The 144179-nt window shown below is 39.3% G+C and overlaps 4 protein-coding genes and 1 pseudogene across 13 annotated transcripts; 2 read left to right on the top strand and 3 right to left on the bottom strand.

The window, feature by feature from the left end:
• Positions 1-5038: 5038 nt before the first annotated feature.
• On the bottom strand, positions 5039-18972 carry GPR83 (G protein-coupled receptor 83). Of its 5 annotated transcripts, XM_041729616.1 has the most exons (5): positions 18766-18972; positions 17118-17345; positions 13492-13617; positions 10813-10946; positions 5039-7823 (listed from the first exon to the last, which is right to left on the bottom strand). In XM_041729616.1, exons 1-5 carry the CDS (start codon positions 18967-18969, stop codon positions 7199-7201), a joined length of 1317 nt encoding a protein of 438 aa, XP_041585550.1. In that variant the 5' UTR covers positions 18970-18972; the 3' UTR covers positions 5039-7198. The 5 variants fall into 5 exon arrangements, with proteins under 5 accessions (XP_041585550.1, XP_041585555.1, XP_041585553.1 ...); XM_041729621.1 differs by lacking the exon at positions 13492-13617; XM_041729619.1 differs by lacking the exon at positions 13492-13617 and having other exon boundaries at positions 10813-11041; positions 17118-17370.
• A 7314-nt stretch (positions 18973-26286) lies between these two features.
• LOC121476207 lies at positions 26287-29196 on the bottom strand (annotated as a pseudogene).
• Positions 27223-99328, bottom strand: MRE11 (MRE11 homolog, double strand break repair nuclease). 3 transcript variants are annotated; one of them, XM_041730406.1, is made up of 20 exons: positions 99142-99328; positions 98379-98497; positions 96424-96556; positions 91534-91694; positions 86739-86826; positions 85668-85809; positions 83013-83127; positions 78593-78778; positions 76946-77117; positions 75687-75767; positions 71986-72112; positions 69290-69390; positions 67913-68086; positions 60061-60123; positions 51202-51421; positions 50154-50237; positions 42749-42807; positions 40331-40398; positions 33376-33451; positions 27223-30357 (listed from the first exon to the last, which is right to left on the bottom strand). In XM_041730406.1, the coding sequence occupies exons 2-20, from the start codon at positions 98396-98398 to the stop codon at positions 30301-30303; spliced, it is 2127 nt and encodes a 708-aa protein (XP_041586340.1). In that variant the 5' UTR covers positions 98399-98497; positions 99142-99328; the 3' UTR covers positions 27223-30300. The 3 variants fall into 3 exon arrangements, with proteins under 3 accessions (XP_041586340.1, XP_041586341.1, XP_041586342.1); XM_041730407.1 differs by having other exon boundaries at positions 99046-99328; XM_041730408.1 differs by lacking the exons at positions 98379-98497; positions 99142-99328 and having other exon boundaries at positions 91534-91675; positions 96424-96544.
• A 124-nt stretch (positions 99329-99452) lies between these two features.
• ANKRD49 (ankyrin repeat domain 49) lies at positions 99453-105767 on the top strand. 4 transcript variants are annotated; one of them, XM_041730670.1, is made up of 3 exons: positions 99453-99511; positions 102492-102846; positions 104254-105767. In XM_041730670.1, exons 2-3 carry the CDS (start codon positions 102589-102591, stop codon positions 104713-104715), a joined length of 720 nt encoding a protein of 239 aa, XP_041586604.1. In that variant the 5' UTR covers positions 99453-99511; positions 102492-102588; the 3' UTR covers positions 104716-105767. The 4 variants fall into 4 exon arrangements, 3 of the variants coding, with proteins under 3 accessions (XP_041586604.1, XP_041586603.1, XP_041586605.1); XM_041730669.1 differs by lacking the exon at positions 99453-99511 and adding an exon at positions 99519-100232; XM_041730671.1 differs by lacking the exon at positions 99453-99511 and adding an exon at positions 99519-99942.
• A 17958-nt stretch (positions 105768-123725) lies between these two features.
• C15H11orf97 (chromosome 15 C11orf97 homolog) lies at positions 123726-143004 on the top strand. The gene is made up of 5 exons (XM_041729924.1): positions 123726-123912; positions 124081-124287; positions 128454-128558; positions 138568-138693; positions 142758-143004. Exons 1-5 carry the CDS (start codon positions 123726-123728, stop codon positions 142760-142762), a joined length of 630 nt encoding a protein of 209 aa, XP_041585858.1. The 3' UTR covers positions 142763-143004.
• The last annotated feature ends 1175 nt before the right edge of the window (positions 143005-144179 follow it).

The following is a 144179-nucleotide window of genomic DNA, read 5'->3' on the forward strand; positions in this document are numbered from 1 at the left end:
CTTCCTTTGATGCACAAAATTTTTAAATTTTGATGTAGTCTGATTTATCTATTTTTACTTTTCTTGCCTGTGCTTTTGGTGTCCTATCCAAAAAAAACCATTCCAAATCCAATGTCATGGATATTTTTTTCCCCTATGTTGTTTTTCCTAAGAGTTTTATAGTTTTAGCTCTCTTCTATTTAGGTCTGATCCATTTTGCATTGATTTTTGTGTGCAATATGGGGTAAGGCTCTAACTTCATCTTTTGCATATGGATATCCAATTTACCTAACATCATTTGTTAAAAAGACTCCTTTCCCCATTGGTCTTGGCACCCTGGTTGAAAATTATTTGACCATATATGTGAAGGTTTATTTTTGGGCTTTCTGTTCTATTCCATTTGTCTATATGTCTGTCTTTTGCCAGTATAATACTATTTTGATTACTATAGCTTTCTAGTAAGTTTTAAAATCAGGAAGTATGAAACTTCCAACTTTGTTCTTTTTTTCAAGATTATTTTAGCTATTTAGGGTCTTGATAATGGTTTTAATTAATTTAATATGCAATAATAATTTTATAATAAATTTAATGATCTGCTAGGTTTCTATTGTCTCTGGGCTCAGTACTAGCCTATGCCAAAGGAGCTTGAGATGTCATAAATTCCCTTATAAGTTAGGAGAACTAATGCAAAGATTTTGAGAAATAGGTGTAGTACAGTGGATTTATTAGATGTGACCCATGAGATAACCCTTAAAAATGTCCTCTGAGAGGGCCCAGACCTTTTCAGGGCATAGAGAAACATACTAGTGAGAGAAACATAGGCATATGTAAAAATGCTAGAGTAGGTCTTTTCCATGCATCAAAAATGAGTGTGTGGATGCTGTCTTTGAAATGGACTTCTTAATGTGAGTGAAATTGATGGCATTGGATCTGGAGTGGCAGAGCCATGTATAGTACTCACCTCTAGTGGCACAGAGGGTATGGGTGCTATAACAATCAGCAGGGTCAGCTCATTAATCAATGGTTTGGCCCACTGGATCTTCATGGTGACTGAATTATCACAGGGGCCTTGAATAAATAGAAGGACATTCTACTAAGGTAATACTTGATTTATATAACAAAACAAAATGGAAAAAAAAAAACCAACCAGCTGTAGGTCGGGCAAATGGAGACCTAACTTTAGCCACCACATTTGAAAGTCAGAACCCCTCATTTAATTTCCATACCTGAGTTAGTGTACAGATTATGGATCCCTTGAGTAAAGAAATGACTATGACAGTATCACTGTAAGTACTATAGGTCTCCCAAACAGCTTCTCTAAAGGGGCTAATGGAATGATCAATTTGGGATATCTGGACTGGCTTTTGGTTCATACCAATTCTTAGAGATGAAAAAAGCCTCTGTGGTCCATTGGTGAGAGTGAGGACTTACAGAGGTCAAGTGAAAAATGAAATTGTGGCTTATGTCCCACTCCTGTGGGGTTCCCAAGTTTATTCTGTGGCTAATTCCTGAGTTCTTAAGTATAGAACTGGAATACTTAGCAACTGACAGATTCTACACATGAGGTCAGTTACAGTAGAATGAAATGGAAGCCCCTGAAGCTCCTCCTCCCAGTGAAAACATAAACCAAAAGCAATGTCACATCTCTGAAGGAACCACAGAGGTTGGTGCCAATATTCAGTACTTCATAGGTGCAGAGGTAAGGATTCCTATTATAGTCATTCAACTCACTTGCTTGGCCTCTACCTAAAATAGATCCTCTTAGGTAATGTATATAGGACTAGGAATCAGAAAAACAACCAATGTCTCAGCAGAAGTGCTGGAAAGTAGATGAGCAATGCTGGTAGGCAGAATAATGGCCTCCCACATCCTAATTCCCAGAACCTATGAAAATGCTAAGCAAAGGAAAATAAAGGTTGCAGATGGGATTATGGTTGCTAATCACTGATTTTATTTTATTTTTATTTTTTTTTTATTTTTTATTTTATTTTTATTTATTTTTATTTTATTTTTAAAAGATTTTTATTTATTTATTCAGGAGAGACATAGGGAGAGAGGCAGAGACACAGGCAAAGGGAGAGGCAGGCTTCTTGCGTGGAGCCCCATGTAGAACTCTTGGGGCCGCAAGATCACACCCCAAGCCGAAGGCAGATGCACAACTGCTGAGCCACCCCGGCATCCCAGCTAATCAATGATTTTAAAATAAGAATATTATCCTGGATTATTCAGGTGGATATAATGTAATCACAAAGGATCACAAATTACATCCTTGTAAACACCTTTGAAAAGTGGAGGGCATGGGAGGAGAGAGAGGGAAATGTGACTATTGAAGTTCAGAGAAATACCATGTTGCTGGCTTTTAACATGGAAGAAGGGGTCAATGATCCAAGAAATGTGGGTGTCCTCTAGAAGCTGGAAAAGACATGTCTTCTTGTCTTGTCCCAGAGCCTACAAAAAAGAATGTGACCCTGCAGACACCTTAATTTTAGCCCCATAAGACCTGTGTCAGATTCTGACCTACCTACAGAAGTATAAGATTATAAATTTGTGTTGTTTAAGCCACTAAGACTGTGGTAATTTGTTATGGCACCAATAGAAAACTAATAGAAATATCTTCAAAATTCAGTTAGTTTCTTTGTACCTTTCCTTGGGCAACTGCTAGAGAATGTGGTCTTCCAAAATAAAGGAGTAAATAAAAAGTGAGGAAGACAGGGATCTAGAAAACAGCAAGACCTAGCCACTGGGTAGAGGAGAAGGGAGATCCTGGTAAAGCATGTATTCTACAGACAGAAAGATCTGCAACCCCAGGTAGGAACATCTGACAGCCCAGCTGCTGTGGGAGATGGGAATTGGCAAATACTTGATATCTGTGGTCAGGTGACAAAGAAATTTTTAACTCTGCTGAAAAATTGGGAAGGAATTAGTGATGGTGACATAGAAAACTGAGCCAGAAACAAAGAAGTTTTAACTCCAGAAAAGCAAGGTTATTTGTAAAAAGGAAATGTAATTGTCATATCCTACTTGTCTTTGAAGTGAACTCTATTTGGTGTTTTAACACATTCATAGAAGTAACTTTATAGGAAGGATACAGGGAAGAAAAATAAAGGCTTGGACCACTAGGTCCCTATTTTTATTGGTTTACTGTTTGTTTGTTTCTGTACTGCAGAGGCACAGAATTGAATTAATCATAATCCTTGGTTTATGGCTCACTCTTAATGTTGCCCAAAACAAAAGGTAGAACCTTGACAATTATTTATAGCCTCATCATCCTACATGCCAACCCATATCCCTTCTCCTCCATCTGAAGTAACCAATATACTAAATCTTGTGTTCATGATTTCTTTGCCTTCCTTGCATTTAATCTGAGCACCTTAAATTCATGACTGGTCTGAGGATAAAGTTCCTGCTAGACTAGAAGCAGAGGAAAGAAGGAGTGATTAACATCAACCACTCTGTCTCCATAAGGCAGCAAATAGCTTATTCTCAGCAAGAGATACTACAAAGTCTCAGAAAGGAGAGTGAACTCCAGGGCTTTCTCACATTAAATACCATTAGAATATTCTTTAAATGTCATCCAGCATTGCCTGTATCTTATTTGTTCCCTCTTTAACTACTCCTTGAAATGAGGGAGAATGGTGGGGGCAGGTACACAGAAATGCCAAAGCAAGGTGCTAATGACCTGATCTCAGCATTATGAGCATCTTCTACCACCTACAGGCAACACTTTAAGACAAGCTTGTTTCCCCAGGTGATGTTCCCCTGCTATCTTCCAGATTTGCTCCCCTGCCCCAGGTACTCTGGCAGCCTCCTGGTATCCTAGAACCTGTACCTTGGACAGCAGCACAGAGGCCCTGGGGGCATGCCACACCTTTAGTTTGGAGCAGTGAGGGTTTAGCTGAGTTCTGCCCATTTCTGAGGACCCTGAGGCCCCAGCTGGCTAAAAGACAACTGTCTGCCTTGGCAACCTACCATGGCCAGTCAAGCAGGGCACCAGCAATCTGGAAGTCACTTATAGTCTGTTTGGAAGATGTTTCTAACTAGAATTTGAGTTCTCAAGGCAGCCTGAGATCCTGACTATACCAGAAACATGGACTCATTGGCCGTGGAGCTGTGAGGGCCCTGGGGTCCACCTAGTTAAGCATTTCCCAAAACACATACTTCAAGCACTTGTTTTTAGGATGGTTAACAGGTTTTACCTCAAAGTGTCTCACCATCAAGGAAATATGTAGAACATATTTAAATTAAAATTAAATTTAATTAAATAAAAAACAAATGAAGATTCTTTTCTACAAGCCTTCTCAATATCTAATTTCCAAGAAGGTAACATTTGCCCAATTTTCCTGTATGATATACCTGAGCCTGTCTCCTCAACTGCAATGTAAAAATGATAATGCCCTCCTAGGAGGATTGCTATGAAGGTGAATAAGATCATGAGCTGAGAAGCATTTAGCATAGTATCTCTCATATTGGGTGTCAGCAAATCCTACTTCCTTTCTCCTTTTCCTATGCCTTTCATTTTTCTTTCAAATCTTCCCCTAGGCTCAGTAAATTACCCCTGTATACAGCCTTCTATGAAATTATGTGAAACTAATTTCCTGAGCTCTGGATGGCATCAAAGTAATTATGTATACCATGAAGTCTCCTACCCTGCTTACCTGGTAGGACAGGGGGTCCCCAGCCCCAGTGGGGCAGAAATCCTGGTCAACACAGGAATGTGGCACCCATTACACACTGTGAGTAGGAGAACCAATCCTGAGGCTCCAGTGGCAGCTTTGCCTCATTCCACATCACCAAAGACTCACGTGTGAAGTCTTGGGTCCTCAGCACAGATTCATAGTCACAAGAGAAAGGATGTGGCAGCCAGCTCAGTGGAAGAAGCTCTAGACCAAGATCAGAGATTTCCAGCTGGCTATTTACCCTAGCCGGAGCATGTTTGCACTTCCTCAGTTGTAAAATGCAGGGGTGTAGGCAGATGATCTTCATGCTCTCTTTGTAATCCACATAGATCCCCATGTTAAAGGTTACTAACTGTGGTTTAATCAGAAGCCCAAGAAGCATAGTCCATGCACCCAAAATATATTTTATTGAGACTAGTGCATTTATAATGAAATACTCATTATGACACATTGGAAAGATTCAAGTTTTACAAATTTCACATTTACAAATACAAATCACATTTTGCTCTGAGGCACACAGGGACCAAGGTGAATGGGGAAGACAAGGTACTGACAGGAGACCCAGACCTAATGGGCCATCTGTAGGTCTTCTCCCTGGAGAAGAGCATTCTTCAACTTGGCAGTATTTCTAGAGGCCTTCAGCAAGGAGGAAAGTGAAGCTTTCCCCATGATTCCAGAGCAGGACAAACTATTTGTAGTCCTGCTGCCTGTTCTTTCTGGTTTGAAGAATTTCCATGGCAACATTAAGATGAAACCATTAGCTACTTCTTGACACCACAGAGACAAGAGGTCCAGGCATGGAAGTTATTTGGCCATCTGGGCTTGGAAGGCTCTCTGTCCCATGAAAGTCAAACATTCCAAACATTCTCATAAGTGGAGAGAACAGTATAATGAACTCTCATGGTTCATTATAGATAGAAGAGCAGATAATATGACCAAGTTCAATTTCAATGAAACATCAAGAGATCTAAGTGAACCCTGGATAATCCCCTTCTCCCCAAATGTCAGTTCCCCTCTCAGCTCCATATTCATGTTTGCTTTCAAGATCTATCTGGTGCTAGAAAGTAACCTAAACCCAGTGTGAGAGTGGCAACTATTTAGGGCGGGTGAATTAAGTTCTATTCTGCCTGTGTCTTCTGGGTGATGCAGTGAGTCACTCAAGACCAGATGGAAGGTGATGAAAACACTCAGTCTCTGGGCTGAGATTTCTCTGACATGTTGAGTCCTTAAGGACTATCACAATGTCATAGGTTTCTGTAAGTGACACATGAGCCGCCAGGGTGATGTTGACAAGTGAGTGGTCTTCGGGGAACTGGCATGAAGAAGCTTTATTATTCAGACAACACAGAGGAGTGGCCTGTCTAGACAGCTTGGGAGGATGTGAAGTGTCTAAGTGCAATTATTTCTGGCATGTTGGAGAGCCTGTTCCATCGTCTCCTGTAAAAGCAGGGCAATGTTTTACCACGTCTTGTTCCATGTGAATGCAGGAGAGAAGGAATTTTGCCTGTTAGATGAGTTTTATTTCCTGGCTCATCAGGATGGCTGCTATCTGAGAAGAGGTGCTTCATCCAGGCCTTTCCTACCACTGACTATAAATGAAGGCAGCCTGTTGGCTCCATGACGGCCTTCTCCTTGAGTTCCTCTCCCACCTCTTCTTCCAACTCTTCTCACGGACACTACTCCTGGGAGAGGGGCTCAGAAATTCTCTGCTATGCCTTGTTCTTGATTCTCTCTACATGAGAAAGTATAATTCAGAATGGAAGGAAGAGTGTGTGCACACAGGCACGCATGTGTGCATGTATACAAGCAAAGGGAAAAGTTGCAAATAAATCCACAGCATACTAACAAAACTCATCACAGTTGATGGCAGAAGGGGGTGATTTTTGTTTTTTTCTTTGTGCTTTTCTAAATTTTCCAAAGTTTCAATTTTTCTTTAAGAGAACTCAGTGATTCCTCTTTGTTTTAAGGGACCGAACTGGTCCTTTCTTGTCATCTATCCAGCCAGCCACCACACTATCGTGATTCATTCTGGCCCAGGACTTCAGAAAGCAAGGCTAAAAAAGCTCTGTGTTAGCTCTGGCTCACTTACCTTTCACTGGCCAATGAACCTTGTTCAAGTAGAGTTCTGTGTATCTGTGAGTTCTGTGGGTCAGCCACACCTGACTGAGTATGACTCAGGTGTCCTTTACGAATGGTTGGTGGCAGGAAGGGTTGTTAGGCAGCTGGCTGACTCAGCCCTCATGTGGGCTGAAGCTGTCCTGGGTTCTCGGGCTCAGGGAGCCAGGGTGATATGCCTCATAGCATTTCTTAGACAGGAATTCATAAACACGTGTCTAATTGGTAGCTGTCTTGTAGTTTTCACATCAAATGGGGTAGAAAGCTAGATAGCGTTTCCTAGGAAATCAAGGGTCCTGTGGCTTCTGCAGGACCTTGTTTTCAGCACTGTAAAGGTCATGTGTCAGAGAACAGGCTTTCTTGCAGGCTCTGTCCTCAGGTCCTGGAGACAGAGCTCTCCTTCTGCCTCTTCCCACCCCCACTCCCACCTAACTCATGGCTACAACAGTCTCCACAGAAGACAGGTCTGTCTTCCCAGACTGGAAATGGGAGGAAAGCAGGAGGTTGTTGGCTGGGGGAACCCTCCGCCCATTGCTCTTCTCTGTCCAAGCCACCCTGAAGGAAGGCACTGGAGAGGGGGGCCTTTCTTCCTGGGGCTTTGGCAGTCTTTGGCACATGCTCAGTAATGCCTTCAGCTCAATCCTGAAATTCTCATTGAGCCAGCAGTAGATGAAAGGGTTGTAGCAAGTGCTGCTCATGGCAAACCAGTGGAAGGCAAAGTAGAGGGCATTGTTGGTGTGGATGACCTTGCTGGATAGGAGGAGGACATAACAGTTGAGGGGAAACCAGCAGAGGGCAAAGAGGACCACTACCAGCATCAGCATCTTGATGGTCTTCTTCTTCTTACGTCGTAGAGCCAGGTACTGCTCAGTGGTCACGTCGCCAATCGTGTTGCACAACCACAGCTTCTTGGCCACTCGGGCATAGGCCACAGAGATGATGAGGAGGGGTAAGATGTAAAGCAGGATAAAGGTGGCCAAGTCCAGGTACTTCCAGAAGAGGTCAGCTGGCTCAGGGAAGTCTGGCAGGCACAGTGAGCGGACAATGTCCTCACTGGTGGCAAGGGGAGAGGGAGAGAGACAAAGAGAGAGAAAGAGAGAGAAAGAAAGAGGAAAGTGTGCCATTAGTGTGGAAAGGTCTTATCCTAAGAAGCCCTGGCCTTTCTCCACACTGGGCTCCTGGTAAATCCCTTATAGCACTTTTGTTGTAGTGTAATTATGTGATACATCCCTGGCTCTACCACTAGGCTGGGAGTTCTATAAAGATAAGGAAAATCCCTGATTTCTCTGTGTCCTCTTAACCTTATATTATTCCTGGCCTATAACAGAAACCTAGTAAATACTTACTCAATGAATGAATGGAACACTGGTATTCCTCATCTTAGAACTAACTCATCCTGAGAGTACAATGTACTCAGAAAACCCTGGAATTCCTCATTTTCCTACCTATTCTCATTCCAGAGAGGAACTAATAAATGATGGGCCTTGAGAACGTGAGTGGCAAAGCCTGGACTAACCTACCTTCAAACATTCATATAACAAGTGTTTATTTTCTATGGAATGCACTTAGGGCTCTTTGAGGACCTAGTCCTCTTTGAGGAACCCCCAGGGCTAGTGTGTTAAGACTACACAGATTATGACCACACAGGATTGGCAAGTACCTCCTTTGGTATCCAAGCTCCCACTTTGGGGAAGTGAAAACCCTAGGGCCATTTTGATGGAAGGCATAGTTTCATTACACTCCTACAAAGAGGTCAAGTCATGAGACTTATTACTTACAAATCCCAGAATGGAGGCACAAGGATCTGGGGGAAGGGCAGTCCTCTGTCCCAGGCCCCAAGGAAGCAGGAAATAGAGCACAGGGCTGCAAGCACCAACTATGGAGAAGTGGTTGCGGCGGTGGTCACTCACTTTTCACAGCCTCAACTCTGAGGGGTCATTTTAAAAGGTGACCCAGGAAAAGCAAGGCTAGAACTTATGGTGGGAATCCTAACCTCATGTCCTAATCTAAATGTCCAGACTGTGGGTGTGAACAAGGTAGTCAAACCCTAAAATGTCTAAGCCACAACTCAAAATGGCTGGTTTCTCCCCACGCCACGTGGCTTGTTGCTCTGGCTATATGTGCTGGTTGTCATTGCTACTGAAAGGGAGAGAATTCTCCTTGCTCTCGTTAGCAGGGAAAAAAAAAAAAAAGTTCCCCATGAGTGAAGGCAGATGGAAGTCTGATTGCTAGCGGATTTGGGCATGTGATTCATTTCAATATCATAGAACTTGGGGAGGGAGCCTTTATAAATTACAGTTGACCCTTGAGCAACATAGAGGTTAGGGGTACCCACCCCCACACAGTTGAAAACCCCTGTATGACTTTGACTCTCCTACAATTTAACTACTAATTGCTTACTACGGACGGGAAGCTATCTCGAGAATGTAAACAGTTGATTGACATATATTTTGTGTATTACATATTGTATTCCCACAATAAAGTAAACTAAGGAAAAGAAAATGTTATTAAAATCAACAGAGAAAATACATTAACAGTACAGGACTATACTAATTGAAAAAAAATCCACATAGAAGTGGATCCACACAGCTTAAACTAGTGTTGGCCAAGGGTCAACTGTAGTTGCAATCAGCCTTCCAAGCTTATTCTCTTGATCTTGTGTATGTCACAGACATGTGTGTTTTCAAGTATACGTTTCAGGAGGAGCAGCAGAGAAGCTAGCATAGCACACACCAGCACTGTACCTCCTAGGTCCCCTCAAGTCCCCTTCACTGGTCTGGAGTGCCAGGCCACCAGATCCTGGAAGTGGCTCCTGTGATCTTGTAGATGCTAAGCACTCCTCGAGGGGCCACTGAAATCATCTCTTCCAGATCCACAAGAGCCAGAATAAGAGCCAGAAGGTGGCTGCGAGTCTCTGTTTTCCCCAGGGGAAGCCTGGAATATGAAAACCCACCTCCCTTGCCTCAAGGCTGAACTAATCTGTGTTCTCCTTGCTCTAGAGTCCTCTGTGCAGCTGGCTGTAGCTACTCCTGACATCCCTCCAACCCGAGAATTGCACCTTCCCCTGCTCTCCCTCCATTTACTACCCTGTGTCCCCACTCCCTTTCCCATTACTCCTGGGAGCACTTCCTTAAAATCACTAGCATGGGGACACCTGGGTGGCTGAGTGGTTGAAAATCTGCATTCAGCTCAAGAGGTGATCCCAGGGTCCCAAGATTGAGTCCCCACACAGAGCCTGCTTCTCCTTCTGCCTATGTCTCTGCCTCTCTGTCTCTCATGAATAAATAAAATCTTCAAAAAAAAAAAATCACAAGCATGGTCTGTGTCTCAGGGTCCATTTCTAAAGAACCTCATCTAAAACAACTATGAACTAATGAAAATCACTCTAAGCTCATTCATTCATCCGTCCAGTCATTTACTCAGTAAGGAAGTAATTACACTTCGAGGGCTTGTTATGTGGAGACTGTAGGTTAGGTGCTAGGAATAGCAGGGTAGCCAAATCAGACACGGTCTCAGCTTCCCCCAACCTTACCAGTCCAGCTGGGGAGATCGCCTTCAGTGAACAAGTAGCACACACAAGTGTTTAAATTAAAACAAACAAACAAACAAACAACTAAGTCCTTTGAAAGAAATTCTCATTCTGCGAGAGCACACAACAAAGAAGCCTGAATAGGAGCTAGGGGGAAGTGGAGCATCCCGCCTCAAACACACTGACTCAGGCATGGTCTGTTTGTAAGCCGGGCGAGAGAATGCAAATGTCCCCGGGGATTCTGAATCTCACATCTGTGTCACTGTGTGAGTACCGGTCCCCAGTGAAGGAAGTTGTTCACTACTGCCTTGACCTTGCAGACAAACTGGGTGGACAACAAGGAGGGAGCTAAAGTTGTTGAGCAATAAAGGGAAGAAAAAGCAGAAGGAATGCCGCCCATAGAGACAGAAGAGTTGGGTGTAGCAGGGACTTGTAAGTCATTTGCAGAGAGGACTCAGATTTCCCTCAGGCAAGGACCTCTGAGTCCCCAGGCTGCGCCATGAGTTCACTCACCTGTACTTGAAGGTAAACAATTTCTGGCAGATGGCGTGGGGAAGTGAAAAGAACGTAGCCATGGTCCAGATGACCGTGATGTAGATGACACCTTTTGTGATCGAGATCCGGGGTTTTAATGGGTGCATGATGACCTGGATAATAAACTGTACATCACTGGCTGAAGAAGTTCTGAAGCCTCCAGAATCCCAACAACACAGTTCACATGTCACAATAAGGCAGGTAGGTCCTATTTATAAAGAGGCACCCCTTAATTCAGTATGAAGCCCTTGGGCTGCGCCACCCCCAAAGCCCACCTGCAGAGGTAAAAAGAGGCTATCTAATGGACTCCGAGACTCTGGGAAGCTCAGACGCCTGTTGTACACCATGTGGCAGAACCAGGGTGCAGTGGGGGGTGGGGAAGGGGCAAAGTGGGAGGTCTGCTTGCATGGCACACAGGAGGCCAGCAGAGGAACAAGCCATGGTACCCCCATGATTCTGGACCCCTTGGGTTATGGAGGGCTCTGAGAGGGTCTGACATGACAAACGTGAAGAGAAGACTCTCCCCATCTATCTTAGGACATTGTACCGACATTTATTTGGGTAAATGTTATTTAGATATTTATATTTATGTATTTAAGTTATTGTATTTATTTTTTAAATTGCAGCAGGGTCCGGTTTTCCCAGGCCTATAGCAAAGCCTGTGTTGTAGGCTTTGGGCTGCAAAGCATCCTGCGATTGCTACACTATGACAATCCGTTCTCCCAAAAGGTTTAAATAAAGGCGTGGGAATTTCATGGCATCTTTAAGATGAGAAGGACTATTTCTTGAAAAAGGCATCCCGAGACAGGTGAAGCCAGGGTCAGGGGGAGAGGTCATAAAGAGCTGCCACCCCACCTAAAGATGTCACCCCAGGACACAGTGGACACCCTGGCTGTGTCCCCCACCCCAATTTTTCTCCAGTTTTTTTTCAAGGTTTTATGGAAGGAAGTGACTAGGCTTTATAAGCTGCTCAATACATTCCCTTTCTGGATTTTGCCATCTCTGTCCCTCACGCCCCCTCGGTATTTGGGTTGCTGAAGGAAGTGAAAGCCTGGGTCAGGGGCCCTGGACATCACTCAAATATTTCATTGGCTTTGGGACAGAGCCCCGTTTTTCGGGTTTGTCACAGCAACATGATCAGTGTGGGCAAGACTAGCCCCTCGTGCCTCAGGCCAACCACCTTTGGCCCAAGGGTCAACTGCCCCTTAGCTATGTTAAATAGGGGTAACCAGAGGCCAGGTAACGGGCGGCCCAGAGTCCCTCTCATTGGATTAGGGAGGAAGGCTAAGAAAAGGCAGAAAATATTTGTATGCAGCCTTTTCAGACTTTGCCCAAAGCATCAGTAATATAAATGTCAAAATGATGGAATTTCAGGGCTAAAGGAATCTCACAATTTGCCAAGTCCAATTCCCTACCAGATGATGAATGTCCTCTAAAACATTCCTATCAAGTGTCATCCAGCCCTTGCTTAAAAACGGCCAGTGAAATGAAACTCATTACCTTCCCAGGCAGTGTTGTTCTGTTAGAAAATTCTTTCTCATACTGAGCTGTGTCTTTGAAGCCTCTTCTCCCTTGGTCTTTGTTTGCACCTTTGGGAGCTACTCTGAATAAATTCTACCTTCCCTTTGTCCTGGTAGCCCTTATGACAGTGGCCTCGTGGCTGGCGCCTTTGAACCTTCTCAGAGCAGGGCGAGCGGCCTTAGTGATCTGAGTAGAGGCTTGAAGCCAGACAGATCTCAGTACTAATCCAGTTTAGCGGACGGTTTAGCTTCATCTTTCACCAGGCATGTGATCTTGGGAAAGCTACCCATGCATTTTTCTGAGCTTTGATGCCTTGATTCAGCACAGATATAAGGATACAACATGGATTTACTGAGTCAGCATGTGAGAGGTGCTTGCCATGCAGCCATCCACCTCTAAGACAAGCACCCCCAGGTCCTCTCGGGTTTTCTTTACCATATCCACCCGTGTACATCTGATGGGGCAAGACAGTGAGAAGGGCCTTCCTGCCCTACCCTGAGGCCTGCCCTGCCACCTGGACACCCTAGTTTGTTTTCCTCCTCAACAACTTGGGTCAGGCGATATCCATCCCCCTCGTCTCTGACCTGCCATGATTTGCCAATCTCTTTCCATCTGTGATTTTCAGGTTCGCTTTTCTACCCCCAAAACAAGCTCATTAACTTCTGAGACACCAAATGTTATCAATGAGCCTTTATTGGAAAAACAAACTGGGCATGACTTTTTGTAGCACTTAGCATGCATATTTTAAAATGTCTCATCTAGGGATCCCTGGGTGGCACGGCGGTTTAGTGCCTGCCTTTGGCCCAGGGCCCGATCCTGGAGACCCAGGATCGAATCCCACATCGGGCTCCCGGTGCTTGGAGCCTGCTTCTCTCTCTGCCTATGTCTCTGCCTCTCTCTCTCTTTCTCTGTGTGTGACTATCATAAATTTAAAAAAAATTAAAAGAAAAGAAAAACTTAAAAAAAATAAAAAAATAAAAAATAAAATGTCTCATCTAAGTGCTCATACCCGTCAATAAGACAAATATACACTTATTATTACAAAATGTGCTAAACACTGTCTTGAGGGACCGTGCAGTTCCGTGGAAAGCAAAGCCCAAGGGGGAAGGACAGGGTGCTATGGGTCGGTGCCCTCACCTGGTGGCGGTCAACAGCAATGGCCGTCAACGTCAGTGCTGAGACGTGCAGGGAGCAGTACTGGGCAAAGCGGCTGACGTGGCACATGCCTTTCCCAAATACCCACGTGCTGTTCACAAAGCGGACCTGGAAACCAGCTCACAGAGGTCAGAAGACAAACAGGCCTTGACCTTGGCCCCCAGGCCCTGTGGCCTCTGAGGACCATCCCTCAGGAGGCTTCTTCTGGCTCCTCCCTTCTTCCATTCTACACTACTAAACTGTGGGTCACACATGATTTTCTCCAGCATGCCTCATTTTCAATCATGTGATTTGACAGAGCCTGGTCGCCTTGCTGGAGCCACACCCGGTTAGGTGCCGGAGAGCGTGGGAATACATGGGCTTTGGACTTGGACTTGCCTCCTCTGATAGTCTCTAGCTGTGTGACCTTTAGGCAAGGCATATAATCTCTCAGAACCTCAGTTTCCTTATTTGCAAAACAAGGCTTAAAGATCTCTACCTTGTAGGCTTATTGTCAGGATTAAGGTTCCAAAAAGTCTATAAAGGGTAGAATACCATGTCTGGTAGATTGGTAGAAAGATATTATTAGGTATCTTTATGGTGATAATAACATCCATTCTTAGCCGACAGGTGTTCCAGCTAATGGGGGAGACACATCTGAAAAATCACAACACAGCGTGTGGGCTGTGCTCTCTAACGTTGAGTAAGTGATGCCCCGTGCCCAAGAAGGATCTAGCACTGATTCTGAACGAGTCTGGGGAGACGACTTGGGTATCTTAGGATGTGAGAGGGAAAGATTCAGGGCCGTACAGAGAGCCCGGATGGAGGGTGTCAGGGCTCCAAGGAGGGTGGGAGGGGGCTGGGGTAGAAAGGAAAAACCGATAGAGAAAAACACAGAGTCAGCCGGATGGAAACAACACCATGTGGAGTTGTGCCTCTTCCGGTTGTCACCAGGGCAGGGCTCTTGGCTCCATCTCTGTGGGGTTGGCAGGGAGCAGCCATAGGAGGCTTCTGAGCAGTCCAGTGATCTTACTGAGCTAGAACTCTTCAGCTACTCCTACTTCTCACCTCCCACATTCAATACATGACAAAGCCAACCAGCGCTGCCTTGCCGCTGCGCCACCCAGGGATCCCTGCCTTGAGATGGCTTTCAGATCCACTTCCTCTTCTCCGGTCCCAAGGCCATGGCCCTCACCGAGTGCCCCGTTGCTTCTCACCCGGATGGTTTACAGCCTCTCAGCAGCTTCCCCTGTCCTCCGATCTGGTCCACTTGTAATTCAGCCTTCACACTGCTGATGGGATTTTTCTTAACTAAAAATCAGATTACTGTCACCTTCCCCCACTTAGCATCATCATCATCATGGCCCTCAGGACAGAGCCAGATGCCTTCCCAATATCCAGGCCCATTCATAGGCTGGCCCCAGCCTCCCTTTCTGACCCACCTCCGCTTGCCTCCGGCCCCCCACAGACCCCGCACTGTGCCTCCTGCCTCTGCTTCAGCTGCATCAAGTCACTCAACATTCCAACATACCATGAGCTTTGGTCCCTTTGCCTTTGCTCTACCACAGTCCCTCTGTCTGCACCGAGCGTTCACCTCCACCTGGGAGACCCTTCAGGTCCCTTTGAAGTGCCCCGTTTTTTTGTTTTTTTGGATTTTTTTAGTCTCCTTTGACCCTCTCATGGGACTCTGGGCAGGACAGAATACTTGAGTGTCTCCTCCAGGCTCCACCAAATCCTGTGCATGTCACTGCTGTGGGGGTTGGAAGTAACTGTTTGCTCTTCTCTCAATGACCAGAGCTGAACTTCTGCTCACTGTCGTGTGCAAAGTGGACAGGAAAGGAGACAAGGGAGGAAGAATATCGTCACCGGCCAGCTGGATGCCTTACCTAGTCTGAAAGGTTGGCTAAGGGCTTAGAAGATCCTCCCTCACCCCCAACACTTCCATCCTCTCACCAACTCTTTCATCCTCCCTGCTTTCCAGCACCTTGTAAGTTTAGATTGGGGCAATTACATGGGTCAGGTTCAAGATCAAGCTGCTCTGGACCATCTCGGAGGAGTTCTGGGTTCTCAGGACGCTGCCACTTCCTCTCCTGCAGGAGATCATGCAAGGCAGGACCTGCCAGGTCTCAGGTACAGCCTAGCCTGGGGTGGCTTCTCTCCCTCAACCCCTACATCTGCGTCTGTGGAAGATTTAATTTTGCATCCTGCTCTGGGCGGCAGGACAAGGGCCATACACTCGGGCCAGTTCTTATCCTGGGTGGCCCAACCCCAGCACTGCAGATTGTCAGGATAGAAACCCAGAGCAGAGGTGGGAGCCAAGCGGAGCCAGAGATACACTGTCTCATGCTTCAAGGTAACCCTGGCTAGTGAGTAGAGGTTTCTGGGTAGCCAGGAATCAGTTAGATATAAGCTGGCAGGAGAGCAGGACAAGTTCATGGTTTGGAGTAGTAGAAGCATTAACATGGGCCAAGAAGCCCTCCTCACCTGCCACCTCCGGATCAGGTGGCTTAGTGGGCAGACCCCCAGACTTGAGTCAGGAAAGTAAGTCTTATCCTGGCTCTGCCAGTTACAGGCTAAGTGACCTTGGACAAGGGATAACAATAAGGTTATTACATAAAGTGAAAAGATATCACTCAGGCTACAGAAACATAAGGGATGACTATCATTAGACTGCTCCGTCCTAGCCCTCACAGTCACCACCCACCCAGGGAGCACCACACTCCCAAGTCACAGAGGGACGGAAATGACTCCACTGATGCTGAGCAGCCAGGGCTTGGGGGAGGCTCATGTGCCACCCCCGTGCAAGGGCCGCCAGCCTGGTCTGGGGACCGAAGCGTACCTCATCCTCCTCTTTTCCCCAGCACACACATCCTACACAGGCTCATTCTCAAACCACAAAAGAGAAACGTAGTTTAAATAAGTGGCCTAAGAGAATGCACTTAAGTTTCCATGCGCAATTAGCAATTGTTTGCTATAGCAGCTGTGGCCCAGAGCCACATCCCAGGGTGGAGGTGGAGGAGGGGGTGTGCGTTTAGGGAGCTGGACTTCAGGGCCATCTCTGCCAACATTTCCAGGAGCTTCGATTTACTGTTTGATCATCAGAGAGGCCGGTGCCCAGTGATAGGAAGTGGTCATTGGCCCTGGGTGGCTCCGGGCATTGACCGCATTGCCCTCCAGCCGCAGAAGCTCAGGCTCGGAAGGTGACGAGGCAGAGACAGAGAAAGAGGAGAAAGAGAGGAGAGAACCGCCAAACCACGGAGGAGGGCGGAAGAGAGGGGCGGGGGAGGATCGGGAAGGAGACAGAAGCACAGACGTTAGGGCGGTCCCAGAGAGGCCAGATGGTGAAGGCACAGGGAGGGACTCGGGCAGACAGACGCGTCCAGGCGGCGGGACGGACGGGAGAGGAGAGCGGGAGCGCGGGGCCGCGGCGGGGGGGGCGGGGGCGAGCCGGGGGCGGGGGGGGGGGGGCGGGGCGAGGCCGGGGGCGGGCGGGGCGAGCCGGGGGCGGGGGGCGCGGGGGGGGCGGGGGCGAGCCGGGGGCGGGGGGCGCGGGGGGGGCGGGGGCGAGCCGGGGCGGGGGGGGCGGGGGCGAGCCGGGGGCGGGGGGGCGGGGGCGAGCCGGGCCTCACCAAGGTGAAGGGCGTGTTGAGCAGCGTGATGAGGATGTCGGCCACCGCCAGGTTGACGATGAAGAGGCTGGTGGCCGAGCGCATCCGCTGGTTCTTGAAGATGACATGACAGACCAGGACGTTGCCGAAGAGCGAGAAGACGATGATGAAGGAGTAAGCCACGACGAGCAGGGCTTTCACCGTGGGGTCCTGGGACTCGGCGCCGTAGCGCCTCCGGCCCACGAAGTTCTGCCAGTCGGAGAAGCTGTAGTTGCTCCAGAAGAAGTGCGAGGCGTTGGGCCCCGCCAGGGCCGCCTCCAGGCCCGGCTCCTCCGCCCGGCCCTCGGGGCGCTCGGCGGCGCGCAGCAGCGGGAGGAGGCAGAGCAGCGCCCCGCGCCGGCCCATCCCGCCGGGAGGGGAGGGGAGGGGGGAGGGGAGGGGGGCGGAGGAGGGAGAGGGGACGGGGGCGGAGGAGGGAGAGGGGACGGGGGCGGAGGAGGGAGAGGGGACGGGGGCGGAGGAGGGAGAGGGGACGGGGGCGCGCCGCACTTCCCGCCTCTGCGCCGCCGGCCGCCGGGGAGCGCGCGCCTCCACCCGCGGGGCAGCGCCGAGACTCGGGCTCCCGCTCCCCGCTGCGCTCCCGCCCCGCTCCCGCCGGGCTCCGGCTCGGGCTCCCGCTCGCCGCTCCCGCTCCGCTCCCCGCTCTCCGCCCCGCTCCCGCTCTCTCCCCGCTCCCGCTCCCGCTCCGCTCCCCGCTCTCCGCCCCGCTCCCGCTCCCGCTCTCTCCCCGCTCCCGCTCTCTCCCCGCTCCCGCTCTCTCCCCGCTCCCGCTCTCTCCCCGCTCCCCGCTCCCGCTCGCTCCCCGCTCTCCGCCCCGCTCCCGCTCCCGCTCCGCTCCCCCGCTCTCCGCCCGCCGCTCCCGCTCCCGCTCTCTCCCCGCTCCCCGCTCCCCGCTCTCCGCCCCGCTCCCGCTCCCGCTCCCCGCTCCCGCTCTCCGCCCCGCTCCCGCTCTCTCCCCGCTCCCGCTCTCCGCTCCCGCTCCCCGCTCTCCGCCCCGCTCCCGCTCTCCGCCCCGCTCCCGCTCTCTCCCGCTCCCGCTCTCGCCCCGCTCCCCGCTCCCTCTCCGCTCCCCGCTCCCGCTCTCTCCCCGCTCCCGCTCTCTCCCCGCTCCCGCTCTCTCCCCGCTCCCGCTCCCGCTCCGCTCCCCGCTCTCCGCCCCGCTCCCGCTCTCTCCCCGCCCCGCCCCGGCCCGGCCCCGTGCGGGAGGCGACCCCGCGGGCTGGCGAGGCTCCTTCCCGGCGCGCCGCCCCCCGCCCGCTCCACGCCGCGAGCGAGACTCCGCCCGGCTCCGAGGCTCTTCCCCGGAGTCAGCCCCGCGCGCCCGCCCCGCCGCGGCCCCGCACTGTCGAGGAGCGGGGGGGGGGGCACGGGGTGCCCGGGCAAGCTCGGCGCGCGGGGTCGGCGGCTCCCGGGGCGGGCCGGGGCGGCTCCCCCTGTGTCGGCCTCGGCTCCTGCCCGCGCGGGAGGAGGCGCCCAGCGGCGCAGCCCGGGCCCGCGGCTTTGGGAACCAGGCGAGCCACCCAACCCGGTAGACGTCAGGGCTGCCCCGAGCCCCCCACTGACCAGACCTCAGACTTGCTGGACGACTTGCCGGGTCTCGTCCCCTTACCGGGTTAAAACGCCGTGGGGGCTTGGTTTCCCAAGGAAACCCTTCAGCAGGACGCGCCGCTGACCCGATCAAAGAACCAAAGGACCAGGCGCTCGGTGCCGCTCCCTGCCAGAGAAGCTTTGAAGCTGCAGTAAGGGGTGTGACCCGTGGTGTTTGCTCTCTGCCTGCTTTACAGATCTTGATATCTTGCTCACCCGTTTTCATTCCCACTGTGAAGTCTCTCCCAGTCACCCCAGCCCAGCCACCCACTGCACTGTCCGTGGATCTGTGCCATCAGGCTCACATCACAGCTTTGTCACTAGCTGGCTCTGAAAGCCTGGGCAAGTTATTTAACTTTTCTGGCCTTAGTGGCAAGCTTCCCTTTTCCCGCAGGCAGAGTTTTCAGAGACCCCTCGGTCGATGTCCTCACCACCTTCTCCCTGGTTCTACACATGCAGTCATGGGTTGACTATTTCTAACGCAGGCCTCACCCTCGTTCAAATGCTAAAGGTCAGGTATACCGTCTATTGTGTCATCTCATCCTGCTGGGACTCCATCAAATGATTCAAGCCCAGGTAGGGAGGGGAGTGGAAAAGTGAGAGACAGGCCCTGGCTCGGGCTCCTGCTCCCACCTGGGCTCCGCTCCAGGTAGGGGAGTGGAAAAGTGAGACAAGGATGAGAAGGTGGCCAATAAAGAGTATATTGTCAGGCCAGCTACCACTGTGAGTGACTGCAGCTTAAACCTGTTGGAAAAGCCATTGTGAAGCATACACCTCAGCTATCCAAACCAGTGGACAAGAGAGGGATTTACTCACCACTCCTGCCAATCAGTGGTTGAGGTCTGTCTGCTCCCTGGGGCGTAGTTAATTCTCCTGCACTTCCCGCTGGCAAGTGGCAATATTTTGCTCCACCAAAATATTGGTGCTGGTGCTGGTAGTTGGAAGTCTGACTAGTGTGCTCTGAAGCAATGGAGACTACACACAATATCCAAGGTTAGAAACAAAGTCTAGAATCACTTCTTCCCCAGGTATTTGGCTCTCTGCTCAGCCTCCCGAGTTCCCAGCTCAGCTCTTCTGGCCTCAATTTACCGCCAAATTTACCACCAACTGTAACAATAGCCCAGTGCTTAATGTAACAAAAAATCCCCCCACCCACCCCACATCAAGACTAAGCTTTAACCAACTGAGCCACCCAGGTGCCCCAAGACTAGATCTTAAAAAGAGGTTCCTTCCTGAGAGACTTTAACGGTTCTGTAACATTATAGCTTCTATTATGAAGATTTGGGAAGACACAAAGCTGCTCTTACAGAATGAAGCAGCTCCTTCCTTTGTGCGTTCTAATAAAACCAAGGACACTGTGAATAGTCAGGATCCGCCAAATAGTAATTATATTTCTGTCTCTAATAATAGTCACATGTATTAAACATACCAAAGAGCAGAGCGTTTAACTTTTTTTAAAAAAAGATTTTATTTATTTATTCATGAGAGACACAGAGAGAGAGAGGCAGAGACACAAGCAGAGGGAGAAGCAAGCTCCATGCAGGAGCCCTATGAGGGACTCGATCCCAGGACTCTGGGATCATGCCCTGAGCCAAAGGCAGCACAACGGCTGAGCCACCCAGGCATCCCAGTTTAACTCTTTCAAATGGACTTGAGGTAGAAGAAAAATAGTAAATCACCTCAAAGGCATTCACAAGACAAAGAATTACAAAATAATAATATCACACAGAGGCCTCAGAAAGAAGTTTGGGAGCCTCACCAGATCAGTAGTCCTGGCACGGCAAGCAGTAGGTCCTTTAACACCAATATTATTTCCTGAAAAGGTCCTACTTTAGTTAAAAACTCACCACACCCACAATTCTCTGGTGCCAATCATAGTGGCAGAGGGGAAGAAAGAACAATTAGCATCATGCAGACATGACAGTCACTCAACGTTGATCTGTTTTAATGGCAAAAGTGGGATGTCATCATACTTTAGTTACAAATGAATCAAGTAGACTTGAAGTATAAAGTATGGCTTAAGATATTCTCAACGAGTAAAAACACAGTGTGCAGGCATGTTACTTTTGGAATCCATTTCCAAGTTCCAGTACACTGGAGCCAGAGGCTAAAATGATATAAATTATATATTTAGGATAAGTAAAAAGAAATACACCCCAATTCCAATGTACACTTTGTGGCTCCAAGTACTTTGTGAGTTATTTGAACTCCCTCTGCACATTTACATAGTTTTATAAATGGTGGAGTGTATATTGGGCCAACTGGTAATAGCCCATTTAATCCATAAAGTAGACAAATGGTAGCATTAGTTGCACCACCACAGAACTCCTAGCTACTGTTGGTGCTCCAGAGTGCCATCCTCCATTATCTAGTCCTCTTGAATTAAATCTCAACCATCTCCACTGGTTGGACCATCACTCACAAGTGACTCCAAGATCTGCATCTCTACTTACCAATCCTCTTGAAAGCTCTGGATTGATATTACACATTCAACTGTTGCCTGGAAATTCCCACTCAATACCCACATACACTTAAAACCCAACAAGCTCCAAACTAAACTCACTATATCCTTACTTTCGTAGCACTTGCTCCTTTTCTTGTTCATTTGTTCACCATGATTAGAATCTTGGGGTCATCTCACAGCCCATCCCAGTTCATGATGCTATTGCATTCAAGATACTATTTCTGTCTAGAATCATCCTCTCTCTGATCGCAGACCCAGAAAAACTCTTCATTCTTGAAGACCTAGCTAAGGTGTTCTATCTCTTGTGAAGACTCACTGATCCCTTGACTGCCACAACCCTAGAATAGGGGAGTAGAGAAATGAGACAAGGATGGGAAGGTAGCCAAGAAAGAGTTGCCATATCTACTTTAAAAATCCTGGGGCAGGGCAGCCCAGATGGCTCAGCGGTTTAGTGCCACCTTTGGCCCAGTGTGTGATCCTGGAGTCCAGTCCCATGTCGGCCCGCCTGCATGGAGCCTGCTTCTCCCTCTGCCTGTGTCTCTGCCTCTCTCTCTGTCTTTCATGAATAAATGAATAAAATCTTAAAAAAGAATCCTGGGGCATATTTAAGTTTTAATCATATGAAATTATATAAACTCCCATCTTCTAAATTCAATGTAAAATCTACCTTCTGTGGAAATATATCCTGGTTCTCTTGCTAGTTAACAACTGAAAATGAGGATTTCTTCATTACATCTCTGAGAGGGCAAAGGGAAGATAGGATTCCTCTAACAGGTGAAGCCATGGAGCTTATGTTTCAAGGAGATTTTCTGCAATCCTACAGGTTGAGTCATATTTCCTAGCACCAGTTCTAATTCTATACTCTTAATTACCATTGAACTATTTTTTTTCTCTTTTATTTCTGCTATGTGCTTTGTTTCAAATCAGATCCTCAGAAAGTAAAAGAAGATAACTGAGCATGGTGTTTAAACCATTTGGTTAACACTGCATCCTATAGAGGGAGGAATGATGTCTCCTAGGTTTTGTTTTTTTAAATACTACCAAGTAAAAATTATATTTCTAGAAGGCATCACTGGATCTGCCACTCATTTTCATAGGATGTAAACCACAGCTATCATTGATCTTACACTCTTGAAAAGTGCTTTAATAGGTTTTTTTTTTAATTGCCACTTGAGGTCATTAGTTTTGAGCACCAGAAAAAGTAGTCTTTTTTCATATTAATTTGTGATTTCTATTTTAGTACAACAATAAAGGCAATTTCTAGCAATTACAGTTGAAAATTCACCTTGCAGGCAGTGGAATTAAGGAAATCTGTGGTGTATGAAATATGATATTTCTCTGAGGAAGAGTTATATACAGTGAAGTAAACAAGGTGGATTTAAATGTAGAGGTCAGATCTCAACCATACCTCTACCACAGCCTTTTTTATATGATGGAACAACTATGTTGGCTTCTCCCATTAAACTGAGTTTCCTTACGTGTAGGCACTCTGGTCTTTTCACCTTTTAAACTAAGCCTCGTATGTACCTCCACAGAGCAGGTCTTACTAAATACTTAGTGCATGCCCATGTAAAAACAAAAATAGACTGTTTTTACAGACAAAAAATTCCAAAGCCCTCCAAGAATTAAAGCAGAGCTGTTAATCTCACCATCACCCCTTGACAATGGAGGTATCGCTTACAGACACACTGGCTATGCTCTGCAGAAGGAGAGGGTATAAATCACAAAGCCCACACTGTGATTTCCTCCCTGCCAACCATCCCCTAACATGCGACTCCAAATTGTCACGGTCTCATGGTGGCTCAGCTGGCTGATCAGGCCAGTGAGCCCCCTCAGTGACAATGATAAAGGACCAGTTATAGGTACACGGACTCTTATTCTCTGTAAATTAACTTTTTTTCCAAGTATAAATGGTATCTGCAAAAAAAGTTACAAAGAACATGAGAAAATAAAACCCACCACAATTCTATTAACATTTTGGCGTGTCCCCTTTAAATCTCTGTACATAACTGAAGTTTTATCAGTTTTGTGTACTGCTGCATTATTCTGAGAGCAGTTTCCATGTTCTAAATTTTTCTCAAAAACATCCTTTTAATGGCTGCATACTTTATCTCATAGAATACAATATTTTTCACTATAACAAATCACGCTTGATGGAATCATCTTTTTATATACATATTTTTACCTTTTACATGGAAATATAGTAATAAACTTAAACATGTACCCATCATCAAGCTTCAAACCATTTTTCCTCCCCTAGTTGTTTATTTTGAAGCAAATTCCAGAGATGGCATGATTTTATCATTTTATCTACAATACACACACTTTTTTTTTTTTTTAATCAAATACTCTATCAGTTGCACATGAATCTTTAAACCCACATTTCTGATTCTCTCCTTAGGGTAGGGTTCAAAATATAGATTTTTAGGTAAAGGAGATGAAAATATTTTAAGGCTTCTAATAATTTTGCCAGATTGCTTTGCAGAAAGGATACATATATTTATACTCACAATAGCAACAGGAGAGCCCCTCTTTTACTACCCAACCAATACCTAATCATTTAACTTCTTGAAATTCACTGAAAAGGATTTCCTCCATTGATTTTAGGCTTTACAATTTCCCTTCACCCAGAAGCTAGCAGTGAGATCTTTGAGGTTAGTAAAGAGTTGGACACAGCCTATATACAGCCATGTGACTCATACAAGTCAGTCTCTGAACACCTGCTTCCTCATAGTACATAAAAATACCCACCTCATAGAGTTTTGTGGTTGAGATGCAATAGTGTTTACATGTGCTTAGTGTAGTCCTGGCACATAAAAAGGGTTCAGTAAATGGTATTTCTTCCAGACTAAAAATTCCATGAGGTCGTATCTGTTATTTTTTTTTTTTTTTTTTTGGGAGGAGGTGGGTATTTGCTTAGTGTCTGAAACAGCTGGCACTCAATGTTGAATGAATGAAAAAAATTCTATTTTGAGAGTTAAAAATGACATACCGTTCAAAGTTTAATTACTAATAAAGTCCTAAGTTTATTACCTATTTGCAATTCCAGTTTCTCATTTTTAAATTCATGTTCTTTGGCCATTCAAAGATGTGATTTGTCAGTTTTTACCAAATCTTTAAATATGACCATACTTTATGTCCAAAAAGTTAACATCTAAGAATTTAAAGAAACAGCTATATGCACAAATACATACATATGTTTTTTCTTTATGCTATTTAATACTTTTTGGGTTTCCTAGAATATTTTCATAACCAGAAAAAAACTAATAAATGTGATCTAGGGGAAAAAGACAAAATACAGAAACACTTCCTGTGGGAAATCACTATTAAAGAGGTTTTTAGTTGATAGACACATGAAATTTCCTAAAACAATCCTGAGAATCCCAGTGGAAGTTCATTCTGAGTCTACCATCTATTACAGATTAAACCAATTGGAAGCCACTGACATTTTTAATATTCACAAGAACTTGGTCAATGGTTCACCTATATTTACTACTCATTGTTTAATATGAATCCCTGTAGCCATCCGAAATGTTTCTGTCCAAGGGAAAGCTCTCTTCCTGGTGTCACCCTGCCTAGGTCAATGACCAACTTTAGATCCAACTGAGCTTCTCCTTTGGACTTTGCCCTTTTTTGTATAATCCATGTACAAAGATGCATCAGGATTTGAAGCTAATGATTCTAATTGAGTCGGGACATGCCTCAATTATGGGAGGCAGTGTGGTCACCTGGAAAGAATGAGATTTGGATTCACGAATTAACTTAAATCTCAGCTCTACCATTTATTAGAAATGTAATCTTATGCTTAAACCTTTACTCTTATCCATAGCAAAAGGGTAATAATGCCTGTTTATAGCATTGTTGTAAGAATTAAATCATAATATGCATGTAACTTGGTCCTGGCATGGACAGAAACTCAATACACAGGTCTCTCCTTCATTTCCCTCCTTTCCTTCAATATGAGCATCTGCTGCTATGTGATGAGAAGGGATCCCTGCAGAATACAAGGCGATGGCCGTGATAGGGAGCTGAAAGTGCAGACGGAAGGGAACTAGTGGGTAGAGACACAGAGGTTGGACAGTGGACTAGAGCTGGAAGAAACCCTAAATTGGCTGTTTTGTTTACACAGGAAGAGTCTCAAACAGGAAGGAAAGATAGTACATGCTTTACACAGGTTGGAGGAAGGAAAGGTGGGTATGAGATAGGGACATAACAAACACTATCATCCTCTTTTGATTCAGTTATGTCCCACAAAGGCAAAGGAACATTAAGCGAGGTAAATAAGGTTGATATTCAGGTGATATAACACAAAGATCCTAGCAAGGAAAGGAAAGGAATCTTCCTAATCTCAAACAGCAAGTTTTAGCCCTGGCAACCAAAATCATTATCTTTGACTATCAAAGGAAATACCTAGTGAAGACTGAGACTAAAATCAAGATGTAAATTAAATCAACTGCAATGGGCAACAGTTGAGAATTATAGCCAGCCTGAAACTAGGCAGTTATTTTTGTTAAAACCTCGTGTTAGGTCACAAGCAAAATATATAAAAGGCTCATCTAAAAACTATAGTAATTAATTCCAAATAGATCAATGGAACAGAATAGAGTTCAGAAACATCTGTCTATATGAATATGGTCTTTAATGAATGACTAAACAGTTCTGCAGAGCAAGACAAAGGGCAGTCATTTCAACAAATGGTGCTGGGGGCAAGTGCATCTCCATATGGAACAGAACCAAACATGATCCCTACACCACATATCACACATAAACATTAATTCCCCACTGGACTGTAGTGTTAAATGTGAAAGGCAAATCAGAGAAGCTAGGAGGGATGATTAGCCTTATCAGACATTGAAACATCTACACAGCCTCTATACTTAAATGTTGTACAAATGGTACATGAAGAGACAGATGTTGAAAAATGAGGATGTCAAGTCCAAGCTGAAAATACATTTTGATACAGGAACTATTATTTAATTATATGATTTGGGGTTCTAATTCAATAATTTCTGTCAGTGATCATGCTCAAGTTAATTGGAGAAGTATGTACCTAATTGTTGGGATTTTTTTTTTTTTTTAATGGTCTAAAATAAACTCTTTTAATTGCACATTTGCGGCTCCGGTCATCTGTGGGGTGAGAAACCCCCCTCCTCACTCCCAATCCCAGCTACATGGGTACAATCTGAGGTCATGGTCTGGCTGTCGGTGAAGGGGTGAAGGTGGGTGCAGGGCTGGCTCAGGGATCTGCACCAGTCCGTACCTGTCTCTTCAGGGCAGGGAGCTCAGACCGTGGTTGTGCTTGCACTGCCTCAGGGCCTCGCTGAAGCCCTCACACAGGGACAGGTCACGGAGTGGTGGAGCAGTCCAGGAACTGCCAGATCTCGTAGGCGCAGGGCCCCATCTGCAGGGGCTGGGGTGCGGGTGCGGGTGCGGGTGGGGGCCTGCTGAGCGGCGGGCTGGGCGGGCTCCGAGCTGCCCCCGCTGAAGGCTCCGGTCAGGGCGCTGGCGCTGCCCACCACGTACCCCACAGCCGAGCCCACCGCCACCCCGGTGGATGGACGCCATCTGCGCCATCAGGCCGGGCTGGCCCAACGGGGCTGCGGGGGCGCAGAGGGCGCGGCGGCGCGGCTGCGGGCCCCGGGACGCGCGACCACCGACCCAGGCGCCTAATTGTTGGGATCTAAGTCTGAGGAGAGGATTATAGGGAAACAGACACACACACATATATATGTATATGTTGATATATATATCAATGTTTAAATTTTGAAGAATAAATATACATTGCCTTTATAATTTAAAAACAGCTAAAATCAGATCTGGTGATCAATCATGGTAAAGATATACAAATGTGCATGGCAATAGCAAGCTGTGTGAACTGGCTTTATAGAGATCAAACTAAAATTCCAGTATAATCAGATCTAGCTAATAAACATTAAGTTAAAATAAGTCTTAAAAGGGATAAGCAAATGGCAAAATGAAGACATTTTTTATTCAAGCATATGGAAGCTCTTTGGACTTAAGACACAAACCTTTATTCTATAAAACTTTTACAAGTTTTAAAAAGCCACAGAATACCATGAATTAAATGTATGATAAAAAAAGAAAAACCAGATTACATTGGGGCAAAGTTATTTTAAATATGGTACATTTCAAAAGACAAATTTTACAACGGGAGACTTTTAAGTTTGATTTTTCTACTAAAGGGCTTTTCTCTTTATTAAAACAAAAGTTTCTTCTTGAACCATTAGTTGTAAAATTTATCAAAATGGCAATCTCCTTGGTAACAGGCGAAGCCTGGTGAAATATGTAAAGCAATTTACATCTAAGATTAGAAGGCTAATTTTGGTATTACTGCATAGGCTTAGTATTATTGCATAGGTTCCAAATTTATTGTAAAACTCTAACTTCTTCATTTCAGATTTGCTGTTGCATCTTCCTATTCACCATCTAATGGTGGAAGCACCACCTTGTGGCAAAAATAGGAGCTTCTCAATGACAGAAGTCAAAGACTGATTAGCTAGATGAGAGGGACGAACAACTCAGTGGGCTTCTGGGGAACAAGTGATATAATTCTTTCTATTCCTTAACCTGCATAGAGATGCCATGAGCATTCACTTTACAATCATTTATTAAACCACATGAGTTTTCTGGTTTTGTACTTTATAATTTTAAAAGTTTGGGGGGGGGGGGACGACTGTTTCTTTATACTTGAATTAAGTCATTTGCCTAAATAGTTGAAATTTCTAAGCACCAGTCATACTTCTAGAATTTCCTAAAACTATAATGCATTCTTAGCCTTGTAAATGCACTGCTATATTTTTATGATAGGAACAAGACATCAGAAAGAGTTATTTTCTTTGGTAAATGATGGAAGGATTTTTCCTCCAAAGGTTTGCATCACTGCTCTCTCAGCCTCTAAGAGCAACTTAACTGCAGGTGCTCTGCAATCATCTGGAATCACCTATACACACCTGTATTAACACGTCTGAAAACCCAGAAAACTCTAGGTTTTATGGCATCAATACAGAACATCAAGGCTAGATGGCACATTTAACTATGTAACAACACTGTATCAGAAAGGATTTTTTCATGTTTTATTTACCTTATTGAAGGGACATGGCAGTATTAACAAAATGACTTGGATTAGCTAAGAATTTCACTTCTCTAACTGCCATAGAATCATTTTTCCTAGGAGCTAATGGCATGACATTTATTACCTTTCTCGTACCGTGGGCAATTTTTAGAGAAAAAGTCTTATTCTTTTTCCTTAAGAACTTGTCAGCATGCTTTTGTGACTGCCTCCTTCACTACGACCTTCAACCAAGCACATCTCTGTGGCAGGTGAGAAAGAGCCATTAGCAGACACTGACTGCCCTGTGCAGGGGTAGTGCTACACTGCCCAGATACCACCACCAAACCAGCTTTCATTCTACATGGAAAGCAACTCTCATACCTGGCTTCTTTTCTTCTGGGAAGATTACAGAGGTGGGGACATGTACCTGAGACTATTTCATAGGACAACGCCTTCACTGATTTAATGCTGATAACCAGTATTTATATTCCAGTTAGGTACAAAAAAATATTTTTTAAAAAAATATAACATGTTTTATCCCAATTTATCTCACAGAATATCTCAGATCTTGATCAAGACAATTTCAAAGGGCTACAATATGGAGAGAGCCACTAGGCAAATGTTCTATCTTTTATAATCTGACATAGTCCAGATGTGGCCATGTCAGTAATCATGAATATTGCTCAGTCAAGTGTTTAATTATACAAATGAAGAAACGTTAGGCTGTTATACCGCCAAGATCTGTGACTTTCCTAAGGAGTCTTTAGATACAGCTACCTCAGAGATGAAAAGAAGGAATACTCCAGGAGGTGTTGTATCAGTCTTCAGATGGAGATGGAATTACTGAACTTAAATGTGAAGAGGTCAAATTGCTATGTCCCCCCTGAACATGAGTAAGGAAACATAAGCTTGCCCATGGCCATAACCCCTTGAATGTGCCTGATTGTGGAAGCTCAGCAGGGTCAGGCCTGGTTAGTACAGCAAAATACAAACTTAACAAGGCTACCTCACTAAGATTTCTGGAACTGCCCATAACCGATGTTAGGATAAAATATTATTATTATGAAGTTTTGGCATTCATAATCCACAGAAGTTATATTTCGATAATTTAATCTAATATTATCATGGTGCTCAACTGACCACTCTACCTAAAAAAGCTCTTCAATATTTTCTAAGAAAAATACAGTTAAGAGTAAGTTGTTGTTGCTGTTTTAACACTTTTTCTTGTAGAAATAGATGAGAGCTCTGGAAAAAGACAAAGAACCATGACGAATGAAGAAAATAACTAATGGGAACCCAATGGGAATGCAATCTTTTGAAATAAAAAACTTAATAATTCTGAGATTGTTCTATTTTTTAATACAAATACATCTCATTAGTCAAAGCATAAGGTACCCCTAACATTCAAAATCGCAGGTGGCTGACACTATCACAAGCTTTAGAAAAAGAATAATACATAATAACAAACAGCGAGCTTAGGCACAGTTTCACATAGATGTGTTTTACCTTCTGGAAACCCAGAATCTAGAAATTACTAAAATTATAAAGGGGTTACATTTTATAAGCTCTTTCTCTCAATTTCACTAAATGTAACTACAATAAAATATTCACATAGTCTTTGTTCATGAAGCAGAAACACAGAGTGATAGATTTCTTTCAAACCTTATTCTGATGAATGGTATTGAAGCAAAGCCCTCATTCAGTAAGATGTATACTAATATCTGTGAAGAAAATAACACTCTGATTTTATAGAGCACCCCAGGTAATGTTAACAACTAAAATAAAAAATAAAGAGAACCAATGTTGTTCTGTTATGTCCTTGAGCTGGGAAGGTTCTGAATTAAAAGAGTCATGTACAGGAAATGCTACTCAAAAACATAAATTCTTACACATTTCTCTGTTAAATAAGTCTCTTTCAAATTCTTTAGGTAACAGCAAAAACAATCTTCAACTGTAAACTCTTAGCTTGCATGTTTTAATTTTTCCTGAATCTTGAAAACTTCAAAGTGCCATTAAATATATTATCTTCTGTTTCTTCTTAAAGAATTAATGTTCATAAAAGGATCATCATCGTCATCCTGAAATCACATACAAATTTATGTGAGTGATTGTTCCACGCTTCACTCAGACAAGACAGACATGGGTAAACAATAATACCAGTAAAAGCCATTTCCTCCTTTCACATGAGGCGGACATTCATTTTTCTATTTCCGTTATAAATATGAATAGTTTGTTCATTTATCTTTTCCTCTCTTATCTGGTAGCTATTCCATTGTTAAAATAAATAAGTCAATAAAATTCTTAGCAAGCGCTGAAAATAACTGTGAGATATATATATCTGTGTGTGTGTGTGTAGCCCTACAATATATTCCATATACATTTCTCTCAATTATTAACTTTAATAAAGGCAAATAAGGTGTGGGTAAACCAGGAAAATTAATATTCTTTAAGTCATTTCTGTTTGCTTTTTGTTTTTGTATGTGTGTGTGTGTGTGTTTAAAGATTTCATTTATTTATTCATGAGAGACACAGAAAGAGGCAGAGATACAGACAGAGGGAGAAGCAGGCTCCCTGTGTGGAGGCTGATGCAGGACTCCACCCTAGGACCCTGGGATCACTGAGCCAAAGGCAGATGCTCAACCACTTAGCCAACCAGATGTCCCTCTGCTTTTTAAGTAGGTTTTTTTCCAGTTACATTTTATTACTGGTGTTACCTAATGTTCTGGAAACTCACCCCCTTAAATAATGAAACCACATGACCTAACTCAGAAATAGCTGTAATTTTTATTTCCCGTTACCCATTTCATGCTAGCAGTAGACAGCTACTCTTGGACTGCTGTAAAAAACCACCTAACAAATCAATCTTTCAAATATCTTTGTGGAAAAAGAAGTAGTATGAAAGTTCCCGTGCTGGAATGAGGCTGAAGATTATATGCATAGTAAGAGCAGACAGGAATTATCAAATACCAGTACTAACAATTTAGTTAAAGAGAAGGAAAACCAACAAACTTCAGATAAGCCCAAATTATAACATTTAATAAGGATAAAATGATTCTTATGTATTCTCTAGCTAAACATTCAGAAGAAAGCAAATTTGCTTGTAAATTTTTGATTTATGTTTAAGATACTAATAAAAAGGGATAATTATTTGGTGTTAGGCTTTGTTGATGGAATCAACACATTCAAACGTTAGCTAAGTTAGCTATCTCTAGTGAGAAATGGAGTCCTTAAAAAATACAAATCACATTTAGTAATTCATTTTCTGCTATTAACAAAGGCAGAACTTATTAATAAACCAGAGATAAATCCAAACTTTGGCATAATAATTTGCTAATAGTTTTTCCTTGTAGTTAACATGAACTATATACAAATCTCTAACTGTAACATATTAACATGTCTATCTAGATGCTTTAGAATGAACAATGAGTACACAACCACTTGCTTTCCTCCCAGAGGCAACATGGTAGTATTTCACAGGTAGATGGAGCTCATGCTGCCATTTTTCTCTGTAGCCTGAACTGCTGGTGGGTCTTCTCCTAAAGCTGGCTCAAAACACAGCTGGGATACAGGACCATGACAGCAACAGGTGAAGCTCCAAATGAAAGGTCTGAGTTATATGCTACAGTAGGGATGAACATTGAAGACATTATGCTAAGTAACATAAGCCAGTCACAAAAAGATAAATACTGGGACTCCACTTATGGCAGGTATCTAAAGCAGTCCAATTCATAGAAACAAAAAGTAGAATGGTGGCTACCAGGGGCTGGGAGGAAAGGGAAAAATGAAGAGTTGTTCAATGGTGAAGATTTTTAATTCTGGAAGATGAAAAAATTCTGGAGATCTATTGCACAAAAGTGAATATATTTAACTCTAGTGCACTGCACAATGAAAAATGTTTAAGATAGCAAGGTTTGTACCACAATTTTAAAAACCTTAAAAATAAAAATAAAGAAATGGGGCTCCTGAGCGGCTCAGTGGGTTAAGTGTCTGCCTTCAGCTCAGGTCACAAGCTCATGATCCTCAGATAGAGCCCTGCAGGGGCTCCCTGCTCAGTGGGGAATCTGCTTCTTTTTCTCCCTCTGCCACTCCTCACTGCTTATATACACACACACTCTCTCTTTCTCAAATAAATAGATAAAATCTTTTTTAAAAAATATAGAAATAGGGCAGCCCAGGTGGCTCAGCGAGTTTAGCGCTGCCTTCCGCCCAGGGCATGATCCTAGAGACCCAGGATAGAGTCCCATGTCTGGCTCCCCGCATGGAGCCTGCTTCTCCCTCTGCCTGTGTCTCTGCCTCTCTCAACCTCTCCCTCTCTCTCTCTCTGTCTCTCATGAATAAAATCTTTTTAAAAAGTTTTAAAAAAATAAAAATAAAGAAATAAAAATAAAGAAATGAAAGGGGTTATAGAGTTAAGAGAAACACCTTAAAGTAATTCATCAAAAACTAGCAAAGGCCCCTCAACTCGCTGCCATGGAGAAATGGGAAAGGCCAGGCTTTAACGTAGCTGAACCAATTAATGAGTAAAAAGAAGAGGCTAGTCTTGAGTCTGCCTCTTCCTACTCCTGCTCATTCAGTTTAGAAGAGATTTGATAGTTTTCTGGCCCAGACAACCACCTGAAGTTGGAGTTTCTTTCACACGTCCCGCCATGTGTTCAACACCTGAACACCTCTGTAAATGAGAAGCACCACCATGTACCATTTTATTAATGAAATGTGTAAAGCATATATGGAGGACTTAATAAATACTTTATTAAAGTAACATTAAAAATTTCCAGAGTATCACCATCAGTCCTCCAAACATAAATGACAGAAGCTGAGAAAAACTATTCTGGATCCATGATTCATAGGGCAAATTAAACAAGAATTCAGTGAATATCATATATTTTAAAAATTGGCAGGCCTTTTATATCTGAGCATTTACATTTACAGGTACTCAACAAATGCTACTTGTTGACTCTTAACATTAAGTATAGTTCAAAGGAAGTTATCAACTAAAGTATTTTAAAAATTATTTACACCAACTAGCTTAGTAGTCCTTATTCAAATTTTATAAACACCTAAAAATTAATAAAGATTTAACAATATTACTTTATTACCTCATCCGATTCAAAATCGACTCCTTTAGCTATTTGGCTCTGGGACATGCGCTTGCTTGATGATGTGCTCGACCACCTGAGGCAGAAACATGGAAAAAACCAGGAAAATGAACCAGAGAAATCATCAGAAACGCCTTTTTAATAAAGTTCATTTTTTCATTCTAGTAGCAGCCAGGATTAAAAATAGCTAATGCCTTCCCTTCAATCTGTATTAGAGACATAAAAACTCAATGGTGAGGAGAAGGACTCTGAGGCTAGGGCCTGAATTCCAGTTTTGTCATTTACTGGCTATGTGGCTTCAGGCAACTTACTTAGCCTCTCTGCCTCAATTCCCTCATCCATAAAATGAGGATAGTAATACATTTTTTAGAGATTTAGTACGTACATATACCGAAAGACTTAAATCAGTGCCTGACATAGATGAAACACCACACCAATACCTGTTTATTATTACAGTGTTTAGCATAAATTAACGTGCATCTACTACCATCCCCATTCCTGAAAATTTTAACACTGAAATACTTTTTTATTCAAATATCAATTATGTTTCTTTAACAGGATAAAGGGATTTCAGAAGAGGCTCACCACTTTCTAGGGTTGCCTCATTGTTTGTATTATTCATGTTCAATCCAAATCAAATAGCATATATATCTGAGTGCTTGCTCTTTTCCAGGTACTGTGAAAGGCCCGGGGAAATATCAGCGAACAAAAAGAGCATGATTCCCATCCTTCTGAAGCTTAACTTGTTGTAATGGAACTCACATTCACGTTTTTTTTTTTTTTTTATCAGTGAGAATTCTAAATCCTCTTAGATCAGGCCGCTTCAGCCTATCCAGACTGCCTGGTTTTTACTGCCTATGAAACAAAGAACAGTTTTCCCATTTTGAAATGGGGTACACTTCAGTAGTTATATAAATACCTACAAAATATCCTTAATGTTGCCTCTAGGTTTGCTAAGCCTAAAATATTTACCATCTGGCCCTTTAAGAAAGTTTGTTGACTTCTGTCTTAGAGGAAAGCAGCATTTGTGAATTCTTAGCTAATAATTTATTATCACACTTTGGAATGTTATAGCAAAAGAAATATGTTTGAAGGTCTTGTCTGGACAAGCAGGTTAGAATCAAGGGCAGGTGTCAGAAGGAAAAAGAACAAAACCCACAGGTTCCTGAGCATAAAAGTAAAGGACAGGAGGGAACAACATGACTTTAGGAGTAGAGATCCAGGAGATTTCTCAAGGGAAATCTGTGGAGTGCCCATCCAACATACTTGACCTAAGCAGGAACTGGTCAGTGGTGGACCTTTTTTCTATGTGTGACAGGAAGCAGATCATCAAGAACAGAAGGCCACAATGCCAAGGTGGCAGAGTGAGGCTAATGTGTTGTTGGGGGGCTGGACAAACGGGGGGTTTATGGGAGGAAATACCCACTGAGACCTGATTCTGCTTCTGATGTGTCCCCAAATAACCAATGGGACCCAGAAACAAGCCAGTCATCCATGATGGACAAGAAACAAGCCAGTCATCCATGATGGACAGCGGCTTACCTGATCATAGCAAGGGTCCTAAGTTCTGCCTCGGGGGAGCCCAAAGAGCTACTGATCTCCTCTGTGAAGGATTCCCTATCCTTAGAAATCAGTGGGGGAGAGAGAAAGAAATGGTTATACTGTTTTAATTGCTGGGTCGAATAAATGGGCCTTTTCTAGATATGAGAAAGAGTTTATTTAACTTGATTAGCTTCATGTGGATGGGTAAAAAAAATAGAGAGGGTGTATCAAATTGAGTGCCAGAAGCTCTAAGTTTTCTCCCTTTTTGTTTGGGTATCATTTGGAGCCATAAATTAAAGTTCCTATCTAAAGATGTTCAGCCAAGAAGTCAGTTGTAGCAGTGTCATAAACACTAGGTAACATGTTAAGTTGCCCTTATATTGGGCAGTCCTGGTGGCTAGGCGGTTTAGCGCCACCTTTGGCCCAGGACAGGATCCTGGAGACCCGGGATCAGTCATGCTCCCGGCATGGAGCCTGCTTCTCCCTCTGCCTGTGTCTCTGTCTCTCATGAATAAATAAATAAAATCTTTAAAAATAAAAAAAATAAATTGGCCTTATATTGTGCCTGGCACATAAAAGGTGCCGCAAAAATGTGAGTTCTCCACCACTCCACGGTTTAACAGAATCTTCTCAATCTCTGTTCCTCTCCCCCGCCCCATGGGGTTGAGTATTCTGTTCACTCTTTTGAGGGAAGTTGTTTTATCTGCCACATCTATCAAACCTGAAAGGTCCTCTTATTCCCAGTATAAGAACAGAGCTTGGGAACAACTTTTCTAGGGAAAAGTAGGCTTTTTGTTACCCATCTGGCAGAAGGCAGTTTCACAACTAGAAGTGACTTCCTTTTTCAAGTCACCTGCTGGGCACATTAGTGCTTTTATTGCTTACCATTCTTCCTGCTACTCTTGCTCTATTTTCCCTTGCTTGTTATTTAATTTATTTAACAAACACTTATGGAGCTGTTACTGTGTGCCAGGCACTGTACTTAGCAATTTATAAATACTCACTTAGGTCTCATAACCCTATGAGGTAAATACTATTATATTCATTTTATAAATGAGAACATGGAGGCACAGAGAGGTTTTAAAAAAAAAAAACACCCAAAAAACTTGTACAAGGTCCATACCTACTAAGTCAAAGAGCCTAAGTACTGTAAATTATAATCAAAATAACCAAGGCACCAGTACACAATTCTTTAAAACCAACCTAAAATTTGTCATTCAGTTGCTGTCATCAGAAACACAAATCTGCTGTGGCTGATTTCAGATCTGCTGCCAAAATGCTAATTTCTAAATTGCCTCTCATCATTTAAATGGTTCTTACTGCCTGTACAATGGTTTGAGAGGTGAATCTATTATGCTACGAAGCAACAGCAGAGACAGTTCTGGAGAATGCCTGGCTGTGTGACTACCTGGGCCACTGTAGGTTAAGTCATTTAACCTCCTTTGCCTCACTTTCTTCCAAGGGACTTTAGGGATAATGTGGTATATGTGAGCACTACACAAGCTAATACACATGTAAAGGTTCAGAAGAGTAAATGATTCAGTTATTTTTACTATCTCAAGAGTAAATAAGAATGAAACAGACATTTATTCTACCGAAAAGTAGACAACCCAAAATGGTCACAAAATCAAGACATTTTTCTTTAATACCCTTAAAATGTATATCAAACGTACTAAAATATTTTCATTAGTTCCAATAATGAAAAATAAGGCCCTCATGTAAGCTAAAATTCTATATTCCTCTCAACTACTGATGCACTACTGGAAAAAAAGAAAAAAAAAAAAAAACACACCTCAGAAAGTTACACTTCTTTGTGTGTGTGTTCTAATTCACAAAGACAAGAGTGGCCAAACAAGTACTGGAAGGGACAACTCTTTTCTTTCGATGGACTGACATATCTTCATATTCTTTCAATAAATCTTCTTTTCCCTAAGCAAATTTGAGTTAGGTTTCTATTGGCTGGAACCAAAGTAATTCTTAAACTCAAGTTTAAGACAGTAACTCAAGACTGAGAAATTCAAGTAAATCTTCATATGAGCTAACTACTGCAATTTATCCTCAACTCTGGACCACAAATATACAATCTGACCTGTATCTGAGCCCAAGTCTTGGGATTTTGCATTCCTTCTACCAAGGGCAGCAATGGCTTTGGCAACTCTGTACTCTTCTGGGTCTTTCTCATGTGCTGCTACTTTTTCTAAATTCTAAAAGTTGAAACCCAGGTACTGGAACACAAGCCTTCTTTTCTTTCTACCTTCTCTTTTAAGGTGATCGATCCATTCTAATGGCCTTTAAGTTAAGTATTAGGGTATCAGTTATGTGCTGCTGAGAGGTAAATTTATGTATCATTCAAACCTCTTATCTGAGCTCTAGACTCAATATATCCAATTGCCTACAACCACCAACTGCCCATATAAATTTCACAGGCAGCACAAACTTTCCGCATCTAAAGCAGAACTTTTGATTATCTGCCTATTATCCCTTTACAAAAATCAGTTTCTCTTCTTTTATGCCTAAGTATTAAGCGTTCCAGCAGGAAGCCTGGAAGTCAATCATGATACCTCATTCTCTCTCACTCCAAATATTCCATTCATCCCCAACTTCTGTGATGTCCACCTCACAGTACACCCTGAAACCATCTATTCTCCCCCTTTCCCCTGCTACCACTCTGGTGGCAAGCCTCCATCACCTCTCTTCTGGGGGACTACACTCCTTTCACGTCAGTCTACTTGTGCCCTGCCTCCTGTACCACAGGGCTCCTTTGTAAACTTAATCCAGATGGTGTCACTACTCTCTCAAAAGCCTTCCATGGATTTGCCTACATTTATAATATAGTCAAAATGCCTTACCCTGCTCCACTGTTCCTGTTTCATGATGTATTCCTGACTTCCCTATTCTTACCTCAAATTCTTTCTTTTCCGTGTTTTAGTCATTGGCTCCTACACTACAGGGAGTTTGTTTCTTTTCCAGGAGACTCTGCATGTGCTTTTCCCTCTGCTTTTTGCAAGGCCAAGTCTCTCAATAAGATTTTCACTTAAACGTAACCTCCTCAGAGGCCTTCCTCCCTTTCCAAGCAGATGTCTGTGGCCTGTCACATTACTATTTAATGATGCACCCTAATAATTTTGTAGGGGCCAATGGTGGGCCACCCCAACATGGGTTACTTTGGCATGAAGATTATTTTGAATTAAAAAGCAATCAAAACTCAGCAGATTCAGGAAAAGCTCTTTACCTTCTTCTCAAATACTTAAAAAGGATTTCGATATTGGGCCTGTTCTATCACCATAGATAGGTAACTACATTATGGTATGAACCACATATAGTAGACAGAGAGGAACCCAGCAAGATCAACGTCCTGTCTGTCCTACTGATTGAGTGGCCCGTCAAACATTTGTTTATACCAAGCATGTGCTCTCTTTCACCTTCCTGTGAATTGCTTTCTCTCCCATTGACATCTAAGACACCTATCCCCTTTCTCCTCAGTCCAGAATGACCTATAATACCTCATTTTGTCAGTTTGGAATTTCCTATTTGTGTGGATTCCCCCTACATTTGAAATTAAATTTGATTTCCTCCTATTTATCTGTCTCATGTCAATTTGATTCTTAGCCCAGTGAGAAAGACCTTGAAGGGTAGGAGAAATTCTTCCTCCCTGACAATTTCTTCTAAGCATTCTTACACACCTGTTCATCATCACCCCCCATGTTGCCTACCTTCTTTGTCAAGCCTTTGATAACCTATTCTAGAAGAGTGTCACTTCCATTAGATTTCATTACACTTGAACATTTACATTGTTGGATATTAGTGCCTTATAATTAACATACTGCTAAAGTGGAAATCCTCAAAGGAGGGAGACATTTCTTCCATATTTCTACCCCCAGCTCCTAGCATAACGTTTAACTGAACAAATATGTGGATGTGGAACTATACCTACCAATTTTCCCAATACAGACACTTAGTTCACATAAAGTATATATATATATATTTTAATTTTTATTTATTTATGTATGATAGTCACAGAGAGAGAGAGAGAGAGAGAGAGAGAGAGGCAGAGACACAGGCAGAGGGAGAAGCAGGCTCCATGCACCGGGAGCCCGATGTGGGATTCGATCCTGGGTCTCCAGGATCGCGCCCTGGGCCAAAGGCAGGCGCTAAACTGCTGCGCCACCCAGGGATCCCTAAAGTATATATTCTCAAGGTCATTATCACACCACAGGAATGAAAACTGGCTCAAAGGTATAGGGTAGGTGAAATATTTGAGATACTACAATGGTTTTGGCCTGTCCCAAGCTCAATCCTACGCAGCAAAATTTCATTCTTTAGTATTTATCTTGTTATTTCAATTCATTTAAATCATATTGAATTTTTATCCTTAGGTAACAAAACACAACGCTGAGATCATGGAAACAAGGGTGAAAAACACTGAGGTAGAGTGTTTTCTCATTCTCTCCCTTACAGCTAACAGCTCCTGCTCAGGCATTACTCTCAAATGTCCTTCCCCATCCTTCTGCTCCAGATGATTCCTATCTTCAAAACCTCAGCTAAATGTAAATTTAGTGAATTTTACTTCCTCTAGAAAGCTTTTTCTTCTTTCATAGCCCATAATTCTTGTTCCATTTTCTAAGGGCCTATGAACACTCGCACCTAGTCTGTATCATAAAATTTCACACATAATTATGTACTGACTCATCATCTTTTAATGGATTGAAATGTGTTCATCTCTCTTTTCCACTACAACGTATGCTGCCTAAAGGCAGTAAGCATTTTAAAACATTTATTCTATCTCCCATCAGACCTAATATAATGCTCACAGAAAAAAAGAATTAAAACAAGCTCCTGATTATTTTCTTAAGTAGAAATATTCATTAACTGAGCTTCAGTTAAGCAGTGTCCACCTACAATACTAACACAGAGAAATGCTACCAGTGCAACAAGTCAAGCTTTACAGTAATAGCAAAAATGGCAAAACCAAAAGGACAGGAAAAAGCATACAAGTGCTCTGAAGGCAGGAATATTCAATGTGCTCCTCTTTTTAGTGTTTAGCACAGCACCCTGTGTAACTCAGTATGCAAAAATGTGAAAATGAAGAAGAGGGGCTGAAATCAATTATTAAAAAAACAAAACAAAACAAAACTATTTTTTGTTAATTAGAGAGAACATAGAACTCCACTAGGAAAATCCTTGAGTAATAAGGGCAAAACAAATTACAGTTTAAGTTTTATTGAAAAATACTTGCAATAATGCTACATCACCTCTATGAACTAGCCTTTGCTCATTCATTTCCCTATTTACTTGACCAGCTGAAAATAAATCTGTTAAACTTCTATGGCACAGAAAAACATAAAGGTAGAATTCTGGATAATTGAAAGTTTTTTCAGACGTTTTCTTTTTGCTGAAAAATCACTGCACCTACCTTTGTTCTGTTTTTGAAGTGGTAGGAAAAATGTCTTCTTCCACATCTGACTCATCCACCTCAATCACCTAAGGGAAAAACAAAACAATCAATAGTTTTTATGAGAATGGAACATCTGAATAAAAACAAATAGCTGAATTAAAAAAAAAAAGTTTTAATATACAAAAAAAAAAAGTCAGAAAAAAGGGGGCAGAAACCACATTAGTAAAGAGTAATTGTTAAAACTGAAGCTTAGGGGCGCCTGGGTGGGTCAGTCAGTTAAGTGTCTGCCTTCGATTCAGGTCATGATTCGAGGATCCTGGGGTCAAGTCCTCACATCAGGTTCCCTGCTCAGCAGGGAGTCTGCTTCTCCCTCTCCCTCTGCCCTTTCCCCCTGCTTGTGCTCTCTCTCTCTCTCAAATAAAATCTTTTTTCTTTTTAAAAAGATTTTATTTATATATTCTTGACAGACACAGAGAGGTAGAAGGAGAAGCAGGCTCCCTTTGGGGAGCCTAATGCAAGACTGGATCCCAGGACCCTGGGATCACAATCTGAGCCAAAGACAGATGTTCAACCACTAAACCACCCAAGTGTCCCATAAATAAAATCTTAAAAACGAAACAAAACAAAACAAAAAAAACCCTGAAACTTAGCCTGAGCTCCCTCCAATGTCACTCTTTAATCACAAATGGTATCCTATGCATGCATGTCTGAGCTCACTTTTCTCCTGGACACCAACAGCAGCCAGGTATCTAGAAGAACATGCAGTTAGACTGGTGAATGACTCACACAGGGTCATGTGCAGATGGTACCTGTGGTTTTCTCGGGTTCTAGTGAGGAGTCAGACAATTAGTGTTCCATTCCCAGTTTAAAATTAGGTATAAGACCATGTGGGAAGTACTACCTTTTTATTACATTCATCCCAGTTAAACACCATTTGTTAGTTTTACGTGTCTCAGGAAAGATACTTGTTATTCTTGATTCTATCATCCAAAATACTACTTACTCATCCCTCCACATTCTGTGTTAGCTTGACATTCAATATACACATTTGCTATGTTTTCAACTAATGAATGAAGCCAAGGACAAAACAGTGAAAAAAACACCTGAGTTCTCCCCCTCCAGGCTAATACTGAACTATTAATAAAAAATTGTTAAATGCAATTGCTTAAGAAGCTATGAATCCACCCAACATTTCTGCATTTTGTCATAAAACTATTAGAAGATTGTCTTATGTGCCTTGAAGGAATCAAATGTATTCAATTCTCCTCCAATCTACCACTGTGTAACCAAAATCAAAAAATGAAGGAAAAAATTAGCACTTGATCCCTTTGAATTCATGCCTTATAAGAGAAAGTTCTAGAAAAGCTACCTTGTGGATGTGCTCATTTTGTTTTTAGATGATCTGGAAGTGATAGCAGGCAACAGTTGAATGCAAATAAAATGGAGCTCAGGATAAAAGTTAGTGCCTGTACACCCACATAACAACAAAAGGAAGAAGGGGGGAAAGAAGATGAAATTAAGGGAGTTGAAAGGACAAAATAAGAATCAGGGCAGAGAAGTCTCCTGGAAAAGGAGGGTGGCCAATCATGTCACATACTGAAGGGATGAAGAATGAAATCTGAAAAAATGTTGCTGGGACATGTATGAAATAGAGCACTGACTCTCAATGGGAAGGTGGTAATAACTATTATTCTGGAAACTTATGGGCATGTCTGGAGACACTGCTGATTGTCATAATTAAGGGAGTTGCTACTGGCATCTAGAGGGTAGAGGACAAGATGCTGCTAAAAACTCTACAATGCAGAGGACAGTCCCTTCCAGTGACTTACCTGGTCCAAGACTTATCTGGTCAATAGTGTTGCTACTGAGAAACCCTGATGCAGAGGGAAGAGTACTGCCTTAGGAATAAAGAGATGTGGGTTTTGAAAGTAAGGTAAGATGAGAGTCAAGCCCACATAAAATCTTGGAATCCAAAGGAAATTCAGAGGCTTATGTTAAATCTAGAGCTTAAGAATGAGGTCCTTACATTCTGACAGCTTGGTTTGTCTTAGTCTAGCTCCAGTCATCAGCACATAAGCCACAGTGTTGTGAGAGGATAAGAAACAAAAGGAAGCCAGATTTAAATAAGACCTCTATATGCACTGAACTCCAATTTTCAGTATTAATATTTCATGCATGGACTTTTTTGGCTCAATATTATTTATCCTCAGAAATCCATAAATGTGTGTATGCAGTAATATTTTTAATCATGAGATACATTATTTAAAAAAAAAAAAATCCTAGAAGCCCCTAGTGTGGAGAATCTATAAAGTTCTCTCCAGCTTTAATGTTCTCCACTTTTTCTTCTTTTATTTACTTTGTAGATCAAAGAATTGACAATTCATAATGCAGGGAGCATAAATTATTAACACACAACTACAAAACTTTTTATCTTACCTCTGAATAATTCTTAGTAGCAACATTTCGGGACGGCTGCTGTCTTGTAGATTTAAAGGCTATAATGCAAAAGAATAAACATCCTATGTTATTCCTAAAGTAACTTAGAAAAATTTGTACATATCTTTAGCTGAAGATTTTGTAAGCTCTATTTACAAAAATCCATGATGGCCAATTATAAAACCATTTATGTTTTTTAAGATCTAAAGGTCTAAAGGGAGGTGGGATTACATGTTCAAATAAATCAGTGCTTAGCTGCCAGTCTCCTAACTTCCTGACTTACTCAAATAACAGGTGATGTTCATAAATACACCTGTACTAGAAATATTTTACAGAGAACTACATGAAGGATAAAACCTGATCATCTAATGGACTAAACTCCAAATATGTTGAAGGTAACTCTCGTAATGTCTTCTTTTTTTTACAGTTGGCAGTATCTTTCCTTGTGGCTATATTAGGAGCTATGCGGTTCTGGTAAGAGCTTTCTTTTCCTCTACTTTGTTAGCCATATTCAGTACCTAAGAAATAGTCCAGAGGAAATCCTAGAAAACAGTGTATTTTTTATGCTATGAGAAAACTTTCCTTTAAATCCTTACATTTTAGCTTTAGGAACTTAGAAACATGAAATTTGGCTAACCCTTTGTTTTTCCCAAGGTCAAAGCCATGATACTATGATTTTATAGTAAGAAATACGTGTTTGAAAAAAAAAAAAAAAAAAGAAAGAAATACGTGTTTGGGTTTTGTGCCCATTTCTGGCAGCGCGCCTAAAAGCCTAGGAATTTCCTAAGTACCCCGGAAAGAGTCTTTTGCTATGTTAAATGACTTTGGGACCAAGCCTGAAGCTGGGGGTTGGTTGCCAGGGAAACCAAGCAGGAAATCAGGAAGGGAGGGTTGGAACTCAGTTCCACCCTGTGATTTCCAGGCAGACAGGGGAATAAGAGGTTGAATGAATCACCAATAGTCCATGATTTAATGAACTAATGGTCACGAAGCTGCCATAAAAACCCAAAGGAAGGGTTTGGCGAGCTTAGAGGTGGTGAACATGCTTCCATGTGCTAGGGTGCCGGCCCCCAAACTCTCTGAGGATACAAGTCCTCTGCTTGTGACCTTACCTTTTATATCTCTTTATCCGGCTGCTGATTTGTATCCTTTGTAATAAACCAATAATTTAGTGAATAAGCTAGTTTCCTGAGTTCTGTGAGCTGCTCCAGCAAAGTAATTAAACCCAAAGAGGGAATTAGGGGAAACTGATTGATAGCCAGTCAGTAAGAAGCACAGCTGGATTTGTGATTAGCCTCTAAGGTAGAGGGAAGCCATCTTGTGGAAGTCAGCCCCTTACCCTGTGGAATCTGACATTACTGTGGGTAGATAGTGTGAGAATTGAGTCACACTGTAGGAAACTCAGCTGATGTCCAAGAATTGCTTAGTGGTGTGAGGCAACCCGCCCTACTCACCCCACCAACGAATTGGGTGTAGAATATTTAAAAACTAGAATAAATTTCAAACTGCCAATCAGAGCTTTATTTTTTCGTAAGCCTTACCAGTTTCCTAATATAAAACAGTATTTTCCCCCAAGACAACCCCCAAACTAAACATGACAAGAGGAGAAAAAAAGAGGCCTTGAAAAAGACAAAAGCTCAATGAAACCCACAAAGTCCAAGATTCCTATAATCTGAACTCAGGAACTGTTCTACCTAGCATACATTTATGATTTGTCCCTGGTTTCTATTCCAGGTTCTATCCCCTAAGTCTTGTGATGTCCATCTGAGAGGAAAGATTAAGGGCAGAAGCAAAGTACTTATCCGTTCTACTCAATTACTGGGGCCTCACATCCTAACTCTGCTCAAAAGGCTAAACAGGGCACCTGAAAAAAAAAATAAGCCAGCCATCGTGACTCTTACAGAATACTTCTGCTCAACAATTATTCCCTAATTGATTCCTCAAACTCTCACATCCTGAAAAGAGCCTACCAATAAATAAATGAATAAATGAATAAATAAATAAATCCTTCATTTCTTTTCATCCCCAACAAATGTCAGTGAGATAAATTAACATTACCAGAAAAATAAGCACTGAGTTCCATTAGGAAGGCAATACAAGTATGGTGGTTGTAGAGTTAAACTCATTTTGACTGACTAGCTGGGTGACTAGAGCCAAGCTCCCTTGGCTCATTGGGTGACTAGAGCCAAGCTCCCTTGGCTCATTAAGTCTCAGTTTCCCCACCTAGAATATAGTGTTAATAATAATTCATGCAGAAAATCGTTGAAGGGCAGCCTGGGTAGCTCATTGGTTTAGCGCCGCCTTCGGCCCAGGGTGTGATTCTGGGGACCTGGGATTGAGTCCTGCACTGGGCTCCCTGCATGGAGCCTGCTTCTCCCTCTGCCTCTCTCTCTTTGTCTCTCATGAATAAATAAATAAAACCTTAAAAAAAAATAAAATTGCTGAAAAGATAAAAAGAAGTAGTTAGTGGAAATAGTTGTGCCAAGTGCCTAGAAGTAGCAGGTATTCAAATAATGTAGCTAGCAGCAGTAGCAGCAGATGTAGTAGTGGCGGCTGTGACGGTAAACTCCATGGCACTCACAGAGCCCTTCCGAGGTACTATATTCATTTTGTCACCATCCTCTGCAGACATACTTCAGTGGAAAAGTCTGGGCTACCAACTCATAACAGCTGCTGGCTGTACGTGTAATATCTACCATTCCCGATAAACTCCAATTGTAAATCTCTACACTCCATGGGGCTTATTATAATAGAATTTTACCTTTATAGCTCTCTTCATACCTCCAATTACAACAGGGATCTGGAAATTATCATTTTAAAGATCCTTTTATCACCAACATCACAGCAGCTATAGTTAGTATCCCATGGTTATTTTGTCAGAGACTCAGCACCAAATGTAACCTAATAAAAATGTTTTACACATGTGTGTTAAAAAGTCTATTTCACTTTTTAGAAAAAGTCCCAATGTTAGAGACAGTTCAACTGTAAAACCATTAGACCAAATAAATTTACATAAAAGACAAATTTAGACTATAAAACATTCATTTTCTTAAGTTTACTTTAAACATTGCCACTAATACTAATAGCAGCAATCATTTTTTGAATTCTTACTAAATCCTATGCTAAGTAATATACTCCCTAAGTTCATCTGATCCTTGTAACTACTCTGTGGAATCAGTACAACACTGCCAATTTTATAGTTAAGGATCTGAAGCTCATAGAATAGAAACAATTTATACTCACTGGGAACTTAAAATGTATACATACTGTGTCAAATAGTTCACATGTATTTTCTCATTAATCCTCAAAATAAATCACTGAAACAAATTCAATCATCACTGCATCTTACAGATAGGACACTGAAGATGGAAAGCCTAAGGACACATAGCTAGTAAATCAACTAGTCAGAATTCAAACCAATGGCTGACTTTGGAACCATGCTTTGCTTTTTAAAGATTTTATTTATTTACTCATTAGAGACATACAGAGAGAGGCAGAGACACAGGTAGACGGAGAAGCAGGGTCCCCGAGGTGAGCCTGATGTGGAATTTGATCCCAGGACCCCAGGATCACGACCTGAGCTGAAGGCAGACACCCAACCACTGAGCCATCCAGGTGCCCCAGGAACAATGTTTTTAACCTGTATGCTATATATCTCTAAGTAATTTTTATTCAGCCATTCTCAAGTATTTAATGAGCATCAACTACAGCCAGGCACTATGGACACCATGACGAAAAAGACCGAGTCGAGTCTCTGTTCTGCAATGCTTGCCAAGCAAGAGCATGGAGCCAGTCAGTAAAGAGGTGGGTGACCATACCAGGTCTGCCTCCAAAGCCTGGGTTCTTAACTACACCAACTGCTATGAAGTACACCACAATTAGATTTTTTCCTAAGCATAATTCAGGACATCTGAAGTTTCATATTTATTTGGCTTACTTTTTACAAATGAACGTTATTACTTAAAAAAGGGGATTATTTGTGAACATTTTAAAGCACTCTGACTGGTCTCCATCTTCTCTATACAAACAGAAGCTTTATCCCACATTATCAATGGGTCACAGAGCAGGACTCAGGAAAGAATGTCTGCAAAGTCTCACAGGCATAGTAGTTCTGAAAGGAGCTGACGGTAGGAAGTGAGAAAAAAAATGTTCACAAAAACACCCTATGAGATATAAAGTTTTAGATGCAAAGGAGGCAGCCACATGTGAGTTTTAAGGAAGAAAATAAAGATAAAAATCTGTTTGTTTACTGTGGGCTAGGTTTTTCAGACAAACACTGGTACTCAAAGCAAACCAAACTGCTTCATCAAATGTTTAAAAAAAAATTCTAATGGCATTGAATTACTGATCACATAAAGAATTAACAGGTCAAAACAGAAGAAAAGCTCAAACTCTGAGAGGCAAGCAGAATCATTTTCTGATCAGAATCATTTTCCACTGATCTGGACCAATGTTCACACTGGTTTTGACAGTTTTCTCTAGAGAGAGGGAAAGGGCTACCACAGCTCAAGACCTGCTCAAGAGGAGAGGCCTAATGCATATTCCCTCCCTTAAGCTGGGACCCCAAGAAGAGAGGCAGACATAAATAGGATTTTGCAAGTACATATCAGTGGGTTGAACCTCAAAGTCACAAATTTAAATGTAGTTTCATGTGGCCCAGAAGCCTGGAGAAACAAATATGAGTTGTCTCTGGGGGAACTTATGTTCATCCTTGATCTCAAATTATTCTTGCTGATTATTTCTTAGGGACAACAGGTAACAAAACATGCAAGGAAATAAGTTACCACAAATGAGAATCCACAGAAACAGAAATCAGAAACAGACATTTTAAAAAGTGGCCGAAGACATTCAGATACTGGGTTAGTAGCCACAGAATACAGAGCAAATATCCTTACTATGCACACACAAAATTACAGACAGACTTAAAAATATCTGCAGGGAATTTTAAAAATCACACAGCATATTTCAAAAAAACTAAGTAGAATCTCTATCCCCACCAAAAACAATGAAAATAAAAAACTCAAAGGAGAGTTTTAAGAACAGATGGGCGTGGGGGCCTGCTTCAGTCAGTAAAACATGGGACTTTTGATCTTGAGGTCATGAGTTCAAATCCCACATTGGGGTTAGAATTTACTTAAAAAAAAGAAAACAGATGGGTGAATTGGAAGATCAATATAGCACAGGAAGACAAAACAAGGGAAAATACAAAAGAGATCAATACTCCCAGGAAGACAGTGATTCTTACAGTTATTTAATTGAAGACCCAGAAGGCAAGAAAAAGAGCAGAGGTATTATCTAAAGGGAAAGATTTTCTAGGAGTGATGAAAGACACTCATTCACAATTTCATGAAGCCTAATAAATCCTAAGCAGGAGAAAAAAGAATCTCATATCTAGATTCATCAGTGAAATTGCAGAACACCAACAGCCAGCTGGAAGAAAAATAGACTACTTAAAAAAAAAAAAAGCAAGCTCTACAATTCTAACAGCTCATTTCTCAACAACAAAATGGAAGCCCAAAGACTCACTTTAAGTGATTAATTATGCCCACTGGTGCCAAGGAAAGCTTCATATAAAATAATTTAGCCGGGACGAAAAAAGGCAGTTTGAGTTACGGTATAGGTGAGTATGACTTTGTGTCACATGCAACCAGCTTCTGGTGACTTAACATGGAAATGTACATGTTTTACTCACTTTGCTTTTCTGTATCCCTCTGTTTTTTCTTTCTGTCTTTTATAACTAACATTTTGTAGAGGCCTACTATGTGCCAGGCTCTATCTTTCGGCTTCAGAACAACCCATGATGTAGGGTTATTATGTAAACAAACGTAGGAGTATGAGTGATTTGTTCAAAGTCACAGGCCTTTCCATATTGAACTTTGCCTAGGTCTTTTCTATGTTGCCTATTTTTCTCCTTCTCTGCTTTACCTTACTCCTGCCGAGAATGGAAGAGCACCTTTTTGGATGCCATTTCCTAAAAGGCAACATATTTCTGAAGTCAAGATAAGGATCTCACCTGGCTCTCAAGTACTGAATAATCACTGAGTAAGAGTACAACAATAGAACTTTTTAAAAATTACTGTTTTTTTTTTTTTTTCAAGTAGGCTCCACACTGGGCATGAACAACATGGAGCTTGAACTCACAACCCCAAGATCAAGACCTGAGCTGAGATCAAGAGCTGGATGCTTAACCAGCTGAGCCACTCAGACACCCCTAGAACTTTTGATAAGTATTTTTAAGAGTCATTTACTCAATTTGATGTTTGTATCCTTCCTCCAATGTCAGTTGCCAGCCAATAAATGTTGAAGACTTCCTCTGATGGTGTCACAATTTACTTCCTTCTGGGGTGGTTTACTTTATCTTCACATTAATTAGATAGGTTATTCTGTATAATACAAAGACTCCTCTACTGAGAACCAGTAATTAGGTCTCTAATCTTCTCTTGCTTTGGAAACTAGCAGTACAGTTGCCCCTTGAACTCAGGGGTTGGGGCACTGACCCCTGTACACTCCAAAAATCCCCATTTAACTTCTGACTCTTCCAAAACTTAACTACTAATAGCCTACTATTTACTGGAAGCCTTACTGACAATATAAAGAGTTGATTAACACTTACTTTGTACGTTGTATATATACTGTATTCTTACAACAAAGTAAGCTCAAGAAAAGAAAATGTAATTAAGAAAAATAACAGTAATGTACTTATCAAAGCCTCCCTTCCCCCAAAATGTAAGTGGACCTCCACAGTTCAAACCCATTCTGTTCAAGGGTCAACTATATAGTGGTTAACCACTGGTTCTGGAGTCTAGGGAATGCAGGATTAACCCAAGTTCTAAAATTTACTAGTTGTGAGATAATGGGTAAGTTGCCTATTTTTTCAAAGCCTCAGATCCCTTTTCTGTAAAACAGATATAAGTATCTAACCACAGAGCTTTGAGAAGCATGCAGTAACTCTTACATAAACACTAGTCTTTATGAGTATTATCTAAAATACACATCATAGGACTTCCCTATGCTAACAGCAGAACCAGAGAAAAGCAGCATAAAAAAGTAAATGATATATTTATTAAGAAGCGGCACTTTCTCTTGATCATTGTTAACATACTGACTCACTTTTCAGACTTCATGGTCCCTCTATAAAGGAAATAATCAAATCTGTCTAAAAGTAAGGGATAAAAAAAACAAAAGGGATAATAAAAAATAATTTTTAAGGTCCACCCTTTTCAATAGCTCTGATGAATGGCAAAGACTTTTTAAAGAATAGTTTATCCTGTAATCCTAATAATCCTTTTGACTCCCCAGTGATGGCAACACAAATCAATGAGGTTTCCTAATGGGGATTTCCTAGATCTTCCTATGTTGGAATTTATAAATAACTGCTAGATTATAATTTGCAATCCATACTCACCATCTATAATAGACATGTTTCTAGATGTTGACGTAGTGGCCTTTGAACTTCTGCCTCGAGTAGGAGTCTCCAGACCAGTGCCTACTGTTAGAATAATGAGCAGTCAATATACAATTCCATTGGTAGCCAAGGGTTTTTTTTTCAAAAGAAGGCCAAAATGAAATATAAATAGCTACATCAAAACAAAGTTCATGTACAAAAAGTCAAAGACATATATAACAAGAAATACATAATAGTCTAATCAATTTTCAAAAACTATACTTATACCACATTTGGTTCATAATATTCTAAACAAATTTAAGGAAACATTTTGTAAACTTAAGGATAATGAAAATAAATTATCACTAGAGGATGGGGTTCTTTCTTGGAAATTTTCAAATTAAGTACTATTTTACCAGCTTAAAATTCCTATGAATAAATATTTAATAAAAACTATTTAAAAATACTCCTACAAATGAATTTATATAACGCATCAGGAAGTAATGGAATGACCAATTTTCTATTATTTGGATTATTCAATGACAACAGTCCTGCATCAATACGATGATGGCAATTAATGTTAATGACTGCTTTAGGAAATCAAATTGTTTTACAGTAGCTTTCTTTTTGAACAAATTTTATGAAGCTACTTCATAAAAATGTGGGCATTTGTACCTTATGACAGTAACAAAAATAATAATCTTTATGACCTGGGAGTTTCTTCCTGCTGTCAATGGTCATTAGGTAGCCATTTTCCTTAGCAGCTCATATTTGCCTATTACTTTATACGTGTGAGAATAAATATGGCATTAAATGTACCTGAAAGGTACTGTGTGAGAAGTGGAGTGAAGTTCTTAATGTTATGGGCCAAAAAAATCTTATGTGCACATGGCCATTAAAATTTAAGTAAAATATACATGTCTGAATTACACTAAAGACTGACTTTATGCACTATAAAAATCAAATGTGAAAGGACTGCATAACTTAATTCTGGGGACAGGATTACAATCCTGCATGTACCATTCAATGGCCAAGTCTGAATGTGTGTGGTAACACACACAGTGCTAACCTCTTCCTCTCTGAGACCCTCCTCTCAAGGCTGAATTCTGCCCTCTTCCTCCTCGTCGGCCTCGGCCCCGGCCTCTTCCTCTACTGGCTGCTGCTGAGGTGTCCTCATCAGAGTCATCAGCCATCTGTTCTGCCAAATCTATACTCATAAGGTCCTCAGCACTAAAGGCAGAAGCAGAGTCCTCAGACTGAAATCTGAGGGCTCTGGCCCTCGTCATAGCCTAAGAGGGAGAAAGGAGAAAATACACATTAGTAGAATATGTAGTGTCCTAAGCTATTAATCTGGTCATTCAGATAACATTTAATATTCAAACTGTCTACACTATTATTTTTCACTCGTCATGCTATAGAAATGCCAAGCAGAAGAGCTCCCCTCCCCCATCTGTCAAATTCAATTCCTATGATTTGTCAGATGGATCTGCCACACTATCTATAAAATGAGACCTTTTGAAAAGGTGTGCCTAGAACAGTAAAATTTCACAGAATCAAAACTTGTAGGATAATATTGGCAATCATCTCTAATTCAACATCACCATTTGTTTTCATTTATTTATTGTTTTTAAAGATTTTATTTATTTATTTGACAGCACAAGCAGGGGGAGCAGCTGAGGGAGTGGGAAAAGTCAGCTCCCCACTGAGCAGGAAGCCCCATATGGGGCTCAACATGGGACTTGATCCCAGGAGTCTGGGATCATGACCTAAGCCGAAGGCAGACACTTCACCGACTGAGACACCCAGATGCCCCAACATCACCATTTGTAAGAGCCTGTCATCATTTAGACTACTTTGTACAATGGACTCTTAATAACAAGAAAAAAAGCTTATAAAAAATGGCTGTTATTTCTAGATGATGAAATTTTAGGCTGCCCTTGTTTTCCTCTTTATTCACAAATACAAATTTTCTTCAGTATAATTTTCCTAAAATATTACTTTGTAATCAGAAAATCATGAGCAATAATCTCTTATAAAAATTAAGAATTAAGAGCAAAAAAAGATAAAACAAGGGGTGCCTGGGTGGCTCAGTCGCTTAAGCCTCTGACTTGATTCCAGCTTGGATTGTGATCTCAAAGTCATGACAACAAGCCCCACATCAGGCTCCATGCTCAGTTTGGAGTCTGCTTGTCCCTGTCCCTCTGCTCTTCCTCCCCACTTGTGCATGCCTGTTCTCTCTCAAATAAATAAGTAAATAAAACATTAAAAAAAAAAAAAACATGATAAAAAGAATTGAGTGGAATATCATTTGAAGGCCTGGAAAAGAATAAAAAGCTTAGGACCAAGAATATGTCACAAATTTTAATTTGATAAGAAACTGCCTAGAAAAGACAAGTTTGAGACTTAATGAAATATTTTAACTCTGAAATGAATACAGGTTTTCTGATTAGAAATAAAATAAAAGTAATGTTGCCCTGAGCTCTTCCCTTAAACCAATCAAAATATAGTAAGGAATACAGAAGTAAGACATAATAGACTTTCAATAAAATCAGAAAATAGCTCCAACTTCAAAACACAAAATCTCTGAAGATATATATATATATATATATATATAATGAAGATGTGACCTAGGGAAAAAGGTAGAAAAGAGTCTTAGGCAGTGTAGACCTTTCTAAAATTGATCTAGATATCCCAAGGGATCATGACTACAATCTTTCTTATTTGGAATAAAAAATTCTGGGTCTAAGAATAGGTGGGTAGAGCATTTCTAAGCTCTATCATGAAATAAAGAGAGGCAGGGCTAAATGAGGAGATGAGAACAAAGCAGGTAGGGTAGAAGTAGGAGTGAAGTAGAAGGTGGGAGACAATCCAGCTTCATTATAATGATCTCAGCTTAAAGAAAATAACACTACCACTACATGAAGGGCTTAGCACAGCATTACGATGTAGAGAGGAAAAACTTCAGGGAACGTAACAAAAAATACAAATAAAAAATAGGAGAAAAACATTTCAATTCATTTTCCCTGTCCCAAAGTATGCTCATTATTATTCTCGGTCTCATTATTCTCGGTCTCATTATTCTCGGATTCTGTATTTGCAAATAACCTACTTGCCAAAATATATTTGTAACCCCTGGAACAACACTCTTGATACTTTTGCAGTCATCTGTGAACCTGTGCAGAGTGGTAAAAATTCTGAATCTCCTGACACACACATTCCCAGATGAAGATGAACAATGGGAACACTCAGTCTTTCTATTTCAGTTCTCCCACTTTAAATAAGTGTCCTTTTTATGGCATATTTAGCACCAAGTTTTTCACATTCTGTGCTTTTGGTTGGTGATTCACTGCATTGCTAAGGTGCTGTCCAATACTGCCCAAGCACAGAAAGGTTGTGACGTGCCTTACAGTTGAAATACATGTGTTAAATAAACTTCATTCAGGGATGAGTTATAGGGTTGTTGGATCTAAGTTCAGTACTAATGAATCAATAATATAATTAACACAGGAACACACATGAGAAAGGTTATGTACTGAACAGCAGACAAAAATGTAGCCAGTAGTCGGCAGGAACGTAATCCTGTATTTCCCTTACGAGTAATACGGTTCACTATTCACTAATTTAGTGTTTGCATTAGACATAGAACATAAATGAATAACAAGAACCAACTATACTTTTTTAAAAAGTAGATTTAATAGGGAAAAGGAGACCTAAATTACATAATCAATAAGACAATCTAATTGATGGGTACTGAATTCTATACTCTGAAAATAAATAGATACTTCTTTGCAAGACCTCATGAAATGTTAACTGATTCTTCATGGGGTGCTAAGAAAGATATCAATTAAGTTCTAAATAGTAAAAGGTATTATATTGTCTAATTGCCATGAATAAAATTAGAAATTAATGGTAATAAAACAACACCTGCCTCTAAGCCACATAACCAAAATTGTAGAAATCCAGAAAACAGTAAAATAGTATATACCAGAACATATGAAACAATTAAAGAAGTGTTTACAAAAAAAGCTTATAACCTATTAAAAAAGAATGAATGAAAATAAATAGATTTGATATTCAAAAAGCTAGGACAAAAAAAAAAGGCTAGGACAAATAAAACCCATCCAAAGGGAATTATTAGAAATCAATAAAGATACAATCATAAATAAATTTAAAGCAAAAATCCATTTGAATTAGTAAATTTAAGAACTGATCCTCTGGAACAAAATCACATTGACAAAAATCACTAACTTAACAAAAAGGAGAAAAAGACCAATATACACCATTAGAAATGAGAATGGAGGGGGGAAAAAGATTGAGGGAAAATTAAAAGAATCCTGACAAAATACTTTTCAATTAGAAGTAATTTGGAAAATAAATAATCTAAACAGATCCAACAATAGACGAACAGTCTCAACAGACTAATAATATCAAAGAATAATGTGAGAAAATTGTTAAAGGAAAAAAATCCCTGAAAAAGACCACAATCAGAAAGTTTCACAGGTATTCTATCAAATTTTCAAAGAACAGATAATTCCACTGCTATTTCCATAATACCAGAGCATAAAGAAAGCTTCCAATTTCTTTTTACAAAGCCAGCATAATATAGCTCTGAAAAACTGACAAAGGCCTGCATGCACAAAAAGATTACAGGATCTTATGAATACTAAAATAAACAAAGAGAATCCAGGAACATATGGAAAAACCAGGATACCTATTACCAGGAGGCTCACAAAGTGGTCACAAGGATGAGGCAATAATAGAATATGCTTTAATATAATTCACCAAATTAATAGAATGAAGGAGGAAAAATCCCACACGCTTATCTCTACAGATGTCAAAAAGGCACTTAACTCATCATCTATTCTGGATTTGAACAAACCCCAAAACCCTTCTTTTACATGACAAATACCCTAAAATATGCAACTGCCCCACCATGCACAGAGTGTGTGCACACCTTCCTGTGAGCGCTGTAACAGAGAGATCTATGAGCTAGGCACTAAAAACAAAACAAAACAAAAATTTCCGGGCAAAGAACATGACCAGGTGTTTCATGTAAATATAAATGGTTTGTAAGCATAAAAATTGCTAAGTCACCAGTAACAAAAGTAGTAATGATAAAGATAGCAAGAAACAGTTTCCTCACCCCTCAGATTTATAAAGATCAAAAGATGTAGTAATACACCACAAGGACACGGATGTGGGGAAATAAGCACTCCCAGATCCTGGTTAGAAGGTAAACTGGTGTAATATCTCTGGGGTGATAAGGCAGGATCTAGCAAAAATTTAAAATGCACATGCCCTTTTATGATTAGTTCTTGGAATGAATTACCCACTATCATTTTCAAATTTTATATTTCTCTTTGTCTAAATACTTTATCTTCATTTTATCATTTCAAACATTACATTCAAATACTTTAACTCCACTTTTCTGTGCAACAGACCCTGTAGTTTATTGATATACCCGAAGTCATTACTTCTAAGAATTAGCAGTGGAATTCTAATTTACCTCATGAGTATAGGTCCAGAGCCATTGTCCAGAGCCACTGGTAGGACAATGTTTCCATTTGCTTTTTTGTGAGATTTGAACATATACCATCCTGGTATTACACGGTTTTTTAAAAAATTGTGACAAAATGTACATACCGTAAAATTGAGCATTTTAATTTTAACCATTTTAAAGTGTATAGTTCAGGTGCGTTAAGCACATTCACACTGTTGTGCAACATCGTCAACATTCAACTTCAGACCTTTTTCATCATTTTGAACTGACACACCATACCTGTTAAAAAATAACTCCCTGTTCCCTAATCTTCCCCTTCCCTTTGTTATCATTATTCTTTCTGTCTGTACGATATGACTACTCTAGGGATCTCGTTTAAGTGGAATCCTATAATATTCCTCCTTTCACAAGTCTTACTTCACTTAGCGTAACGTTTTCAAGGTTTGTCTACTACAGCATGAGTGAAACTTCATTCCGTTTAAGGCTAAGTAAAAGTCCATCACACACATACACATTTTGTTTACTCATACAGCTTTTGATGGACATTTGGACTATTAATACCTTTTGGCTGTTGTGAATAATGCTATAAGCATGGGTGTACTAATATCTGAGTTCTTGCTTTCAATTCTGTGGGCTAAATACCTAGCAATGCAATTGCTCGGTCACATAATTCTGTTTAACTTTTTAAGGAATCCTCATACTATTTTTCTCAGATGCTTCTGTATTCCCACCAGCAATGCACAACAGTTACAATTTCTCCATATTCTTGGCAACACTATTTTCTAGCTTTTTTGTAATAGTCATCTTAGTAAGTGTGAAGTGGCTTTGTGATTTTGATTTGCGTTTTGCTAATGATGAGTGATGTTGAGCATCTTTTCATGAGTTTATTGGTTACCTGTTTATTCCCTTTGGAGAAATGTCTGTTCAAGTCCTTCATCCACTTTTTAAATTGTTTTTTTTTGTTGTTGTTGTTGTTGCTGTGGTTGAATTTTAGGAGTTCTTTACAATATATGTTTTGGATATTAATCATTTACCAAATACATGATTTGCAAATATCTTCTCCCATTCTGTGGGGTGCCTTTTCACTTTGTTGATAGTGCTTAGTACTGCAGTTCAAAAGAGGCTATCAACCCTGCCTCAAATTCAGGTAGAACACAGGAAATCAGAGGCTGGGTAAACTCTGGACTATGAGTCAGACTAAGAATAGATGTTACATTTTTAAAGGATTATTAAAAAAAAAACACACACACAACAACTACACACACACACAGAAGAATAGGTGACAAAAACCATATACAGCTGCAAAACCTAAAATATTTACTGTTTGATCTCTTATTTAAACGTGAACTTATAATTAAAGAAAATACTTAGAGCTTTTCAATGTGAACAAGAGGTTTTAAAGCCTCTTGGAAGGACTAATGCTTGTGTCTGCTTAAATAACTTAAACATGGTACTGGGATTCTTGTCCTGAGCAAAATGATTCTACATGCCTGGGAGTTAAAGCTTGCGAAAGTCTCAAATTCCATTACAAGTCCTAAATAGTATGCTAAAGATAAAGATCATTTATAACATCAAATGGCAAGCTGGCAAATTACCCAGGAAACCCCAATTAACCTGCTGAATTCTTAAAATATAGCTGAAAAATCTAAACCCAAAAGTGCTTTCTTCTAAAAAACTCCCAAATGCAATTTGTCATGCCTTCTACTACCTTCCTTGTAGGAAATATTCACTCTTATTCTTTTTTTTTTTTTTTTTAATTTTTATTTATTTATGATAGTCACAGAGAGAGAGAGAGAGAGGCAGAGACACAGGCAGAGGGAGAAGCAGGCTCCATGCACCGGGAGCCTGATGTGGGATTCGATCCCGGGTCTCCAGGATCGCGCCCTGGGCCAAAGGCAAGCGCCAAACCACTGCGCCACCCAGGGATCCCTCACTCTTATTCTTTAAAAGATTAATGAAAAACTTAGCTTAAGGGTTCTAAACATAAAGGGCATGTAAAGACCTATTTCTGTAATTTGTTAAACTGAAATGGTTAGTCAAGTTTAAATGACCCAAGAACCAGAAGTGATTTCTTTCTTCTAGCATTCGTTCTTACTATTTAGCAAACACTCTTCTACTTTAAGGTGCTCTGTAAGATGAATACAAATATAAATACGATAAGGGATCCCTAATCTAGAGCCTCCTCCTCTTAGCTTCCAAAAACCATCTTGTAAATGGTATAGCAGTTGCATCTGCGCTTCTTAGGAACAGTGATTTTTGATGTTCTGCACACCAAAAACTTTCAGAAATCTCCCACTTTTAGCCATTCATTGGCCATGCATTGTATTAATGTTATTATAATATACAGTTCTGATAGGATAGTATATGACAGAAAGTCTAGACTTGAAGGCAAAAATAGGTTCAAATTCCACCCCACCACATAACCTTTACTGTGGTCTCAGTATGATTTGTAAAATGGAAACTAAAATAGTGTACGTGATCCAGGGCACCTGGGTGGGTCAACAGCTTAAGCATCTATCTGCCTTTGGCTCAGGTCTTGATCCCAGAATCCTGGGATCTTCTCCCTCTCCTTCTGTTGTTCCCCTTGCTTGTGCTCTCTTGCTCTGTCAAATAAATAAAATCTTAAAAAAATAATAATAAAATGAAATAGTGTAAATGACACACACCTAGAAAAAATTCAATAAATAAAAATTTAATGAATAACATTTGCCCTTTCCGGCAAAATTCCCTGTATTACAAGATGGAGACAGTGTTAAGTTGTACAAAGGGAAGAAATCCATGAAGCTCACAAAATTAGACACTGAGATTATCCTCTTGGATTCTCTCTAAAGAAAGGTTATTAACTGAGTTACTAGACTGCTCCTATTTCTACATATTCTAATGAACTGGGGCATAATTTTTTTTTGGGGGGGGGGTAACTTTCCCACAGTAAGCACAGGGCATCAAATTTTTGTAATAAGACAGAAGAGAAAAATAACACCCAAAATACCACTTTCCAATTCCTTCACATTCCACACAAGGGCATTATTGGATCAGCCTAAAATCTGAAGCAGCCAGTATGATATGACAGATGATGAAGTAAATGAGATATAAATTTGGAAATTTTATTTTAAAAAGAAAGAAAAAAAGTCTATCTCATAGCATTTAGAGATGGTACCAAAGAATTATTCAATAGCCGATTTTTCCTCTGTCAGTATCTGAAACTGCTTCACCTGAAAGGCTGTGGGAATACCTAGTGGTCACCAGTAGATCAACCACTAAATAGGGATTCCTTTAGAAGAGAGTTCAAATAAAAAAGTAATAAAGTAGGAGTCCCCATCTCCGTAGGCAGGGTTTTTCCTTGTTAGTGTCCCAGGTATTGACTTTGACCTAAGGAGTGTGCTTATAACAAGGCAAAAAATATTTAGAGGGTGGGGATTGGCAGAGGTAAGGGTGGCTCATTAAAATAATTCTTTTTTGTTTGTAGTAGAGAAAACAGTGGAAGTTAGAAAAGTTAATTTGAGGGATGTGTCAAGTGCTTCAGCTCTTTCCAATTCACCACCTGTCAGGGGCAGTTCTGAAATACTTAGGAAAATGACAGTGGACTAGCAGGACTGTTGTATTAATTCAGTGAGAGTGACCCTTAAGGTCATGCTAAGGTTTAATATTTTCTTTCTACATATGTCTACCTCATCTACTAACGTGAGAGTTCCTAGTGGACATGAATGAACCATGTATTCCATCTGTATTGCTAATGCAAAGTAGAATGGCAAGGCTGTAACAGATATGAAGGAAAGCAATCAAGACAAAATCCCAACAGTAAATTAGTTGTAAGATAATCTTTAAATACTCAATAGCAATCAGAAAACACCACAGACTATCAGAAAATAGAAAAATATATTTCAACGGTGCATTCACTGAGTACCAGATAGAGGCCAGAAGTTTCAGTAAATGGGTGCTAACCAGAAGTTCCTAAACTGCAGAGACTGAGAAAGACAACACTGATAGTGTCAGGCCCATTGCAACATTTTAGAAAGCCAAGTGGACACTATATATTTATCTACAATAATACTGCTAGCAAAATACTAAGTTTCTTCCTTTAGGCCCAAAATAATATCAGCTAAGTAGGGCAAGATTTTATCTTACTCTAATAAGATGCTCTGATCGCACTTATGTATAATTTTGATCACTAAGGGCTCTTGTTGTATATGCTCCCCTCCATCACACAACTAAATACGTCTTAGATGAAGCAAAATGAAAAAAGGGGGATGGATGTTGGCAAGCAGAATACTGGTAGGCTGAACTGATATCAAAGGCAGCTATCCTAAGCCAATTCTTGCTCAGTCATATCCACCAAATGTCCGTGGACTGACTATTCTAAACAAACCTACTAGTCATTCTAGTTTAACAAACTGACACACAAGCACAGGAATTTATATCAGAAATTACCTCTCGAACTTCATCATCTTCTTCATTAGTGTTTTTTTGTCTGCTTTCTCTGAAACGGCGTACCTGTATTAAAACAGTAAATTGCAAATGTTGTTTATTTCTACCGTGGAAACGTAAAACAACGGCCTACAGCTGATTAAGAAATGCTTTCCATTACAACATAAAACTTGGGAACTTTTTGTTTCAAATTTTTATTTAAATTCTAGTTAGTTAACATAGTGTAATACTGCTTTCATGAGTAGAATTTAGTGATTCATTACTTACACATAATACTTAGTGTTCATCACAAGTGCCCTTCTTTTTTTTTTTTTTTTTAATTTTTATTTATTTATGATAGTCACACAGAGAGCGAGAGAGAGGCAGAGACACAGGCAGAGGGAGAAGCAGGCCCCATGCACCGGGAGCCTGACGTGGGATTCGATCCTGGGTCTCCAGGATCGCGCCCTGGGCCAAAGGCAGGCGCCAAACCGCTGGGCCACCCAGGGATCCCACAAGTGCCCTTCTTAATACCTATCACCCACCCACCTCCCCCATCAACTCTCAATTTGTTCTCTATCATTAAGTCTCTTATGGTTTGCTTCCCTTTTTCTTCCCATATGTTCATCTGTTTTGTTTCTTAAATTCCATACGAGTGAAATCCTATGGGATTTGTCTTTCTCTGATTTACTTCACTGAGCATTATACACTCTCTAGCTCCATCCATGTTGTTACAAATGGCAAGATCTCATTCTTTTTGATGGCTAAGTAATATTCCATCATATACACACATGTATTTATACCATCTATTCATCAGTTGATGGACATTTAGACTCTCTCCGCAGTCTGGCCATTGTTGATAATGTTGCTATAAACATTGGGGTGCATGTGTCCATTTGGATTTGTATTTTGTATCCTAGTAGTGCAAAACTGCTGGGTTGTAGGGTAGATCTATTTTTAACTTTCTGACAAAACTTAAAGAGTGGCTGCACCAAAAACATGGAAATTTAAGTACAGTTTGTCTCACAAAAGACTGATGCAAGAAGTTCTATTTTCCTAGTGATTTACATTAAAATTTCAAAATTGTACTTTTATATATATATATATATATATACACACACACACACACACACATAGGCCCTAAGCAAAACTGTTGCCAAAATGTTCCACTGTCACTGAAAAATGGACTTTCTGCAGTCTAGTAGACTGCAAAAGAAAAACTGTTATCTATGGGTGTTATACTTCAGTAAAATAGTTAAAAGCAAAAACCTCTTCTTTCAGAGGCTTGAAGTATTTATTACATGGCTCAAATCATTCTTATATACCTGGCTGTAAGATATCCAGGAGGCTCTCTAAAATAGTTTCCGGGGACACCTAGGTGGCTCAGTAGGTTAAGTGTCCAACTCTTAATTTTGGCTCAGGTTGTGATCTCAGAGTCATGAGATGGAGCCCACATAGGGCTCTGCACTCAGCAGGTAGTCTACTGGAGATTCCCTCCCTCTGCCCCTCCCCCACTCATGTGTTGCACTCTCTATAATAAATAAATCTTCAAAAAAAAAAAAAGTATCTGAAGTGGGTGGGCCTCTGGAAATCATTTCAAGGCAACTACTAAATGTTTACTGTTTGCTGATAGTAATTCTGGAACCAAAAGGGATACCAGAGATTCTTTTTTTTTTCTTTTTTTAATTCATGCCCAACAGGCTCTTATAGCATAGTTATATAATCAGGGAAAAATTCTATTTGTTTAATAATTTACTTAGCACCTATTTGCTGAGCACCCATTATGTGCCAAGGATCACTGCAGGAACTGAAAATACGACAATGAACAAAACAGAAATTCTGCCCCCAAGGAGTGGAGGATTGTGTGCCCACATTTGGAGCCAATAAACAAAAACAAAATAAGAAGTTATATTGTGTTTTAGCTGTTAATTTACAGCTAGACTTAGAAAACTCTGTCATCTCGGGCAGCCCAGGTGGCTCAGTGGTTTAGCACTGCCTTCAGCCCAGGGCATGATCCTGGAGTCCTGGGATAAAGTCCTGCATTGGGCTCCCTGCATGGAGCCTCCTTCTCCCTCTGCCTGTGTCTCTGCCTCTCTCTGTGTGTGTCTCTCATGAATAAATAAATAAAATCTTAAAAGGAAAAGAAAACTGTCATCTCTAGGGAGCCATTTATTTACTGATGTTTATCTACTGACAGTTTTCAACCTGCATAACCAGATAGAAGCATGGCTTGATTATGAGACCAGAGGGGCATAAGATGCCCTGGGAACTTCTGCACATATCTTAGTGTTCAATCCAGGGGCCACTGTGTGCAAATGAGAACACGGGAAGCTTATGCTTGGCTTCTCACAGGTCTCTAATGCCTGCCGATACTCTGTTCTTGATGCATAATATCCTTTGCCTGAAGATGAAAATCTTAAATGAGTATGCTCAGTGGAGTCATGAATTCTTCAAATATCTGAACCTGTGAAAGTTTTGCAAAAGATAATAAGTATGCAGAAAAAAAGGAAGGTAAGGAATGCTAAGAAGAGATCACATCTGAATAGAATGATCATGCAAGGCCTCAGTGAGAAGGTAACTTATGAGCAAAGGTAATGAATCTTGTAAGTAACTAGGGAAGAACATTCTAATCAAAGGAAAAGATTTGTGTAGAGGGGTGGGGCAGGGGTGCCTAGGTGGCTCAGCTGGTTAAGTGTCTGACAACTTGACTTTCCGCTCAGGTCATGATCTTAGGATCATGAGACGGAGCCCCACGTTGGGGTCCGTGCTCAGCTCAGACACTGCTTGAGATTCTTTCCTTCTCCCTCTACCCTTCCCTCTGCTGTCTCTCTAAATTTAATCTTTTAAAAAAGGCACTGGGGCAGAAATATGCATGTTACCTTTGAAAAATAGCAAGGAGGTTGCTGTGGCTCAAGCAGATATGAAATAAGAAAGTAACAGAAAGCCAGATTGAATAGGGTCTTGTAAAAAACTGTAAGGACTTTTTTTCAAGGCAAGAGTGACTTGAACTGTTAGTATCATTGACAGCTGAAATGAGGACAGAATGGGGCGTGGTGGAGGAAGGACAAGAGTAGAAAAGGGAGACAAGTTTGGAGGCCATGAGAATAATCTAAGTGAGAAATGGCAATGCAATGGACCACTGGTAGTGATAAAGACAGGACAAAGTCACATTCTGAAGTAATGCCAAGACAGGATAGAGGGGACACAAAGAGTCAACATATAGAACAAAAGCTGAGAATCAGCAATTCAGACTGGGAATGTTAGTGGTGTGAGATGTTTGCATTAAACATCCCTGCAGAGGGACACCTGGGTGGCTCAGCAGTTGAGTGGTTGCCTTTGGCTTGGGGTGTGATCCCAGAGTCCCGGGATCGGGTCCCGCATCAGGTTCCCTGCATGGAGCCTGCTTCTCCCTCTACCTGTGTCTCTGCATCTCTCATGAATAAATAAATAGTCTTAAAAAAAAGATTAAACAAACAAACATCCCCTCAGAAATGTCTAGTGGGCCGCCGGCTGCAGAAATCTTGAGTTGGGAGGAGCGGTCTGGGCTAGACTTTTGAAAATGACCACCAAATAGATGGAATTTAAATCTAGGCAACTGGATGAGATTACAAAGGGAGGATGTAGCTGAAGATGGGCTCCAAGGACTGAGTTGTGGGTTCTCCCAATTTAAGAGGCGGGAGACATGAGGAAAACCAACAAGAGAAACTGAGAGTATGTACTGTGAGACAGGAAGAAAAGCAGAAGAGTATGGGGTCCTAAAACCAAAGAAAATAAGGTTTCAAGAAGAGTTCAAGGGGGAGCCTCTGGGTGGCTCAGTCAGTTTAGTGTCTGCCTTCAGCTCAGGTCATGATCTCAGGGTCCTGTGATCGAGTCTTGGGGGGGGTATCCTGTTGGGAGGGGAGGGTTGCTTCTCCCTCTGCCCCTCCCCCTGCACGCATGTGTTTTTCTCTCTCTCAAGGAAATACATAAAATCTTAAAAAAAATTAGAGTTGAAGGGAGATGTCAGATGAACTGAAATAGATTCAGCAATGGAGGTTACTGCTGACTTCGATGTAGGCAGTTTCCTGAAATGACAGGTCAAAACACCTGCATGATGGGTGTAAAGGAAAGGGGAGGGAGAAAAATCAGGGCAGCAAATACAGAAAACTCTGAGGCAATTCTGCAATAGAAGAGAAACAAAGAAGCTGAGTAGTAGCTAAAGGGAAATGGGAGTGTAGAGAGGTTCTTTTTGGTTGCTTAAGCTGAAAGAAATGACAGTATTGTTATGATTTGGGAGAAGGGATACAAATTATTTTTATTTTTTAGATTCATTCATTCATTCATTCATGAGAGACACACACACACACAGAGACAGAGATGCAGGCAGAGGGAGGAGCTGGCTCCATGCAGGGAACCCAATGTGGGACCTCCATCCCGGGTCTCCAGGATCGCGCCTTGGACTGAAGGTGGCACTAAACCGCTGAGCCACCGGGGCTGCCCTACAAATTATTTTTAAAAAACAGATTAGCATGTACCAGGGCTCTGGGTAGGATATACCATACCAAAAGTGCTAGGTCATTCACAGAAATGAGCCAGAGTAAAAATACTGAGGAGGTACCATGTGTCGCCAATGTTCTAGGACTTTACATGTATTAATTCTTTTGATCCTCAAAACAATCTTAAAGGAGATTCTATTATACACATGTTACATTGAGGAAACAGGTGGAGAGAGGTTAAAAAACTCACTGATGCTTACATAGGTAGCAAGTGTTCTGATTTTGAACATAGGTGGTTTGATCAAGTCCATGCTCTGAGCTACATCCCCCCCATTCCTCATGCACCCTCTCAGGAGTGGTGATAGCTCTCCAGGTGGAGATGCTCAAGTTATTTGCTTCTGTGCTGTTTTCTTTTTCTAAGACTAGTTTTAGGTTCACAAAAAAATTGAGAGGGAGATACTGAGATTTCCCATATACCCTCCAGCCCCATATATTCATTGACTCCCCTCTTATCAACTTCCCCCCACCAGAATTGGTACATTGGTTCTAACTGATGAACCTATATTGCCACATCATAACCACCTAGAGTCCAAAGTTTGTTGTTTCTCTTAAGATTTTTAAGTAATCTCTACACCCAACAAGTGAAAGGGGCTCAAACTTACGACCTCAAGATCAAGAGTTAGCATGCTCCACCAATTGAGCCAGCCAGGGGCCCTGACCCCCAAGTCCATAGCTTTTATTATGGTTCATTCCCAGTGTTCTATATTCTAGGAGTCTGGAAAAAGATAGAAGGACATGTATCCACCTAAATTACAGCATCATACAGAGCATTCACTGCCCCAAAAATCCTCTGTGCACCTATTCTTCATCTTTTCCCTCACTCCTCAACTCAACACCTGCAACCTTCGATCACCTTACTGTCTCTATAGTTTTGTTTTGTTTTTTTTTTCAGAGTATTGTGTAGTTGAAATCATACAGTTGATAGCCTTTTCAAATTGGCTTTTTTCACTTAGTAATCCCCATTTAAGTTTCCACCATATCTCTTCATGGATTGACAGTTCCTTTCTTCTTAGTCTAAATAATATTCCCTTGTCTGGATGTTTCACAATTTACTTACCCATTCACCTACTGAAGGGACATCTTGGTTGCCTTCAAGTTTTGGCAATGAATAAAGGTGTTATATACATCTGTGTGCAGACTTTTATGCGAACATAAGCTTTCAACATCTCTGGGTAGGATACCAAGGAGCACAACTGCTGGATCATATGGTAAGAGTATAGGAGGTTGTTTAGAAAACAGCCAAACTGTCTTGCAACATGACTGTACCATTTTACATTTCCACCAGCAATAAGTAAGTGTTCCTGCTGTTCACATCCTCACCAGAATTTGGTGTTATCAGCATTCTAGATTTTGGCCATTCTCATAGGTGCATAGTGGTATATATTTCATTGTTAATCTGCATTTCCTTGCTGACATATGATATAGAGCATGTTTTCATATGCTTACTTGCCATTTGTATATCTTTGGCAAGATGTCTGTTAAGGTCTTTGGTCTGTTTTTATGTCAGGTTAATGGTTTCTTATTGCTATGTTTTGGGGTTTTTCTAACGATTTTATTTGTTTGATTATCTATCAATGTGGAGAGAGGCAGAGAGGAGGAGGAGAGGGAGAGGGACAAGCAGACTCCGTGCTGAGCAGGAGCCTGACTTGGGGCTCAAGCCAAAACCAAGAAACACTTAACTTACTAAGCCACCCAAGTGCCCCTCTTATTGCTAAGTTTTAAGAGTTCCTTGTATTTTTTTTTATGATGGCCCTTTACCAGATGTGTCTCCTACAGGTATTTTCTCCTCTAAGTCTGTGGCATGTTTTCTCATTCTTCTGACATTGTCATTCACTGAGCAGTTTCTCATTTTGATAAAAGTTCAGCTTATCTATTCCTTCTTTCACAGATCGTATCTTTGGTGTCTTATCTAAAAACTCATTGTCACACCCAATGTCATCTAGATTTTCTCCTATGTTATCTCTTAGGAGTGTTATAGTTTTATATTTACATTTGGGCAGGGTGGTCAAGTTTTATTTCTGGTACTTAAGAGAGAAATACATCCCTGCCAAAAATTTATGAACCCTAAATACCCAGTATACTTGCAGTGGAATATTACTAGTTGCATACTGACATAGGTTTTAAGAGAGCCATGCGGACTAATTAATTAAAAGCACTAAAATCAAAGTCAATGTTTTAAAGTTTTAAAAATAATGTTTTGTTCTTCTGCTTACAGGTAATCTAGAAGATACAGAAAATGATCCCCTATAATCCCATTACCTGAATATAACTACTAATAATGTTTGGAGTATTTTCCTCCATTCTTTGCATGCACGCACACATATAGAAAATAAAAATCACTGGAATCATAGTGTATATAGTTTTACGTTTATGGCATTCTTTCAATACATAACATTGAAAATATTTCTCCATGTTCTTCAGAAGTGTAATTTTTAATGGCGGCATAGTATCTAGATGTATGTGTGTGCGCCAACATTAACCACACTTTCCAAATTTCCCCATTGCAGACAACACTTAGAGAAATTACTCCAAACACAAATTTCTACCTCATTGTTGTCTTGGGAAAAGGCTGAGTTAAAGGATAAATCTTAAACCTCTTAAATACACTGATAAACTTTCAGTATACCAGCTCAAACTTGTTACTCCCACCAGCAGCATACTAAATACTTTCCTCAAATTGCTGTGTCACTTTGACAAATAAAAACTACATGTGAGTTCCTCTGAACATCATTTTCATATGCTTATTACCATTCGTATTTCTTTCGTGAACCCCTCATTCATGTCTTTGTTCATTATTCTATTGAAATGTTTACTACTTTTCTTAACATTTACTAAGGTACTTTAATATTATGCATATCAATCTTTCTTCTATCTCCATATAAGTTTTTCTCCCTTTCAATGTATTTTGTTTTTTTGATAATTTGACATGCAACATTTACAATTTCTCTCCAGTCAAAACTAAGAGCTTTCCCTCTGATCCTTCCACTGTTTTTATGCTTAGAGAGAAGGCATGTTCTAGATGAAATTCAAAATCTCAGACAAAACTTACTAAAAAGTTGAAAAGAACAGGAATTTTCATCCTACAAGGTTCATTTTAAAGCATTTTCATGATCTTCAAGGGAAGATACTATCTGTGGGGAACAAAGCTAACATTTAATGGGTATCGATCATGTTTAAGATTCTATTTAGACTTTTTCTACTTTTATCATCATTTTACAAACTTGATTTTATAGACTGGAAACTAAGAATATCAAGTAGTTAAACAGTGGTTTAATAGAAAAGTCAGAGCTACTCTTAAGGAGAGCTTGTTTAACTAGACTTCTCTACCCCAAATCAGTTACCTCTTCATCGATTTTCTCTTCTAGGGCATCAATATGACGTTCTTTAAGAAATCGTTGTGTTTTTTCCAACTGGTATTTCACTAACTCCTCTATGGCATCTTTTTCTTCCTTGTCCACAAATTCCTGTACTGCTTCACCCATTCCCCTTTCTGTTAGAAGTGAGAGCTGTACATTCTGTAAAAGAGGTACAAATCACAGTGGATATAGAAATGAGTATCTATTCCTTACCAAATAATTCTTTATAAGCCAAGAAAATTACAGTGTAATGTTACCAGGGGAAAAGAGAAAAAAGTTATCTAGCTGCTGAAGGGAAAACAAAAGAAAACAAAACAATGGACAGTAAATAAGCCTACTAATAAATTTTATGGGCCAGAATAAGTAAAAATAAGAAACCGGAGTAGTGTTTAAGACAGGTGGGAACGCAGAGGCGTGAGTGGTTGGGATGTAGGGTCCTGAAATGGTAAATGATGATTTAAGAGATTAGGTTAATCAATGTAGTAGGCAGAATAATGGCCCCCTAAAGATGTACACATCCTAGTCTCTGAGCTATGAATATGTTACATGGCAAAGGAGAATTACAGCTGGTTACTGATGGAATTAAGGTTGCTAACCAGCTGGCTGTAAAATCAGATTGCCAGGGACTAAGCAGGTAGGTGCAGTGTAATCATGAGCATCCTTAAAAGTGGAAGAGGGAGGCAGAAGGAGGGATTAGGAGAAGAGCTAACTGGGGGAAAATGGCCAGAGAAATGGAACACAGCTGGCTTTGGAGGTGGAATGAGGAGGCCACCAGCCAAAAAATGTAGACACCTCTAGCAACTGGAAAAGATAAGGGAATGGATTCTTCGCTAGTTTCCAGAAAGGAGCACAACCCTAACACCTCAATTTTAGGCCAGTGAGACTGGTGTCAGATTTCTGACCTACAGAACCAATGCAAATTTGTGTTATTTTCAATTATTAAGAATGTAGAAATTTGTTTCAGCAGCAAAAGGCAATTAATAGAACCAGATCTTAAAGTGGCATAAACTCATGACAATAAAAGTAGCTTCACCATCCTATGGCTGTCTTAATAAAGTAGTTCTGAAATTACACGCAGATGCAAGAGAGGTAAATCCTGGATTCAGAAACATGCAGTAGAGAGAAAAAGAAAAAGGATAATAACATCAACAATAATAGCCACAATAATAGTAACATGATCAATTAATTTTTCTTGATATAGAGTAACCAGAAGTGAGTGTAATTAACTATTGTCCCACTTAGTTCATGGAAACATCGTGAGGATCCCTTTTGTTTGAAGTGCCAATTATACATATCCTAAATTAAAGTCTGTTATCTTACTGTAGCCATTATTCAACATGTAGGCTATAATTAAAAAATTACCTTTTCTGCAGTTTGAAAATACTGTTTTACAAGGTCTTCTACTCTTAGGGTTGTTCCTTCTGAAGGTTTTGTAATGAGCTTCCCAAAGTTGATCTCTTCTCCTAAAAAAAGAAGTCCGTGGAAAATAGTAGCTTCTGTGACAGTGTTAAAGTGCCCAAACTTAAGGCAGGTTTGGCTCAGTAGAGGAGGTATGGCCAAACTTTATTGATGATCAGCTAGCTTATCATGGTAAATTTTGAGGCAAAAACATGGCATTTTTGCTAATAGCCATAGTCTTTTCCTCAAAATGTATTATTTCTTTTCCTATCTCCAACTCTTATGTCTCCTATAGCTATTCTCACAGGGTGATCTTCAGACCTCTGATCTCCAAGACCATTTCAGGGGCTGTTCAGGGACAAAACTTGTTTCATAACGACACCAAGATGCTATTTATCTGTTCCACTACAGTGCCATTTGACCTGATAATACAAAAGCAATTGCTGGTAAAATCACCAGTTCTTATTAAGAGTCAAAGCAGTATCTTGGAACTCTACAACACTCACCACACAGTTCAAAACAAAGTAAGCCAATTTCACTTAAGAATGTACTTGATGAGGGCAGCCCGGGTGGCTCAGCGGCTTAGCGCCGCCTTCAGCCTAGGGTGTGATCCTGGAGACCTGGGATCAAGTCCCACGTCGGGCTCCCTGCGTGGAGCCTGCTTCTCCCTCTGCCTGTGTCTCTGCCTCTCTCTCTCTCTCTCTCTCTCTCTGTCTGTCTCTCATGAATAAATAAATAAAATCTTTAAAAAAATAAAAAAGAATATACTTGATGAAACTGCAGAAATTATTCACTTAATTAAATCTCAGCCCTTAAGTATGTATCTTTCTAATATTCTGAGACAAATTAATTGGATGTATGCTTACAGCACTTTTGCTGCATTCCTAAGCAGGAGAGCTGTCTCAAAAATAGTAAAGAATACAAAGAATACTGGGTAGGAAGCTAAGAAGCATAGGGTCCAGGACCTACTCTGCTGAGAGCCTCTGTCAGGGAAACAAATATTAACTGTCTAGCAAATGTTGGACCTGGCCATGAAAACAAAATGGTGAAAAGACATCCCCGCCCATAAGAACAAATGATTATGATAAAGGTGGGAAGTACTACGAGAGGTAAGAATAGAGTATGACACAGAGAAGAAATACCCTAATTCTTCTCAGAGAAGGTTGAAAATAATGTGCAGATATCAAATGTACCTATCATTTGAATCAGACTTTTAGAATGAATAAGATTACCATCATCTGAACCAAGACTTGGAGAATGAATAAGATTCACTAAGTAACCAGATTCATTAAATAAAATTGGAAAAAGAAAAATAAGTACCACAGCCTGGAGGCTAGAGAGGAACAAAGTTTAGTGTGCCTCTTACAAAGTGCTGAAGGTAAGTGAAAGGAAATCTTTTTTAAATTTTAAGACAGTAGAATTAATACAGCTTCATAAGTATAATCACTACATTTTATATGCTGGATACTATGTTTAGACTATTCACACACATCATATCATCTAATCCTCACTATGATTCTATGAGGCAGGCTCAGTCATTATTCTGATTTCACAGACAAGGAAATCAAACATCAGAGAGCTTATGTTATTTGTACAGTGTCACACATGTAGTTAAGGGTCAGAACTGGCCAAAAAAAAAAAAAAAAAGTTTTCAATAAAATACACAAAAAGGCTATTATTTCCATTTAGCAATTTATGTTTAGACCAAAAAGGAATCATTAGAATAAAACTGACTATGGATGAAACTCAAGTAACAATGTACTAGTTTTATTTTATGTATTATTATGAATTCTTCACCCATAAAATCTCAAGGGATTGATAAGGATAGATAAGTAAAGTAAACCACTATCAATAAGTAACTAGTTAAAATTCACAGGATAAAAAAATAATTATCTGATAAGGATGTTTTCCTAAAACAGTATTTTATGAGTTCCATTTATATATCTGAACAAATAACAACATAACAGAATTTGGTCACAATCTGACATTGAAAATTGAAACTCACTAAATCTCCGTTAATAAAAACCTAAATAGCTTTACCTATAAATAAGGGCCATATTTTTGTCTTTAAATTCTGACTCAAAAGCTTTAAAGAGACTCTATATTTCACATGATCAATATTTCTTAGGAAGAAGCACTATTTCAGCTGGATGACCTATTTTTATAAAGGCATTAAAATATGGGCAATTAGTTTTTTATGAAATTTAATTAGAAATTAATTATCTGATCATCAGAAACATCAAACTATGAGACACCTCTTATTCTAAAAGACTGGAGTCTTCCTAAACCGTGTATACCTGAAAGTTGAAATACCTGATGCAAAATTCAAGTATATTCTCTGAACATTAATAATGTATAGTCAATAATATATATCTTGAGCAATAAATCTCTTAAGTCTGTGTGCACTGTTACTAAGCAGCACTGTTTTAAAAAACTGCATCTGCAGAGAAAGTATCCCCTTTATTTATTGATATCCACAGGTTTAAAAATGATTACTGATTTTTAGAAGATGAGATTTAATTATTCCACTGCCAGTCTAAGATATTAGAAATAATCATATAAAAATATTTTCATTATTTGCTACTTCTTTTACTGAAGACTGATTTTTTTGTAAACCCTGTACAAAGCATTTTTTTAATTTGTGAAAATAATTAGCTTACCCGTCTTCTCCTTTTGTTCTCTATGCCTGAAAAAATGGATAACATCTTTTGGATTAGCTACCCGATCCACAAATTTCTGGCTAAAGCGAAGAACACTGAAAGGCTCAAAACCTCCACTATAGTCCACCTGGAAATACAAAATAAGCTATGAAGGTCTAGAAACAACATTTTACCAATTTTTGTTATTTATGTTTATGCTCAATATTTTTAAATTAAATAAATTAATGTTCTACAATATATGTTTAAGATCATGATGGTGTTATGTTTTATTCTACTGAGAAAATAAAGCTTCAAAGGTTTAAGAGCTTACACAAGACGTTTTGCTTAATGGACCCAAGATACAACAAGAATTAATGGACCCAAGAACAAGTCTGAATGACTACATCTCCCTATGACAGTAAGAGCCTAGGCACCAGGAGAGTACCATCTGGAAAGGAGGTGAAATTGCTAAACATAAATATTTAAACTTTTAAAAGAAAGAAAATTCTCCACTGAAACAAAATGCCTTCCCTAGATGCATTAGTTAATGGGTCTATCATTTTAGGGATATACTTTCAAACTAAGAAAGAAATGCTGGGAAAATCCATGCAGGAAAAGAATCCAATATGTCACCTTTGAGAAATGATTACCTTTAAAACACAGAACCTATTTAGAAGTCACAGTCCCTCTCATCAAGGCAGGCTCTAAGTTAAGAAATTTACAGTCATACAAAGACTGTATAAGAAATGCCTACATACAAAGAGAAACGCATACTACATTTTTTCCCCAAGAGATATCATTTCCCTAAACTAGCTGTTCTAAAAACAGGCTCTGGGAACCAGCATTGTACTGCACATCACTGGCCTATCCAAACTATTCCCTAGCCTGTACCCAATTTACAGTATTTATCATACTGAGCACTAGCTGGCATCTTGTTCATTTACTGGCTACCTATTTATGTCTCTCCTCACACCTCCACTCCACATGAGCCCCATAAATTCAAGATCTCCTGTTTTATAATCACTGTGTCCCCCAGGAAGCAGAACAAATGTCAAAGTTATTTGTTTACTGAATCATAAAATTAATGAGGATCCCCTAGTTGATACAATGTACTTTTGGACAATTACTAATGAAAATATCTGTTCTTTTGATTCATGAATGATTTAATAATTCACTGTGTTTAGGAAAAAAAGAATGACAATTTTCTATTCAACTTTCCTTAGTTCTAATGTTATCAGGCAAACATAGATGAGAAACATGGGCTCTCTACCCAGATAAAGGGAACTATGTGGTTCTCCCAAAGCAACTATGTATGACATCTCTATACCAATCACTTTATAAAACAGAAATGCTAAATGCTCAAGCTACTGGGTCTCCCCAAAACTCTTCAGACATTTTATCAATGATACTCAAGCTTAGCTTGATTTGTGATTTTCTGCTGCTAAGAGTCACAAAACTTGTTCACTAAACAAACTTCACTGAAGAGTCTACAATGTCCTAGGCATTCTGCTAAGGGCCAGGGATACAGCCATAACAAAGTATAATTTTGGTTGTCAAGAAATTCACAAGCTGACTGGGAGGACAAACGTGTAAATAGTAAGTACAAGCAAAATGAGAATGGTGCTTAAGAAGTACATACAAAGCAGATGGAGGGCACAAAGGTAGAAGTGCTGATTCCAAAGGGGAGGGTCATGAAAGGCTCTTGAAGGAGATGCTATAGAAGGAGAGAAGCACATTCCACACAGCAGAATCAGCATGGGCAAACGTACGGAAGAGTAAAATAAACTCCACTGGACCCAGGGAATAGTAACTTTTAGTCTAACATAGCTGGAACTTAGAAGGTTCTGGCAGAGAAAGGAGGCAGAGGCCAAGGAAGTCAGTTTCAGTTTTGACTAGGTCATGTAAACACTCGAATGCTATGCAAGAGTTTAGACTTGTTCCTATTAGCACTAGGGGATCCTTAAGTCATTTTCAGCAAGAAAGACATACAAGATTGTGTTTTGGCATTAGTGGGAATGGGCTGTGGGGGGCAGTGAGAAACTAAAAGCAGAGGCAGGAAGAAAGATGCATTTACAGGCTAGATAAGAGAAAATCAGAGCTCAACCTCAGCAGTGACAATGGGATAGATAGGGCCAGACTACTTACAGCGCAACAAGTAGTATTTAATTCATTTTGATCTTGTAAATCTATGAGGTACAAACCAAGGGACCCAAGATCCGGCTACTCAAGTTCATGCAGCCAGTAGTGGCAGAGCCAGAATCAAACCCGGGCATTCGGGCTCTAGAATCTACTTTTTATCTACTCACAGTATATCCCAGTGTTTCTCAAATTTTAATGTGCATACAAATCTCTTTGGGATCCTATTGAATACAATTCTGTGGGTCTGATGTAGGGCCTGAGATTCTGCATTTTTAAAAATTTCCCAGGTGAAGGGCACCTGGGTGGCTCAGTTGGTTAAGCTTCTGACTTGTGATTGTGGCTCAGGTCATGATCTCAGGGTTGTGAGATTGAGCCCTGCATTGGGCTCTCCACTAGGCATGGAGCCTGCTTAGGATTCTCCTTTCCCCTCTGCCCTCTGCTTCTCCCTCTCTCTCCCTCTCCTCTAAAAGTAAATACATAAATAAAAATAAAAACACTAATTGTTTAAAAAAAAAAAAAGTTTCCCAAGTGATGTCAGTGCTGCTGTTTTGATTATTCCTTAAGTACCAAGAGGCTCTTGGACCTCAACAAAGTCTAAGCCAGAGATAAAGATGTGGGGATCATCACTCTATAGGTGGTTCTCAAAGTCACAAGCCTAGCCTGAAAAGAGGGCTAAAAGAGAGGATGGGTCAAACACAGCTTGGAAGAAAACGAGTATCAAAGAGTGATTCAGTCAGATGAAAACAAGCTACTGGCTTTGAAAACTGAGGGTCATCTTTTCCACCTGAGATGGTGGGATCAGAGCTTGATTATAGTGGACTGAGGAACAGAATGTTAAATGAGCAGTAAGGGCTATGTATTTTGAGGGGTTTGGAAGAGGTCTGTTACTTTTTTTATATGATGATGGAAACAAGTGGTTTGACAGGTATAGGAAACACTTCAATTGTGTTTTTTAATATTCTCAAACACATAATTATTTCAACACATTTATCAAGACTTGCTATATGCCAGATCTGTTCTGAGATCTTTGGATACATTAGTTAACAAAATTCACAAGGTTCCATGCTTTCATGGAGCTTACAGTTTTGTAGTTGACAACACACAATAACCAAAATAAATACACTGTATATAGTAGGTTAGGAGGATGTGTTGGAAAACAAAGAAAAGAACAAGCAGAGGAGGATGAGTGGAATGAGGAATGCTGGTTTCTCACCACCCCAGATATCAGGGTACACCTCATTGCAAGGCTTCTTACGCCGATGTGAGGTTGGTAAGAGTGGAGAACTGCAGGGAGGCCACAAGGAGTGAGGGGAGAGAGAGGGTAAAAGATGCACTTAGAGATTTTGGCCAACTTCTTAAATAGAACAGACTACTTAGAAAATGAAAAACATTAGAAAAAAATCAAAATTTCTCAGAATTAAACTATGATTAAATCAAATCCGGACAGCTTTATTATTTCTGGTGCTAGATGGTGATTGCTCTTATTACTGTATATACTCTAATTAAAGAAAAAAAATTATGTAAACCATATAGTACTATCTTCTGAAAACCCATAATGTTTCATTTATCTAAATCAGACTTACTCGCAGTCGTATAAGAGGCTTCTCTGGCTGTTGAGAATTTCCCAGACGTTCTCGTTCAGCATTTTCAAGCATTTCTTTAATCTCAAAATAAAAATACTGTCATGACTTAGGGGAAAGATACTACTGGCATCTAGCGGGTAGAGGTCAAAGAGATTATTGCTGAAATCCTACAATGCGACCTCCCACAACAAAGAATGAACCAGCCTAAAACGTCAGTGTGTCAAGGCTGAGAGACCTGACATAGGCCTGACCAATCCATCCATTTTCCACCTCCTGGGGACATATACATGATCTCGGTCCAACAGAACTCAGCGTTTCTGTGAGCCACCATGTGGACATACCCTCCTCCAGGGAAGCTGAGAACGGGTGTCATAGGGGCTAAACAGGAACAGTCAGAAACCGCAGTCTTAATGTGAATTTTTGGATCTAATCCTCTTGAAACCAGCATACTCTTCAACTTGCCAGTTAACTGAGTTACATGTTGTCAGGAAGGCTGTGTTCTTTCTATAAAGTGCAGACAACAGACTCCACCTACCTACCTACCTACCTACCTACAGCACTGTTGAGTGGATTAAATGCAAAATGTGGTCAACAATGCCCAGACTTATATAAGCAATCAATGAATATCAGTGATAACTGTAAGAATTACAGTAATTGTAAGCAACTGTTATTAAGCTGTCAATTTACATATTATTAAGTGCATTCATACACCTTCTGCAGCAGCTCTAGAATTTCTCAGAGGTTCAGGAGTGGCAAATCCGCATGGAAGGTGAGGTCTGGTACTTATGCTGAAGCTACAAGGCACACAGCAAACACATTTACAGAATTCATTTGGGGTAGTTTTCAGGGTGAAAGAGGTGCTTAATGGAGATTATTAGAGATGCTAAGGCTTTCCTCATCCTCCACAGTATCCTCCCATTCCCCAATCAAAGCCACTGCCTGCTTTCATAAATAAAATGAACAAATTATCAAATCAGAACACAAAAAAAAGAACAGATGACTTGCAGGTTTTTGAGGAGGAGGAATGGAAGGGGGGCCTTAATTAAACAAAGTCCCTTCTACACCTCCAAGACTTAAAAAAAAAAAAAAAAAAAAAAAACGTCTTTGATACAGTTAAATTCATGGAAAAACAGTGCTTCCTTGTGGGCTTCCTGAGACGGTAACAAACACAAAGACTTCTACTCTGTGGAAGTATTTAATTCATTGGCAATCATCTCTCAGCTAAGCAGATCTCATCAGCTCTTATATAGAGGAATCACCTTCTCCAAACAGAAGCTCTGAATGGCCTGGGTTACTTTGGGATTATCTGGGTTAAAAATCTCTGGATGGTCAGCCAGAACAACATCTTCCATGAAAAACTGCCGAACTGTGTTAAGAGGGATTTTCTGCATATTCATTTTCCTTCCTTTGATACGCAGCAAACCGACGTGTCTGAAATGAGGGGGGAAATGAAAGCCTAGTCACACTGTAAATTCTCTCTGGAAATGTGCACACCAAGACTATCATATTTCTAACTTTCTACAAAATATTTTTTTTAATTTTTAGTTTTTATTTTTATTTTATTTATTTATGATAGTCACACACAGAGAGAGAGAGAGGCAGAGACACAGGCAGAGGGAGAAGCAGGCTCCACGCACCGGGAGCCCGACGTGGGATTCGATCCAGGGTCTCCTGGATCGCGCCCCGGGCCAAAGGCAGGCGCCAAACCATTGCGCCACCCAGGGATCCCTACAAAATATTTCTTTACAAAATCATACTCTTAAAAATTTGTTTAACAATTTGATGTTGTATCACATCAAATTGAAAAAATATATTAAACATTCTTCTGCCCCAGAATAAAATTGACTCATTCCTCCCTGTCTGAACTACACACTTCAGTGAGCAAAGACAGGCATACTATAGGCATGATCAATGTTACCAGGGCTATGACAGTAGTATCTATAGTACAGACTATTACACATACACATATTCCCTGTGAGTAGGTAATATACACACATCTGTGAAATGAATAAGCACAACTCTGAAAAATAACATACAAATTTACATCCTACTACCATAGCCTTTAAATCTATTATTATCATCACAAAAGTTAAAATCTGAGTGGATTCAAAAGGTGAAATCCATTATAAAAATTGGGGGCAGCCCAAGAGGCTCAGTGGTTTAGCACTACCTTTGGCCCAGGTCACGGTCCTGGAGACCCGGGATAGAGTCCCATATCAGGCACCCTGCATGGAGCATGCTTCTCCCTCTGCCTGTGTCTCTACCTCTCTCTCTATCTGTGTCTCTCATGAATAAATAAATGACATTTAAAAAAAAAATTGAGCTTGGGGCAGTCCGGGTGGCTCAGCAGTTTAGCGCCGCTTTCAGCCCAGCGCCTGATCCTGGAGACCTGGGCTCAAGTCCCACGTCAGGCTCCCTGCATGGAGCCTGCTTCTCTCTCTGCCTCTCTGTCTCTCATGAATAAATAAAATCTTAAAAAAAAAATTGGGCTTCATCAGCATCAATTACTTTATCATATAATTCCCCTAAAGAATTAAAAGAAAAGAGATATGCTATAATGCATTTATAACCAGAAAAATCTCAACTAGATGGCATTAGATGAATTTGTTTATAAATGGACTTCTGTGAAATTAATCATCATCCATAGCACTCTAACTTGAAATTTAATCAGTAAAAATGTTGGCCCTCAACATGCCATATAAGCAGCAAAATTATTAACACCACTGGAATGCTCTCCTTTGAAAATGGCTTAAGATCTGGGAAAAGAGTTAAAGATTACATCAAATAATCTTCATAAAGTAATCTATCAAATACAAAACCATCAGTATCTTGAACCTGTTGGATGATTAAAGTATTAAAGTAAGTAATTTTTTTATTTTAACGGATTTGGAAAATATAACACTTACTTCTTTACAGTTTCTCCTGGGGAAAGAGAAGTAACCACTGAACTTCCAGGTTGGGATACATAAAAGAGTTGTTGTTCATTTTTGGTTGGAGCTATTTTACACTCATGTTCATGGCCCCAGATAACAAGATCAATGAAGTCATCCAAAAATTGTTCTGGAATGAAGTTAGTATTTCCGTGTTTACTCCTGTATCAAGATTTTTAAAAATAAATATAAATATCCAGAGGTATACAAACACTTCATACTAAGTAAAGCAATACAGATCTTTCTTTTTCCATTCTTTAAAGCTTTATGACACCTCTTCCATGTGCCAGAAACTATTCAAGAGATGAGGGATGCAAAGATAATACCTCAAAAAGTGATATAATCCTCCAAAGGTTTATAAACTTGCAGGACACAGATAGGAGCCACAGAAGAGAAAGTGGTCAATTCTACACTGAGAGACAGACCACAAAAGGCTTTACAGAGGGAAAATCAGAAAAGCATAAGCTCCATCAACAGTATGGCTGAGCAGAATGAATGCAGGGAAGAGCTAGAAGCAAAATCAGAGAAGCGGCAGCATGAGCTCTATCAATAGCGAAAACATATAAATTAGTTGGATTCATATATATCTAATCATATATATACAGTCTGATTATATATATACATATATACATATGTCAGAAAATGAAAGTGAGTTAAGTCTAAACTTTGTAGAATAAAAACAAATCTCTAAAGATGTCCTGTCATTTTTTAGCATGTTTTGTTTACTGATAATAATGGGAGTAAGAATTTCAGTCTTACATAAGAGATGAGTTTTTCAATATTACATAAAATACTGTATGAAGATTTGCAAACTCTGGTTTTATACCTAGATCAGCTGTTATCATTAAAAGATACATGAAAACCCAAAATGAGAAAAGACAAGAAGGAAGTTTTCCCGGATATTCACTTTATCCCTGGGAATTTAAATAAAAGTGTTCAAATACTTCAACCTAGCATTCGCTTAAGGCAAATCAATATTCATTCATTCAACAAATATTCACCACATGTCTACTATGTGCCAGGTGTCCCAGGCCTCTTCTAGATACCAAAGACACATTAGGGGATAAAGTCCAGTTGGGGAATAAGCAATTCTACGTTATGCACACATATGTGCACACGTATGCATATATAATCTGTCAAGTAGTGGGAAGTGCTATAAAGAAAAATCAAGGGAAAAGTGATACAGAAATGGGAATGCTACTGTGCTCAGGGTGGCCAGGACAGGCTGCTCTGCTAGGTGACACACGAGCGGAGAACTGCCAGGAGGGATCAAGCCTGCAAGGGAAGAAAGTCCTAGCAGAGGGCTGAGTCCGGCAGTCCTAGAGCGGAGAGATGGCAGAAGTGTTGAAGGGAGAATGTAGTCAGTGAGTTCAAGGACGGCAAGGAGAGGAGCGTGGCTGAGCAGGATGAATGCAGGGAAGAGTTGGAAGTGAAATCAGAGAAGCAGCAGGCTTGTGGATCTAGGGATGTTTTTATGTAAAAAATACCTATCTAGGGTATGACATTATCACAGTTACTGAAGAAACACAGAATAACTCGAAAACTACAGGATGCAATTGTGCTTTCATAGACCACCAACTCTTTCATGGAAGAGGGAAGATTATGCTGGTAGGCTGAACCTCATTTGTGACTCACAAGTTGATCAAAATATCCCTCTGGAAATATTTTTGTATGACAAGGTGCTCTTCTGCTTCAGGGTCTACTTTGTTCTTCAGCCAGGGAAAGAAACTGGCCCATATACAGATACATATGGGAAATAAAATAAAATGTAAAAAGGCTCATGAACTGTCACTCACTGGGACAAACCCTATTTTTTTTATAAGTCCATGAGAGCAATAAAAAAGTATGTAAGAATACAGAGGGTTACAAATGAGCCTAACCATATTACAAAAAAACTGGAAAATCACGTTGAAGGGACCAGAGGAAAAAGGAGCTGGCCTAAGTAATTCTAGAGGTGGTGTTCTGACTTGATACAGCAAGGCTAATGACTAAAATCGCTATATAAACACTATATATTAGCTGGCAAATTTGTTTCTCAAGGGTACAGGTCAGCAATTTTGAAATTACCTAGTATGTCAACCAAGATTGAAAAATATTAAGTAAATATCTTATAGATATTATGATCCAGGTTTTTAACTATTAGAGAAAGAACTCCCAAATACAATGGAAAGACAAAAATGAACCCTGTAGGGCTGGATTAGAATGAAGTATAAACTCATGCTTGCATGTGTTTTTAACAAATACAGATGAATATGCATGGTCTCAGATACATACACTTATTTCCTTAACTCTTATCAGTGAGGGCTACAAGAGTCCTGGTGGCAATTAAACACATCTAATGGGCGTATCTGGGTTTCTAAATACTGTTCTCCAATAAAGGCAATCAGGGCTCCTTGGAAAAAGGTTGATTCCAGGGCAAGGGCAGAAAAAAACAAGATGAGCCTGGAGCATCTTGTGGTACCAGAAAGTGAAGGACATGATCAAAAGTAAATAAATAAGGGGATGCCTGGGTGGCTCAGTGGTTGAGCATCTGCCTTTGGCTCAGGTCGTGATCCCGGAGTCGATCCCAGATTCAGATCGAGCTCCACTGGGCTCCCTGCAGAGAGCCTGCTTCTCCCTCTCTCTGCCTATGTATCTGCCTCCCTCTGTGTATCTCATGAATAAAAAAATAAAATCTTTAAAATAAATAAATAAGAAGAGGGCATGCTGAAAGGACACAGAAGCTAATACGAAAGAACTCTTAATGGTCAAAACTGGAACAATTTGAGCAACAGCAAAAAAACAGCAAAAAACAAAAACTGACAGTACTGGATTATAACTCAAAGGATAAAATATCCTTGAGTCCATAACAACATAAATGAATAAATGAGAGAAGGGACAAATCTTCCTTACAGAAGAATTTCAATTAATAAATGCAGAATGAATGAGGGAAATAAAAAATAATAACTGTAACACCATAGTATTCATTGCTGGAAATAAGATCCACTGAAGGAGGCTAAAATTAGCGAGCAAAATTTTAAGGTGAAACGGTACATTCATTTAGTCTCAGAGTATTTTCCCAAAATAGTAATTACAAAATGGAAAATGGGACCTTGACACTGGAGAAATCTAGCATATACCACCTTAATCAAATGATCAATGTTTAACATCACCAGCAACTAGCCATTATCAACATCATACTACCAGTTTCCATTCCCAATGTTGCCATTCCACCTCTCATTCTGATTTAAGTTCTTGGAATCACTTAGGATTTTTCCTTCTGACTTTTTCCTACTTTGGGAAAGTAGAAAGTGCAGCAGAACTGGGAAGACCTAAACAAGAGAAGGACAAACTCCAGTGGTGCAAAGTTATAAGGAGACTGCACTTATTAAAACCTGAGTCTGCTCCTCCTCCAAAACTCAGTTTGAGAGTATACATAAGGCAACAGAAGGCTGCCTTGTAAAGCCTTCTTTTCACTCAATGTTTAGTGGGTTGAGTATCAGCAATTCTGCATTCAATAAGTATCTGTTCAATAAGTAATAAATCATATAATCAGGCCCTTTGGATTCTTCCTTGTAACTTCTTGGGTTTGTCCCTTCCACACCATTTTCATCATCATCGTTTTACACTTTAACTGTGGTTATCACATAATACATCTTGCATCAAGTCTACCTTCCTTTCAATTAATCCTGCACCCAACCAATAGACCAAACTTCTTCAAGATACCAACAAAAGACAGCTGATCTAGCTATATCTAATATATTCTAGAAAAACACATGCACATATGCACCAGGATATTCATAACAAAAACATTTAAAAAAAGCAAGACACTGAAAATAACACAAAATATTCACCAATACAAGAAGAAGTTTGTACATATCAGTGAAAATTAATTATGCTTTTAAGCATCAAAATGGATGAATCTTAGTAATGTAATGAGGAACATAATAAGCTAGCTGAAAAATATACAACAGAGTTCTAGTTAAACCAAAACTAAATAAAATACTCATGATGGATACGTACATGATTAAACAATAAAGAAAAGCAATTTGATTATATACATATTAAAAATAGTGCTCCCCTCTGGGGTACGTGTAAAGAAATGGGGTCAAGAAAAGACACAGGTAATGTACTGGTAATGTTCTCCTTCTTTGCTGAGTATTCAATTTTATGGTTACTCTTGTATCTTATGCATAGGTCATAAATATACTTTAGAGATATGAATTTATTGGAAACAATTTCAAAATGCAGTCACACAAAGCACATGTAAGTTTTGCATGATCCTGCACTGACAACTTTCAAAGACTAAGGAACATTTATAGAACTATGGAAGCCTGGAAATAGATTTGAGGAACCTCAATACTTGACTCAAAAATTCAAAAAAAAAAATTTTTTTTTTCCCAGAAAGTACTTTTACCTGTTCTGATGAATCACAAATAAGTTAAACCAAGAGTTCTCATCTTCTTTTGGTCTCAACATTGTTACTTTTTTATTGACAAACATTCGATAGAGCCTCTCATCTGGAATGGACCCTGAAACACACATTATTTTAAAACTGGTTTCTTATTTGGTTTAAAAATGAATGTTTTGCTTCTAACTTATGTGCTTTCTAAGTACTTCACTTTTTTATTAGAGATCTATTTGAAATCTGGAATCATTTTTTCAAATGAATATGTTCCAGGTTCTTACATGACAGCTGCTGAGAAGATACTTGTATTAAAAAATGTTTCTCATGTCAGGCATACATACCTTTGAAATCTGGAAAATGTGGAATAAAAATTTAAATTTTCTACGCTTAAATTCTTATTAAAATTTTCAACCATATGGTTTTTCACTACCCCTTTATTTATTATACTTATTTTCGATCTAATATACGTTATAAGAGATATTAAAAAGGATAAGATAAATAAAATACTTAAAAATATTCTTATATATTTTTAAATAAAGATATTATGCTTTTTAATAATATAATGACGTTTAAGTGATTCTTCCTATACCCCAAAAGATCTTAGTCTAGTGGAGAAGGCCAACAAAAACAACTAAAACTACAAATTATACATTTAAATAGTATAAAAGGGAAAAAGGATGCTAAGACGGCAATATCAGTGGGGGGAAAGTTACTACTTTATGCAGTCATTAGAGAAGGCCTTGGAAGAAAAAACCAACAATGCAAAAGCTAAAAACCAGAAAAAGTCTACTTTCTTAAAGAGAATTTCCAAAGTATAACCAATGGAACAGATGGTGGAATGCAGAACATATACACCAGAAACAAAAAAGTCAAGGCATACAAAGTCCAAGGCAGCAGAAGGCTGATCGACTTTCGTGTTGAAGCCTTAAGAACACTGACAAAATTTGAGGGTAGGCAAGTGAAAAATTTGAGGGGCAGCTTCCAGGGGGCAGGGTGTTTGTAGACTGGAAAGGAAAAAGAAAGCAGGAAAAAGAAGAATCAGTGATTCCTCACCCGCACCCCCTGCCCTAAAGTCTGTAAGAAGCCTGAGAAAAGTTCATGGGACACAGAGCCTTAGGGACCAGTCAGTTTCCCTGTAGGTCAGAGAATAGAAACAACATACAGAGAGGAAACACGTTATGAGGGAATTTGCTAACTGTAAAGAGGTTTGGAGTGAGGGTGTAGGGAAGAGTTGGAGTCCAGTTAAGAACAGAAGAGGATGAAATGAGAGTTTGGGAGAAAACAGATGACTGAGTGATGCTCCAGCAGCCACCTGGGATCTTAGTCTGAAAGTGGGAAGATCACCCATTTTTTGCAGATATGATCCCTAATGTTGCAGTGACTAAAATACCTGTTACCAACTTTAAAAAGTATATTCCACTTCTTGCTCTATCACTTGAGAAATCAGACATAACACTTTGATCTCATTTTCCTGATCTCTAAAATATAGATAACCATGATGCTTTTCTACTTTTTAGAAATAATGAAAACTGGACAAAGACTAAATTCCCTAGAGAACTATTTAAATAAAACCCATAATTCTTCTTTTAAAAACATATCAGAGAGACATGAATGAAGTAAATAAAGTCTTCTAAGGTTTCTACTATACTAAAATCTTTCAAAAAATATAAAAACTAGGTTAAGGCTACAGTGTGAAATTTTTTCCTAATTTCTCTCAGGGCACTTTAAGGTTGATTTAATATGGAATATAATTTTTATAATTATACACAATATACATAGTAAGGCTATGAAATTTTTTTAAGGCTATGAAATTCATAAAACAAAGTATCAAGCTGAACTTAATCAAAGGAAAACTCAACAAATAGTCTGAATGCACTCTAAAAATATTATTTGATTTTTTTTGTTGTTGTTGTTGTTCATACAGAATCAAGCCTAGCAAACAGGTTTTCACCTATTGGATACCAGATAAATTGAAGATAGACAAGTTGATAAAGCAAATATTCCAAGCATTACAGATGACAGTTCTGGCCTACCACTGTCTAACAAAAATATAACATGAGCCACTAATGCAGGCCAAATTTTAAATTTTCTAGTAACCACAATAAAACAACCAAAAAGAAACAGGTAAAATTAATTTTATTTTATTTAACCAAATATATTAATAAGGTATTTTACATTTTTTCTAAGTCTTTGAAATCTGCTGTGATCTTATATATACAGCATATCTCAATTCCTCATTTCAAGCCACATTTCAAGTGCTCACTATGTACATGAGGCTGGTAATTACTATACTGGACAGTGAAGCTTCAGGTATTTCAAAGACTTTCAAGATACCAAAATGCAGTTTTTCTACTCTATGATTCTAAACATTCAAGATTCTATACCAGAGTCTAAAAGAAAAAAAAAAATCAACAACAGACACTAAAGGAAATTTTTTTTTAACCAAAACTGCCATTAAAGGAAGTATTAAGGGCTAATGGTCCTTATTAAATATTAAAAAGTTTCAACCAAAACCTTCTATCATATTTTACAGTCACTCATCAGGAATAATTAGATTTGCTTCACTTTATTCCAAATAACAAAAAGTTAATTCCAGAATTTGATTTCAGTTGCTCCTAAGCAACTATTTATTAACATAAACAGTATAAAATAAAAAAATCTTACCTAAGCCATATAGAGCAATTTTTGTGTTTCCTTTTTGGAGTAAAACTGGACTGATGTCTATCTTCTCCACAGACATTGAACGTCCAAAGTGATTTACAAATCCAGCACAACTTAAAACATCCAGGGCGCAGAGTGCATCTGCCTATGTAAAATATTTTCAAAGAATATTAATATATATCTAAAAATAAGTAATCCTGTATCATATTATTACCTATTAAAGCATATTCCGGATACTACTTACATAGATTAGGATAGTATCTTCCCAGAACAAAATTACAACAGTAAAAGTATTTGTTACCTTTCTTCAATTACAAATGACCTACAATAATTTGGAACCACATGCTAAATTCAAAGTTAACATTTCATTAAAACTTATGGTGTCTTGGCTACCAAAAATAAAAACCAAGGGTGCCTGGGTGGCTCAGCTGGTTAAGTGTCCCACTCTTGATTTCAGCTCAGGTCTCGATCTCAGAGTCATGAGTTCAAGTCCTGCAATGGGCTCCATGCTGAGCATGCTTAAAAAAAAGAAATAAAATAAAAACCAGCCCTGAAATAAGTGCTTTGTAATAGTAAATAGATGTCTTAAACCATGGGGGGAAAAAAACTAGATACTAGTGATTTATGGTATTAATGATCAGATAAAACAAAAAGCTATTTTAAGTGTAGAACCTCAATTATTATTTCCACATCATATAGGCAATACGATGATCTAATTTCTATTTAAAACTGTTGATGAGAAATCATCTCCTACAGGTAAGATTTTGAGATAAGAGACACAAAAGCACCAGGTAAACTATAAAGCTTTATACAAATGTTGGGTATTTATTCTTACTCCTGGTTACTCTGGTTACTTATTGTCAATCTCAGCACTAATGAAATAAAAGGATACTTCACATACCAATTACTATTCCCAGATTTTTAAAAATTATCTAAAAAGCAGTATAAAAGCTTATATGAATGATTCAAAGACAATTTGACTTTCTGACTCAATTTGACTAAAAATTTCTGGGAAGGACAGGAATGCTTTCCATAAACTAAAGTGACAACAAACTGTAAGAACCCTATAATTACCCCTGTGGGATCATCATGATTGCCATGAATACTAAACACTGGAATCGAAATGTTGAGATTGCCATCTTGGTAGTTCACCCACGGAAACCTTAAAAAAAAAAAAAATTAATGTTTCTATAAAAGACAAAAAAGCTGCTTTCCCCAATACCTTCCTCTAAAAAATTAATGCAATTATGGGCAAACTGAGTAAATTGGCAGAAGACCACTAGTGTTGAGTGAGCTTTAAAGAAATTAAAGGACAAGGAACAATTCAAATAAATATCACACAGTACTACCCTAAAGAAAACACTGCAATATATGATATTTGTGAATTACATGAGATATATCTGACTAATGGAAAGTAAAGAGTGCTTCAGAATTTTAAAAGCCTTTGTATAAGGTTCTTTGAAGAAGAGGGAGGGAAGGAAACACATCATTTTGGAAACCAAGATTCAAAATTCCAGCTCTATCACTAACTACTTGTGCAATGTACAAGTCTCCCACCGACCCCTGCGCCTAGTCACCTAGCTTCTCTTCTCAGAGGCAAATGCCCATAGCAACTTCTAGTATATCTTTGTAATAATATCTTATACTTTCCTTAGCAAATAAAATGCATCTTTTTTCTTCTTACACAAATGGCAGCATGATATAGATTTCTGCACCCTATTTTTTCATTTAATATGTTTTAGAAATCATTCTCTATCAGTACACAAAGAACTTCCTTGTGCTTTCTTTGGCAAGACAGTACTCCATTGAATGGGCTATTATAAGGTGTTTAAGTAGTTACCTACCAATGGACATTTAGACTATTTCCAGTTTTTTTACTTTACAAATAACACAAATAATGTACAATGAGTAATCTTGTACAAAATTATCCTTGTGCATATATAAGAAAATACTTAGAAGGATACGAGGTCAAAGGATAAGCATGCATTTGTAAATTTGGAAATATCATCAATTTCCCTCAAGAGAATTAGATAAATTTACACATAATACAACAGCAACTCACAAGAGACTACTTTTCCCTTTATTCTATCAGCATAGTAAGTTACCAAGCTTTTAAATCTATGCCTGGGGTTCTAAACCTTAGTTGCATGTTAGAATTGTCTAGGTATCTTTTAAGATACAACACTGACATATACAAGAGAGTAATTGACCCGAAACTGTCGTAATTTTTTTTTTTATATTTCTAGGTGACTACAATGTCAACCTAGAATTGAGAATCATTCATCTATGCCAATCTGACAGGAGAAAAATCTCTCAGTAGTGCTTAATTTTGTATCTTTCCTATGAATTCCCTTTTGTATTTTCATATTCTTATATTTAAATGTCACCTTTTCTGTGAACTATATCTGTACTCTTTACCTACGTTTTTATGAACTCTCAAATTTTTAAAATTGATTTGAAAGAGTTATTTGCCTACTGGGGAAATTAGACCTTACTCTAATTTGCAATGAATTGCCAAATATTCTTCCTAGTTGAACTCTGACTTTTCATTTTGTTTCAGGCAGTTTTTGTCATGCAAATTTACTTTTACAAAGACAATCAATTTTACCTTTATGGCTTCTCAGTTTGTATCATGCACAGAAAAATCTCTCCCACATCTAAGTTTTTTTTAAATGTCTGATATTTCTAGTACATTTATTGAACAATCCATATTTTTCTTGGAGATATGAGACACCACTTTCTCCAAATACTAAATTCCTACATGTGTTAAGGCTATTTCTGGAAGCTCTATAACTTTCACTTACCTGCCTATCAAGTCATTAGTCATACATATCACATTTTAAGTTATTGGAGCATCCTATTTTTTCAAGCTTTATCATAAAATAATTGATATAACATTGTATAACTTTAAGATGTACAATGTTATTTGGAATACACATATTGCAAAATAACCACTACAGCTTAGCTAAAACACTCGCATCATGTCACATAATTACCTTTTTTTTAATAACAAGAACATTTGAAACCTACTCTCTTAGCAACTTGCAAGTATAAAATAATATTTTATCAACTATAATCACTATGTTGTACATTAGATCCTTGGAATTTCCTCATTTTGTAACTGAAAACTTTATAGTCTTTGATCACATCTCCCTTTCCCCTCAAGCCCTGGTCCTGGTTAACCACCATTCTAGTCTGAATTCAGCTTTGTTAGATTCCATACATTAAGGATGCTACACAGGATTTTTATGTCTGATTTCACAGCATAATGCCCTTGAGGCCCATCCATGTCACAAATGGCTAAATGTCCTTCCTTCTCATAGCTGAGTAATATTTCATGTTCATATGTACATGCCACATCATCCTAACCCATCTTTATCCATTCATCCATTGATAGGCACTTAGATTGCTTCCTATCTTGGCTACTGTGAATAATGCTGCAATGGAACACAGAAATACAGATTATCTCTTCAAGATCCTGTTTGCAGTTCTTTTGGATACATATCCAGAAGTAGGATTGCTTGATCACATGGTAGTTTTATTTTTAATTTTTTGAGGATATTCTATAAGGCTTCCCATAGTGGCTTGGTCAATTCGCATTCCCACTAAGAGTGCACCAGGGTTCCCTTTTCTCCATATCCTCAGTATTCATTCTTATCTTTTCAATGATAGACATTCTAACAGGTGTGAGGTGATGTCTCATTGTGGTTTTGATTTGCATTTCCCTGATTAGTGATTTTGAGTATCTTTTCACATACCTGTTGATCATTTGTGGATCTTTAGAAAAATGTCTATTCAGTTCCTTTGCTCATTTTTAATTGGATTGGATTTGGGGGGAGGGTGTTTTCTTTTTTTGCTATTGAGTTATGTAAGTTCTTTATACATTTTGGATGTTAACCCTTTATCAAATATGACTTTATGATATATTTTTCTCCATTCCATAGGTTCTTTTATTCTGTTGATGGTTTCCTTTACTATGCAGCTTTTTATTTTCATGTAGTCCCACTTATTTTTCCTTTTGTTGTCAAATCCAAAAAAAGTCACTGCCACAAATGACGTGAAGGAACTTACTCCTCATGCTTCCTTCTAGAAGTTTTATGGTTTCAGGCCTCACATTCAAGTCTCTATTCCATTTTGAGTTGATTTCTGTGTATGGTGTAAGATGAGGGGAACCTCATTCTTTCATATGCGTTTGTCTGGTTTTCCCAATACCATTTATTGAAGAGATTGTTCTTCTTGCCCCATTGTATATTCTTGGCTCCTTTGTTTTCAGTTAATTGACCAAATATGCATGGGTTTATTTCTGCATTCTCTAATCTGTTGTAATGACTTGTATGTCTGTTTTTATGCCAATATCACATTGTTTTGATTACTATAGCTTTATAATACAGTTTGAAATCAGCAATGGTGATGTCTCCACTTTTATCTTTCTTTCTTAAGACTGCTTTGGATATTTGGGGTCTTTTGTGGTTCCACACAAATTCTAGGATTGTTTATTCTAGTTCTATGAAAAATACCATTAGAGTTTTGATAGAAATGCACTGAATTTGTAGATCGCTTTGGGTAACATGGACAGCTTAACAATTTTAATTCTTCCAACCCATGAGCACAACGTATCTTTCCATTTTCGTGTCTTCAGTTTCTTTCACCAATGTCACAGTTTTCAGCATTTAGATCTTTCACCTCTTTGATTAAATTTATTCCTAAGTATTCTATTCTTTTTTCTTTTTTTATCCTTTTTTTTTTTTTCTTAATTTCTTTTTCTGGTAATTCATTGTTAGCATGTAGAAATGGAATTGATTTTTGTATACTGATTTTGTATCCTACAGCTTTACTGAATTCATTTATTAGTTTTTAACAGTTTTTTTTTAAGATTTTATTTATTTATTCATGAGAGAGAACAGAGAGAGAGCGAGAGGCAGAGACACAGGCAGAGGGAGAAGCAGGCTCCATGCAGGGAGCCTGATGTGGGACTCGATCCCAGGTCTCCAGGATCACGCCTTGGGCCAAAGGCAGCGCTAAACTGCTGAGCCACCCGGGCTGCCCAGTTTTTAACAGTTTTTTCACAAAATCTTCCAGATTTTCTATATATGATATTGTCATCTGCAAATAAAGACAACTTTACTTCTTCCTTTCCAATTAGGATACCTTTTACTAATTTTTCTTGCCTAGCTGCTCTAGGACTTCTAATACGATGCTGAATAGGAGGGGTGAGAGTGGGAATCCTTGTCTTGCTCCTGATCTTAGAAAAGCTTTCAGTTTTTCACCACTGAGTATGTTAGCTGTGGGCTAACATACCATACGACTACATGCAGTGTGGTATGCCATACAGTGTTTAAGAAAAAACATGAGACTATCTTTATGACATGAGGTTCTAGGTGAATATCGTCAGTCAGTCCCCAAAGTACAACCCTTAAGGGGAAAAAATGGTATATACTACATCAAAATTAGATATTTGTCAACAAAAGTCTCCATTAAAAAAGTCAAAAGACAATCCTCTGACTGGAAAAATAAAATACATGCCTAACAAACACTTTTTTTTTTCCTAACAAACACTTAATACATAAATAGCCTCTGCAAATTCAATAGGAAAAGAGAAAAATCACAATTTTTAAAATGGGCAAAGAATATGAATAGAAGATACCAAAATGTACAATAAAAACTTGAGAAGATACTCAGTTCCACCATTAATTAGGAAAATACAAATTAATACAATGATATACAGAAAATTCAAAGAATTACATTTACGTTGAAAATAGCTAAAAAAAAAACCCAGCTTATAGTGAAGTTGAAATAGCTGTTAAGGTGTTTGACTTTTATAGAAAATATACACAAGGAAACATTTACTTAAGCTTTTAAATATACTTACTTACTAAAACCAAAGTTGACTGACTGATCACTGAGAATTTCAAACTGTACAGGACGATCACCCATGCAATATTTTCTTAATAACTCGAGGCAGGTATGTAATGTTTTTCTTGAGGGCTTATTTTCATGAAAAAGATCACCACCTAACAAAATAAAATCCACCTAATCAACAGAAAATAGTGGGAAAATTAGTATGTTTTATGGGTAAAAATGTTAAACTATAGAGCAAAGAGGTAGAAAAAAAGAATCTCATAAGAGATAACATTGTGTATGGAGATTTAAAATCTTATATTTTATTTATTCAATGTGCCTGCCAGTCTAGGGATTAATCTGACTCCAATTTAGGTTCCCAGAACACCTTCAAAAAAGCCATCTTCAAATTATATCAAACCTCTGACTCATGTTAACCAAAGTGTCACTATTTCTTTTTCGTCGTCGTTATTCAAATCAAACATAAATGTGGCACCTTAACAAAACCTATGGCCAAGAGACCCAATTCAATTCAGATTATTCATCCAATTCATTCAGCAATTATTTGTGGCTCCTACAGGCACTGGCACCTAGGAATTAGCAATTTCCAAAACAGATGATGTCCATGCCCTCATTAAACAATGACAATGTGCAATTCCCTGTACTGCGCCCTGAGAACACAATGATGAATAAAATACAATTTCTTTCCTAAATATGTTCCGAGTCCAATCGAAGAGACAAAGTGTTATGTTTCTGAACAGATGTCAGACTCAGACATGCACTAGAACAGATATGTAAACAAACCAGGAGCAGCAATGACATCACAATCAGTTCCTTTTTTTTTTCTTTTTTAAGATTTTATTTATTTATTCATGAGAGACAGAGAGAGAGAGAGAGAGAGAGAGAGAGAGGCAGAGACACAGGCAGAGGGAGAAGCAGGCTCCATGCAGGGAGCCTGATGTGGGACTTGATCCTGGGACTCCAGGATCACACCCTGGGCCAAAGGCAGATGATGCTAAACTGCTGAGCCACCCAGGGATCCCCTACAATCAGTTTTAATGAAGGGAAGAAACTCATCTGAGGACAGGAATCCACAAGAGATATGCCAACGTGGTGGCATGAGTTACACTATGAAGAATAAATGAAACTTTAAGAGTATTCTAGAAACAAGAGAGAAGCAAAGAATTATACAAAAAAAGAGCCCAAGACTCATACTTTCAAGAAGTGTATAATCTACCTAAAGAAAATCGATTAATTCTTAATAATATGAAAGGAACCTGCCAGTACAGATCACCTGAGCTACAGCAGTGAGGGGGAACGGAATATATCATCCCCAAAAAGTGTCACTTTGGCATGTGGACTATTTTCAGCTAAAGGCAGTTAAGACTCAACAGACTCAGGAAAAGCTTTTTAAAAAGACAAAACAAAACAAAACAAAACAAAAAACCCACCTTAACTACCTAAAAAGAATTTAGACAGTTGGCCTACACCAGGAAGAGAGGAATTATCAGAGATAACTTCCAGGCAGTCTAATACTCTTATAAGGCTTCTGTATATACAAAATTTGTTTTTCACCTATTAATTTGTCTTACGGTGATCTAATTATTAGACCAAAGAACCTAAAAGGAAAGAAGGGAAAAGTTTTCCATCCTACTGTAGTCAGAGAAACTTTATTAAAAGTGTGGCACTTAAGCTAGGTCTTCAAAAATGAACATGACTTAAGAAAGAAAATGATCACAACTAACAGTATAGGAAAAAAAAACGAAGAAAATGAAAAAACAAAAAACATTTCAGGAGGGGGGGGAGTAGTTAAATGATATATTTTCACTTTTGCAAAATGAAGAGGTCTGGAAATTGGTTACACAGCAATGTAAATGTGCTTAAGCTGATAAAGTGTACACTGAAAAATGGTTAAGATGGTAAATTTGTTATGTGTATTTTACCACAATATTTTTTTTTAAAGATTTTTATTTATTTACTCGTGAAAGACACACACAGAGAGGCAGAGACACAGGCAGAGGGAGAAGCATGCTCCATGCAGGGAGCCCAACATAGGTCTCGATCCCAGGTCTCCAGGATCACACCCTGGGCCAAAGGCAGACGCTAAACCGCTAAGCCACCCAGGGATCTCTATTTTTTTTTTTTTTTTTGAAAGCTAGTTTGTGACTCTAAGAACACTAAAAAGGAGGCAGACTGAGGAAATGTCCCAGATTATAAGATACAAAAGAAACATGACAACTAAATGTAATGTAATCCTAGTTTAGGACCTAGACTCTCCCAATCTGCCCCCAAATTGCTTTAATAGACATTACTGAGACAATTCGCAACATCTTAAAATGGTGTAATAGTATTGAATCAACATTAATTTCCCAGTTTTGATAAGTGCACTGTGTTTATACACACAATGTACCCTCAAATGGTTCAGGAAAAAAGTATGTGCGTATGTATCTATAATGAGAGAGAATAAAGCAATTGTGGTAAAATGTAGGAAAATCTGAATGAAGGGTAAGGAATTCTTTATACTATTCTTGCAATATTTCTGTGAGATTGATAATGTTTCAAAGCTATAAATTTAAAAAAAAAGATTCCGGGATCCCTGGGAGGCGCAGCGGTTTGGTGCCTGCCTTTGGCCCAGGGCGCGATCCTGGAGACCCGGAATCGAATCCCACGTCGGGCTCCCGGTGCATGGAGCCTGCTTCTCCCTTTGCCTGTGTCTCTGCCTTTCTCTCTCTCTCTCTCTCTCTCTCTCTCTCGCTGGGTGACTATCATAAAAAAAAAAAAAAAAAAAAAGATTCCAAGGAATTAAGGAGTAGAAATAAGGCTAGCTAGCACAGACACACAAAATAAAGGACTTAAAGTCAGGAAAAAGTTAGATTTCAATCATAAGGGATACTAAATACAAAATCAGGGGTAAAAGTAAATATGCATTGGGGCTGTGGGAGAGGAGAGTGTTAAAATTAAGAGATGTGGAAAGGGAAACAAGGAAAGAGAAGGAAAGCAAAGGACAAAGTAGAAGAAAGCAGCTTATGCTTAGGAAAAGACACATTTTAGTACCTATGAGGAAAGAAAGAACACAAGATTCTTGTGCAGGAAACAGACCTCCTTGGGCTCCAAGTTTCTCTGCCCTCAGGGCAAGAGGAAATCACTTTAAGAGGACTATTAGATATTCCCTCATTAAGAGTTATCTACAGCTTGTTAGATCTTTTCTAGATTTTAAGATAACAGCATGCAAAACCAGAAAAGATTTTTCACTCTCATGGAGCTGACCTTCTAGTGGAGAAAATCGTGAGTAAACAAGTAAATTTTCAAAATAATATTTCATATGATGTTATGAAAAAAATAAAGAGTAATTGATAAGAGAGTATTTGGAGATATCTGGAAAGACCTCTCCACAAACGTAAAACATGCTCTAAGCAGAAGTGCAAAGGTCCCAGGGTAGAGCTTGCCAGTGTGGACAGAGCACAGTGAACAATGCAGAAAGTTGTAGAAGTCTCCTGACAGGGGCCAGATCAGTGTGAATCTTATTTAGTGTGAACTTTATTTTAGATTCAATGGAAGGCCACTTGAAGATTTTAAGCAACAGAGTGGTATGATCTGACTTATGATTTTAAAAGTTCACTTTGGCTGCTATGCTGAATAGATTTAGGGGAAAAATGCAAATAGAAAGACCAATGAGAGCTACTACAGTGCAACAAAATATGATGAAAGTTTTGGGCTAAACATAAAGGCACAAAAACAGTTTCTATGTACATTCAGGAGGAAGAACCAAAGGATTTAGAGAAAAACTAAACAAAATTTTGAGGAAAAATCAAGGTTGAAGATAGTAATTTTTAAGTCACAAGCATTTACATTTACTCTCCAGGTCTTTCCTGAAATGTCCAACAGGACCTTTCATGGGCTTGCTGGAATGTTGACCTGAATGTCCTATTGAAATCTCCAACTGAAATGGCCTAAATCAGAATTTACCACCTTCTCACATAAAGAAGTACTCTTTCCTTACTTAGAAGGTATTTTTATTTTAGTACCACAATTGGCTCAAACTTAACATACTCCAGAGGTTGTCCTCTCCCTTTTCCTCAACTCTACCCCTGAAGTATGCAAATCCAACCTTTGAAATATTTCTAGTATTCATTTCCTCTTTTCCATCCCAAGGCCACTACTTTAAAAAGGTAGTCTGGTCTCCAATTCATGCTATATATCCTGTTGCCAGAAGATTTTTTCCATTTAATTGGATACAAACTCCTCATTCTGGCATTTGAAGCCCTCCTTAATGCAGCTCAAACGTTTTCAGTCTTTCAGCAGGCTTTCTAACATATGGCCAAACTGACCTGCTGTACCCTTAACATACCTCATACTGTTTCACCCCTGTGCCCTTCTTCCTGTTTCCCGTGAAATGCACATTCTTCATACTCTTCACCCATCAGAAGCCTACCCATTCTTCAAAGCCGAAGTTAAGTGCCACCTTGTTCACTAAACTGATCTTGCTATCTTCTATACGTTATCTCTTCTACCTCTAAACTCCCAGGAAAGGCTGTTTATAATTTTCTTATGGTTCTTACCATGTAAAATCCTGCCTCTGAGCATTATGGACATTTGTCTTATCTTACACACTGGTATATGTTCTTGGAAAGCAGAAATCATGAGTCATCTTTCCATTTCAAATAGAAACTGCCACAAGATCCTGCATACTCACAAACACCCCATAAATATTTGTAAACTTTTACAAACTTCTGACAAAACTAGCTCCTACTTGAATTAAGATCACAAAGTACTCAAAAATCTGCTTTGGGTTTTTTAGTATATTGATGCTTAAGCAGGCAATCTGAGCACCTGAGCCTGTAAAACATATCAACTTTAAGAAAGGAAGAGTCTGTTGACAACAGGAACATACTAAAAACGGAAAAATATAAACCAAACTCACTTCATTTTCTTGGGCAAGTCTTAAAATCTCATCCAGTGTTACATACGTATCATTTCCTCTGACTGCATCTTTCTCCATAAATCCCAGATGAATATCTGTTGCAACTAAGATTTTAAAGGTATTTTCATCATCACTGTATTTAAAAAAAAAAAGGGGGGGGGAACATTTCAATATAATTCATTAAAAGGATGCTCAGATTAAAACCTAAATTTAGAAGATAAATAATAGCAGTTATACAGTAAAATCACTTTTCTAGCTTTAAAAGAGGTCTGAAAATTTGAAGTGTTCAACAGATCGTCAACATTAGTTTGTCTACGACTAATTTAAAACAAAAAAACACACTTGAAGTTTAAAAAGATTCTGACTCCTTCAAAAAAGTATAACCTTATTACTTCAGTCTTACACATTCTTTGGACCCTGGACCTAAAAGCTTGGTTGTTTTCCAATTCTGTCCCACCCCCAAATCCCAAGAATTTGATCCCAGATCTAAACTTGCTATTTATTATTTTGCTCTCTTCCAGGAAAATCAAAGTTGACTAGTTAACTTAAAAAGTCCTTCCTCTTACTTTATAAGCAGATTTTTTAAAAAAAATTCTATTTATTTATTTATGAGAGACACGGAGAAGGAGGCAGAGACACAGGCAGAGGGAGAAGCAGGCTCCATGTCTCCATGCAGGGAGCCCGATGTGGGACTCGATCCCAGGACTCCGGGATCACGACCTGAGCCGAAGGCAGACGCTCAACCACTGAGCAACCCAGGCATCCCTATACACAGATTTTATCCTAATAAGCTAGTAACTTACATTTAAGCTTCTGAAGACACTTGTTTGATTCTATTCCCTATACAAAGTTAGTGTTTCATTAACAAATTCAGCCAAGTAACAAAACAGAATTATTTACAATTCCATTTGAATTTGGTAGTATTCAAAGGTACTCTCACTGAAGCAGCAAGGTAGTAATTAATCACTTAACTTTTACTTTAAAATATTTATGTATCTATGATCTCATCTCAACTTCCACATGTAAAGAAGTAGGTGTTACTATCTCTGAAAAATGAGAATGTTACAGAAAGAAATTAAATGATTTATCACACAACTAAGTGGAAGAAGGATTTATCCACCCAGTCTATTTTCACTAAACCATAATAAAGTTAAAAAAAATTTCACATAGATCTCCAAAATTGAAATCTCTATATGTGAGATTTTTCCAGAAAAGATTTCTCTTCTGAAACTTCAAAGTTAACACATATGCAGAGTTCTAATTCCTACATACACCCAGGCCAATCAGAATACTTTCAAGTCATATTACCCTATGCTTCCATAGCAATCTATAAAGTATTTTCAAATGAATTCTCTCACTTAAACATCTAAATTAATCTGAGAAAGGCAATTTTGTTCCAATTATACATATAAGATGAAGAAATTGAGGCAAGGTTCAGAGAATTGCTAACCTGCGAAGGTCACACAGTATTAACCAAGGAATTGCAATCAGGATGAAAGACTTCAAGTCTAAAGCTTTTTCCACATAACTTCTGATTCTTTTATTGACTTTCATTTCACTCAAATTCATTTCCAATTTATTCAGCGCTAGAGCAATTCAGTACTCTAAAAATCCACTTAAATAGGCTTGCATTGACCAGTAAGACTCCCTCATAAAGTTAAAGAATATTGATAGCTTCAATATTTTAAGATAAAACCTACTATAAGCTTACATACAGCAGTAATATACTCAGTTACTGCAAGACCTCAATCTACAGCTGTATACTATCTTTTAGTTAACACGTAATATTAACTTTTTAACATTCTAAATATTCTTTTTGATGACAAACATTTCTGTTCATAAGCAAGCTCTTCATTTACTAATTTTTTAAGTAAGTTTTCTTTCATGGTGATCATAGTTGATGGACTTTAGAAATCCGAAGCAACAAAAAAGGATTCCAGAAGGCAAGTTCTTACAGGGTATCTGCAGGACTCATTTTTAGGGTCAGTCCAGCTGGTCTGGAACCAGTTTTCTCTCCAAGTACTCCTGGGTCGTATGATCAAATATGTCAGAGAAATCCACTCGATTCCAAATTCTAAAAGCAAAATTACATTATCGTAAAACACACATTCTTTTAAAAACAGACTACCAATTTTAGGAATCTCACGTACATCTAGGCACCTGTTATATTTTTATTTTTTAAGAGCTAACAACAGAAAATAGCACATCTTTAGTGCTACTTTAGTTTCACCATTATGATTAAACCACGGAAAACTAGTGTTTATTAAATAAATGTGCAGAAAGGGTCACATATAATACTTCTGGTTTAGCACACCAACAACTCTGTGCAAAAATGTTTAAAGTGCATGCACAGGCTACCCCAGAGCATGGAGAAGCCTCCGTATCTGCCGCTCAAACACGAGATCTTTCAAAGGAATGGTCCTGTTTAGGAAAACGGAAGGGCCCCGCTTTTAAACTACTGTAAATAAACAGGAACACGTGCTCGGCGGAGCTCGCCGGCGCCCGTAGGCCCGCGGAACCCGCCAAGCTCCTGGCGACGCCGGGTTCCTCCGAGGTTCCCAGCCTCAGCACCCCCAGCCCAGCCTCCGACCCTCCGAAGCCAACGCCAGAGCCCTCCCGGACCTGGCCGACTCGCCCCACGGTTCCACGGCAGTCCACGGGGCTTCCGCCCCATCCCACAGAAGTAGGAGGCGGTCCGGTTCCTAAACTACCCCGCACCTGCGCTCTCCAGAGCTCCTCCACCAGACCTCCAGGCTGTCTTTTTCCCGAGAAGGAGGGGCGGTATACAGGGGAGAAGAAAAGCAACAGCACCTCCGGAGCCTGCGCGTAACAACCCGCTGGCCACCCACCCGAATTAGGCGGGAAGGAAGAAAAAAGAGCAGCAGCCGCCGCCGCAGCTCTTTCCCTCGCGAGACCTCAGTGATGACGTCACGCTTCCATTCCTCCTCGGTTCTCATTGGCTGCCGCACGCCGGGAGGGCGCCGGGAAAGTAGCGGCGACGCCCCGCCCTCCAGCGGGAGCCAATCCTGAGAAATCGAGGGACGACCCCGGAAGCGAGGTTCGCGACGCCGGTTCTCCCTTCTTTAAGGTGGGTAGTAGCTCCTGCTGGTTCCGAACCGCGCTCCCCGGTCCCCTCGCGCCACCTAAAGAGTGCTGGGCCCTTGGGGGCGGGTCACCTGGCGACCCTGGCTGAGACCTGCCGCTCGGCCGCGCGTGGGCCGTGGGTCGGGCTGGAGCGGCTTCTGCACCCCGGGCTGGCTGGGAGGCCGCCGGCGCGACTCCGGGCCTGTGAAGTGCCCACGGGGCCGGAGGGCCAGGGCCGGAGGGCCAGGACGGGGCCCTCTCCCTCCCTGTGAAGTGCCCACGGGGCCGGGGGGCCGGGTCGGGCCGGGGCCTTCCCCCTCCCCGGAAGTGACCAGGGGGCCGGAGGGCCAGGACTAGGCGCCTTCTCTCGCACTCCCACTCCCCAGAGCTAGAGCGTTCGGCCCTTTTATTCCTGTTTTCTCCTCCGGATCCCGGGTCAGCACATCTGGATTGCTTTGTGCTGAGAGTAGTAAAATACAGTGCAGTGACAAAATAATGTGAAACTTCTGAATTAGGAAATCTGACCTTTAGTTCCGTGGATGCGTCCTTAATTTAGGGCAGGTTGTTTTCATCTATCAGAAGCTCCTCGCCTTCACCTGTCAAAGGGGGTTTGTGACCGCGTCTGTTGCTCACTTATTTGTGAGGCGTTGACATAGTTTAGATCTCTGTCGAAATGTGTTCTTTTAAGAAACATACCCTATTTCTTCCTGGTGGAATATTACCAAGTAAGAAAATTAACTCAATTTTTAAAAATCCTGAATCAAGGAAATGCACCTAGGTTGGACTCTCTGAATTAAATCTACCTAAAATTTAAAAAGAGATTTTATATGTAGTTTATTGTACCTGGAGCAGTAAATTCAGAATTTATTTTAAAAAGTGGGGGGGGTGGTGTGGATTTTACAGAAAGGAAAGAGTGTGCTTTAAGCAAATAAAATATGTGCTTTATTGTTTCTGTATTTGATATAATTAACTTTATTGGTATCTGTTCAGAGTGTTGGATGAACTGATGTATGATCATTTTTGTATTGCAAGGTTCAGGGAATAGTTTGAGAGTAAAGAAAAAAATGAAAACCCCAATGGGAGTTCTACATACAGATCATAAACACAGGAAACAAACTGACGGTTACCAGGGGGGAGAGGAGTGAGGGGATAGACGAAATAGGTGAAAGGTATAAGAGGTACAAACTTCCAGCTATGAAATAAATAAGTCACAGAGAGGAAAAGTACAGCATGGAGAATTTAGTCAATAATACAGTAGGTATGGTCAGTGGTATAGTGTACTGTGCTGAGCAATGAGTAATGTATGGAATTGTCGGATCTCTGTGTTTTACGCCTGGAACTAATAAAACATTGCATATCAACAACACTTCAATAATAAAAAGTGACAATTCCAAGAGAGCTAATAAATCATAAAGCAATCCTGATGGGGTCTCAATAGACTCTGAAAAGCTGGGCAGGACTTGGAAATCCTTTAGTACAGTCATTACATTTTACAAGGACATAATTGTCAGAGACTTTATTAGTCATGAGTGATAAATTTAAGTTTGAGGCTAGTATTTTTGGCACTAATAATAAAATCTAATGCCACATTAGGATTGAATACTATTAAACTTGTGAAATTAGAAAGAAATTGGTATCTTAAGGGTAGACTAACTCTGGAACTTCTTTAAATCCATTCCAGGCAAAATCAAGTGACAGGGCTTTAATTAAATCTAATTCTAGAAATATTTCTTAATGCCCTCTTTTTATATTTATAGCCTATATGTATAGTAGGTTATAAATATAAGTTAAATACAGTCCCCATCCTTAAGTTAATAATCTTCTAAGGAACTAATTAGTGCTGAAATAAGACAATATGTTAAAAAAAAAAAAAAGACAATATGTAGCACCAAAAAAGCTTCTAGAGAGAAATCTAATTAGGAAGTTCAAGAAAGATTTCATGAAAGAGGTAACATCTGAGAAGAGCCTTGAAAGACTGATAAGATTTCAACAAATATAGTTGGGAGCCTGAGAAATGGTATTTTTAAGATATTATTTATTTGCATTTAAAAAAATTAAGATTTAATAAGCTGTGTAACTCTTTAAACTGATATTGGTTTATAAATTAATGTGGCAGCCTAGCTGAATAAACGTCACTTCCTTCAAGGAGCCTTCTCTAATCCTTTAGGACTGTATTATAATCCTCTTGTATACTCACGATATGTGGATGAAGTCCTGTCATAGCACAGATCATACTCTTCTTGTCAGTCACCTCCCCTAGACAGTAACCTTAATGAGGTTAAGACATGGATCTTTTTCATTTTTAAATCCCAATACCCAAAGACCGGCACATATCAGGCATTCTATTCATATTTGTCGAATGGAGTGAATGACAGTCACATTTCAGTTCAAAACGAGAAGCCAACTAAATTATAGTTGTGTATCAATGAATGGGACTCCATTTTAAAGCAGTGAATTTCCCAAACCTGATATTATTAAGATAGAAATACGATAATTATTATTTATGTTATAATAAAGATCTGCATTGATGGGAGATTTGGACAGATGTCTTTGGGGCTATTCCATCTCTAAAAATGCCAAATTCTTTGAAGTAGTTTATTAGAAACTAAAAATTTTTGTTTCTGCTTTATGTCATTTGTGTGTCTATTTTATAAAAATTATGAATAGGCCTATCTTTTTAATTATAATTTCAAAGCTTTAAGCATATGTCACTCTTAGTATAATACAATAGGATATAAGCCAATAGATTCAGAATAATATAACCATTGACTTAGTAGAAGAAAACAAAAAACATAAGGAGTTTTAACCACTAAAGGCATAGATAACTGAAATCTCAGCTCCAGTATTTAGACAATATAAAGAATACTGGTAAAACCAAAATGTTTAGACAGGATTTATTTGTGTGTTGTTTGCAAGACTTATCTATGTTGTTGATAAACACTTAATTACTGTTTCACTAATAATTTTTGTGTTTGTGCTTCCAGATATTGATGGATAAAATAAAGCAGACGTAATTCATCTCTAGAAAGATTATTTATACCCTGGCATTTGAAATGTTTTGTATTTAGAATCATAGTAAAAATGGAAGGAGGGAAAGTAAGTGATAATGGAAAACCAGACCCAGACAATTCTGTGGACTTTTCTGAACACTTTAACCAACTTGAATTGTTGGAAACACATGGACACCTTATTCCCACTGGTACCCAAAGTCTCTGGGTAGGGAATTCTGATGAAGATGAGGAGCAAGATGAAAAAACTGAAGAGTGGTATCAATTACAAGAAAAAAAGATGGAAAAAGATCCAAGCAAATTGCTTCTTTGGGCTGCTGAAAAAAATCGGGTAAAAACAAAAACAGTTAAAAAGGAAACCATACTATAGTAGAAAAAGTATCGGATTCGGAGCCAGAAGACCTGTCCCTGAACCTGTATTTGGTTTGTAATTTTGGGCAGATCCTACCATTCCTGAACCTCTATTTTCTTACCTATAAAAATGGCCATGATAATACCAGTATCTTTTATACAGGATTTGAGGATCAAATGAGGCAATGTCCATGAAAGGACCTCGTAAGTCACAAAGCATCCTATTAGGTATTATTTGGAAGTTTAAGGGATAATTATAAAGTTAACAAGAAATCACCTATATTTTTTAAATCATTTTTATTAAGTCATTAAGATCATCCTAGAGACAATTATCATTTAGAAGAGGGAGGATAGAAATTAACATGTTTTGAATACCAAATATACCATGTGCTTTTCTACATTATTTGATTTAATCCTCATATATCTCCACAAAGAATATTCTTCCCTTTTACTAAAAGTTTAAGAAAATGAGATTCAGGAATATTTATTTGCCCTGTATCATCTAAGTAGTATCATCACATCTATTCTTCCCACTTAGCCACTTCTACTTCATTTTACTAAGTTCTTCCATGTCTGTGCAACTAAACTAATTAAAAAGGTCTCGTATTTTTTGATAGGTTTTTAACTTGGGAGCACCAGAGATCCAAAGACCAAATTGAAAATCACTTCCTGAAAACATGTTTTTAAGGTTGTTTTAGTTTGAGCTCCTTAATCTCTAGATTTCCTTGTTACCACTGTATTCTGATAAAGAAGTTTATTTTTCAAAGTTTTATGCACTACATATATTGGTGTCATAATCCTGTGGTAGAAAAGTCAGTTATTATGTTTCCTTCGCTAACGAAATATAAAATATTAAATACAATTATAGTGTGTATTATTCATCTAGGACTAAAAGTTTTATGTAGTGAGCCTTAATTGGGCCAGGGGTAAATTTATGATATTCATACATTCAATATTGGTGTTTGATATTCAGAGTCCCATTCCCAGAAGCAAGAATGTGGTTAACTTAACACTAGTTTGTTCATTCTTAAATCTGTTGCCTTCTCTGCCCCCAAAAGAAATTTTTTTTTTTTTTAAGATTTTATTTATTTATTCATGAGAGACAGAGACACAGGCAGAGGGAGAAGCAGGCTGCCTGCGGGGAGCCTGATGTGGGACTTGATCCCAGGACCCTGTGATCACCCCCTGAGCCAAAGGCAGATGCTCGACCACTGAGCCACCCAGGCATCCCCCCAAAAGAAATCTTAAACCATTTTTATTTCTTAAGTCATCTGCTAACAAGTTTTTATTGAACTTAAGTAAATTTGACACCACTAGACAGTTAAATTTTCTTCATTTACTGTTTCGGGTGGAGCTGGGGTTTTAAAAGATGTCTTTTCTGTCTCAGCTTACTACAGTGCGGAGGCTACTGTCTGAAAAGGCTACTCATGTGAACACTAGAGATGAAGATGAGTATACCCCCCTTCATCGAGCAGCCTACAGTGGACACTTAGATGTGGTGCGTGAGCTGATTGCACAAGGAGCAGATGTCCACGCAGTGACAGTGGATGGCTGGACACCCCTGCACAGTGCTTGTAAGTGGAATAATACCAGAGTAGCTTCTTTCTTACTTCAGCACGATGCAGATATTAACGCCCAAACAAAAGGCCTCTTGACCCCCTTACATCTCGCTGCTGGGAACAGGGACAGCAAAGACACTCTGGAACTCCTCCTGATGAACCGCTATATCAAACCGGGTCTGAAAAACAACCTGGAAGAAACTGCATTTGATATTGCCAGGCGGACAAGCATCTATCACTACCTCTTTGAAATCGTGGAAGGCTGCACAAATTCCTCACCTCAGCCATAACCATAAGGGTTCTAGTAATTTTCTTGTTTCCAAGTACCAGTGCCTCCTTTGTGTAAGATAGGAAATATCCCCATGATAAAAGGTTGCCATCAAAAGTTTTACTGTAGAAATTCAGTAGTACATATTCTAAAGCCCTTCCAAGTGAATCGCCTAACCTTGATGTCAAAATGTATTTGAAAGTTGTTTGGATATATCTTTACCTATCTATGTGTACTTTGTAATTTTTATCAGACATAATTTTAATGCAAACACTTGTAACGGGTTGTATAGAAAACTAATGATATTTTTGGTGCTGATCCAAGAGAAGTGTATTTTTAAATATCCCCCATCCTGGATCTTTGTGGAGTATTTAGTATATTGACACGTATTTTTATAAGGTGAGGTAACTCAGAACTTAATTTAAAAATCTCAAGTATATTGGTGCAGTTCAGCTGTCTTCTCTACATCACCATAGCCATTTGCTTTCATTTCCAACCATAAGAACTAACTTATTAGTGACTTGAATCATCAGAAGTTTAAAAAAAAAAAATTAAAAAAAAAAAGCTTAGATCTTTGTCTTTTACAGCATAGACCATTTTCAGGAAAGTAGTTAGCTAAAGTGTTTAGTCAGTGAATGTTATATACTGCCTTTGCTACCACAGTTCACACAATCCTGTGGACAGTCCTACCTCACCCTGGTCAACCTACATGATCCTTCTTCCATTGGTGAGTCAGCATGGCCTTTTAGACATGCACACAACTCTACCTTGGTCCAAGAGATCATACTGTATCTGCTCTCCAACTGGTTTTTCCTGCCTAATTGTGTTGTTCGGGGCACTGCTCAGATGGTCTCTCTAGTTCACAGGAAGTATTTATTTTCCAAGATCTTCCTTTTATACAAATCATACTAAGTCAAAGAGACAAGAGAAAAGGAATTCTAAAAGTGAAGAGATGTTGATTATGTTGGGGCTAGAACCACAAAGTGGCTCAGGCTTTCAAAAGCCACAGTGTGGATAGTGACAAAGCATAAATATAAATATCCAGAAAAAAATAAAAGTCTTGAACAACAAAAATGGCACCAATTCTTTTTTTTTTTTTTTTTTAACAAGCACATATCTTCCTTGGATTCATACTCTATGTATTTATTCAGCATGCATTGAGCAACTACTCTCTCTCCAGCGGAGTTTTCTGCCAACTACCAGCCTCTCTGTGACTATTCCCAAAGGATTTTCTCTTCATCTCTTAACACCAGAACTGACGTGCTATGGGAAGGGAACCAAACCAATGGGCCTTTTCTTCTTATATATTCACCAAGGTTAATCTTTTTGAGCCAGCCCATGTGATCCACTCATTCTAGACTAACAATGTTATTTAATCAAATATGTTTGGTGGTTTGGGGATTAAAAAAACATTGAAACATCTCAGGAAAGTTAACATATGAACTGAATCATGACAAATAGGATTTAAGAATGAGGAGAGCTTTAATTATTCTGTGATCTCTGACTAGGAGATGCCTCAGTTTCAGAGTATCAGTGTCTGTGATGCAAGGGTTTTGGCAGAATGTATTGCCCCCAGGATGCCTGGGTGGTTCATTCAGTTAAGCGTCTGACTTGATTTTGGCTCAGTTCATGATCTCAGGGAGGTGAAATGGAGCCTTGCATCAGGCTCTATGCTGGACATGGAGCCTGCTTAAGATTCTCCCTCTCCCTTTGCCCTCCCTCCCATCCCACGTGTGCATGTGCATATGCGCACATTCTCTTAAAAAAAAATGGCCCTGTTTAGGGATACCAAATGACAGGTACAGCTGACAGTGACAGTAGAATAGGACTCTATCCATCCTAGCAGACTGCTAAATGAGCCACCTGGTTATCTGAAAGTCAGAGTCTGTGGCTCTTCTCTTACTTTGGAATGAGTTGCATCCATGATTTTATGTAAGCTTTTCACTTATGCATGGGCTCAACAAGGCCTTATTTATAAGGAGCTGAGATGTGACTACTCCCTTGGTTTCAGACCTCAACATTCAACCGGAGCTGAAGAGCAAACTCCACATATAAAGAAATCCCTTCCATCTCTGAGGACAGAATTTGTATTGTTTGCTTCCTTTGTACTCTCCTTAGTATTTACTAGTGTTTCCTACTCACAGAAACCCTTCACTAATTGTGCTTTTGACTTTCACTTACTTGTACTTTTAGTTTGCTTTAAGAATGATTAAAAAAAAAAAAAAGGCTCAGTTTGCAAACAAGATTTTCTCTTAATCTGTAAGAGTTTATCCAAAAACTTTTTGAAAAAATCTGTTTTTCCTAACTACAGGCTTCATTTTGATTCGCTTATATGCTCAAGGAAAGGTGACTGTCATAGTTCAAAGAGCACACTGTAATTCACAGCCTCACAGTGAAATGAGTTGGGTTTGATTTTTCTAAACCTTAAATATGCTTCTCTGGGGAGCTTTCTGATCCACAACCTACCACAGTGATGAGATTTTGAGTCTTTATTCTATGGATGTATTCATTTATTTCAATTCATTGGCATTTATTATGACAAAAATCCAAACACCTCCATTCCTGGAGACACTGTTTATCCCATTTTCAAAGGTCTCTTTCAGGCATCAGAGATCTCCAATGGAAAAAACCCAAGGAGTAAGAAAAGAAAAGAAAAAATGATTTTAGCAAATAATTACAAAGACTGGGAGGAAATGAGATTCTGAGAGAAAATGTGTTTCCAGAGTGTATCCAGGGCTGAGAAGCTGCAAGTGGCGTTTCATTCTATATACAGCCCCTCAGGGATCCCTGGGTGGCGCAGCGGTTTGGCGCCTGCCTTTGGCCCAGGGCGCGATCCTGGAGACCCGGGATCGAATCCCACGTCGGGCTCCCGGTGCATGGAGCCTGCTTCTCCCTCTGCCTGTGTCTCTGGCTCTGTCTCTCCTTCTATCTCTCAAGAATAAATAAATAAAATCTTTAAAAAAAAAAAAAAAAAAAAAAATATATACAGCCCCTCAATGCCTACTACGTGAGTTCCTCTTTAAATTTGTACCTAACTTTTCCCCCTTTCAGGACAGGTCTTGTTAATGTTGGACAAATGGAATAAAAACACAAAAACACTCATATTTTGTTCATCACCAAGTATGTAGTCAACATTCAGGTACATCTAATAGTCCGCATTATGGATTTAATGACATGGCTGTATTTGCCAATGGATCTCAGAGGAGCAGGCTTTATAGGCTAGAAAATCTGCTTAATGAAGTAAATAAATATATAAAAGCAAACTGCTACCTAATTGGTTTTTTTTCCTCTTTATAATATATGTGTTCAGCCTTTCATCTCTACTGAATTACAGTCTTTGAAAATTAGGCAAACATCACTGGAGAGTTAATGTGTGTTGATAAGGACCACTGTCTCCTGAGCAGTCACTGGATTTCTGTTTTCAGACACAGCTGCCTTAAACAGAAGCAATAGGAATTAAAAATCAAGAAAGGGAACCTACACTTCAAAAAAAAAACAAAAACAAAAACAAAAAACAAAAAAACAGATGCCTATCAGGTGTTTTCAAATCTCAATTTAATGACTCACTGAAGAAAATGAATCCTGATGGACACCAACTCTAGACCAAGACAGCTCTGTTGTGAGAATCATATTAAGACCTGATACAAAAATCAGACCCTTCAGGGCCCACATACCAGAAAAAAGCATTAGAATTCAGATTTGTTTTCACATGGTTTGCATGGTTTTTTTTTTTTTTTTTTGAAGATATGCAAAGCTTATAAGAAGAATCAAAAGGAAGAAAAAGGTATTAGGGTCTTCATTCTTTTTATTTTAATCTGCACCCTTGAACAATGAGGAGGTTTTGGGTTCCATATAGAAAAGGAATTGCATGTCAGCATTCCTCACATTATAGCCAAGTAATTCTTTGTTGTGAGGAGCAGCCTGTGCATTGTAGGTTGTGAGGCGGCATTCTTAGTCTTGACTTAGTTGATGCCAGAGGCACCTCCTGCTTTATCTCCCCAGTTGTGACAACTGGAAATGCATCCAGACATTGCCAAAGGTTAACTGCTGTATGTCATAAGGCAGATTTCATAATTTGGCTAGCTTCAAAGTTGTTTCATTAGCATGCAATTAAATTTTATTTGATGTGCATGTTTTCTTTATGTTCCAAATATTCACCAGTATACATTCAAAAACTAGATAATTATTGATTTTTTTTTTTAAGACTTCATCTATTTATTCATGAGAGACACAGAGAGAGAGAGGCAGAGACACAGGCAGTGGGAGAAGCAGGCTCCATGCAGGGACCCTGACGGGACTCGATCCCGGGTCTCCAGGATCACGCCCCGGACTGAAGGCGGTGCTAAACTGCTGAGCCACTGGGGCTGCCCTATTGATTCTATTTAAAATTTTTAGTATTAATAAGATTCTTTGAATACATTAAAAAATAGGGATAAAACATAAAGATAATTCTTCAACACTAAGTATCATTGGTAAGAACAGCCCACTTCTAACTCCCAGCTTTGGCTTCTAGGAAACTTACCCCTTAGGTCAGATGAATTTATTTTTAGGGAAATTCTAACTTCTGGGATTATTATATCAATGGGTATAATAAATCAAATCCTGATTTTTAATAGGTTGTACCATTACATCTGTAAATTTTTTATTGTGTTGCATAAGATGCTATTAGGTTGATAACACAGGCTTTTTACTTCTAGAAGGGATAAGAGAAGCCAACATCTGTCAGAGAAGAATGAAATAGGGAGGGGCTAGCAGCTTCCAAGTGTAAACAGCTGGGGAAATAGTAGATAATCTCTTAATGTCATTACAGATCTAAAATTTTAGTTTGGTATTTAAATGTAAAAATAATATGGTATAATTTTTTGGTAATTACTTTAATTAAAAATTCATTCTAAGATGAAATCAAAATCAATGTAAAAAAGATTCACATCTGATCATTAGCCTTCCCTGATTATCTTTTATGTAATGCATGAGTGAAATATCTCATCTGATCTTGTTTATAAAAGTTCTTGCATGTCCAAGATGTTATGCACCAAACCACTGTAATAATATTAATAGCTAACAATTGAGTGCTTGCTGTGTGCCAACGGTGATGTAGGAGCTCATTAACATTATCTCACGTGAGCCCCACGATAACCCCTGGAGGGAGCTGCCATTGTATGAGTGAAGAAATTGGGCTTACGGAGGTTAAGTATCACCCACTGCCATGAAAGCTCACATTCAAATACCACTTTTCATCTGTGGTGTCCTTGATTGTTAATATCCACGTATCACAAATTAGTTTATCAAATAATTGCAACAAAAATTCCATTTTCTCTCAAATTATTTTATGTAGTGTATTTATGGTAGTGTTTGGGGACATGCAAATTACCCTTACTAGGAGCAAATTGCATGTTATGGCATAAAACATAAATGAGCAAAAAGTCATGAGTCAAAGCAATTTTTAAGAACAACAAAGCTGAGGGATTTATATCATCTGATTTCACTGATTTCAAAACTTACTGAGAAATAGCAGTATTAAGACAGCATGGGGGATCCCTGGGTAGCTCAGCGGTTTAGCGCCTGCCTTTGGCCCAGGGCACAATCCTGGAGTCTCCGAATCTAGTCCCGCGTCGGGCTCCCGGCATGGGGCCTGCTTCTCCCTCTGCCTGTGTCTCTGCCTCTCTCTCTCTATGTCTGTCATGAATAAATAAATAAATCTTAAAAAAACAAAAAAAAAAAAACAAAAAAAACCAAGCATGTTGGGGCAGCCCAGGGGGCTCAGCGGTTTAGCGCCGCCTTCAGCCCAAGGCATGATGCTAGAGACCCAGGATCGAGGCCCGCATCAGGCTTCCTACATGGAGCCTGTTTCTCCCTCTGCCTGTGTCTCTGCCTCTCTCTCTCTCTCTCTCTCTCTCTGTGTGTGTGTGTGTGTGTCTCGTGAATAAATTTTTAAAAATCTTAAAAAAAAAAAAGACAACGTGGTATTGGATAGACATGCAGATGGATACAACAAAAGAGAATCTAGGAACAGAGCCAGATAGAAATGGTCAATTAATTTTTGACAAAGTGCCAAGCATTGCAGTAGGAAATACTCTTAAAGAAATAGTGCTGTGTTCTGATTGAATATCCATTTGGGGGGACAATTAACTCCTTTATAGAGAACAGAGCAGTGGTTGCCTGGCAGCAGGGACAGTTTGCAAAAGAGCAGTATTAAGAATCTTTTGGAGGAGATGGAAACGTTCTTCTGTGTCCTGTGGTGGTGGTGGTTTTGCAGATGTATACAACTGCCCAGGTCATTAGGTTGTATTCTTTAAATGGAATGTAGGGTTTTGTACATAAATCATACTTCAGTAAAGTTGATTATTAAAAGTAGATATCCAGAGATGACTAGTTTCATCTTTTATTATTTTCCATAACAAGCAGTGGCATGTAAAAACCTCTTCACTGAATTCTAGGGGCATAACTTTCTGGGCGCTGCAGAGTCCTGTGAGTTATCAAAAAAGAAGGAGAAGGAGAGGAAGCAGAAGGAGAAGGAGAAGGAAGAGATGGAGGGGAGAGAGGGAGGAGGAGGGAAAAAGAGGAGGAGGGGGGAGGGAGATAAGGAGGAGAAAGATTTCACCAACTCACTGGAATTTTACAATCCCAGGCAAAAAACTCTTTATAACAAGCGGGAATGTTTCCTCCATTAATAAAATAATTAATCCATTTGACAGCATTCAACAAATTTGAAAAGATGGCTTAGCTACTATAAGAAGGACATGGTTGGCTTTTTAAATAATTTACATGAGGACTGTTAGAATCTAGACTAGAAAACCAAAGTGTAGCATCTACTCTCAAGAAAAAACAAGATCATTAAACATCCATTGCTTTGTTCAAATTTCCCTGTTTACCAAGCAGAAGACACTGAGGTGACTTCTGGAGATGGGTTTAAAATCTGTAAAATAAAAATAAAAAAAAAAAAGAAATAAAATCTGTAAAATTAAACACACAATGTGAAACAACTTAATCCCTGTAGTTTTTTACTAACATAGCATTAAGTAATACAAAGCAATTTATTAACTGGTAGTATATTAAGCTTTTATTTCTTTGCTAAAGACTGTTTTTACATTAAACAGAATGTTTAACTTTTTACAAGAAAAATATAGTCTTGGGGTTTGCTTCCATCTAGTGGACATGTTCATCTTTTACATTTAATTGAAAAAGTAAAAGCATACTGGTTTTGTTCATTTTTAGTTTTTTGGAATTAAAAAAAGTAAAGAAATATGGTAACCACAATTCCTAGATAAAATGGTATGTGTTGTACTTATTTTCATCAGAAATCAATTCCCAAGATTTGAGGTGGTATATAATTAAAAACACATATAATAAAAAGAAATAGAAAATCAAAGCCATTTAGGAGGAAGACGAAATAAACAACTTAAACGAATACAGTTACTGTAATTGACAATTATTCTCCAAATTTTTGAAATTGGAAACAAAAGAGAAAAGAAATCATAATTTACTTGCATAACCCATTATTATGTGATCAAAGTGTACCACACTGCTTTTTTTATGAGCAAAAATATTTCTATACTATTTTTTTCTAACAAAAATATGCTTCATTTTTGTATGAACTTGTAGAGGTACAGAAAACAGAGAAAGTTCAGAAATCTTGATGAATTCTACAAAAGTGAACATACCCATGTAACCACCACCCAGATCAAGATATGGAACATAACGAGCATCTCAAAAGTCTACCTTGTACTCCCTTTCAGAGCTCCTTCAAATGTAACCACCACCCTAACTTCTATCACCACCATCTAATTTTGCTTATATAAAAGGAATTATTTATTGTGTATATTTTTGTGTTTGCTTCATGCACTCGTCCTTACATCTGTGAGATTCATTCATATTTTTGCATGTATTGGGGTTTATCTCTTTTCATGCTGTATTCTTTATATGAACACACAATATTATATATGTACATTTTATTGTTGTCTTCTGAAGGGCTTTAAATTGTTTCCAGTTTAGAGCTTTTACAATGGTGCTGGCATAAACATTCTAATATATGGTCTGGGTGTACACAGTATACACTTTTGTAGACTTGTATACTAGTGTTAAGACTGCCAGGCAAGGGAACCCTGGGTGGTGCAGCGGTTTAGCGCCTGCCTTTGGCCCAGGGCGCAATCCTAGAGACCTGGGATCAAATCCCACGTCGGGCTCCCGGTGATTGGAGCCTGCTTCTCCCTCTTCCTATGTCTCTGCCTCTCTCTCTGTGACTATCATAAATAAATAAAAATTTTAAAAAATCTTAAAAGACTGCCAGGCAATATTCAGTTAATAAAAAAATTGCCAAAACTGCTTTCCAAAGGGTTTACACCAATTAACACTTTTAGCAGCAAGGAATTATAGTTCCAGTTGCTCCATATCCTCTCAATCCTTGTTACTGTCACCTGGTTTGTTGTTGTTGTATAAATAGCCATTCTAGTAAGTGTGTGGTAATAACTCGTTGCACTTTTAATTTGCATTACCCCTGATGACTAATGATTTGGAGCAATTTTTAATATGCTGACTGTCTGGCTCTCCTTTTGTAAAGTTCTTGTACATATTCTCCATTGTCTTACTGGGTTGTGTGCCCTTATTGATATGTAGGAGTTCTTTATATATTCTGCATTCTAGTCATTTTTGGATATGTAGATTGCAAACTGTTCTACCAGCTTGTGGTTTTGCCTTTTCAGTATCTTAATGGTGGTTTTAGTAAAGAGAATCACTTAATTTTAATGATCTCTAATCTGTCAATTGTTTTTCTCTAGGTTACTCCTTTTTGTCTCCTTTTGAAGAAATGCATGCCTACCCCAAGATTATGAACATATTTTTTCATTGTTATCTTTGGTGTTTTTATTTTAGTGATGTAATCCATTTTGAATTGATACTTGTGTTTGATGTGTGGTAGGAGTCAAGGTTCATTTTTTTCTCAATGAATATCCAATTTATGCAATGCCACCTAAGACCACACCTTCCCACTCCACCCCACCCCCACACAATTGTGCATGCGTGCGCGCGCGCACGTGTGCGCACGCGCACACACACACACCTTTGTCATATATCTGGTGACCATATATGATTGGGGCTATTTCTAGACTCTATTTTGTTGATCTATCTTTCCTTGAGTACCACTGTTTTAATACTATAGCTTGATAATAAGCCTGGCTGATAGTGTAAATATTCCTACTTTGTTTTTGTTCTTCAAGGTTCTTTTGCCATTCTTGATCCTTTGCATCTACTCTTCAATTTTAGAATGTATAAGTTTCTCTTTTAAAACAATTGAAATTTAGATTGGAGTTATATTATAGATCAGTTTGGGGAGAATTAACACAATTATAAGATTGTATTACAATTATTTTATATTTATTTTTTATCAAGTTTAAAATTTTTAATTCCAGTATAGTTAATATACAATATTGTATTTGTTTCGGGTGTACAATATAGTAACTCAACAACTCTATACATTACTCAGTGTTCATCATGATAAGTGTATTCTTTAATCCCCATCACCTATTTCATCCATCCCCCATACAATTCTTTCATATAATGTATTCCTTTATTTATTTATTTAAAAATTCACATTAGTTAATATATGGTGTAGTTTTTGTTTCAGGAGTAGAATTTATGACTTACATATAACACCCAGTGCTTATCCAACAAGTGCCCTCCTTAATGCCCATCACCTATTTAGCTCATCCCCCCACCCACCTCCCCTCCAGCAAGCCTCAGATTGTTTTCTATATTTAAGAGTCTCTTATGGTTTGCCTCCTTCTCTATTTTTGTCTTATTTTATTTTTCCTTCCCTCTCCCTATGTTCATCTGTTTTGTTTCTTAAATTCCACATATGAGTTAAATCATATATTTGTCTTTCTCTGACTGACTTATTTCACTTAGCATAATATCCTCTAGTGCCATCCACATAGTTGCAAATGGCAAGATTTCATTTTTTTTGATTGCTGAGTAATACTCATATATATACGAATATTACCCCCACCTCTCTATCCGTTCACCAATAGGTGGACATTTGAACTCTTTCCATAGTTAGGCTATTGTTGATTATGCTGCTAAAAACATCAAGGTGCATGCACCTCTTCAAATCTGTATTTTTATATCCTTTAGGTAAATACCTAGTAGTGTAATTGCTGGATCATAAAATAATTCTATTTTTAACTTTTTGAGGAACCTCCATACTGTTTTCCAGAGTGGCTGTACTAGTTGGAATTCCCACCAACAGTGCAAGAGGGTTCCCCTTTCTCTGCATCATCACCAACATCTGTTGTTTACTGTGTTGTTAATTTTAGCCATTCTGTTGGGTGTGATGTGGTATCTCATTGTTTTGATTTGCATTTGATTTGCATTTCCCTGATAATGATTGATGTTGAGCATCTTTTCATGTGTCTGTTGGCTATCTAGATCTCCTCTTTGGAGAAATGTCTATTCATGTCTTCTGCTCATTTCTTAACTGTTTTATTTGTTTTTGGGGTGTTGTCCTTCATTTATTTAGATATTCATTAGTTTTTCTTGAAAATGTTTTAGAGTATTCTGGTAGCTTTCTTTTATTTTTTCTTAACTTTATTCTTATATTTGATAGCTTTTGATGCTCTTGTAAATGGTACAGCTTTTTATATTCCATTTTCTATTTATTTGTTGCTGATAAGTTTATTTTTATGGGGCGCCTGGCTGGCTCAGTGGATTAAACATTTGCCTTTGGCTCAGGTCATGATCCCAGAGTCCCGAGCCTGGGATTGGCCCCACATCAAACTCCACATTCAGTGAGGCGTCTGCTTCTCCCTTTCCCTCTGCCCCTCCCACTGTTCCTTTTCTCACTCTTTCTCTCTCTCAAATAAATAAAATCTTTTTAAAAATTTATTTTTTAAATTTATTTTTTCTTACTGTGTGTCCAGTGACCTTGTTATTAATTCTAATAGTTTATCTGTAGATTCATTTGAATTTTCTGTATGTAAACCATACTGACAGATAAAAACAGTTTAATTTCTTCATTTTTCTTTTATTTTCTTTTTCTTTCTTTTTTTAAAGATTTTATTTATTTATTCATGAGGGACACAGAGAGAGAGAGGCAGAGACACAGACAGTGGGAGAAGCAGGCTCCGTGCAGTGAGCCTCATGTGGGACTTGATCCCGGGACCCCAGGACCATGCCCTGGGCCAAAGGCAGGTGCTAAACTGCTGAGCCACCCAGGGATCCCCTTTTTTCTTTTATTTTCTTAACACAATAAATTATGTTCCTTGATTTTCAAATCTTTAACCAACTTTGCATTCCTAGTACAATCACTTTATTATGATGTGCTAACCTGTTTTTGTTCACATGCTGGGTTATATTGGCTATATTTTAATATTTGAATCAATTTTCATGAGGGAGATTGCTCTACACTTTTGCTTTTTTTTGTAGTGTTCTTCCAGATTTTGGTATAAAGGTCCATTGAGAAGTATTAACATTTTTTCTAACTCTTGCAGGAGTTGGATAGGATTGGAATTATACCATTCCAGGACAGGTTTTGATTTAATGTCAATATCTTTAATAATTCTGTTTCTATAATTACTTCTATTAAGTTTATATTTCTTTTTGTGCCAATTTTGGCACATTTCTATTTTTTAAGTAATTTGTCTGCTTCACCTAAGTTGTCAAATTTACTAGCATTAAATTATTCATAATATCCTCTTACTATCTTTTTAATGTCCATAAGACATTAAGTAATCATTCAATAAATATGTATGAAGCAAAAAAACAGTGCAGAAAGAAATGGAGATGCCTGAGATAAATGAGCAACTGATCTGTCTCTAGGAAATCCATTAGGTACTGTGGAACAGTCTGAAGTATATTGAACTAGATGATCTCTAGGCTTCTCACTGCTCCAAAGTTTTATGACCGTGATATTCAACCAGCAGTTAGAAATGCAGGTTTGGAGTCAGGATAAAGATTGAATCTGGAGATATTTAAAAGGCACTGCATCTTAAGGCAAAAATTAAAGTGTTGGAATTGAACAGAGTAGCAAAAAGAGAGAAAAGAGCAAAGAGAGAACTTGAGGGAATGTCTGCGTTGATGAATTTGGAATTCTGAAAAGAAAGATGACAGCAATGGGGACACGACCACTAGTGAGGTAACCAGAAAGTCAGGAAAATGGACAGTTTTGGAAACCAAGAGGAGAGTTTCAATAAAAATGGGGTATAAAACATTGTCAAATGCTATTAGAGAGGTCAAGAGACATGAGAAATCATGGATTGATTTGGAGATTAAGAGATACTTGGTGACCTTTAAGAGACTAAATTCAATACAGGGGTGAGAGTAGAAACATAATGTAGGAAATAAAAAATGGGTAAGCAACCAGAGACCAAATGTGAATTATCTTGTCAAGAAACTAGGCCACAAAGGAAAAGAAGTAGAATAATATATGCTTGTGATATCTAGTATAGCCAAGGGAATAATTTTATATATTTTTGAATAGAAATAGAACAACCAGTATAGAGACAAGGAAAGAAAAATCAATATGCAGAAGATAGATAATAGAAATCTGAAAGAGTTTCAAGTGGAAGGGAAACTATAGAGTGGGACAAAATATTTGCAAATCATATATCTGATAAGGAATTAATATCCAGAATATATAAAGATATTTGCTCATTCACATTCGTTACATCAATATTCACAGTAGAAAAGAGGTGGAAGCAAACCAAATGTCCATTGACAGATGAATATAGCATATATATAAAAAGAAATAAGGAAAATGTAGTATATACATAAAATAGAATATTAGTAAGACTGGGGCACCTGGGTGGCTCAGGCAGTTAAATGTTCAACTCTTATTTCCGTTCAAGTCATGATCTCAGGGTCCTGGGATTGAGCTCTGTATTAGATTCTGAGCACAGCAGGGAGTCTGCTTGAAGATTTCTCTCCCTCTCCCTCTGTCCCTCCCCTACTCGAATAAATAAATAAATCATCCCTAAAAAAGGATATTAAGCCTTTATACAGAAGGTAATTTTGTCACATGCTACAATAGAGATGAACCTTGAGGACATTATGCTAAATAAAATAAGTCAGTCACAAAAAGACCAATACTACTGACTCTACTCATATGAGATAGTTAAAGTATTCAGACTCATGAAACAGAAAGTAGAATGTTCTTGCCAGGAGCTGGAGAAAGGGAGAAATAGGAAGTTGGTGTTCAATGGGTGTAGAGTTTCTGTTTTACATAATGAAAAAGTTCTAGAGATCTGTTACACAACAATGTAAAGATACTTAACACTTAAAAATGTTTAAGGTGGTTAATTACAAATGTGTGTGATTGTCCAAATACCCTAAATGGTCTCACAGATTGATTTTACAAGTAAATGTTATAATATAAACTTAGAAAATAAGTATTTAAAAAAGATAATGAAAAAAATTAAAAAGATAATAGACTATTATCTCTTGATTTGCTCAGGTCATGATCTCAGGCTCATGAGATTGAGCCCCTCGAAGGGATCTGTACTCAACAAAATCTGCTTGAGATTCTCTTTCTCCCTCTCCCTTTGTTCCTCTCCCTGATCTCTCTCTTTCTCTCAAATAAATAAAGTCTTCCAAAAAAATAAAAAGATAATTGACTATTTAAGCAACAATGTTAACAATTTTTACAGAGTTTATAACATCCCAAAGTAAAATATATGTTGACAATTATATAATGGCTAAGAGGGGAGAAATGGAAGTTTCTTAAACTATATGTAAAGAAGTATATTACTCTTGAAGGTAGCACATGAAAAGTTAAAGACGTACACTGTAAACATTAAAGCAACCACTAAAATACCAAAACGAAGAATTATAGTTAACCTTCACGATAAAGACACCCAACATGGGGGATCCCTGGGTGGCTCAGCGGTTTGGCGCCTGCCTTTGGTCCAGGGCGAGATCCTGGAGTCCCAGGATCGAGTTCTGCATTAGGCTCCTGCATGGAGCCTGCTTCTCCCTCTGCCTGTGTCTCTGCCTTTCTCTCTCTCTCTATGTCTACCATGAATAAATAAATAAAATCTTAAAAAAAAAAAAAGACACTCAACAAACAGATTAGGAATAAAGGGAACTTTCTCAACCTGATAAATGACATCTATAAAAACCCCAAACTAACATCATACTTAGTGGTGAAAGACTGAATGCTTTCCACCTAAGATCAAGAATAAGACAAGGATGTCTGTTCTCACCATTTCCATTAAGCATTATACCAAACATTCTAGCCAGGGCAATTAGGCAAGAAAACAAAAGGCATCCAGATTGGAAAAGAAGTAAAATTATCTTTATTTGCAGATGATATGGTCTTGTATACAGAAAATCATAAGGAATCCACTGAAACTATTAAGACTGATGAGTTCAGCAACACTGCAAGATACAAAGTCAATATACAAATCAATCATATTTCTAAAAAGGACCAATGAGCAAACAAAATTAAATCAAAAAGCAATTTTATGTACAAAACCATAAAAAAGAATAAAATACTTTAGAAAAAACTAAAGTGCAATACTTCTGCCTTGAGAACTACAAAACATTATTGAAAGAAATTAATGAAACACTAAATAAATGGAAAGACAGCTTATCTTCATGGATCAAAATGCTTACTGCTAAGATGGCAATATTCTCCACATTGATCAATGGATTCAATGCAATCAATCTCTTTCAAAATTCCAGGTAACTTCTTTACAAAAATTGGCAAGCTGATGCTAAAATTCATATGGAAATGAAAGGAACCCAGAAGAGCCAAAACAATCTTCAAAAAGAACAAAGAGTCCTCACACTTTCTGATTTCAAAACTTACTGGCAAACTATGTTGATCAAGACATGTACTGGCATAAGGATAGACATATAGATGGATGGATAGAACTAAGAATCGAGAAATAAACTTTCACATTTATGGACTATTGACTTTTGACAGGGGTATCAACACAATTCAATGGAGGAAAAAGTAGTCTTTTCAACAAATGCGCTGGGCAAGTTGATATTCAAATGCAAAAGAATAAAGTTGAACTCCTACATCACATTGTAATGTTAATACAAAGATTAAAATGGTCGAAGACTTATATGTAAGAGCTAAAACTATAAAACCCATAGAAGAAAGCATATGGGAGGAAAATCCTCAAGATATTGGAGTTAGCAGTGATTTTATGGATGTGATACCAAAAGCAAAAGCATCAGATGGAAAAGCAGATAAATGTGACTAAATCAAAATTAAAGCTTTTTAAAATCAAAGGACATTATCTACAAAATGAAAAGGCAACTTATAAAATAGGAGAAAATATTTACAAATCATGTATCTTATAAAACATTAATATTCAAAGAATATTCAATATATAAAGAACACCTACAACTCAACAGCAACAAAGAATCCAACGAGCAAAATACCTGAATAGATATCTCTTTAAAGAAGATATACAAATAGCCTACAAGCTTAAAAGATGTTCAACATCACTAGTCATTGGGGAAGCAAATTAAACCACAAAAAGATACCACTTCATACTAACTAGGATAGCTGGCTTTTTTTTTTTTTTAAGGAAAGTAACAAATATTAGTAGGGATGCAGAGAAACTGGAACCCTTATACATTGCTGTTGGGAATGTAAAATGGTGCAACCACTTCAAAACGTTTGCTGGTTCCTTAAAAAGTTAAACATGAAATTACCATATGATCCAGCAATTCCATTTTTTAGATACGTACTCAAAAGAATTGAAAGAAGGAACTCAAATAGATTACTTGTATATCAATGTTAATCGCAGCATTATTGGAAACTGGTGAAAGTGAAAACAACTTAAACATCCATCAACAGATGAATAAGAAAATGTGATATATCCATACAATAGAATACTATTCAACTTTTAAAAAGAATGCAGTTCTTATACATGCTATGTCATAGATGAACTTTAAAAACATTATTTTAAGTGCAGTACCTGGGTGGCTAAGCATTAATGTCTTGTCTGTTAAGCATCAACTCTTGGTTTCAGCTCAGGTCATGATCTCATGGGTCACGGGTTCCAGCTCTGTGTCTAGTTCCACATCCCATGAGGAGTCTGCTTGAAAGATTCTCTCTGTCTGCCCCTCCCTGCTGACTTGTATGTGCATGCACTCTCTCTCCCTCTCTCTCTCTCAAAGAAATGATTTTTTAAAAAAATTATGCTAAGGGACATAAACCAGATACAAAAGAAAAGTATGTGATTACACTTGTATGTACCTAAAGTAGTCAAATTCATAGAGATAGGAACTAGAATGAAGTTACCAGGGGTTAGGAGAGGGGGAAATTGGGAATTCTTGTTTAACGGTTACAAAGGTTCTATTTGGGAAAATGAAAAAGTTCTAGAAATGTCTGTATGACATTATGAATATACTTGATGCCACTGAATTATATGCTTAAAAATGGTTAAATTTTATGTGTACTTTACCACATTAAAAAATAAGAGGTTAGACCCTCCATTTCCCCATTCTGAGTAGCTAAGTGGATGACTCCCACCCCAGTGGATGACTGGAGGTAATTATCTGGAGGAAGCCAAAGAGAGGCCCTCTAGACTGGAAGGTACAAATCACAACTGAGGGCAGGACCACCATTCTGGACAGGGAAATTTCATGAATATTTATATACTTCAGTTGTCTTCTCCCACTCATTTCCCAGGACACACCCTCCAGCAGGGAGACTAGAGGATTTACTCCATGGAGAATCAGAGCAGGTCAAGAGATAAGAACTTATAAACTGACATCAGGGGTTCCATAACTGAACAATTGAGGCTCACCATCCATCAGTGAAACACCCAGTTAATAACCCCTACCATATGCACAGATTTCTATTTTCCATTACCAGATAAGGCAAGAGAGTCAAGGACCACCTGAAGATTGAGGAAAGCTACTGAGACCAAAATAGACAGGACTAGGTAACTTGGAGGAAACAGCAATTATACAAGAAGAAAAGAACGTTGAAAATGAAGTATATTATTAATATCCCCAGATACATAAGACATTGTACTCATGATAGAAGGCCAAGATGTTTTATAAAAAGGAATATTTGGAGAGCTCTGAGAAATTAAAAACATGATAGCAGAAGTGAAAAATGGAATTCAGAAAATATCGAGGAATTCTAGAAAATAGTGTAAAAATAGACATATAAGATAGGAAAAACAGGTTAGAATATTAGAGGACAAATCAGGAACTCTAGCATAAAAATAACAGGAGTTTCAGGAAGAGCAGGGAAAACTAGGATATGGCAATAAAATAATTCAAGAAAAGTACTCTAAAATGAAGGGCATGAATTTCTAAATTGAAATGACCTATTGAGTGCCCTGCAAAATGGATAAAAAAAAATGTGTCCATATCAAGATGTATCCTCATGAAATTTGAGAATAACGAGGACAAAGAGAAGATTCTCCACATTTCTAGAAAGAAAGAAAGAAAGAAAGAGAGAAAGAAAGAGAGAAAGAAAGAAGAGAAAAGAAAGAAAGAACGAACCCGGGGCCTAAACCAGGGGCAAGGACTAGAACGGCAGCAAAATTCTCTATGACAACACTGGATGTGCAAAGACAGTGATGCAATGACCTTAAAATTCTGAAGAAAAATAATTTCCAATCTAAAGTTCTTTGCCCAGCCAAACTTCCAATTTAGTAGAGAGTAAAACAAAGATACTTTAAAACTTATAAGGACTTGGACATTTTACCTCCCATATACCATTTCTCAAAAAGCTACTGGGGCTAGACTTCACCCAGTTAGTGAGTATACCAAGAAGCAGAAAAGATGGGATACTCAAAACTAGGAATCCATGGCAAGGGAGAGTCATAGGGGCAAAGGGAAATCCTGACAATAGCTGTAAACAATTAAAAACCAAGGCAGTTATTAACTCCAGGAAGTTAAAAGGTTAAGCAGAAAGAAGTGACCATAAGATATTACATAGCTCAGCTGTGACTAGAGTTAACATAGTGGGAGGAATATGAATGTTCTAGGTAGAATTTCAATTTACCTATATTAGGAGTTTGAGAGGGCAGTAAACACATGTGAGTGAGGATAATGAAGGAGAGCTAAATCTTTATCTTTCAAAGTAGGAAATAGATATATGATACCTAAAACTGAAAAACATAAAAGCATCAGAAGAAACATTTGGTCATGGGTTGTAAATACTAATTTGTCAGCCAAGAGGGGTGAAATGGTTGTTTCTGGGATGAAATGGAGGCATATGGGGTCCCCTGTATTTGATTACAAGTCGGTAGAACTATTTGACTCTGTAAAATAATGCACATTTAACCTTCAGAAAAAATTTTTAAAGATTTTATTTATTTATTCATGAAAGACATGGAGAGGCAGAGAAACAGGCAGAGGGAGAAGCAGGCTCCCCAGTGCGGGACTCGATCCCAGAACCCCAGGATCACGACCTCAGCCAAAGGCAGGCAGACACTCAGCCACTGAAGTACCCAGGCGCCCCAACATTTATAAAATCAACACTCTGCCATAATTTACTTTTTAATGACTGCAAAAACAAAACACGAGCAACCTCGTGCTCCAAAACAAAGCTCTGGATTTTTCCCCTTGCTACTCAAACTTTCCCGAATTTGATTTTCTCAGCTGTAAAATTAGGTATCATACACAGATTGAAATAGATCCTGGACACAAAGGTGCTTGGAAACAAGAGTCGCTTAAAAACTTAATCCAAAAGTGGAATCTTCAACACTGTTTCTGTGCTCACGTTGTGTGTCGCAGGGAGTGGGGCTGTGTGGCCCCGGGCGCTCACCCGTGGGGCGCCTGCCGCGTCCCGCCCTGCCCCGGCCGTCGTCTCTCCTCTCGTCTCTTCTCGGGGCCTGCGGCCTCGGACAGTTCCCTCAGCTGTTCTGACTCGGTTTCCCCGCCTGGGAATAGCATTGCTGCTCCCGCAAAGCTGGAGGGAGAAAGGAGCGTTCAGATCCCGCAGAGTCCTTGTCCTTAGCGTGGTCGGAGGGGGTAATGGCACGTCCCTAACTCGGGCCTGCGACACCTGCGGCCTGGGAGATGCCCTGGAGAGCGCGGGCGGAGGCCGGGCTCGCAGTCGCTATGGCAACCGGGACGCCGGGCGTTCCCAGGCGGACGGCCGGGAGGAGGCTCGGGCTGCGCAGCGGACCCCGCGGCATGAGGCGGGAGGAGGCGGCGGTGGCGCCCGCGGGGGCGGCGCGGGAGGCGGGCGGCGACGGGGGGCAGCCGGGGCAGCCGGGCGGCGGCCCCCAGCAGCCCTGCGGCCAGGGTGAGCGCGGCGGGCGCGGGCGCGGGCGCGGGCGGGAGGGCGCGCGGGCCGCGGGGGCCGAGGCTGGGGGAGGGGCCGGGGCCGGCTCGGGCCCGCTGGGCGGCGGGAAGCCTCGGCCGGTCCCGGAAGGTAGCCTCCAGCCCGATGGGCCGTGGCGCTGCCTGGAAGGTGTGTTCGGACGCCTGGGCGTGTGCCTGTGTCGGTGGGAGACACGGAGACGCAGAAGCAGGCTCCCCGCAGGGAGCCCCACGCAGGACTGGATCCCAGGACCCCGGGATCACGGCCTGGGCCGGAGACAGACGCCCAACCGCCGAGCCCCCGGCGACCCATTCCATGGACTCCTGTTTCACAGCCCTTGCGCTCTACAGGTTTACAGTAGGTGTCAAGGAATGATGATGGGGAAAATAACAGGCCAGAGAGGAACTGCCCGCAGCTTCTAGCCCTCCTGCCTCGCCTCCTTGATTGCCCCCCTAGGGAGCAGCCTGGCGCTGGAGCGGCTCCCTCTGTGCTCAGCGGGCCCCAGGAGGGAGGGCGCGGGCGGGGCTGAAGCGGCTCGGCTCCCCTGCCTCGGGGGGCCACACGGCCTGCTCCCCGGACACCTCCTTAAGGAGCCGCAGAACCAGTGTCTCCTAGAGAAAGGGCCTCTTCCCTCAGCATCAGCCCCAGTAGGACTAGGATACCTCATTCCGTTCATTGTTATCAAGTATGCGGAGGCCTTACTTAGAGAAACTAAATCCAGGATATTGAAGTATTCGGCATATTTAAGTAAGTCCTTAATCCGACTTAAAATTCTGTCTGGGAATTTTTCCATTAAAGATGTTAAAAAAGAAAGGTTCTTTAGCCCTGTGGAGTCCTGTGGGACTCAAAGGTGGGATTAATCGTCCACTCATCAAGTCAACAAATACTGAGTCTTTACTACCTGCCAGATATTGGGCAAGTTGCAGAGAAGTGATGAATTAAGGCAGGTGTCCACACTTTCAGGAACTCAGAAAATCAGGTTTGGCACATATAGCATTCTTGCCTGGGTCTCCCAGGGAACCTCCTTTTAGGGCCTCAGCCTGAGTAGAGCCAGGCTATACACACACACATGAAGTACCTGTTTGATTTTTTAAAAAAAAAAATTTTTTTCAAAAAGTTTTCAGTCTCTCTGTAGCTTCTATTCCTTAATCACAGATCTGGTCTGAAATACACATAGGTGAAATGTGGTCCTTTCCCAGTAAAACATTCTTAAATTGTATGGAGGTGGCTCTTTGAATAGCCACCAAATCTTTCATAGACTTTAGGATCATCTTTAAAATACTTTGTAGCACTCTCACCAGGCTGGCTAGCCCTTTCCAACATTCTCCAGTTTATTATGTGGCTGAATTCAGTATTCTAGGCATGATCAGGGTAGGATAGTGTGGGAGGACTATAACCTCCCTCGATCTGAACATTCTACTTCTATTAAATGGACCCAGTATCAATTAGCTGTTTTGGCAGGTACATTATATTAATAACACATATAACAAATGCAGTCTGTGACACCCTTAGTTTCTCTTTCCTCTGCTGTCCAATTGAAAACATTTGATCCAGGCTTTTTTTTTTTTTTTTTTTTTTTAAGATTTTGTTTTTATTTATTCATGAGAAACAGACAGAGAGAGAGAAAGCCAGAGCAGCAGAGGGAGAAGCCGACTCCATGCAGGAAGCCCGATGCGGGACTCAATCCCAGGTCTCCAGGATCAGGCCCCAGGCCAAAGGTGGCGCTAAACCACTGAGTCACCCGGGCTGCCCAATCCAGGCTTTTTCTATCTTTTATTTATGCGGTTAGTTTGTTTAATCTTAAATACAAGTCATTATATTTATCCCCGTCAATACCATTCTATGAATTTTAGCACTTCCTTCCAGAAGCAGGCCTTTGCATCCTGAGTTTGCCATTCAGCAAGTTTGTGCCATCCTCACATTTGGTGAGTTTACTGGCAGTCCCTCCCTATATCCAAATTAGCAAATTATGTGGTAGTTGCAAGAGTTCCAAGGAGAGTCTCTAGAAGTCCCTGACCTGTCAATCAGCATCTTTGGTGAGGGCATTCTGTCTCCTACAAATACACTTTATCAAATGCCTTGCTGAAATGCAAGTACATTGTGGCTACATCTTCCTAATCTAGCTAGTTTAGTATAACTTGGGTTTGGGGGAGTCAGGTAGGCATGGCTTTTAATTTTTATGACTAGTTTTGTGTTTCCTGAGAGTTACTTTCTTAACTATGTGATAGAAATAATTATACCTGCTCATAGAGTGATTTGCGACAGAGAAATAATATATGTAAGATGCTGATTATATATGCATGGTAGCATTCAATAAATTATAACAATTACTTATCATCTCTTAACAAAAGAAAGCAGTTTAGTTTAGAGTAATATTGTCCTTAGTAGTCCTTAACACTTAGTGATCACTGCTCCTTGTCGTCTGTACTCACAAGCCATCTGTTGACTCAAAATGTTGGTGAGAATTAACATCAAGCTGCTATGTTAGAGTTTGGAGAATTTCTTTCTCTCTTTCTTGCTTCCTTCCTTCCTTCCTTCCCTTCTTTCCCTCCCTCTAGGAAGAGTATTTGCCTATACTAAGCTCTTTACTACTCCAATTTCTCATAGTTCCTCAAAACCTTTAGTGATTTCCTCTGTAAATTCTTGTAGCAGCAGGGCTGAAATTCATCAAGGGACTTGAACTTAGAGCAGGTGATCTCTTCTGGTCTATTCATCTATTACAGGATTTTCTTCCTTCTTAGCCATGTTTCCTAAACCCTTTTCTGCCTTAAGATCATGATTTAGCCAAAAAAAGTTTATCTTTATTTTTAAAAAAGATTTTATTTATTCATGACAGAGAGAGAGAGAGAGAGAGAGGCAGAGACACAGGCAGAGGGAGAAGCAGGCTCCATGCAGGGCGCCTGATGTGGGACTCGATCCCGGGCCTCCAGGATTATACCCCGGGCTGAAGGTGGCACTAAAACTGCTGAGCCACCTGGGCTGCCCACCAAAAAAAGTTTAAACCAAAGTTAAGCTTGAGTAATGCTAACCTCCATCCACATTCAAATGACTCCTAACTTTTGCAGGAAAAAATTAGATGCATAAAGTATATCTAATTCTACCTTGTTTGTGTCTGTGGGTGTGTGAGTTTTCATGACTAGGAATGACCCATGGCCATAGCCAGAGGCAGCAGGTCTCTTATCCCATTTGGACCAGTCTGTACATGAGTCAAATATATTCACTTGTGATTCTTTATTGGTTAGTCTGGAAAAGATGAGGTACCTGCCATTGTGAGTTTAAAGTCCTATCTGAAATAGCTAAAGTATTTGGTTGATTAGGTTTCCCATGGTTTCTTGCCTTGAGCTTTTGAGTATTAAGACTATCACTACTCGTTCCCTGACATTCACAAGGCTGCACTGGCATTCATCAAAAGAATAGTCTACTTTAACAACAGGGAGTTCTTCTTGAACACACATTTGGTCTATTACTATGCCAGATTCTCTTCTAGGACTCTGATGAACGGAACAGACAACATCCCTGCCCTATGGTATTTACAGTCTGGTAAGGAAGAAAGGAAGACATATATTCAACTAATAGTTACATAAATGATGTCATATAAAGCAAATGAAGCCATATACAAATTGCAATAAATGAAATGAGAGAAGAGAGGAGAGTACTATAAGAAAAAGTAACAAGGAACATTGCAAGATTGTAGAGTCAGGGAAAGTTTCCCCAAAGAACTGACATGTAAGCCTAGACTTAAATTATGAATAGAAGTTACCTGGGGAAAAATATTAGGGGAAAGGCAGTTCAGGCAGAAAATTGAACATACATAGGCTGTGATGTGGGAAATTGACAGAAGGGCCACGATGGAGCCCAGAGAGCAAGAGAGGGGGCCTGACAGGAGAGGCTAGGAAGAGTGTCACATGGCACAGAGCTTGGAGATGGAGACCGAGCAGAAGAAATATTGTTAAGGTACTTAGAACAAATAAACCAATCCTTCACAAAGCAGTGATGTCCTATAGGGCCAGGTTTAGAGACCAGGAAAAAGTCATTGTCTATAAGTGATTCACTACTGCAATTCAGGTTTATCTCTCAAAATGGTGATTAAATAACGCTGAGGTTGTTCTGTGTTATGTAGCTGGATTGTAGGCCCTGTGTGCACATCTGTCTTATTCATTGCTTGACTTCTGCCCCTAGCCAAATGTCTGGTCCAAGGTAAGTAGATCTTTAATAAGGATTTATTGAATAAATGAGTTTCCTTGAAACTAATTAAGGAAACTCTAAATATTTCTTCATAATACCTAAAAGAGGTATTTAGAATTTATCATGGAAGTTCAGGAATTATGTGAAAGTGTAAAGTCTCAAAAGAACCAAAAATTACAGTGGAAGGGATTTTTCCAAAATAGAGTCGCAGGGTGGATCATCTGCTGTTTGTACTTAAGGATGTGTCTTTTTAAGAAATAGTTACTCATGTAGGCATAATGGCTAGAAAATACAGCATAATTTGTCATAAGTAACCGATTTTATTAATGTCTTTATAGGGAAGAAATTCTTGTATTCTGAGCCACATAAGAGAATTAAGGAAGTACTAGAAGAAGAACTTTATATTAAAAGAGATGAGTGCCACATTAAAAATCCACCTGCAGGTAATCTCAGTGACAAATGAAGTATATGTCTGAAATGAATATGAAATTACCTATTTGATGGTAGTGTGATTATTTTATTTATTACAAAACCATAACTATCAAAAGAAAAATGGACCCTTGGGAAATTCTTGAGCTGATTTTATGTTTATTTTGCCTGTGTCCAAATAAGCTTATATTTATAAAAAAAAAAAAAACAAAAAACAAGCCAGGTATCAGTATCTACATTGCTATCCCACATTTTTAGTGGAGTTATTTGTATTTAGTGAGAAGTAGAATTTTGTCCAGAAAAGCACAATAACTTCTTCAATCTTTATCAATATAGGGGTGAATAATAGCAGTGGTTCCCAAAGTTTAGATTTCATTAGAATTCCCTCAGAACCTGTTAAAAGCAGATAGCTGGGACCCATCCCCAGAGTAACTGGCTCAGGAGTTCTTGAGTGGGGGGTTGACAATTTGCATTTCTACCAAGTTCCCAGTTGATATTCAGGCTGATGGTCTTGGGACCCAATTTGAAAATCACTGACTCAGAAGAATCAAAGTCATTTACATAGATCAAATCATCCAAGGATTTTATTGCATATACACATAGTTTATGGGTTATATGGCCTAGACATTGATGTTCATTTGAGGTAAGATTACTCTAGAAGCCCAGAATCCCTGGGATTTTTTTAAGAGTAGGTTCCACACCTACTGTGGAGCTCAGCTTCAGGCTTGACCTCACAACCCTGAGACCAACACCCAAGCTGAAGTGAAAAGTTGGATGCTTAACCAACTGAGCCACTCAGGCACCCTCCTCACAGATGTTATTTTGCAACTACTAGAGCCCCTTGTTTTCACAATTCCTTCTTAATGATTACAAGGCACACATGCTTTTCAAATCATCAGGTTTTTATTGGAAAGCTCTTGGGCACCAGCATTCCTGAAGAAAGAAAAGAACTGTAACATGTGACTCCTGCATTCTGAGAACTTGACACTTTCTCAGGAGGACTGTTGAATCCCCAGCAGCTAGGACCCAGATTCTCTAGGGATTCCTAAAAGGAGATGCTGCATGCACAGAGGTGCATTTTTTCCCGACTCTATGACCTATATGCCCACACTCCATTGCAAAACCAGCCATGCAAATACATGTTAGGCCTTCTGTATTGCCCATTCTTCCAAAAGGAGAGACTGAAAAAATGGCCAATTCTGTTCATACTGTGTCTGGAAGGAATCTATGAAGTTTATTTTGAACTCTATGAGCAGATGCAGAATGACCCACTGAATTGTTTCTCCAAACCCCACCCATATGTATTATTTCCCTAGTGGCTAAAATAATTTTTAAGTCTTATATTATTCTGTTCTGGGGTTGCTTTCATTTATACACTTATGAATTTATAATTTATATACTATTATATGATGTATTATTCTTACTGGATACGTTTGATTGTGAGACAATCTAAGTGATTATAAAAATCCATTTTTTCTAAGCAATCCTTTCAACTATCCTTTGTATAAAATGGAAATGCTTGGGCTGCATTTTTATAACATCCACCAGAGGTCGCACAGAGGTGCTCTTTTAGCCTAGAAAATCCTTTAAAACTCAGATTAGTTTCTGTAAGGTTAAGTTTTAAAGGGGCTTTACTTATGGAAAACAAACTACTAATTTTCTTTCTCTTTCCGTTCTTAAAAAAAAAAAAATTCAAAGGGCCGGAAGCCCTGTGTCCTTGGCCCCAACAGGGCACTAGCACCTAGAGATCCATGCTTCCTGCTTAGTCTCAGGGTGTAGGCAGCTCTGGGCCAGCCACTAAAACCTTCCACATAGGATTTTCAGTGACATACTCCTTGAAATATGTGATGAAAGCTTGGGCTTCTCTTTATGGAGAACACAGCTAGTCACAAACACACAGAATTCTGCATAAAACGTTAAAAGCAGATAGCTAACTTGTATGGCTCTGATGGCAGCTCTTCCTAAATATTAAAAGTACACTAGACCTATTGGCACCATTCCTCCACTTCTTGTTTACTCCTTCCCCCATTGTAAGTAGAGTTTTGTTTCCATGAGTCCAGGGAAACTGTTCTTTTGCAGATGGTAAATGGTGTTCCCCTTAAAGATCAAATCCAATGATCTTGAAAGTCTCATACAATCCAGAAACTCCTCAAACTCAACTGCTCTGCAGCATCTATATAATTGTTTACTCCTTCCTTTTTTTTTTTTTTTAAGATTTTATTTATTTATTCATGAGAGACACACAGAGAGAGACAGAGACACAGGCAGAGGGAGAAGCAGGCTCCCTGCAGGGAGCCTGATGTGGGACTTGATCCCAGGACACCAGGATCATGCTCTGAGCCAAAGGCAGACACTCAACCGCTGAGCCACTCAGGCGTCCCTACTCCTTCTCTTTGAAAACACTTTGTCAGCTTAGCTTCCATATCATCATGCTCCTGGTTTTGCTGGTACTAGTGTTTGTAGTCTTTGCTAACTCTCCCTCCTTCTCACCTCTAAACTTTGGGGAGCTCAGTCACAGGCCCTCCTCTCCATCTATAGTCACTCCCTGCGTGATCACATGTAGCCCTGTTGTGCTAATGACCCCAAAATCTATACTCTGGCCTCTGCTTTTCCCCTCAAATCCCAAAAGCCTACTTACTGTCTTATCTGGATGTCTGCTTGGCCTCTCAAACTTAACATGTTCAGAACAGAACTCTTATTTTGTACCACTCTTCAACAGCTCTTCCCCATCTCAGGAAATGGCATCACCATTCATTCCATTGCTTATGCCCAAACACCTTTAAGTCAAATTGCCAAAGTTCACATCTAGTCCCTCAGCTAATCCTGTCAAATCTATATTGGAAATACATCCTAAATCCCCCCAACTGCCACCTTGTCCAAACCCCCATCATCTCTTGCAAGCTCAGAAGTGGCATCCTCTAGCAGCTTCTACTGCCAACCTGATGATCCATTCTCTGCACAGAATCCAAAGGGATCTCTTACAACATAAATCAATGCACACACCTCCATGTTCAAAATCCTCAGATGGCTCTTAATGATTCTTAGTCTAGATTTCAGTCCCATCCTATGGTCTGCTCACCTTTCTGAACTCAGCTCCTATACTTTCCTACCTCACTTTAGCCACACAAGTTTTCTTGATGTTATGGAACATGCCAAACCCATTTTCACCTCAGAACCTTTCTACTTCCCCTAGACCATCACATGTCTTTCTCCTTCTTCCTTCAAGTTTCAGCCCAACGTCACCTTCTCAGAAGGAACATTTCTACCAGGTTAAAGTCGAAACTACCCACTCCCCTAATTAATTCTAATCTTTTATACCACCTTCTTCTATCTGCTTTTTTTAAATCACTCCCTGAAATTATATATTTGTATACTTCTTTATTGACTATCTGTCCATGAGAACATAAGCTACATGTGGGCAGGGACTTGATTTTGCTTACTACAAATTCTCATGAAAGCCATGTGATATAGGTATTATGATCCCCATTTTATGGATGAGTAAACTGAAATTTTAAGAGGTTTCTACTGTCCAAGGTTATGCAGTAAGTAAGTGGCAGAACCGGATTCCAAACTCAGGTCTGACCCCCAAATCCCATTGGCATTCTACACACTATAGTATTTCCAGTCATGTGTTATAACGAAGTCCTTTAAGTCCTGTTCTGCCCTTGGCTGGCTTGAGATTTCTGTACCACTTGACATAATTGATGATTCTTTCCTTAAACTTTGTTTTTCTCTCAAATTCCTTGACATTAAAATGTCCTTCTTCTCTTCTCTGGATATATCTTCTCATCCACCTTTGAGAACTTCTTTTCACTCACACTTATCCCCAAATATTGATGTTTACCAGGGTATTACCCGCAGGCTTCTAATCTTGTTCCATTGGCTCTCCCTGGATCATATCAGCTATTCACATGGTTTCTGCCACTACCTCATTGTGATGTGTCTGTATCTGAAGCCTGTGTGTCCAGGCTACATATCTCTTACTGGCTGTCCCGCAAGTACTCAAGATCAACATGTCCAAAATGAAACTTGTACTTTTCTTCAACTTATTCCTTTCTGTATATCACCCTCCAAATGCATGACATGGCATAATATCCAAACCCAAGACCACAGAGCCATCTTCCATACCCACTCCAGATCACCATGTCTTGCATTTAATTAGGTTGTCAGGGGTATCTTAGTTTGGCTCAGGATCCCAAACTATTGTCCCCCATGTCAGGTTCATTTTGCAGACCTATAGACATATTTATTTGTTCTGCACTGTATATTTTAAATATACAAACCAGTTGTCAACATTTTAAAAAATTAGGACTTTTTACATATGAATCTAGATTTCTAGAATATCTTGGGTGAAGGAGGAAGAGAAAGCAAGATGTGACAACCAAGTTGACATTCACACATGGCAGCAGTGACTGGAGTTGGCTTATGCTGCCCTGGCTGGCCTTCTCACTCTGTTACTCATTACACACAAAGTTCCCCAGCCAGGTGGAGCAGATCATAAACTATTTATGTTCACACGTCCACTGCAGACTTCGTCCTCTCATGGTGGAAATAGGAAAAAATGTGTTTCTCTGGTATCCGTGTTTCCAACAAGAGTGGAAAAAACTAAAAGAGTAGGAGAGCCAATTATTTCTTACCCCTGACCTGCTTTACTTCTTATATTACCTACCTGGCATCTCTCAGACAGAAAGAGAGAGAGAGTGTGTGTGTGTGTATATATATATATATATATATATATATATATACACACACATATACATATATATATATACATATACATATATATACATATGTATATATGTATATGTGTATATATGTATACATGTGTATATATGTATGTGTGTATATATGTATATATATTATATATATAATTTGTGACTATAGATTATATATATTATTTCTTAGCTATACACAAGTCTACCTAAATTCTAGGGCCCCAAGGTATATGCATGCATCCACGCATATTTGTGTAGCAATGTATGCATTAACTGGATTTGTTTGAATTTTTAAATGATCAAGTCCATATTCTCTCACAGCAATCTGATTGATGAAAGTGAGATTTCAGTAAATGTCCAGACTGGACTTTCCCCCAACCATTGATAAAGCACCAAAACACTGGACCCCACAGCCAAGTATGGGTGAACTTGCCGAAGAGCTGACACCATCTATTAAGAGGGGGATTTGTATGAAATTAAGCAACTTAAATTAAAGCACATTTTCTTTGTGACTGAACTAATGATGACAATCATGGAAGAGCCCAGAAGCAGTGGACTTCAGTTCTTCCTATGCTTTTCCTGTTTCCTCTGGTTGAATGAAAGTGGCATAAAGATCAAAGTTTTCTTTTCCTTGGGTTTCTTGAAATAAGTAAAAAGTCTAAGATTCATTATTTAGATTTTCTGGATGTTTAACAGAGCAGACATTACATTTCTTCTGGGATATTTTTGTTTGGGTGGTGATAGGGGGACTCAGGAAAAAGAGTTGTTGATCTTCTGGGACCTTCAGCTAAATGAGCTATCCTACCTGTTCTGGTGGTTGTGTTGTGACAGTGGTTAATTAGAACTATGAAGACACTGACATGGCCAAAATGTTCCAGGTGGTTGGTACCCAATGCTTGGATTTAGAAAATGGCATCAGTGACCACAGGAAAAATGGGCTGTGAGTCCCTAAGTCCATTCTTCTGGATTTGGATTCCTTCCCAGCTCCTAATACAGAGATAGGTGGGCTCAGTGAGACACTGGAGGTCGGCTGAGGGGTAGGGGTGGGTGGAGGGTGTCTACAGTGATGGTGGTAATAATAATAAGTATTATTATTATTTTTTTCAGTTTTTACAGATTATCTCTCCCAATCCTTGCAATGACCCTGCACTCTTATTCTTATTTTGCAGATCTGGAAGCTAAGGCTCAGGGAGGTATAGTGATTCCCCTTTGTCACACGGAGCAATAGGCTTCTCAGAAGCTGGTGTCTTTGCTCTTAGCTTATACTGTGTCTTTGAAAACATAAGCTTATGTTTTCTGAGAGGAAAAAAAGATTTGAAGTTGTATTGGTAGCAAATAGTATTCTCTTCAGTAGAAGAAAGGTTGTCACAATCTTTTCCAGGTTCTGCCTCATTTTAGGTTCAAACTGGAGGTAGAACGGGCTTCAGAGGATGACACGTTCCCATCAGATAAGAACAGGGTCTGGGATCTACTCAGAAAGGCTCTCATCATCCTGATGAACAAATGCCTTTTCTGACCAAATCTTCTGTCAGATGAGAATGGGATTTGGGGCAATTTATGGAATTTTTTAGATAAGTAAGAATTTAGCTACCATCATCATTCACATATTCTTAGTGATTCCCTAAAGATTTTCCCCTCCTCATAATTTTTTTAAAAAGAGAGATAAGCTTGTGAGACATGCATTATCAGACTATTGCTTTCTTTTCTTTTTCTTTTTTTTTTTTTTTAAGGATTTTATTACTTATTTGACAGAGAGAGAGAGAGAGAGAGAGAGAGAGAGAGAGAGAGAGCACCAGCAGGGGAAGCAGCAGACAGAGGGAGAAACAGACAGGGAGCCTGATGCAGGACTCGATCCCAGGACCCTGGGATCATGTCCTGAGCCAAAGGCAGATACTTAATGGACTGAGCCACCCAGGTGCCCCAGACTATTGCTTTCATTTTACCATTTATCTTGAAATTATTTCTACATTTCTAAGAACTTCTGTAGATTACTCTGTGGAAATAAATTAATGTTCTTTTTTTTAAGATTTTTATTTTTTTATTCATGAGAGACACACAGAGAGAGGCCGAGACACAGGCAGAGGGATCAAGTCCTGGACCCCGGGATCATGACCTGAGCCAAAGGCAGACACTCAACCACTGAGTCACCCAGGTGCCCCTAAATTCATGTTCTAATTTAATGTTTTCAAATTGCAAGGGCTTTTATACTTTTCTGGCTGAAACCTGCAGAGATTCTAGTAATCATGAAAAATTTGATTAGTGAAATGTATTAGTTTTCTCTTATACAACATTTTCTTTTTCAATGAATTTCAAAAGTGTCCTGCCAAATCCATTACATTGTGTCTCTATGTCCTGAATGCATAAAAATTTAATTTTGAATCTGGTTTATTTATTACATTTAGTACCAATTTAGAAAACATCACTCAGCAAGTATGGGTAGGTTTGCTATTCATTAATACATTCAACAAAAATATTTGGTGTACCTACAATAAAAAAGGAATTTACTAGACACCAAAGGCATGTCAAGAAAATTACAGAGCCTAGAAGTCACCAAAGATAAATTTAAATTACTTACATTTTTCTTCCTGTGGTCAAATCTCTGGCCATGTTTACACAAAGGAAGCATGGATGATATAGCTCCAAACTAGCTTTTCAAACTCTAAGGTTCATTTCTCATAGCCAGAGACAGCTGAAGGGAACAAAAATATTTTTGAAGGGTGAGTTTACCTTCCCTGAAAGACCAGGCCATGTCCCCCTGGCTAAAATTTCTAGCATAAGGTCAGGGTTTTGTAACTTTAACATTCAGGATAAAGACACACCTAGAAAGGCTGCTGAGTAGAAGGGGGTGGAGGCCGAGAAGCAAAGAGAGAAGACTCTCCAGAAGATTCTGAGCTTCCAGAGGGGATTTTGATCCCTCTTGTGCCTGCTGCCCTTTCCTTTCCAGACTATGTGCCAACACTGTGGTTTCCCTGGCTCTCTCCCCTCCTTGTCTTTCTTCCTTCTCCTGGAATGCACATGCCCAGAGTGGAGGGAGTTGGCTTTCTCTTTGAAGAAGGTGCTTCAGAGGCCATTTGTGCTTCTTTCCAGACCTCTTTTTCTCCAGTTGAACATATCACCTTCTGTAACTTCATCACCCAAACATCCTATCAAATCAAAGTAATGCTGGTTTCTTCAGCTGCCTCTATTCTTGAGTAAATACGCATACATACCTATGTTTTGCTTTGATTTTTTTCAATAAATCTGAGCATCTGCATTTACATTCGAGGTATTTTCCCTATTAAGTTGTAAACTTCTATGATGCATTTGAAAGAGCACAGCTTGATTAGATCAGTGTGATTTTTTCCTTTCTGATTGGATTTGGTTTTTCTACAGAGTTCTGCCTCCTGATTTCAAACTATTTTCCATTTGCCAGAACTTCTCTCAATTTGGAACAAATCCAAACCTGTTTCCTCGGTCTCTTGGTGTTGTACACCAAGAGGCATGCAATAAATACCTGTGGACTCCTAAATCTGAGCGGCTATTATCCAGAGGTTGGAGAGCAGCTGTTTCTGTCTCTAGACAGGATAGAAGAAGAGGAAACTGGCTGGAATGGTGGGGAAAGATTTAGGTTGGATACAAGGAACAGCTTCAACTTTGTCAGGTCTTGGGCAGCCCGGGTGGCTCAGCGGTTTAGTGTCTGCCTTCAGCCCAGGGCCTGATCCTGGAGACACAGGATCAAGTCCCACGTCGGGCTCCCTGCATGGAGCCTGCTTCTCCCTCTGCCTGTGTCTCTGCCTCTCTCTCTATGTCTCTCATGAATAAATAAATTCTTAAAAAAAAAAAAAAGCTTTGTCAGGTCTTGACAGGAGATTGTGGAGTCTTCCTTGAAGATAGGTTGTTGGGAAGTGGGGAACTAACCCCGCCAGATAGCTTCAGCTACTCCAGGAGTGGGGAGGGAGAGGCAAGTGTTGCCATTCCACTGGTGAGTCAGACCATTGACTATGCCTCCAGAAATGGAATCAGAGTCCATTCCTTGGACAGGAAACCACTGTCCCTGTAAAAATAATAGCTACCATTTACTGTGTGCAAAACACTTCATATCCATTTCATCCAAATCCTATGATAATTCTTCGAGCTAGATATTATCCCCATTTCAAAGCTGAGGAAACAGACACACAGTGGGTTAAATAACTTGCCCAAAGCCATACAGCTGGCAAGTGGTGAAGCAAAGACCGAACCCCAGATCCCTTTGAACCCAAACACTGCACCCCTATCGCTACATGGTACAGAATCCTTTAGGGAAATATCCGATGTTAGCACGGTAACCAGTAGGCAGTCTCAGATCAGTGGAGAATATTTGGCATTATAATTTGCAGCTTCAGAAATGCTAAAAACGATGTATGGCACTAACCTGAATAATCTTACTTGACTTGGGTCACATTTTCTTTTTTTAAAAAATATTTTTATTCATGAGAGGCACAGAGAGAGAGGCAGAGACACAGAGGGGGAAGCAGGCTCCCTGCAGAGAGCCCGATGGGGAACCCTATCCCAGGACCCCAGGATCTCACTCTGTGCGAAAGGCAGATGCTCAACTTCTGAGCCACCCAGATGCCCCCACAATTTTCTACATGATAGCTTTTCACCAAAAGCTTGTCAGCTGACTCCCAAGAGCTAAGTAAGTACTATTAGGATATGGAGGACAATCCGTACAAATCAAATAACTAAAACAATACTCACTGAATGGCATCAGAATTTAAGACTACAGTTTGCTTTGTATCCATGTGTAGACATCGCCTTCCGAGTATTTATCTATGTTGTTTTCTAGTGAGCTTGTTGTTTCATTCAAGGAGTGATTAAATAGCATCTAGTTCAATCCAGTTCAGTCTTTTAGAAGATTGTTGAATGTATTTGATGAATTAATTTGGTAACTTTTGGTTATATTGTCTTTGGAAATATTTGTACTTCTAAGGAATTAAATCAGAATCAGATAGGGTTAACTGCATGAAGTGTCCATACTAACTAATTTATTTCTGATCCTTTTGTGCTTTGTTACATATGTTTGTGTCTATGTTGACTTTTCAATCTAGAAAATAGATTGAAAAAAATCTAGACCTCATAGCACTATAGAGGTTTAACTGCCTATGGAATAACTGAATGAATGGAATTGAACAAATGCCAAAGACCCTGGGTGGTTTGATTAATCAAACAAAATAAGCCTCCACCCAAATGACTGAAAAGAATAATCACCCAGTAAATACTTTCTAAAACATTTGGTGCTAAATAGGAATTAAGCTAATAATTGTCATCTTGCTTCTAAAAATATTGACAGTGGCCCTGGAAAGGATTTGGAGCATTAAAAGGAATCTCCCTGTGGGCAGCTTGAAGCCAGGACTGCCGAGCAGAAACAGTTTGCTGCCGCAAACCACGTACTATTCGAGGCATGGAGGGCTAAGAAGTAAGATCCTGATGATACTCTTGATTTCTGCTGAAAGCCTTGAGTGTGCCGATTAGCTCCCAGACCAGGGGTACATGCTTTATTTGAAGTGCTTGGTCAAGATGCAATCTTCTTTTGATTTGCTTCTCTGGAGTTACTTTTAGCTTTAGCCACATTACCTCCTTATGGAACTCAAACAGTTAACAGTTCAGCTAAGTAAATTACCCCAAGGATACAATAGAAGTTTATGCTCTTTGAGTTACACTCTGGACTCTACTTTTTATGCAAGGAAGCCTTTCTGGCACACAGCCAGCCTGGGTGGGGAGAGACCTTGCATGGTCCCTTCCCCCCCTCATCTTTGCTTACCAATGGAAACGAGGAAAGGAAGATGAGAGAAGTAAGGAAGAATCAGGCAACTACTTTGCCTGGCTCCCTTAGTTTCTCCCTATTTGAGGTAAAAGGCCACCCACCTGGGCCCAGTGCACTGTTCCTCACAGACTTGAAGATGGGAACAAAATATTATTCATTCCTCACTGTCATAACTAGTGTCTGCCAGGAAATTGGTGGCAGGATGTGGAGAAAGTGGGGGTCTTGGCATGGAAGCATAAGCAGTGTCCAGACGCTCTAGGGACCTGACATACGAATCCTTGAAGTAGCTCTACAAGTGGGAGGTTACCCTAGGATGAAAAGCGAGAAGTGGGTAAATATCAAGTGTGGGTAATTTTACCCAAGAAGTGACACATAATAGCAAATGCTTTATTGTACTTATTATTCCAGATTCTTCATGTATAATAATCCCTTTAATCATAACAACAATCACATGAAACAGATACAATTCATTTTATTCTTTTTAATATTTATTTATTTGTTTATTTGTTCATTCATTCATTCATTCATTCATTCATTCATTCATTCATGAGAGACACACAGAGGCAGAGACATAAAAAGAGGGAGAAGCAGGCTCCTCACAGGGAGCCCTATGTGGGACTTGATACCCCAACCGGGGATCACGCCCAGAGCCTAAGGCAGACACTCAACCACTGAGCTACCCAGGCATCCCTATACAGTTCATTTTATAGATCAGGAAACTGAGGTACAGAAAGGCTGAACAATTTACCCAGATGCATGTTCTGAGATTGGGACCCAGACAGCCAGTCTACAGTGGCTTTTAACCACTAGATATTATTGCCTCTATGAGCCAAACTGTGCCCGAGAGCTGGGGGTGTCTGTTGAGCCTAGAATGAGGTGAGGGCTCCGAAAAAGTGGCACAAAGAAGGGTCTCCTGGCAGGCAGCCTCTAGGATATGAATTTAGTAGGGAGAAAATATAGTCACTAAGAGGCTGAGACACAAAGTCAAAGAAAGAAAAACAAAACAAAACAAAACAAGAACTTTTTACTAAAGGGGATTCATGTAGCAAAAAGGAACCAGTATGGAGATTTGGATTCAATAATAAAGTAGTAGCGGCCACCTCTTACCATGTGCCAGGCACAACAGTAAGTGTTCTGTATAGCTCTGTAATCCACATGATCACATAAAATGAGAGTTTTAATCTCCATTTTCCCAGTGAGGAAACTGAGGCATAGAGACACTACATTACTCAATATCCTGTGCCTAGGAGGCAGTAAGGCCAGAACTACAAACCTGTGTCTGTCTGACTTCTGAGACGATGATTTAACCCCTGGGTCATCATGGCAGAGAATCCAGTCCCTGGACAAAAAGGGTGGAACCAGTGTTTGTGGTCACTTACCTGGCACAAGGTTGAGGGATGAGGGTTTAGAAAGAACTTGGGAGATGACTACACTCAAAATCCACAAAGATAGCAGTGTCCTGAAGTAATGGTTGATTCAACTCAAGTCTGGGCTTCTTGCCCATTGGGGACTGTTTATTTCAACTTTCCACCCAATCTGTCAGGTTCTATTTATAGTGGGTAAATGCATCATTGCAAGAAAACTCACAAAGCAATTCATTTTAAAAATGAATTATTTTTAAATGTTGTATTATAAGACTGGTTTGAAGAACAAATTACTTTTCATTTGAATACATAAAAGTCCAGATGACCGAATTCTTCAGGTGGGGACATATAATCTAAAAAACTTTGACCGTAATTGCATTATTTTCATCCATACAATTTAGGAGAGGCTTGTTCATTGCTCCCACTCATTTTCACTCATCCACACTAGCAGCCTCTAGGCCTCTATCTACAGCCCATGTCAAGCACCTTCAGTGATCATGTTATAAACATTTTTTTTTTTTTTGAGAGAGACAGAGAATGCGCACCCAGCACAGAGCCAATGCAGGGCTCAATCTCACTACCCTGAGATCATGACCTGAGCTGAAAACAAGGGTTGGATGCTCAACTGTTTGAACCATCCAGGTGCTCCAACAGTAATTATGTTACAATATATAACTGCTCTAGTTACATATCTTAGCTTCATTTCTCTTAAGTTATCAGCTGCATTTTGCCATATGCACTCCAACTATCTGCTCACAAATCACAACTGATCAATCTACGTGAATCAGATTGATAATGAAGAATTAGACTTTTCTCATTATCAATAAAAAAGGTAGATGCAAGGCACAGATACATTATAGATGAGCAAGGTCCACAGATAATTTTTAAAAATCGATCAAGAGTAATTCATGCACTATCAGAAAATCCATGGAAGCATGAACCATGTCTTTTTCGCTAACCACCATACACTTAGCATGGTACTCAATCACTTTTTGTCCAGAAAGTATATGTTGGCTGCCTACTACATGTTCAGAATCATCTTGCTGCTAATGCACATAAGTCTCTCCCTCCACAAGAGTATACATTTTCCCTACTTGAATCTGCTAAATAGAATGCAAACAATAGTGGAAAAAAGCAATGGAACCTATTGATTTTAGTGTGTCAATCATGAAAAGTTGCATATATTTCATATACATCTTAGAACTGATGCTTTCAAAGACAGATTTTCCATGGATTAGAATATTTCCAGGAACTTCTCCCATAAAGTATACTTCCTTTAGATGACTCAGCCAGTCTCAGGGCCATCTTTTTCCTATTCACTTGTGCATTTTTTTTTTCTCTTTCTCATGAACAACACAGTCATTGTAGTTGTGACTCTTCCAACATTTAATACACATTATTTAAAGTTTAAATTTAGAATCATGATCATCCAATTTTAGTTCTAAAACATGTTTCTCTTAGAAACTGTGAAGCATCCATAATCTTCATCATACTAACAAGTTTTATTCCTTTTATCATTTCCTTCTTGTTCTGTGGCATATAACAACAACTGAAGTTGTCTAGCCCAGTACTTCTCAAGCTTTAATGTGTCTACAAATGACATGGGTATCTTACTAAAATTTGGATTCTGATATAGTAGGTCTGGGGTGGGGTCTGGAATTCTGTGTTTCTTTTTCTTTTTCTTTTTTTTTTAAAACTTTGTTTACTTGAGAAAGAGCATGTGCATGCATGCATGCTTACACAAGTGAGGGAGGGCAGAGGGCAGAGGGAGAGAGAATCTCAAGAAGGCTCCCCGCTGAGTATAGAACTCCACACAGGGCTTACTCTCACAAACCATGAGATCATGACCTGAGCTGAAATCAAGAGTTGGATGCTCAACCAACTGAGCCACCAGACACCCCTGGTATTCTACTTTTCTAACTAGCTCCCAGGTGATGCCAACGCTACTGGTCAGGACACTACTCTGAGCAACAAGGGTCTGGAAGACTGAGCAGCCAGTCCAGAGTTACCTGGATCACCTGGTGTGGCTTTTATATTTTGCTCTACCAAATGAAGTACTGTTGGGAACATTAAATCAGATTTAGATTAAAATGGGGTTGGGATTAAAGAGCACTTCTTCCCCTGGGGCACCAGGATGGCTCAGTGGTTGAGCATCTACCTTTGGCTCAGATCCTGATCCCGGGGTCCTGGTATCGAGTCCCGCATTGGATTCCCCACAGGGAGTCTGCTTCTCCCACTGCCTGTGTCTCTGCCTCTCTCTCTGTGTCTCTTATGAATAAATAAATAAAATCTTTAAAAAAAATAAGAGCATTTCCCTAAAGTAAACACTTACTTATTCACTATTTTCTTTAGGATAAGATGAATACATTTTTCCATTGAGAAGAAACCTCATTCTCCTGATGTCTGCAAATCAGAGAACCCAAGCTTGTTTCACAGTTTAAGATGTGTTTAAAAATGTATATTCTTATTATTGGTATTAATTCTTATGTATAAATTAATCCAGGGCAATAAAAGACTTGGTAAAGTTTGCTAAGCACCTGGAAACAATGAAGAAGAATATTATACGTAATTTTAGTTAACACATTTGGAATACATTGGGTTTCTAATTCAGCATATTTTATTAAATATGTGAAACATGATAAAACAAAGGCATGTGTATTGAGTCTTTACTTCAAGGTAAGCATTATAAACCTTAATCCTTCACTATAGTATAGTTATGTTCATCCATTGGAAAAAAACAAAAAACAGTAACAAACAGATGCCTGGCTGGCTCCGTTGGTAGAGCATGCAACTCTTGATCTCAGGGCTAGGAGTTCAAGTCCCATGTTGGGCATGGAGCCTACTTAATTACTACAACAACAACAATTTATTTACAAGTTTATTTATTGACAGTGTTCTTACAAATAAATAAATTACTAAATGAATGATGTAAATGAAAAGTTCCTAACTCAGAGACAACCATTTTAATGATAGTTTTGGTAGAGTTCAACTTTCTTGAGAATTTGTCCAGTAGATAGAAAGTAGCCAGGAAATTAATGGAGATCTAAAAAAGGATTTTTACTAATACTACTGAGTTAAACAGAGGTTAAGAGGAAGGGGAAAAAATTCTCCCCCATCCTTTGTCAAAAGTAATATTTATGTAGTATAGAAAAGCTGGGAAACAGAAATGTAAAGGAAAAAATATCTAGAATTTGAGTCCCCGAAACAACCATTGATAACATGTTGATATGTTTTTATTCTTTTTTCCTTGCATATGTTTTATTTTACATGTTTGAGATCACTCTGTACAGTATATACATTTATTATCCCTTTTAACATAACATCATACAATTTCCCATTCATTAAAATATAACTTTTTTTTTGGTTGAAGTAAAGTTGATACACCATGTTACATTAGTTTCAGTTGTACAATATGAGTGATTGCACAACTCTATACATTATGCTAAGCTCACCACAAATGCAGCTACCATCTGTCACCATGCAACAGTGTTACAATACCATTGGCTATATTTTCTATGCTGTACCTTTCACCCTGTGACTTACTTATTCCATCACTAGAAACCTGTACCTCCCATTCCTCTTCTTCCATTTGCCCATCCTCCCCACTGGCAACCACTAATTTCTTCCTTGTGTTTACACGCTTATTTTTGCTTTATTTGTTTTTTAGATTCTACATATAAGTGAAATCATACAGTATTCGTCTTTCTCTATTTTACTTAGTATAATGCTCTTTATGTCCATCCATTTTGTCACAATGACAAGATCTCATTCTTT

Source organism: Vulpes lagopus, chromosome 15 (assembly GCF_018345385.1).
Source record: "Vulpes lagopus strain Blue_001 chromosome 15, ASM1834538v1, whole genome shotgun sequence".
NCBI classification, from domain to species: Eukaryota; Metazoa; Chordata; class Mammalia; order Carnivora; family Canidae; genus Vulpes; species Vulpes lagopus.

Excerpts from the sequence above, each read along its gene's own strand:
- GPR83 (XM_041729616.1), bottom strand. The coding sequence starts at position 18,969 with ATGAAAACGGGTGAGCAAGATATCAAGATCTGTAAAGCAGGCAGAGAG. Across the intron at positions 17,346-18,765 it reads CCCCACGGCGTTTTAACCCG|AACTTCGTGGGCCGGAGGCG; the intron begins GTAAGGGGACGA and ends TCCGACTGGCAG. Across the intron at positions 13,618-17,117 it reads TCAACACGCCCTTCACCTTG|GTCCGCTTTGTGAACAGCAC; the intron begins GTGAGGCCCGGC and ends GCTGGTTTCCAG.
- MRE11 (XM_041730406.1), bottom strand. The coding sequence starts at position 98,398 with ATGAGTCCTGCAGATACCCT. Across the intron at positions 85,810-86,738 it reads ATCATGATGATCCCACAGGG|GCAGATGCACTCTGCGCCCT; the intron begins GTAATTATAGGG and ends TATTTTACATAG. Across the intron at positions 83,128-85,667 it reads AATTGCTCTATATGGCTTAG|GGTCCATTCCAGATGAGAGG; the intron begins GTAAGATTTTTT and ends TGTGTGTTTCAG.
- ANKRD49 (XM_041730670.1), top strand. The coding sequence starts at position 102,589 with ATGGAAGGAGGGAAAGTAAGTGATAATGGAAAACCAGACCCAGACAAT. Across the intron at positions 102,847-104,253 it reads GGGCTGCTGAAAAAAATCGG|CTTACTACAGTGCGGAGGCT; the intron begins GTAAAAACAAAA and ends TTTCTGTCTCAG.
- C15H11orf97 (XM_041729924.1), top strand. The coding sequence starts at position 123,726 with ATGGCAACCGGGACGCCGGGCGTTCCCAGGCGGACGGCCGGGAGGAGG. Across the intron at positions 123,913-124,080 it reads CCAGCAGCCCTGCGGCCAGG|GTGTGTTCGGACGCCTGGGC; the intron begins GTGAGCGCGGCG and ends GCTGCCTGGAAG. Across the intron at positions 128,559-138,567 it reads CATTAAAAATCCACCTGCAG|TGGCCCTGGAAAGGATTTGG; the intron begins GTAATCTCAGTG and ends AAATATTGACAG.